The 144,179-nt window shown below is 37.1% G+C and overlaps 3 protein-coding genes and 1 long non-coding RNA gene across 5 annotated transcripts in view; 2 read left to right on the plus strand and 2 right to left on the minus strand.

Moving 5' to 3' along the window:
- The window catches only part of LOC111155378 (serine/threonine-protein kinase Sgk3), a 144,747-nt gene extending 144,588 nt beyond the window's left edge, over positions 1–159 (minus strand). The window contains exon 1 of the mRNA XM_022515527.1: positions 125–159. The gene's annotated coding sequence lies outside the window, so the exon portion shown is untranslated. The remainder of the gene's footprint in view (positions 1–124) is intronic.
- A 13,120-nt stretch (positions 160–13,279) lies between these two features.
- Positions 13,280–36,629, minus strand: LOC111155359. Its single transcript, XR_002641139.1, has 4 exons — positions 36,543–36,629; positions 25,140–25,237; positions 17,715–17,770; positions 13,280–13,291 (listed from the first exon to the last, which is right to left on the minus strand). It is a non-coding gene; the product is annotated as an uncharacterized LOC111155359 (long non-coding RNA).
- A 545-nt stretch (positions 36,630–37,174) lies between these two features.
- Positions 37,175–69,374, plus strand: LOC111155438 (valosin containing protein interacting protein 1). Its single transcript, XM_022515593.1, has 3 exons — positions 37,175–39,998; positions 50,602–50,688; positions 62,630–69,374. Exons 1-3 carry the CDS (start codon positions 37,295–37,297, stop codon positions 63,499–63,501), a joined length of 3,663 nt encoding a protein of 1,220 aa, XP_022371301.1. The 5' UTR covers positions 37,175–37,294; the 3' UTR covers positions 63,502–69,374.
- Positions 69,375–79,904: 10,530 nt separating this feature from the next.
- Positions 79,905–118,396, plus strand: LOC111155433 (MYB proto-oncogene like 1). Of its 2 annotated transcripts, XM_022515587.1 has the most exons (16): positions 79,905–80,105; positions 90,078–90,183; positions 90,499–90,570; positions 93,107–93,199; positions 94,542–94,762; positions 99,241–99,415; positions 101,582–101,653; positions 102,364–102,468; positions 105,952–106,185; positions 107,241–107,609; positions 110,004–110,146; positions 110,662–110,776; positions 114,885–115,001; positions 115,095–115,199; positions 115,646–115,825; positions 117,137–118,396. In XM_022515587.1, exons 1-16 carry the CDS (start codon positions 80,086–80,088, stop codon positions 117,263–117,265), a joined length of 2,256 nt encoding a protein of 751 aa, XP_022371295.1. In that variant the 5' UTR covers positions 79,905–80,085; the 3' UTR covers positions 117,266–118,396. The 2 variants fall into 2 exon arrangements, with proteins under 2 accessions (XP_022371295.1, XP_022371296.1); XM_022515588.1 differs by lacking the exon at positions 115,646–115,825 and having other exon boundaries at positions 117,137–117,265.
- Positions 118,397–144,179: the final 25,783 nt, after the last annotated feature.

Here is a 144,179-nt window from a genome sequence, read left to right on the forward strand (position 1 = left end):
GAGGCCCAGGCACCGCTCGCCCCGCCCCGTCTCACCCGCCCGGGGGGCACCGACCGCGGCCCGAACGCGCGCGGACCCTGCGGCTGGCCCACCCGCCTTGGGTCCCGGCCGGCCCCGCACCTACCCCGCTCCACAGTGCTGCCTCCTGGCGTGGCGGGCGCGGAGCCGAGCGCACTCGCGTTTCCTCCTTCCCCGCAGGGCCGCCGGGCGCCGCCGTTTCCTCCCTGACGCGTCACGGAGGCCGGCGGCTCCTCCCGCAGTGTGCCGGGCGGCCAGGGAGAGCCGGGCTGCGGGCAGTGCGGCCGGAGGCCGCCCGCGCCGAGGCTGGGGCTGTGACGCCGGGCTGGAGCCGCAGGCTGGCCGGCCCCTACTCAGGCCCGCGGCGCGGAAATCTCTTCGCCGTGCACCCCGGCGAAAGCCCGGCCACAGCGCGCGGTCTGCCTCCCGCCTCGCCGCGTGCGCAAAGTTCAGCGGACACCGGTGGATCTTGTCTAGAGGCTGGAGCTCCTCGGGGTTTCCTGCGGCTCAGCTGCTAGTGACTGCTGCCCTGGGGCTGGAGAGCCGCGTGCGCCGACGCACCGGCCGCCCGGGGAAGACGACCCTGGCGTACCCCGAGAGCCGGACCGCGGGGCAGCCGGAGGAGGAAAAATCACCCCGGGAACGGCCTGGTGGGCCCGTGGCTGGCTGTAAACTGGAAACTCAGGGAAGTGAAATAAGTATCCAAATAATTTAGGGGAACAACTATGCTTCATTTAGAGTTATTTGAAGTTTTCTACTTTTTTCATCAGCAGTGTTTTGGCTTTTGTGTTTACAGATAGGTCAGAAATTGCCGGATCCTGGGGACAGAGAAATTTCCTTTCCACGCATTTTCCAAGTCCACTTTTTTTTTTTTAAATCTCCATAAATCTCCAAGTCAGCTGAGGTCACACTTTACAGTTTATTACTACTCTTTCTCATTCTTTAAATATAAAAGTTGCATTTTGTCTCCTTTTTTTCCCCAGATAAAGAGAGGTAAAGAAGGTGAGTGGAAAACGAAGAATGACGCAATTCAGTGGGCGTGGAATAAAGTGGTCAGGATTTGGAAGCAGAGTAGGGTTTTCATTTGCCCCACAACACTACTGTGGTTTAAGTTTTATATGATATCTCTTGAAGATAGACTCAGACAAAGATATAGCATGTCTATATGATGTTTTAGATTTTTTTTAAAAGAGCTTATTTATTTATTTGACAGAGAGAGAGAGATCACAAATAGGCAGAGAGGCAGGCAGAGAAAGGGGGAGGCAGGCTCCCGCGGGACTGGATCCCAGGACCCTGAGATCATGACCTGAGCTGAAGGCAGAGAGGCTTTAACCCACTGAGCCACCCAGGCGCCCTATGATGCTTTAGATTTTGAGGGATGATCTATATACTTCAGATCATAAGATTCCAGAGAATATGCCATAAATCTATGAACAAATAACTTCCAAAGGTAATCAGAGAAGCCAGCGTTTATGTGTGGCTTTCCTAAACAGAGGACATTTCCTTGTGTTTTAAAATAATATTCAAAAATTTAACCCACAGGTAAGGTTGAGAATATTCATTTGTAACGTCAATTAACATAGTATGACCTTTTCCTTCTTAAAGACAATGAATTGTGAATCCAATATTTTTATACTTCAAAACATAATAATGCTGCAGAACTTTCTAAACAATGATTTTCAGTGGCATGTGGAAATAGATGTAAAATACAGTAGATACAAATCAACACACTGCTATGGTCCTTTGTATGTTTTCATTGTGATCCACACAATGAGGCACAGAGAAGCTACAGAATTTCCTCCCTTGTAACAAAAACCAACAAATAATCAGTGTATCTCTTAATTAAAACCATATTCACCATGCTGAAAAATTTCTCAGACAAAAGGAAATTTTGTCACTAAACTCCAAATATAATGACATCATTCTCACTTTAGAGATACATACCTGGCTATGACATTTCAACTTTTCCTTCCCTCCCTCCCTCCTTCCCTTCCTTCCTTCCTTCCTTCCTTCCTTCCCTCTTCCTTCCTCCTTAAAAAACAAAACATCTGGGAGCCATTACATTTTCAGAATAAATCTGTCTTCCTGCTGTGAAGAACACACACACACATGCATTCACACCACCTCCCACAAAATTTTAAGATAAGAAGCTGGGTGAGCCACGTTCAACGGATAAGAAGTTGCGTATTTTGCATTTATAATCTGAGAGCTGCAATTTACTACTATGATTTCTCAGAATATTAGAGGTCATCAATGTATTCACAAACTTAAAGGGCTTTTTCACTTAAAATTAATTTTAACGGCATACTTTAAGTCTGATCACTTTGATTAATCATATTCACTTATAGATCATATCTCCATGTCCCATTATGTTTCCAATTTCTTTAAGTTTATAGAGTAAAAGAAAAGTTGAATGTTTAAGCTAAATGTCTATCTGATATTTACGCTTTTATAAAAGGTTTCATCCAAATAAATTTTTAAAACGGAAAAAGTTTTTGTTTAGACTGTGGGTTCCAATATTTTTTCTAGAAATAATGAATCTATTCATGCAGATAGGGCAAATATTTTGTTCATATATTTACAAAGCTTATGTACAAATTATGAGCATAAGCTTTGGAATTGGACAGACTTGGGTTTTAAACTCTGGTTCTGCCACTTTCTACTTCAGGCAAATTATTTTACCTCTCTGAGCGCTGGTTTCATCAATAACATAGGATAATAGTACTTATCTCTTCTCAATGAAACAGAGATAATAATAATGCTTATCTTATGAAATTGCTAAGAGAATCAAATGAACTTAGTAGGATGCCTGGCGCATAATATCAATTGATAGCTCTTATCATCATTCTGAGTAGCTCTAAGAGAGATATAAAAATGTCAATATTTTGTATTCCTTTTGTACTAGTATTAAGAATGGTCAAATTTTAGAGTTTGGGGAGATTTTTTTTTTTTTTTTTTGGTAGAGGTCCTAAAAGTAACAGGAAAAAAAACCATAAAATAGTTATGTTCAGAACTTTAGAAAATTGGACTGGCCATACTGTAAACCACTGACCCGAATATTAAAAACAAAAACAAATAACTATTTAACAAGAGAATACAGTATTCTTTTAGGTAACATATTCCAATGAGATGAGTGCTTGGTTTTCACCTACTCTTCAAAGTGGAAAACCTTTTCCCTAAACTGGTGCCTGATAAGGAACAATCATGACTTTTTATATCCTAATAAAGTCCTCTATTTGTAGTTCTTTCATTGTAACTTTGGAAGCATTGAGGAGCATAACAATATAAAAAATATCATTTCCCATAGGGAGAAAATTTGACAAAATGACAGCTATGAGACATGAATGGCTTCTATTCATAAGTCAGTTGGTAATGGAAGTGAGAGCCAGCATGCATTAGAATATTTGTTTCATAGCAGATAAATCAGTAAGACTAGAGTAGAATAGTGCTACCAACCACATGTTTACAAAAGCAAAGATGTTTTTGACTCATATTATTTGTATTGCTATCATAGCACCTTTTCCTTTATTCTACTACAAACTCATCTCTTAAAGTGGGTCAGACACCATGAGTTGTTGCTACAGTTTCCATCTATGTTTATCGTTCAATATACCAATCGCAGCATCCCACAACTTCAAAAACAAAACAAAAACAAAACCCTCAACATTTTTCTTGGGAGGTTAGTTTAAGGATAGCCCAAGCCATGAATTGGCTCAGGAAATAGTTCACCTGTAAAGCCTGCTGTGAAATAGGTAAGAAGATGAGAATTAAAGTGACTAATTTATTGAATTTTCTGAGCAAAACAATTTAGTATAAAACAAAGCCACCTAAGGGATAGTTAGAAAAAATCAGATACTCATGGGAATTGATGAGTATTGACACTGGTTTATACCACCTTGGCACAGAGCCAAATTAACTTATTTCCTTCATTTAGAAAATGGTTCAGAGTGTACTCATTTTGAGTGTTGGGGGTGGGAATGGCCCAAAGCTTAACATCTTTGTTAGACCAAATTAGCCATGTTCAGACTCAAAACTGAAGTGCCTGAATTCAAATGTGTTTTGTAACAAAGTGAAAACCATTTTGAAGCAAGACTACATTAGGGTCAAATATAAGGTCCTTTAGATCACAGGACTTTTTCACTTTCTATATTGGACTCCTGAGAAAAACCAAGGGCAAGTGTTAAGAGGTCAGAACCCTTACATTGCTGGCACAGCTTTTTGAATAAAAAGTTGCTAGAAATTATTTTAAATCTTGCTAAGACCTTTAATTATCTGAAGTAAAACAATTATCCTTCCTTACTAAGTAAATTAAGGAAACCTCATTGTCTTTCAATCTAGTTATTATGAGTATCAAGAACAAAATACAAATCACCCTTTTTTCTTTCTCATTTTTTTTTCCTGTCTCTTGTTTGGGTAGCCTGTTACATACATAAATTATATCTGTTAAGACAGATACATAAGTTGTGTCAGCAGATATTGTGTTCCTCAGAGAATTATATTAGGCATTTGAGCTCAAACCTGCTAGGTGGACTTTGAAGATAACAATTATTTTAGTTGCTTATCAGTAGGAAATAATAGCTTTTCTTAAACACTATTCATTTGGTGACTCAGTTACTTAATGTTAATTATGTACAATGAATGATTGAACCCCTTTCAAATGCAAAGGCTTAACAGCCTCTGGCTTAAAAGAGTATGTTCCTGTTATTTCTGCAACTAATTCTCTAAGGCATGTGTGTCTGGCTCAACCAGATGTGTCAAAGACTCAGACTTTAAGAGATTATAACTTTTCATAGACCAGAAAACCCTTAAATTCTCTAGGTTTTCTAGAGTAAACAACCCCCGTTCTTTTAAATTTTTCTTACATCCTTTTTTTTTTAAACGATTTATGACTCTCATCTGAATTCTTCCCAAATTCTCCATATTCTTCTTTAGATAAGATGCCCAGTATGAGACATGGAACTCTATGAAGGGTCAGGTAAGTCCTTAGTACAGTGAGAGCATTCTCTCACAGCTCAATTCACACTCCTATATTGCAACTTAAAATCTCTCTCACATTTAAAATTACATTTCATCATTATCAGATTTTAAAATCTGAACTTGAAATGCTTATTTAGCCTTCTTATGCATTATATTTAAGAGGTTGTTTTGATTATCCCTATACCTATTTTATCAAAACTGTACTTTTCTTCAGTGATTTTGAATTTCATCATATTTGTTAAGTCAAAAAAAAAAAAAAATCCAAGGTGGGGGGTACATCCCAAGGGCATGTAAGACAATCTAATACAGTTCAGAAAGAAACTACTCCAATGTCTATTTGTTTTATCTTCCAAAGAAAGAAGTTAGGGGCATCTGGGTGGCTCAGTCAGTAGGTATCTGCTTTTGGCTCAGGTCAGGATCCCAGGGTCCTGGGATCGAGCCCCACATCAGGCTCTCTGCTCAGTGGGGAGCCTGCTTCCCCCTCTCCTCCTCACTCGTGCTCTCTGTTGCTTTCTCTGTCTCTCTCTCTCTCTCAAATGAATAAATAAAATTTTAAAAAATAAATAAAAAGAAAGAAGTTAAACTTTCCTATTTAGCATACATATTGACCCTGGGCTTGCTCATACAGTCCTTTGTCAGACAGTCACTGATATGCTCTGTGAGGTAACCAGAGAACGGTGGGCTTCTCCTTTGCAGGGAAGCTCTCCTTTAACCAACATCTGTGTACTGCAGTTTTGTGTAGCATAGGAGATCATCAATGTGGTTAGTCTTGTAAAAACAAATCCTTTTAGTAGAAACTATAAAATACTTTGTACTGAGATGAAGAGTCATTGTGGAAATTCTTTAACTTCTACTGAAGTATTCAGGACACTTAGTGTTAAAAGCATTGCTCCTGCATACACACTACCTGGTCTGACCATAGTTCCGCCATACCAGCCATGTAATCCTGGGCAAATTATTTAACATCTCTGAGGTTTCGTTTCCTCATCTGTAAATTGGAGAGCATAATTGTATCTACTGAATCAGGTTGTTCTGAGGATGATATAAGCTAATATATAAAAATCTACCATGAAAATAAGCACTACATAAGCACTGGTTATTATTAATACTTAAAAGAATAAATATTAGGATGAAGATGTATTTTCCTCTAACAAAAACAAGGGATCCAGATTTCCCTATGTTTTCTGGGAGTAGTATTTTCCTTTAAGGTGAAGTTTTAACATTGCATGAGAGAGTAATTCCATCCACCCTCTCTTTTAAGTGTGCATGTGTTTTGAAAGAAACACTTTGGAGAGAATGTTTGAAAATTATGTTTAGAAATATTTCTGTCAGTGTGTAATTTTGCTGTAAAAAAACCAGTTTGTGTTTGTGTGTGTCCTTTTAAAACTCTCATATACGCATACTTAAAAATTTTGGAAACACAATTTTTGATTTCTTTAAATACTTTCCAAATAATTTCAGTGGGCCTTAAACTAATTAAAATGCAATGCCTTTAAATTAGTTTTCAAGAATTGCTCATTGATAGCAGAGAAAATGGGTATTTACTAGTAAGACTCCAACAAAAACCTTTGCAGAACTGGTTGATGAGACTGAAGAAGAAAATGAATACTTTAATAGATATAGCCAACAACAATGTATTTCTTCAATTTAAATCTAAATATCTTTTTGAGTATCTTTTTCAGCTATGACAGCTATTAAAATGTAATATCATAATAAACTAAACCCAGAACGAGATCTTTAACTCACTATATCACAAAGTGTTAAACCAAGATTTTAAAAAAGTAATAAAGTACCAAATAATAAAGCATCAAATGAAAGCAGAAAGGCTTTTATACTCTTGACAAAATGCCATTAAATTATTTAAAGTATATTGATTATTTCATGTTTTTATATTTAGAGTTTCTGTTTTACAATGTGTACAATATATTAGAAAAGGAGATCACAAATACATAATTGATACATATGTGCATTCTGGTTTGGTGTCATCTAAGAATTTAATGCCTTTTGCTCTCTTTCCTCTTCATTCAGTAACTATTTGTTGACTACCTAGTGTATGCCAGATACTGTGCTAAGCTAAGAGAGGTAGAAATTAAAAATATTATTCCCACCCCCAAAGAGTAGTTTAAAATAATTTATGAAACAGGGGCGCCTGGGTGGCTCAGTGGGTTAAAGCCTCTGCCCTGGGCTTGGGTCATGATCCCAGTCCTGGGATCGAGCCCCGCATCGGGCTCTCTGCTGGGCGGGGAGCCTGCTTCCTCCTCTCTCTCTGCCTGCCTCTCTGCCTACTTGTGATCTCTGTCAAATAAATAAATAAAATCTTTTTAAAAAATAATAATTTATGAAACATGTAGTAAAGAACTGGTCCCACAACTAATCTTCACAGAATCACCTGTTTCTCAGCTCCTTCCCTTACTTCCACTCCAAGCCCTTGGCCTAGATAATGATTTGCTGTAGACTGGGATTTGAACTTGAAACTGGTCATTCGAATACCCACTTGGTTTTTTATGTAGCTTAAATAAACCATTTATGACTTATTTTCTCTTCTAGATATCTACAAAGTGCTTTTTATGCAATCGTATGTAAATATAAATTTCACTGATTCAATAAACATTTCCTATTCAAAGCACCATGTTAAGACAGAAGGAAGGTTCAAGGTACAAACATGGATTGTGTTTTCAGGCGATTTTTATATCCTTGACAGAAAATGAGAAAAACACACTAATTTTTCCCTTTTGCTATGTGGAATGCATTCACTAGGGAACGTATTCCTCAGTACATTGCCAATTTAACTACCTCACCACTTTTGTGTGGTGTGTTTCTTCAAGTCATACTGTTTGAAAGTTTTACAAGCATGCTATTTGGCTTCAACCACCTCTTTAAAATTTTATCTCATTACTTATAATTTCAACTCATGACTGGGATAAATTAGTTTTAATTGCTAGCTATTTGCATTAGGAAACAATCATGAAAAACGAAGAAAAAGCTGTTAAGATCATAGAAATTAAACCCCTACAATGGAATCCCATACCATTTCCCTAAATTAAAAAAAAAAAAAAAAAAAAACCTGATGCGAGGTACTCACGGCAAGAAACTGAGTCATGTAACTACCTGGGGTCCCATTTAAACTCTGCACATAAGCAAAGTCAAAGCTCACAGCCTTTGGAGGAAACTATATCTGTTTGACTTTTTAAAAGCAAGTGGTATCAACATTTTAGGGCATGGTATGAAAAGTCAGACTTAGTTGCAAAAGTCTATGATAATATAAAATTCAATTTAGAAAAATATAAGCAGCACATTAAGGCAATCCCGAGAAAATATTTTTATTTGAATTTTAACTAATACGTATATACTCCTTGGGCTAACCCACTGCCCCACCAAAATCCAATTTTCACTATAATAATCATTTTCACAGAAAATAGAGGGGCACCTGGGTGGCTCAGTCAGTTAAATATCCAACTCTTGATTTCAGTTCTGATCATGATCTTGGGGTCGTGGGATGGAGCTCCACGTTGGGCTCTATGTTCAGTGTGGAGTCTGCTTGAGATTCTCTACCTCTGCCCCCCTCCTCCCCTCACATAAATAAATAAATAAATAAATAAATAAAATCTTTAAAAATTTTTTAATTGGAAAAGAAAATAGAAAATACCATTTGAACAAATTTCAGTATAGTGTACTGACTAAGCACATGGCTTTAGAGGAAAATATTTCTCAGTTTGAATCTCACTGCTGCTTACAAGCTCTGGACCAAAGCACATTTCCTACGTTTTCTAATTTGTAAACATAGTTCCTACTTCATAAGGTTGTTGTGAAGATTAGGTAAGATAAAATTCATAGTGATGTACCTACTTGTTACGGTAGGCAGAATGATGGCCTCCAAAAGATACCCATGTCCTACTCCCTGGAATCTTAAACTAAGTATGTTATATTACATGGCAAAGAATTTTGTGGACAGTATGGATGGACTTAGAAGCCATTATGCTAAGTGAATTAAGTCACACAAGAAATGACAAATACTATAGATTTTTACTTGTGTATGGAATCTAAAACGAAACAAAAATGAACTCAGGTAACAGAGAACAGATTGGTGGCTTCCAGAAGCAGGGTTGGGAGCGGAGGGGGGTAGGTAAAATGAGTGCAGGTGGTCAAAAGGTACAAGTTTCCAGTTATAAATTAAATAAGTCATGGGATGTAATGCACAGTATGGTGACTATAGTTAATAATGCTGTATTGTATATCTGAAAGTTGCTAAGAGATTAGATCTTCAAATTTCTATAACAAAAAAGACATTATAACTATGTGTGGTGGTGGATGTTAAACCAGACTTGCGGTGATCACTTAGCAGTATATACAGATATCGAATCATTATGCTGCACACCTGAAAATAATACGATGTCATATGTTAATTATATCTCAATTTATAAAAATTAATTTTAAAATAGAATTAAGGTTGCTGATAGAATTAAGGTTGCCACTCAGTTGGCCTTAAGATAGGAAGAATATTCTGGATTTTCTGAGTGGGTCCAAGGTGATCACAAGGGTCTTTGAAAGTGAAGAGGACGAAGGCAAAAGAAGAGTTAGAGAAAAAGATGTCACTATGGAAGGATGGTTGGAGGGATACAACATTGCTGGCTTTGAAGATGGAGAAACGGGCCTTGAGCTATGGAATGTGGGTGGCCTCTAGAAGTTGGAAAGGGCAAAAAAAGTGTAGCCCTGCTGACACACTGATTTTAGCTCAGTGCCACCAATGTCAGAGTTCAAACCTAGAGAGCTATAACACACTTGTGTTGTTTTAAGTCTCTAAGTATGTGGTAATTTGCTACAGCAACATATAAAAAGCAAGATAGGTATATAGATAAATCAGGAGAGCGAGTGTGGCATATAGAGAATTGTCCACCACCACCCCCCCAATGTTTTGGAAAACATGCCAACTCACAATGTTTTCATTTTTGTTTTCTTTCTAATTGCAAGAGATCAATTTACCATGCCATAGGATTATTCTCCAAGCAATAGAAGTTGCTGTTGGCTAACAACTTAACCTATTATGGTTCCTCAATGATGACAGATGACAATTATAGAATATAAATTTTACCTAAGTACTATCTGGCCTCTTATATTTTACTTATTTATAATTTTTTAAAATTTTATTTTTTCACTAAATTCTGTTCCCCACATGAGACTCAAACTCATGACCCCAAGATCAAGAGTCACATGCTCTACCAACTGAGCCAGCCAAGTGTCCCTAGTTTCTTATATTTTTATTTGTACCTAGAGTATCATAGTATCACCTGAGAGTATCATACGAATTAGTTATGAACTGACCATGCTAGAGACTTACAGGATTAGCCCTGTCATCTCCTGAGAGGTAAGCTCAGAGGCAGGCCAAACTCACTGAGTATTTCCTGCCTCTTCTTGGCTCTCTCAGAAGCACATTACGTACATTTTTGCCTTTATTTATTTTTTTGAGATTTATTTATTTTAGAGAGAGAGCAAGCACTTGCGCACACAAGTGATGGGGGGAGAAAGGGCAGATGGAGATGGAGAGAGTGAATCTCAGATTCCCCACTGGGTGTGGAGCCCAACGCAGGGCTCAGTTTCACGACTCTGAGACCATGACTTGAGCCAAAATCAAGATTGACCGACTGAGCCACCCAGGTGCTCCCATTATTGCCTTTAATCCACATAACCACACCATCATTATCCCCCCCTTTTTTTATATAGATAAAGGAACAGAAATTCAAAGAGGTGAAATAACCCTAGCCAGGTCACACAGCAGGTAAGTGGCAGAAATGAGTCCATTTGATTTGAAGCCCATGGTCTTTTTAAAGCACCACAGAGCCTTCCATGTCAATGGGTGGTGCTGGTTGAAAGGCAGCAAGGACTAGATGTAGAAGAGTTTACAGACTAAATGCCTAAAGCACCAGGAAGGCACCTGAGAGAAGGCACCTAAGTGTCAGAAGAGGTGAAAGTGAGATGATAAATGGTAACTGACTGGCAGTCTTCATGAGAGGCAAGAGGTGCATGCCCTCTTTAAAGGGACAGCTGATGGCTGCTACCAGCTGTTGCCATGTTAGCACATGGGCCCAATGTTGCCCGATCTATTACTTTTTCTATAAAAGCTAGCAATATGGGCACCTGGATGGCTCAGTTGGTTGAGTGACTGCCTTTGGCTCAAGTCATGATCCTAGAGTCTCGATCAAGTCCCACATCAAGTCCCTCCTCTGGCTCCCTGCTCAGCAGGGAGTCTGCTTCTCCCTCTGACCATATCCCCTCTTATGCTCTCTCTCGCGCGCTCTCTCTCTTTCTCAAATAATTAAAAAATCTTAAAAAAAAAAGCTCACAATATACATTTTGATGTGAAATGGCATAATTGCAAAATGCTAAGAACAAATTCAGGTTTTCTTAAAACACTGTGCAGGCCAAATGAGCCACATCGATCAAGGAAATTTGCCCCACGGGCTACCAATTTGAGACCACTAGCATTGATCCCTAGGACCCAGGGAGCGGTCTGTAGTCTTGCTAAAAGAGATGTGGAAAGGATTGAATTAGCTTTCGATTGAGCTCATTAAGGGAAGAGATACCCTAATCTAAGAAAAAGGGAGGCTTATTCCAGGGCACATTGGAGAAGGGAGTATGACTCAACTTTTCCACAGAATCTTCTTAAAGACACCAATAATTAAAGCAACTCTAAACACATCAACCCCCCGGGTTTGCTAATGCATTTTTGCATTTAAGCATTTTTGGGTGAATCATCATTGATAGATATGCATGCTCATTAGAAGTCGGATTATTTTAATAGAAAACAGCTTAATTAATAGCATAAATCCAATTTTATAAAAATGCAAAAAAGCTGACACATAATATCTGTAGAGTAAGTAGGAAGAAAGGGCCAAAGACTTTGAAAAATGTATTCAAAACCGTACAATATCAGTAAAGCAAACTACACTTAAAACTTACCGATACAGGGACGCCTGGGTGGCTCAGTTGGTTAAGCAGCTGCCTTCGGCTCAGGTCATGATCCCAGCGTCCTGGGATTGAGTCCCGCATCGGGCTCCTTGCTCATCAGGGAGCCTGCTTCTCCCTCTGCCTCTGCCTGCCATTCTGTCTGCCTGTGCTTGCTCTCTCTCCCTCTCTCTCTCTGACAAAATAATTAAATAAAATCTTTAAAAAAAAAAAAAAAAAAACTTACCAATACATATTTTAAGCACAAAGCTCTGGTTTAAGAAACACAGAAACAGTTGCAGGAAACACTGAGGGATAAGCTGATGGAGGAGAATGGCAGTTGTACAATACATTTCATCTTCACCGTTGTGGTTTTTCTGACGCTGAGCTCTGCGGCCATGCTAAAGCCACGAAGATGACAGACAGTGGGCTTGAACCTGGGTTGGGAAGGTTCAAGAGAAGGACAGTGGAACAGAGGAAGAGAAGCCAAGTGGGGGCCAAGCTATTTACACTTGCTAAGGAAAGGAGGAGGTAACAGGCAGGAAGATGAGGTCAAGGGCATGGGGGACGTGGACAGGTAGAGAAAGATGTTAACAAAAACTTCCTACACATGCTTACACTATTCATAATATTTTATAATTTAAAGTACGCTGTCATTTTCAAAGCATTTTTTAAAATAGACTTTATTTTTTAGAACAGTTTTAGGTTCTTAGCAACACTGAGCAGAAAGTAGAGAGATCTCGGATAACCCCTGCCCCCACACATGCACCCCCTCCCCAACCAGAGTGGTACTTCCATGGTTATGGATGAACCTACATTGACACATCGTTGTCATTCAAAGTCTGTAATTTACACTAGAGTTCACTCTCATTGTTACATATTCCATGGGCTTGGACAAATGTCTAATAACATGTTTTCACCATTATAGTATCATGCAGAAGATTTTCACTGCCCTGACATCCTCTGAGCTCTATTTATCCCTCCCTTCCTCCCAACCCCTGGCATCCACTGATCTTTTTACTATCTCCATAGATTTGCCTTTTCCAGACTGTCATATAGTTGGAATCAAACAGTATGTAACATTTTCAGAATGGCTTCATTTAATTAGTGATATACATTAAGGCCTCTCCCCCATCTTTTCATGGCTTAATAGCTCATTTTTTTTTAGCATTAAACAATTTTCTGTTGTATGGATTACCACAGTTTATCCATTCACCTACTGAAGGACATCTTGTTTGCTTCCATGTTTTGGCACTTATGAATAAAGCTGTTATAAACTCCATGTTCATATTTTTGCCCAGACAGTTCATTTTAACCTTCATATTCTGCATACAGAACAAGTGTTCTAAATCAATTCCTAAGAAGTCAAATATAACACATGAAATCAAAGCATTTATCAATATGACTGGTAGAGTTTATCCTTTGAATATCCTTTGAAACAAGACAATATGTTACTATGTTAGGAATAAGAAACTCTAAATTGATGATTTCAACAAATGCTTTGAGGAATTAACTATTTGGTCCTTCCCCCCATCTTCTCCCTGCTCCACCCCTTCCCAACTCAGAACAGTTAGCATGATACACTGGATCAACGGATGTGTAACCAGACTGTCTGTGTTGTTTCTGTTTGAATAATGAGCCTCTGACATTTATGAGCAGTATAATTTGGAGCAAGTTACTCAACATCTTCGGGCCTCTTCTTCCTCATCTGTAAAGCAGGAATTTTTAATAGTCTCTACCCCATAGATTAAAAGAGTTTATATTCGTAAACTCTTAGAATAATTACCTGGCATGTAAGTGTTGAATAAAATGAATAATACATACATGGATCTCTTGTATGAATGCTGGTCTCCCAGGCCTGTATAGAATTCTGAATTGTGCTGTTGAGTCAAACTGTCAGGTCTGCAATTTGATTTTATCCCACTTACAAGCCAGTAAGTTAGCCTTTTCTGTTTCACGGATGTTGAAAGAAGATGTGAGACATCTGAGTCAGAAAGAAAAAACTGTTTCACCCACAGCACAGGATAAAAAACACGAATTGTTCATATCAATTCCTCTTACCCCCAAGTTCCACCAGCGTTAACACCAAGGAGCCCAGATAGAGGCCACACATGCAGTGACTTTGGGTTCAGTGGGGGAACGGTGAGCTTGGGGAACCCATTGCTTTTCCAGCAAGCAAAAAGCTAAGTCAGTTTCTTTGTCCCAGAGGGAGATGTTACTTTATTTCTCAAGAGTGCTGCTGTAGGGGTGCCTGGGTGGCTCAGTGGGTTAAAGCCTCTGCCTTTGGCTCAGGTCATGATCCCAGGGTCCTGGGATTGAGCCCCGCCTTGGGGTCTCTGCTGGGCGGGGAGCCTGCTTCCCTTCCTCTCTCTCTCTGCCTGCCTCTCTGCCTACTTGTGATCTCTGTCAAATAAATAAAATCTTTAAAAAAAAAAAAAGATTGCTGCTGTAGGGGCACCTGGCAGGCTCAGTCAGTAGGGCATGCTATTCTTGATCTTGCAGTTATGAGTTTGAGCCCCATGTTGACCATATAGATTACTTAAAAAAAAAAAAAAAAAATTGGTTGCTGCACACATAAACATGAGAAATGGCTTGGGTAAAAAGTGATGTGGTAGAAGGCCTCTAACATGGCCCATAATGGTTCTTGCCTCCTGGTCTTCACTCCTTTGTGTAATCACCTCCAGCAGACTATGGGCTAGATTTATTGACTCATTTCCACCTAATTTAATACAGCACAAATGACAGGATGTTGCTTCTGAGCTGAGGTTATAAAAAGACTGTGGCTTCTATCTTGGGCACCCTCTCATGTTCTCTCTCACTAACTCTGAGGGCAGACAGTTACGTTGTAAGCTGCCACACAGAGAGAACTGCACAGCAAGGAAAGGATGTCTTTGGCCAACAGTGAGTAAGAACCTGAAGCCTGCCAACAGCTGTGTTGAGTGACCTTGGAAGCAGAATCTCCCTTATTCAAGATTGGGGATGACTGCACCCTGGCCAATCCCTTGACTGTAGCCTTATCAGAGACTCTGAGGCCAAGGGCTCCCAGCTAAGCTATACCCAGATTCCTAGTCAACAGAAACTGTCAAAAAAAAAAGTGTTTGTTGTTTGAAGCCTCTGTGTTTTGGAGTCTTCTGTTATGCAGTGATAGTTATGTAATATGAGCTGTGAGGGCCTTGCACTCTTGGCATATTGGCCAAGACGTGAAGGGGTATGAGAGACCCATAAATAACTATTCCCAAACAATAGGGTAAAGCTACAAACCAGGAAGACGATGCCTTCTTCCCAGAAGAGGGCTGACACGCTTAGTGTCTAGTATGTAGGGAGAGGCATATGCTGAAACTAGAAACTAGAATTTGGAAGGAAGCCCTAAGCTGGAACTAGCCTGACCAATCTCAGAGCCAGTTTTTGAAGAATTTTGCTTGCTTGAGGACATAGTGCAGGATAGAAAAAAAAGGTTTCTGCTCTGTGCATGCAGTAGGAAGCTAGGTAGGTTGTGTCAAATACTGAAATGCCTACTCTGCATTCAGTGAACCAGATTATCTGGTTGTATATTATTTTCTGTCCTCATTTGCCTTCTGTTCATCTGAATCCTTTGTAAACTTTGTTTAAATACTTTCCCCAGTCTTACTGGTACCTAGAGGAATTAGGTGTCAAATGCTTGATTAAAGGGGAAACAGTGCCCCCTGGAGACCAGAGTGGCAATGCCCAGAGACCACAAGAAGCAGAAGCTAGACTAGGCAAGAGAAATGTAAGGTTCTTTGTAAATATTAAGAACAGGGATGGGTGCCTGGGTGGCTCAGTGGGCTAAGCCTCTGCCTTTGGCTCAGATCATAATCTCAGGGTCCTGGGATCAAGTCCCGCATCGGGCTCTCTGCCTTGTCAGGGAGCCTTCCTCCTCTCTCTGCCTGCCTCTCTGCCTACTTGTGATCTCTGTCAAATAAATAAATAAAATCTTAAAAAAAACAAACAAACAGAAAACAGGGACACCTGGGTGACTCAGTTGATTAAGCATCTGCCTTTGGTTTAGGTCATGATTCCCAGGATCATGGGATCCATCCCCCCATCAGGCTCCTTGTTCAGCAGGAAACATGCTTTTCCCTCTGCCTGCCACTCCCCCTGCTTGTGCTCTCTCTCTCTCTCTCTCTCTCTCTCTCTGATAAATAAATCTTAAAAAAAAAAACCATAAGTTAATGTCAAGAACATATTTAATTAAATTAAAAATCTCTGATCTAAAGCTTGTAAGAAATTGGTATGAGCTTTTGTAACTAGGTGTGGTGACGGATGTTAACTAGACTTATTGTGGTGATCATTTCACAATATATATAAATGTTAAATCATTATGTTGTAAACATGAAACTAATATGTTATATGTCAATTACAGCTCAATTAAGAAACCCATTCAGTCAAAATTTTAAAAAGAAATAAATTGGTATGGAAGATTTCTTAGCATGATAAAGAATTTTTTTTTTTCTCAAAGAGAGTCAATTTTATTCCCTACATAATGGAAGGCCAGCAGTATTATTCTTAGGAACATTGGCTTTGTAACAGACAGGACTTCCTTTTATTAACTGTGTGCCCTTGGCTGAGTTGATGAATCTGAGCCTATTTTTTCATCTGTAAAACAAAGATAATATCTTATTGGATTATAGAATTGATTAAGATTATGTGTATTATATCCTTAGCACTTGATAAGCACTCAGTTATTATTATTAACTACTACTACTACTACTACTACTACTGTACGAATGAAATAAGAGTGTTCCATCTACTTAATATTCTCCATGCTGGTAATGGAATTTTCTGATAAGAAGAATTTACAGAAGACATAAATTAGAATAGAGGAAGGAAGAATTGATGGGCAATAAAACCCAAGAATATTTGTAAAGGTGTGGGGAAAAAATATAATCTTCTAAAACTTTCATTCCAATTTATAGAGAGAGTTCTTACAAATATATAATTAACATCACCAGTCTATTGGATAAGTGGTCAAAGGAGATGATAAAGAGTTTTAACATGTGTTACCTAACAACCTACTTAATGGTTAAGAAATGCCAAGTGAAACAACTTTCAGGCCTACATACCTTTTATTTATTTATTTTTTTTTGAAGATTTTATTTATTTATTTGACAGAGAGAGAGAGAGATTACAAGTAGGCAGAGAGGCTAGCAGTGGTGGGGTGGGGAGCAGGCACCCTGCTGAGCAGGGAGCCCTATTCGGGGCTCAATCCCAGGACCCTGAGACCATGACCTGAGCTGAAGGCAGAGGCTTAACCCTCTGAGCCACCCAGGTGCCCCTCACATACCTTTTAAAGTCTCAAATATAAATGAAAAATAAAAAGAATGGGTCTTGGAGAAGACATAGGAAGAAGGCTTTGACCATGGAACACCACACATCTGACTTTGGCTCCTACCAGCTATGAGTGCAGATTTTACCCTCTCTCTCTCTGCACCTAAGTTTCCTTATCTGTTCATATGTTACAGCAATAGCATATTATAGATTCATTGTGAGTATTAAATGAGAAAAGTCATGGAAAGCACAGGCTCTCACCACTTGGTCTCATCATTGTCACTGTCATTATCTTCATCGTTGTTACTTGATTTGCTGATGTTATTACAGGCAGGATTGGAAAGGGGGGGCTAGCCCCTCAGGAGATTACGCATAGAAATATGTACTAAGAGCCATAAAGTTTCATAGACCTTTTAAATCTGTTTTACCCATGTAAAACATGTAAAACAGATGTTTCCCATGTGTGGGAAGAAATTTAAAGGGAAAAAAATTACCTGATTAGAGATGTTTATAGCAATGCTAATTATGACCATCAGAACTTGGGAACAACCTAATACCAAGAAATAAGGAAGAGTTAAGTAAACAAAGTATAGTAATACAAGATACTAAGTACAAAAGGAATATATAAAAATCATAGCTTTACTATGTATCAGGAAGAGCCAGTTCAAAAATAAAATGGAAAAATGACATATTTGTAATAATCACAACAATAAAATACCTAGAAATAAAATTAATAAAAAATATTCAAAACCCATTAAAAATTATGTTTTACCAAATGACATATAAAGTCTTTGTAAATGGAGAGTCATGTATGGATAAGAAGCCTCAACATTTTTTAAAATCAATTCTCCCCGTATTGATCTATAAATAAAATATAATTTTTATCAAAATCCCAGTGGAATTTTTTAAATTTAAAAGTTGATTCTCTAGTTTGTCTGGAAAACTAGATGTTTCAAAACAGCCAAGAAGGTTTTGAAAAACAACAGTAACAAAATAAGAGTTGCTTACAAGACACTGAAAGAACTATGAAACTATATAGTAAATAGGACAGTGTGGGACTGATCAGAAAATGATGGCTGGATGGGGCGCCTGGGTGGCTCAGTGGGTTAAAGCCTCTGCCTTCGGCTCAGGTCATGATTCCTGAGTCCTGGGATCGATCCCCACATTGGGCTCTCTGCTCAGTGGGGAGCCTGCTTCACCCTCTCTCTCTGCCTGCCTCTCTGCCTACTTGTGATCTGTCTGTCAAATAAGTAAATAAAATCTTAAAAAAAAACCAAAAACCCTCACTTTGGGCACCTGGGTGGCTCAGTCAGTTAAGTGGCCAGACTCCTGATTTCAGCTCAGGTCACCATCTCAGGGTCCTAGGATCAAGCCCCGCATCGGGCTCCACACTCAGCAGGGAGTCTGCTTGAGGATTTTCTCTTCCTCTCCCTCTGCCCTTCCTCCTGCTCGCTCACTCTCTCTCTCTCTCTCCCAAATAAATAAATAAATCTTACTTGTATCTTCCTCCAACACCACCGTAACTTTCATATAGCAAAAGAGACTGTAAAGTTAAAGGATGAGTGACACACAGCAGAACAATTGCAGACTGGGCAATAAAGGGTTGTTATTCATTATATACAAAGGGTTCTTTTAAAATAAGAAAAGGAAAATAAAAAATAAAACACACCAGAAGGCATACACATTGCTGAGCAAATAAGCGTGTGTTCAACCTCACTACTAATTAAACAAGATGGCTTCTTTACCTATCAGCAGCAGTACACCAAGTAGGAATGGGTGGGTGAACAGTCAGCAGGAAGGAGGGCAAGCAGTCAGGAGGCGCACTGTTTGTAGAGAATTTTCAAAATAATAAACATATCATCATGCTAAGTCTAAAATATGCCATTGGTAGAATATTCTTCCCCATAGGGGCAGGCTGCTCCCATTGCCCCAAACTTACCAGGCCCCCTATTAGAATAGGAAAAATAGAAAAGATTGCTAGCAACCTATGTCAGTATATACCCACACATTGTTGGTAGAAGCATACGGCTTTTTTTGATGGCAAATTGGAAGGACTTAATCGATGTTTTAAACGTGTGTTTCCTTTGACCCAGTAATTCTACTTTTTGAAATATAGAGTACTAAAATATCCCTAATGTGTCCAAAGATATGGGTACAAAAATGGTATATGTACAATAAACTTTGTAAAGAGGACAATTTGGGACACAACCTACATATTAGCCACTAGGGGAATGGTTAATAATTTATGGTACATAACAGGATTCTCTGGAATGGCTGGGAGATTGGACTAGATAATACCTCAGATCTCTTACAATCTTCCAGTTTTATGACCTTTGATTTTAGTTCCAAAAAAGAGGCTTCAAAAATAATTAAAGCAATGATATCATTAATGGAATAACCATGTACTTCCTTAAGATCATCATTTAGAAGAGGAAATTAATATTTTAAAACATCTTGGAGCACCTGGGTGGTTCAGTCAGTTAAGCATCCAACTCTTGATCACTGTTCAGGTCATGATTTTGGGGTCATGGGATCAAGCCCCACGTTGGGCTCCACACTGGGTATGAAGTTTACAATTCTCTCTCCACTGGGCTTACAATTCTCTCTCCACCCCTCCCCACCCCTCTCTCCCTCTCTTAAAAAAAAAAAAAAGTCTTACTTTGAAATAATTTTATATTTGGAGGAGTTGTAAAGATAGTACAGAGTTCCCATTACTCTTTATCCAGTTTTCGCTATGCCAACATTTTATATAACCATAGTATTGTCAATTATATGTATGCACTATAACCTGTTGAAACAGCAAAGCCAAAAGAACTAGTGATCTAGTTCTACTTACTGCAGATAATAAGACTCTGCCATTGGCTACAGAGGCTAATTATAGTGAAGAAATCAAAGTCATCCTTCTCGGAGAGACCAACAGTGAGGTGAAGGAAACATGCATTGTTTGGCCACTGCTTTTTCTGTGCATCCTAGAAGTGGAAAAAAACCTGGCTTTTTATTAATGCCAGTTCAACTATTTTTAATTTTCTAATTTCTGAAGTGAAAGGGGCTGAGGTTAGCAAACTGAAGCATTATCTTAATTGCTTTTGAAAACATTTGAGAAACTGCTATTTTCAGATTCTGTTAATTTAATAACAGTAGACAAATCACAGTGAGTAAGCAGGTCAAGAACCTGAGAATACTGAGTGATAAAATTAAAACATTAAGCACAAGCACTCTTATTTAACAGCTTGCATGTGCGTGCCAAGTGTGGTGAGTGTTTATGGTTCACCAACTGTGTTGTATGCCAGACACTTCAAAGAACATTCCAGAGAGATGGTCTGACTTACTGGAAGTTTAAAGGCTCAAACCCCATATTTTATCTTGTTTTTTAAAAAACAGTTTTTATTATAAAATAGTTAGACATTTTACAGGATTAATCCAGTTTCTACAAGTCAATAACATAAATTTTAAAAAGGAAAAAAAGAAGAAAAAAGGAGAAAAAAAAGAAAAAGCAGTAACGTGGATTAAGAGACTTAAAAGATCTAACAACCAAGTGCGTTGCGCAGGTCTTATTTAGATTCTGATTTGAACAAACCAACTATGAAAAGACATTTTTGAGACATTAAAGAAATTTGGTTATGAAATTGGCATTAGATGTTAGCAATAAATTGTTAATTTTATGACTATGGCTTTGTAGTATGTAAGAAAATGTTCATATTTTGGAGATGGATCCTTAATATGAAGGGACAAAATTATATATTTGGGATTTGCTTTTAAATAATTTTACAAAGGAGGAAAAAAAAGTGACAGATGAAGTAAATGTCAGCAAACTTGACAATCATTGAGTAAGTAATTTCCAAGGTAATGGGAATTAATTGTACATTTTTTTAAAGATTTAATTTATTTATTTGACAGAGAGAGAGATCACAAGTAGGCAGAGAGGCAGGCAGAGAGAGAGGGGGAAGCAAGCTCACCGCTGAGCAGAGAGCCTGATGTGGGGCTTGATCCCAGGACCTTGAGATCATGACCTGAGCCGAAGGCAGAGGCTTTAACCCACTGAGCCACCCAGGCGCCCCTTAATTGTACATTTTAAATGAAAGTTAAATTTTTCAAAATAAAAAGTTCTCACAAAACACCTGCAAAATTTAAATTGGAGGTAGAGTTGTGGTTATAACTCTATCTTCCAGACCTATAAACAGTCTATGATGGTCACCACAAACTGTAGGAAGGATCCTTTACAAATGAAGTTAAAGTCTGTTTCACTTGCTGTTGTGGTTATGGTAAACTCTCTGAGAAGAGGGAGACATATTCTGAGCTCACCAAAAGCCCCATTTGCAAAAGTTGCTATGAATGGTATCCCTGCTTCCATTCTTGATCTTCTGCAGTCATTCTCCACCTTCTAGCTAGAGCTATATTTAAAACCATAAATGTGGTCACCTCCTTCTCTGCTTAACACCTTTCAATGCATTCCAGTTCTCGGGATAAAATCAAAAGCTCTGACATGGCTCATACAGCCCTCCGTGAACTAGCCGGTGCCTCTCCTGAGGGATCTCAGCTACTCACTAGGATCCAGCCCTGCTGGCTTTTTTCAGCCCTTCAGCTGCCATGTTCAGTTCTGGCCACAACCTTCTCAGAGCTGGTGACTCCTCTTGGAACGTCCTTCCACAAAACATCACAGGACACGCTCCCGCCCACTATTTTCTTCCTTACAGAAACAGTTCTTTTCTCTTTTAGCAATTTTCACAGCTTACTTGGTTTTATTTATTTCATGTCTGTTTTCCCACTCTCCATGCATATTCTGTTTATCGTAATATAGTCAACAATATCCGATTTTCAATTAATCAGTTAAGGAACATTTCTTCCCCAGCTTCCAGTCCCATAAATATCATCGAAATGTTGAAATTTAGTTTTGAAATATTGGAGAGGGCATTTGGAGAATATTATCCCCCAAATTGGCTTAAACTTCAGAAGAATTACGATTGAGGGATGGTGGGGGAGGGAGTGGGGTGAGATGGTGCAACGCATGGTCGGGGCATTTGGGAGGAGAAATATCAGGGTGTAGCAAATGATGATTAGGCTGCAGAGCAAAAGATTACAAAAAAGAGATGTCACCACCACTGTGATTCTCTGCGTGTTTGGATTCATAAACTTCCATTTCCCCATGATGCCTTTTCCCTTCAGTCAGTGCCCTGACTTCCATCCTAGTTCTCCGCTGTGCAATGAAACACTAACAGGAGGGACGCTGACAACTGACCAGAATCTCTCACTTCTAAGCCAGCAAGCAAAGGCTGGCAGAATACATGCAAAAATATATAGATCCACGATCACAGGGAGATTTTAGCAAACTTCTCTGAGAGTTGAGGGATCGGGTATACAAAATTTGAACAAGACGCTTAACAAATTTTAGCCAGTGGATTTATATATAACTGTACACTGTCTTAAAAATTTAATACCACACAGGGCTTATGATGTGTGAGGCACTGTTGCAAGTGGTTTATAACTACTGGCTCATTTATTTTTTTTTTAAGATTTTACTTATTTATTTGAGAGAGAGAGTGAGTGAGAAAGAGAGCACAAGCCAGGGGGAGAGGCAGAGGGAGAAGGAGGCCCCCCACTGAGCAAAGGACCTACTGCTGGGCTCAACTCCAGAACCCTGAGATCCCAGAACCCTAAGATCCTGATCTGAGCTCGGCAGCCCCTTAACTGACTGAGCCACGCAGGCACCCCGCTATTGGCTCATTTACTTTTTTAAAATTTTTTTAATTTTTTAAGATTTTTATTTATTTGACAGACAGAGATCACAAGGAGGCAGAGAAAGGAGGAAGCAGGCTCCCCGCTGAGCAGAGAGCCTGTGTGGGGCTCGATCCCTGGACCCTGTGATCATGACCTGAGCCAAAGGCAGAGGCTTTAACCCACTGAGCCACCCAGGTGCCCTTTGGCTCATTTAAAGAGTACATATTCTTTCTCAGGTTATAAGGAAAAGTCATAAAAGTGATCATATACTGAGTCACAAAGCAAGTCTCAACGAATAATGAACGTTCAGTATCTGTAGATCTAATCATACGTAGTAGAGGGACAAAAACATGTAACACAGCAGGTTTCCTAACAAAGGCAAGGAAAGGCAGGGAGGGAGAGAAGGGAGTGGGTGAAGCAAGGAAGTATTAGTTTTATGTAATATGTTTTATTTGAGATGAAGGAAGGAAGGAATGAAAGAACAAAGGAATGAAGTGGGAAGAAGGGAAATTTCTCCTAAATGGTCCAAAAACATAATCTGCATATGTAATTTAGAGAGCTAAGGATAAGCAAGTGGATAAAATATTAACACTTGGGAAACTGTGAAAGGTGTGTGGAAACTCTAATATTTTTTTCAACTTTTCTAAAAGTATGAAATTATGTTATAGTTTCAAAGAAGTGATAACAATTACTCATCTCAAAGGATGGGTAAATAAATATCACAGTATCTTTTTTACCTTTTAAGCATTTAATAATTAAGAGAGAAAAAGAAAACAATTTAAATCAAGCAAAACAAGTTGTCTGTAAGAGGAACCCCAGGTGTCAGAAGAGATGAGGCTGTGGTTCACCCACAGAAGACTGCCTTTGAGTTAACGGAAACAAGGAGCTCTCAGGGGGCTCTGCAAGTAGAAGGGGCCGTGGGCTTGGTGCCCACTGTCCCCCAGAGCCACTGGCCCTGTGCAAGGAACAACCTGCCCAACTCTTCAGCCCTGACTGCACATCTCATTGATTGACATTTGGCAGTTTTTCTTTCTGACAGGATAAATGGATTAATCAACATTAGGACACACCTAAAATTGTTTACCCATTAGTCCACTCCCGTGCATGCATGCCAGTGTTGCCAAGTCCCTATTTATAGGATGCTCACTGTAAACAAAGCACTGCATAGGGATATAGTAGTAAAGTATAAAAATACAAGATGTGGCCAAATGTTCACTCTGAACGCACAGTCTGACAGAGAAAGGCAAGGCATGAGTGCCCAGGGTAATTCTTTATACTTTGTGCCAGAGGTTAGACTTTCATTTTTGCTGCCTCATTTCATGTCCACACCAATTCTTTGAAATGGATTTTCATTATTCCTATTTTATACATGACGATTCGCAGAGAAGTTTTTTTTTTTAAGTATTTATTTATTTATTTATTTGAGAGAGAGCAAGTACAAGCAAGGGGAGGAGCAGAGGGAGAGGGAGAAGTAGGCTCCCTGCTGAGCAAGAAGCCTGATGTGGGGCTCGATCCCAGGACCCTGGGATCATGACCCAACCAAAGGCAGATGCTTAACTGACCTAGCCACCCAGACACCCCAAGCCCAGAGAAGATATTAAGTAGCCCACAAGGACACAAGTACCAGGTGACAAAGTTTAGGCCTGTCCAATTCCAAAGTCCATGCTCTTTCCACATCATCATGTTTATAAAAGTCACAGAAACATAAATACTGTAAAATTTCACTTACTCCGCACTCTTAGGGATGAGTCATGCTGGACAGATGAGTAAGTAAAAGGCCGTTCTCTAGGCAACATTATTCAAAAGCTTCTAAGGTTAGAGCAGAGAACACTCCAGAAGCCTCTGGGGAAGAGGATTTTTTTCTTTCTTTCCCTTTTTCTTTCTTTCTTTCTTCCTTTTCTTTCCTTTCTTTCCTTCCTTCCTTTCTTTTCCTTTCTTTCTTTCCTTCCTTCCTTCCTTCTTTCTTTCTTTCTTAGATTTTAGTTACTTACTTGAGAGATAGAGACAGCGACAGAGATAGAACAAACATAAGCAGGGAGGACAAGGAGAAGCAGGCCCCATGCTGAGCAGGGAGCCCAACTAGAGGCAGATGCTTAATGAACTGAGCCACCCAGACACCTCGAGGATTTTTTTCCCTGCATTCTTTTCCCTCTTAGGCTTCTGGCATTTGAAGCCTAGGACACCTGGTGTCTGACATGTTCTACCTGAAAGCTCCAGAAGGTGCCCAAAGATTCCTTTTTCCTTTTTATTCCCTCAAAATACAAACTGAGACAGACTGGCTATTCAGAAATAATCTTGGTACCTAAAAAGGGAGAAGAAAACAAAAAATATTTACAGCAAATACAACCAGTGTAAAAGCAGTTGGATTTTCAAAGCAGTTTTCTGATACCCACAGATTGGGTTAGATACCCACTCAGTCCTGAATGTTGGAACACTGCCCCTTGGCCCCAAAGGGTGGTATGACTCTGCAGGCCTGTTTCTCATCTCATTCCTCCACATTTTTCTACCTTCTAGTCAGGCAGCTTTTGGTATTTGTATGTCCTTAGTCTTAGAAATGGGTCTAATAATATATTCTATTCCTTCCATATAGAACCACCCTGAATTTTAGGTTCCTCATCTTTATTAAAAGGGAATAAAAGTATGTAATTCAGAAGGATCAAATAGAGAGATCATGCAGGCATATGGTACATAGTAAGCACTCATGAGTTATTTCTCTTCTCTTCCTCATCTCTGCACGCATGCATCATACCATCATCATCATCGACAACCATTGTAGCTAATGGTTGAACATTTATTGTGTCCCAGGCACTGTCCTAAGCACTTTACGTGCACCAATTGGTTTAATCCTCACCACGATCTTACGAGGTAGGTTCAATGACCACCTTCATTTAATGAAGACACTGATGTATAAAGAAGACAAGCAAGCTGCTCAAATTCAAAAGCTGGTACTCAGTCTAACCAACTGAGCTCCAGAACCAGCACTTCTAACCACCATGCTACACATGTAAGGGACTCTCCTGTGTTCAAAGTTAGCCATCTAGACCTTCACAGATCCTTCTCCTCACTTTGCCTAAAGCTGACACCAGAGCAAGAAGAGACAGAACTGAGGGAACATAAAAAAGAGCCTGTGAGTATATCCAATCATATATATAATTTGTGATTAAAGGTACAGCTACTTTATAATATTCAGTACTGTTTGAATTCTTAAAGCAGGCACTTAAAACTTCAAAAATCAACTTAAAAAACATGTGTAAAGGTAAATTCATTTTGGGCAAAAAAAAATGACTAAGCATAACTAACTTAGGAGAGGGATTTCACATAGGAGGACGTTTTTTGCTTGTTGTTTATTTTAATGTCAGTTAAACTACATTAAAACAATAGCTCGGGGCGCCTGGGTGGCTCAGTTGGTTGGGCAACTGCCTTCAGCTCGGGTCATGATTCTGGAGTCCCGGGATCGAGTCCCACATCGGGCTCCCTGCTCAGCAGGGAGTCTGCTTCTCCCACTGACCTCTCTCCTCTCATGCTCTCTCTCACGCTCTCTCTCTCAAATGATTAAATAAAATCTTTAAAGAAAAACAAACAAAAAAACAATAGCTCATCATCAGGGGCACCTGGTTGGCTCAGTTGGGAAAGTGGGAGGCTCTTGATCTTGGGCTTGTAAGTTTGAGCCCCATGTTGTGTAGAGATTGCTTTAAAAATGGGACTATTTTCATTTGGGGTACCTGGCTAGCTCAGTTGGTAGAGAGCATGAGACTCTTGCTTGATCTCAGGGTCAGGAGTTCAAACCCTACATTAGATGTGGAACCTACTTTTAAAAAAATTGTTTGTAAAACAATAGCTTATCAGTAAATAGTGAATATTTTCCCATATCATTAGGACAGTGATTAAGAACAAGGATAAAGAGCTGGGGCGCCTGGGTGGCTCAGTGGGTTAAAGTCTCTGCCTTTGGCTCAGGTCATGATCCCAGGACCCTGGGATCGAGCCCCACATCTGGCTCTCTGCTCAGCAGGGAACCTGCTTCCCTTCCTCTCTCTCTGCCTGCCTCTCTGCCTACTTGTGATCTCTCTCTGTCAAATAAATAAATAAAAATCTTAAAAAAAAAAAAAAAGAACAAGGGTAAAGAGCAGACATTGGTTGAATTCCAGCAACACTATTTCACTAGCTGTTTCAAGTTCTATGTTTTCTCTTCTATGAATGGGAATAATGATACCTATCATCTAGGGATATTGTTAGGCTTAAGACAATACAATCAAGGTGACTGGTACAGTGCCAGATTCATCACAAGCACTCAATAAGGTATTTTTCTTTTTTATGACATCACTGTAATGGCTAGAGTATCCCGGCTCATGGCTGTGCAGGATTCATTTAACCAGTCCTGCATTGTTAAAATTTGGAACATTTTCAATACTATCAATAATATAAACAACAGCAAAATTTTCCCATACATTTCTTGCTATTTCTTTAGGGTTAAATCTTATAAGTGATTTGTATGTCAAAGAGTATCAACATTGTAAACTTGTAACATATCAGTATATGGTTTTACCAAGTTAATCTTCTAAATATTGAAGGGATTTGGTCAACTCTTACCAATAACAGACATTTTAAAGAAATATGCTAATTTTATGGGTCCCCCAAAATCTTATGTTATTTTATTTATTAAATGTTTCAATTTCTTCTTCTGTCACATTAAAAAGGTCTGAGGCTCCATAAATTAATTAAAGTATGGGACTGGCAGAAAAACAGAAAAATAATTGGGATAAATAAACATTTTAATGTAGCATATTACAGGAGGGCATTTCAAGCCATTTATGAGGGGATGAGTTTTTCCAGTGGTGTTCAAAATACACCTTGTGAGGAGGTGGGAATGGGGGTAAGGGCTGCAGGCAAATTGAAGTAACTCTCATTAGTTTACATTTCAGCCATAATGGTCTGTTTTACATTGTGAACTTATTGGTAAGTTGATCTGAAGTGTTATGGACCTAAAAATAAAACAAAAAACAAATTTGTGCAAGGTTTGGGGGCAACTGGTATTTTGCGATATAAAATAAAGATATAAATAAGCTGAATCTCTCTCTTACATCCTGTGTAAAAATACATGTCAGCTAGATGAAAACATTAAATGGAAAAAAGCCTCCATGAACTACCAGAAAATATGGACAAGCATTTTTAAGCACACTGATGAAAGCAGAGACCATGATGAGAGGCACTATTTCTCTGTGTTGTTTTTTCCTAAAATATATGCCTCTGACACAGACTGAAAATGTTTTTGTGGCTATGGGGGTGTGGAAGTGCTACACGTCAATAATAATGCCAAGGGTGGCTTAGTGTATTAACATCCCTGTTATCTCCATCAGCACTCCCAGATCACCCCAAAATATACAGGGTAAATAACGTAATGTGCAAAATGAAAGATGTAATACATCCTAGTCTGTTATGCTGCAAGCCAACTCTTGCCACTAAGCCCTTCTCTCCCCAGATGTTCTAGAAGCATCCCTACTTGTCTTCTGGAGTCAGAGTGTCATATCAGCATAGAAAGGCTATGAGAAGTCCTTAGTGGAAAAAGAAGAAAACTAACTTCGTTTACTTATTATTTCAAATTTACTTGACTATACCCCTCCCTTCAACATGATACCTATTAATATCCATAGAATTTGTGGAGCACACTTAGTAAGGTCAGGCTGAAAATTAGTATTTGAAGGAGAAAATGCTCAGCAAGAGGTGTTACTGTGAAAGACATATGTCCATTTATTGCTATTTGACCAATGCCCAAATTGAGGCCCTCTCCAATGTTGTGGTCTACTGACACCTAGTGCTGATGCTTTAATTTAGTACATACATAATTTCCAATACTTTCCTGCCCACCGAAATAGAAATGTTGCAGACTGCATTTATATTCTTGTACATAATTATAATGCATTTTTATCTTGGAATATTATGAAAGGATTTATGTAAATGACCCAAAGGGCTAAGAAAGTATGCTGCCTTGTACTTTTGTTCTTCTCGCACCTATTAAAATGTCTTATGAGACTCTATGTATAAAAAAATGTGTCAAGTAACGCTTTTTCTGACTCTTTATGTCATACCCATGAAGGGAATCGAATTAGACTGTATTTAGGGTACAGCGCTAGAAGGTTCAGATGGAGAGATCAGGACATTCTACAAAAACTCGAGATTGTAATGGGAATGAAGATAAAGTTTTTCTTTCAGTAAACTCTTGAACCTATTTTCTTTTATACCAAAAGTACCGTTGGGTTTTAAATAAAGGGAAAGAAAAAGATGAGAGAAGGAATAGTAATATAACTGCAGTGATAAGCACTCTCCTGCCCCAAGGACAGTGGTTATTTCATCCAACCATTTAAAATTAGTGTTAATTCGAATTGTGAACTGTTGGGCTTATGAGCATTAAAATGCAACTTCTGATCTATATTAAATGTGTCTATGTTTACTTTAATAATGTCAATGCAATGATACCTGTTTGCACAGATACAGTTTGCACATTAATACAGTGCACATAATACACTGTATTAATAACTCCCAGGTTTTCTGCAGCTAGTTTGAGATCAGATCACATATTTCAATAAAAACTTTAGTGCTACAAAATCCTGGAATGCCAATTTTAATTATCACCTGGTAACTGTGAAGTAGTCACTTATTTTAAGATAGGGTTAGCATTTGTGAGTATCTGACTTCTTTTTAAATTTTTTATTTTTTATTAACATATAATGTATTACTAGTCCCAGGGGTACAGGTCTGTGAATCGCCAGGTTTAAAACACACTTCATAGCACATACCTTCCCCAGCATCCATAAGCCCACCACCCTCTCCCTACCCGTCTCCCCCACCGGCAACACTCAGTTTGTTTTGTGAGATTAAGAGTCTCTTAGGGTTTGTCTCCCTCCGGATCCCATCTTGTTTCATTTATTCTTTTCCTAACCCCTAAGCCCCCCACGTTGCCTCTCAACTTCCTTATATGAGGGAGATCATATGATAATTGTCTTTCTCTGACTGACTTACTGACTTTTTTTTTTTTTAAGTAAGTTCTATGCCCAACGTGGGGCTTGAACTCAGGACCCTAAGATCAAGAGTTACATGTTCTGGGGCACCTGGGTGGCTCAGTGGGTTAAAGCTTCTGCCTTCAGCTCAGGTCATGATCCCAGGGTCCTAGGATCAAGCCCCGCATCCGGCTCTCTGCTCAGCAGGGAGCCTGCTTCCTCCTCTCTCTCTGACTGCCTCTCTGCCTACTTGTGATCTCTCTCTCTGTCAAATAAATAAATAAAATCTTAAAAAAAAAAAAAAAAGTTAACATGTTCTACCAACTAAACCAGCCAGGCGCCTCACCCCTTGTTAAGCATGACATCTTAATTTAATAGTCTCTAATCTGATTAGTGCTGGAAACCACAAAACAATTCCTGTGTATTCCTGTGTATTTACTTACAGCTACTAAGTTATTCTGAATGAGTGTGTATGTTTGTGTCCACATGCATGTGTGCTTTGTGCAATTTGTTTCTAACTGGAATGTAGCACTGGCAGTTGGAGTGTTCGCTCTTTTGAGTTTGGCTTGTCTAGGCTCCTGGTGACATGTGATGACCCAACTCTATCAAAATAACCATGAAATCTTTAATCATTTTGTCATGATGTCCTTTGGTTTTCACCTGGTACAAAATCCTAAACTCTACATGAACTCAGGCATTCAAAACTCATATTGTAAGGTGCTCATTTGAGAATTCATAAATATTGTTTTAGACTAGTACCAGAATGCCAACACAGGATTTTAAAACATTTTTTAGAGAATTTGTGGATTTTCTATGAAGGTGTATGCTTGGATCTCAGTCTCAGAAACACTGCCATGGATGATAGCCATTCATTCACTCAGCAATATTTGTTGAGGCTACTGTGTGCCTGGCACAGGGAATCTAACAATCAACGAACTGCCTGCCCTTATGAACAGCCTTACAGTCTAATGGGCAAGGAGGACAATAGACAAGTAATTATATATTTTCAGATACTGATTAGTGCTGTAAAGAAAGTGAGCAGGATAAGGACATGGAGGGTTAAAAGGACAGAGGTGTTATTTTCAAGAGGATGGCAGGAGTGGCATCTTGCTGGGGATAACATTTGAGCAGGCACCTAAATGATTACCTGGGGAAAGTTTTCCAATCCGAAGAAAAGCAAGTGCAAAGGCCTTGAGACAGGAATGTGCTTGGAGTGTTTGAGGACCAACAAGGTCAGTGTGACAGAAGCATGAGCCAAGGAAATAATGTCTGAAGTAGCCAGGGCCAGATCACCCAGGGTCCTGTAATGTGCAGTAAAGACTTCGCTGGTTCTTAGGGGAAAAAATGGGATTGCAGAAGGCATGCTTTAAATAGACTAGAGGTGGAACATCTATCTCTGGAACTCAGGAACTCAACTCTTTTTTTTCTTTTACTCCCCCCATTTTAAAAAGTATTTATTTGAGAGAGAGAGAGAGAGAGAGAGAGAGAGAACACAAGCAGAAGGGGCAGAGGGAGGGAGAGAGAATCTCAGGCAGACTCTGAGCTGAGCACAGAGCCCGATGTGGGTCTGGATCCCAGGACCCTGAGATCATGACCTAAGCCAGAACCAAAAGTTAAATGCTTAACTGACTGCGCCATCCAGGTGCCCCCTTTTTCCTTTTTTAAAACTGACTTTACTGAGGTATAATTCACACACACAAATGCACGCTTTTTAAGAGTTCAGTTGGATGAGTTTTGGCAAATGTATACATCCATGTCATCACCATAATCAAGATGAAGAATATTTCCATCATCCTAAAAAGTTCCCTTGTTCCCTTTTACAGTCAGTCTCCATCCCTTGACCCCCACCAGAGTAAGGAACTCACTGGAATTTGGGGAATCACTATTTTTAATGTAGAATTAATAGCTGTAAGGACTTGTATTTGTCCTGCCAACAGAGAGCCACAGCCACATGTGGCTACTTAAATTTAATTAAAATTAAATAAAGTTAGGGGTGCCTGGGTGTCTCAGTGGGTTAAGCCTCTGCCTTCGGCTGAGGTCATGATCTCAGAGTCCTGGGATCAAGCCCGAATCAGGCTCTCTGCTCAGCAGGGAGTCTGGTTTCCCCCTCTCTCTCTGCCTGCCTCTCTGTCTACTTGTGATCTCTGTCAAATAAATAAATAAAAGCTTTTAAAAAATTAAATGAAGTTAACAATCAGTTCCTAAGTTGCACTAGCCACATTTCAAGTACCTAATAGCCACATGTGGCTAGTGGTTGCCATATTGGACAGGACAGACATAGGACTTTTCCATCACTGCAAGTAGTACTGTTTGGCAATGTAGAGATGTGACCGGGTAGAATTTGACCTTTACCATATGAATGTAGGCTCAGCAGCCTACCTTAACTGACTGAGCCTCCCAGGCACCCCTCTCTGCAACTCTTGTTCACAAAGTCCTCCTGCCCTTTAAAATACCTTTTTCATGAGCCTTTTGAGACTTGCTCCTCTCTGTCCCCAGTTGCTGTCTGATACAGAAAACGCAAATGCTTTCTAGAGCCAGGCAAGTAATATGTCTCAAGGGGACCTGGTATATGATGTTAGAGTAAAGTGCTGGCCACTGTGCAAAGATGTTCACATTAAAAAAAAAAAAAAAGTTAAACTGCTACTGGCCAAACAAAAAACACATGTAAGCCAAGTTTGGCCACTGGCCACCAGTTTGCACTCACTTCTTGACTAATTCTCTCTCAAATCACAAAGCAGCTGTGATGCAGTGGAAAGAGTGAGTAAACATGGAAGAAAACCTTCACTGGAAGCCCAGCTCTGCTACTTGCTAGCTGGGTGGTAATAATGATGATAATAATAATGTTAACCTTCCGGAGTTAAATCTTCTCATCTGTATAATAAAAACAATACTACCTATGTCACAGGATTTTTTTTTTCCTTAAAGATTTTGTTTATTCATTTGAAAGAGAGAGAGAGAAAGAGAGGGAGAGTGAGCATGAGCGAGCACAAGCAGGGGGAGTGGCAGAGGGAGGAGAAGCAGGCTCCCCACTGAGCAGGGAGCCCCACACGGGGTTCCACTGATGCAGGGCTAGATCCCAGAACCCTGGGATTATGACCTGAGCTGAAGGCAGATGCTTAACTGACTAAGCCACCCAGAAACCCCTCACAGGATTGTTTTAAAGATTAAGATAATATTCTTAAAAACACCCACCCTACAATAAGCCCTCAATAAAATTTTCATAGCATCTGTGAAATTTATTTTCTTGTTATTGTTTTGATCAATTATATGTTTTATTCTACCTGTATTAATGAACAATTTGGTTGTGCCTATTTCTTCTGTTAGACTCTGAGTTCCTTTGGGTCAGGGATGACCTCTGTGTCCCTTTGAGCTCCTATAATACCTATTCCAGTAATTAAGTCCATGTCCACCCTGAGATTCAACAAAAGCTTGTGACTCAAAGTCTGACTGGGAGATAAATCTGGAAGAATATAGTCAACTCTTAGTACAAATGTATATTTCATATAAGAAAGCATGTGGCTAGGGCACCTGGGTGGTTCAGCTGGTTAAGCATCTGCCTTTGGCTCAGGGTATGCTTCAGGGGTCCTGGGATTGAGCCCAGCATCAAGGATCCCTGCTCAGTGGGCAGACTGTTTCTTCCTCTCCCTGTCCCCCTCCTTCCTCTTGTGCTCTCTGTAATAAATAAAATAATCTAAAAAAAAAAAAAAAAAAAGTATGTGGCTGACTTTTAACAATCCCCAAAGTTATGATTCCTTTCCTTTTCCAATATAAAAGAGAAAAAACGATGGTTGTTCTCTTAAGTGGATGCCTCTTGCTTTTGCCTTTACTAGGTATGCTAACAGCAATACAGGAATTTTAGAAGCGTCCTACTAGAAATTTATAGGGCGGGTAGGGAAAGGGTTTCGGTTTTAACTACATTTTGGCAATTCAGGTAGAAGTGATGCTGGAATAAAAGTGGTAGAAGAGGTATGTATCAGAGCAGCTAACAGGGACTCCGCTCATTTCCCCATCTGGAATACTGAGACAAGAACAAGAACTATTAAGAATCTCATAAAGTTCTTGTGAAAGTTATTAGACAATTAAGGTCATGGAATTTGGGAAGAAGAGGAAGGAAGCATGTGTATCTCACATAAGCAGGTTAGTTTTCTGCACTTCTATGGCTTTGTAAGAAACAGCATGTCATATTTTGTCCTAACAAAATTTTCTTACTTTACAGGTACCCATGCCTTCTAAATGCCTATAAAAGATTAATTCACATATTGAACTTGGTGTGGTTAGTACCATTGCCCCTTGGGATGCCTGGGTGGCTCGATTGGTTAAGTGTCTGCCTTCACTTTGGGTCATGATCCCGGGGTCCAGGGATCAAGTCCCACGTCGTGCTCCTTGCTCGGCGGGGAGCCTGCTTCTACCTTTGCCTGCTGCTCCCGCTACTTGTGCTCTTTCTGACAAATAAACTATTTTTAAAAAAACCATCATTGCCCCTTTGAGAGCTTTCTTCTTTCTGAACTTTGCATCTACAGACTTGTTAAATAAGTGATTTGTAGGTTAAATGACCTAATTTAACTCCAGAATTGATTGAAAACTTAACTCCCCCCTTCCCCCTACTGTGCTTTATGCCAGGGTATTTTGTTTTTTCCTCTCAAAAGAATCATTCTTAAAACTAGTAGAACTACAGTAACAAATGAGCTTAAATGTCAGATTTAGTTTGGGAAGAATGTTTCTAACTAATCAAGGTTTCATATGGGGACAATGGATTAGTCAAATGGATAGTGCTTGACAAGCCAGAGCAAGGCCACCCATTTCTTCAGTAGGGTTTTGCCAAGTATGATTTTGTCAAGTATGATTCAGAATGACACATTCAGATGCAATTTGAAAAAATCTATTTCACTGTTTAAATGTATTATCAGTATGGAAAATCTGCCTTGGTGATGTCAAGACATAAAAGTGCATGCCAGTGTGCACACTACCTTTATCTTTCATTTGCTCTGAAGCTTTCACAATTCAATTCTTTGGATTCTGTATGAGGAGAATAAAATTTCACTGCAGGTGTAACTTCTCAGTAACAGTAAACAATGATTTCCACTTAATGGGCACATTTAATTTCTCAACTTATAAACAATAAAAAATCAGTCCCAAGATCACCAAACTGTTGTCAGAATGGAAATAAACAACTTTTCCTGCATGAATTAAGAAAAACTTTATTGAAAATTATCCCTTTTACGTAACATTACCTATCTTGTATGAAGGTAACATCATTTTTTGCATGGACCAGGAAGAATTGGGTGAGAAAAAAACACTTGAAGAATTTCTCTTTCAAACATGTTTCTTTGGAAGAAAACTGTAGACAATAATTAGGGTGAAAGTCAGCACTAATACTCTTTAGGAGTGTCTTACAGATGGTTCATTTCAAAGCATCAAATTCTACTTACTCAAAAAACCTATAAGGTAAACAATTCTCTTGGCAGGGGCAGAAGACTCAAATGACCTCATGGACTGCACTGATGTATCTGTTTTGTGCCAAATGTTTCAGAAATTCTGAGACAGTTCACTTATCTAAGGTTTCAGAAAGCAAGAATTTCCAGAATAAGTGAAAGGGGCTGACTGTACAATAATAATTAAAACAATACTAGCTTTCAATTAACGTATCAATGTGTTTTGCATGAAGAGGCAGTCTCAAAGCACACAATTAAATAAAGCTGTGCTGCCTTCTTAAGGGTAAACATCTTTACCACTCCTTGAGTCACTAAGAGACTCAGAGGCTTAACAAAAGGTCTGGGTTTAACAGCTCTTTTCTTTTGTAGAAATTAGTGTAAAAAGCACTCTGCATCAGAGATACACTAGTGATTTGACCTTGGACAAGTCAGTCACTTAACTCCTACTCTGTTTCCACAACTGTAAATGGAGTCAACAATACCTGGTAACATATTACAGGACTAGTGGGAGGATGAGATGATATATGTGAACACATTATGTAAACTATAAAGCAATAGTAATGGGAAATTAGTTATTTTATATAAAACTGGCCTAACCTTTCCTGCCTATATCCCTGTCTGCAAAATGGGTACAGATGTAGATCTGAATGCCTAACAGTCACTTACTGGCTGTGTGAACCTGAGGAATTCATTTTCTTTCCGGACGTAGATTCTAACAAGGTTATTACGAAGATCAAATTATATCGTGTATGTAAAGGCTGCGACAAGAATATACTAGAACTTAGTAAATGATAGCTGTTATAACTCTCTGAGGAGAGGGCCGTAAGTAGCAAATTATATCTAGTTAAAAGGCTCTGTATGTATATACGACTCTATACGCATCCAAGGTATTGTTATTTGTACTGTAAACTTTAAAGATGTACACGGAACTAGGAAACAAATGGCGCCTCAGTGACCCTCAGTAGAGAGGGGAAAAAGGGCAGAAAGGGGGACTTAGGCACCTCAGTGGTTTGGAATAGCAGCAGGAATGAGAACATAGAAGTGTGGCAGAAAAAAAAGACCTTAAGACATACTCTGAGAATTTATTGTCTTCCCCCTTTTTCTTTTACGACCTCCAGTCTAGATTAGATCATTTCATTCAATTTACCAGCCCGCCATATCGCTGGACATTTATGTACTGTACCTTCTTTACTGAGAGCCTTTCATTCCCCTCCCCTTCTATGAGTCGAGAACTTCAGACCCTCGGCTTCCGACACCCATTCCCTTTAATTCTGTTTTTACCAAGCTTCCCTGTATCCACCTCTCCGCGGAAGGGGGAAGTGAGTCTGAACGCACCGCAGGGCATCCTAGGAAATGTGGTCTCTCATTCTCTTTTGCTTGCGTCCCAGAAGTGGAAAGTCGACAAAGGCGATCCAGTTAAAACTACAACTCCCGGCAGCCAACATGAATGACACTCTTCCTTTCTGCCCCCCTTCCTACTGCCTTCCTCTTCCTCCTCTCCGCGGGAGCTGAACCGCTTGGCCTCACGGTATTTGTAGTTCTTTCTGGATCCAAGATCCTAGCACTCAACGACCCGGACAGAGGCTGCAAGACTCTAATTCCCAGAGGGCAGAGCGGTAGCTGCGCCTGCGCACTCTCAGTGAGGGCGTGTATGTCTGTGTATCTGAGGGAGAGAGAGAGCGAGAGTGAGTGAGTGTGAGTGCTGGGTAGGGTGGTGGCCGTTACGTTCGGGGCAACGGCTACGGCAGTGGAGAAGTAAGAAGAGAAACAACGTCCGGCGCTTCCGCCTTCGCTTAGGAGGAGGAGGAGCTGGTAGGGAAAGGAAAGTGATTCGCCCTGGGCCTGAACTGGACAGAGTCGGGCTGGTGGGGGGTCTGGGCTATGAGCCTTTGAGGGTCGCTTGGGACGCGGAGCGAGACACGAGAGCCGAGAGGTATGTCTCAGCCGCCGCCGCCGCCGCCGCTGCCGCCTCCACCTCCTCCCCCTGAGGCTCCGCAGACTCCGCCGTCCCTGGCGGCGGCGGCTCCTCCGGGGGGGCTCTCGAAACGGAGAGACCGGAGAATCCTCTCCGGGAGCTGCCCGGATCCGAAGTGCCAGGCGCGTCTGTTCTTCCCGGCCTCCGGTTCTGTCAGCATCGAGTGTACCGAGTGCGGACAGCGGCACGAGCAGCAACAGCTGCTGGGGGTGGAGGAGGTGACCGACCCGGACGTAGTGCTACACAACCTGCTGCGGAACGCGCTGCTCGGGGTGACAGGGGCACCCAAGAAGAACACGGAACTGGTAAAGGTGATGGGCCTTTCTAACTACCACTGCAAATTGTTGTCGCCCATATTAGCTCGCTATGGAATGGATAAACAGACAGGCAGGGCTAAGCTTCTCCGGGACATGAACCAGGGTGAACTGTTCGATTGCGCTTTACTCGGTGACCGCGCCTTCCTCATCGAACCTGAGCACGTTAACACGGTGGGCTACGGCAAGGACCGCTCCGGAAGCCTCCTGTATTTGCATGACACTCTCGAGGACATCAAGCGGGCCAATAAAAGCCAGGAATGCCTCATTCCAGTTCACGTGGATGGGGATGGACACTGCTTGGTGCATGCTGTGTCCCGGGCTTTAGTAGGCCGGGAGCTCTTCTGGCACGCCTTGAGAGAGAATCTTAAACAACACTTTCAGCAGCACCTGGCCCAGTATCAAGCCCTGTTCCATGACTTCATTGATGCCGCTGAATGGGAGGACATTATCAATGAGTGTGACCCTCTGTTTGTACCACCTGAAGGTGTTCCCTTAGGCTTGAGGAACATCCACATATTTGGCCTTGCCAATGTATTACATCGCCCTATTATTCTGCTAGATTCTCTCAGTGGCATGAGAAGCTCTGGTGATTATTCAGCCACCTTTCTGCCTGGGCTCATCCCTGCAGAGAAGTGCACAGGGAGAGATGGTCATTTGAACAAACCAATCTGTATTGCATGGAGTAGCTCTGGTAGAAACCATTATATCCCCTTGGTAGGCATAAAAGGGGCTGCTTTGCCCAAATTGCCTATGAATTTGCTGCCTAAAGCTTGGGGTGTGCCTCAGGACCTTATTAAAAAGTACATTAAACTTGAGGAAGATGGTGGTTGTGTTATTGGAGGAGACAGAAGTTTGCAGGATAAGTATTTGCTTAGGCTTGTTGCTGCTATGGAAGAAGTCTTTATGGACAAACATGGTATCCATCCTAGTTTGGTTGCTGATGTCCATCAGTATTTCTACAGGAGGACTGGGGTGATAGGAGTTCAGCCTGAAGAAGTCACAGCAGCTGCTAAAAAAGCAGTAATGGATAATCGCCTTCACAAATGTTTGCTCTGTGGTGCCCTTTCTGAACTTCATGTTCCTCCAGAGTGGTTGGCTCCAGGAGGGAAACTGTATAACCTGGCAAAAAGTACTCATGGACAACTGAGGCCTGACAAAAATTATAGCTTTCCCTTGAACAATTTAGTTTGCTCATATGATTCAGTGAAAGATGTTCTGGTACCAGACTATGGATTGAGTAACCTGACAGCTTGTAATTGGTGCCATGGCACTTCTGTGCGAAGGGTCAGAGGAGATGGGTCTATTGTGTATTTGGATGGGGACAGAACTAATTCTAGGTCCACTGGTGGCAAATGTGGTTGTGGATTCAAACATTTTTGGGATGGTAAAGAGTATGACAATCTACCAGAAGCTTTTCCTATTACTTTGGAATGGGGTGGAAGAGTGGTCAGAGAAACAGTATATTGGTTCCAGTATGAAAGTGATTCATCTTTGAATAGTAATGTTTATGATGTTGCAATGAAACTTGTTACCAAGCACTTTCCAGGTGAATTTGGGAGTGAAATCCTGGTTCAGAAAGTTGTCCATACTATATTGCATCAGACTGCCAAAAAGAATCCTGATGATTATACTCCTGTAAATATAGATGGTGCTCATGCCCAAAGAGTCGGAGATGTACAAGGACAAGAGTCGGAGTCTCAGCTCCCAACTAAAATTATTCTCACTGGACAGAAAACGAAAACTTTGCACAAGGAGGAGTTAAACATGAGTAAAACTGAAAGAACTATTCAACAGAATATTACGGAACAGGCTGCTGTAATGCAGAAACGGAAAACAGAGAAGTTAAAACAAGAACAAAAAGGTCAGCCCAGGACTGTTTCTCCTAGTACCATTCGTGATGGTCCATCTTCTGCACCTGCAACCCCTACCAAGGCTCCCTATTCACCAACGACTTCTAAGGAGAAAAAGATACGAATAACAACTAACGATGGACGACAGTCCATGGTTACACTTAAGTCTTCAACAACCTTTTTTGAGCTTCAAGAAAGCATAGCCAGAGAATTTAACATTCCTCCCTATTTACAGTGTATTCGCTATGGCTTTCCTCCTAAAGAGTTAATGCCACCCCAGGCAGGAATGGAAAAGGAGCCAGTTCCTTTGCAGCATGGTGACAGAATTACAATAGAGATTCTAAAAAGTAAAGCAGAAGGTGGTCAGTCTGCTGCAGCACACTCAGCCCACACTGTGAGACAAGAAGAGATTGCTGTTACTGGTAAACTATCTAAGGAACTTCAGGAGCAAGCTGACAAGGAAATGTACTCCTTGTGTCTTTTAGCAACATTAATGGGTAAGATCATTTTAACCTAGATAGTTATTTCTTAACTGTGAATATAATGCATTGAGTTTTTCTGTTGTCTTTGTGGGAAAAAAAAAATCTAGTCATCAATTGATTATATATAAAGTTTAGGAGGAGATTATTTTCTTCGGTTTTGTTTTGTTTTAACAGTTAATGGATATATGTTAGCATGATTCTCTACTGATTAAATATGTAGGACAACATAACTTAAGAAAGTGAAAGTAGTCCCTTAACTGTCACCAGATTATTTCAATATAATTTATTGTTGTGATTTTTTTTTTTATAGCCTTATAATGTCTCTGTTTAAACCTTTAAAAATATTCCCCCGCCTCCCCGGGCTCTATTGAGCTTACCCACTTTGTCCCTTTTCATTTATTTTTAAAATTTTCTTTTCCTGCATGTCATGTGATTTCAGGACTTCCTGTTTGATGAATTGCAGTTTCTGGTGTTTATATTCTCACTGCACTCCCACCTAATAGTCTCTGTCCTCCATTTCCTGTTCTTCCTTTTCCAGTTCATCACATTTTTATTTGTATGTTAGGATTTGTGTTTAAGTAATTCCTATGCTTACTGACTCTGTGCCATCAATTGTAATGAACTATTATAAACTCATGAGAAATAAAAGAAACAGGTAGATGTTAATAGGGTTGCTTAAGAAGTGTTTCTTTTTAATAATTCAGCATAAATTAAAAATATCAACCAAATATGTTAATTACATGATGATTTTAGATAATTTGGGATATGCTCCAACAGTGCACTTTTAACATGTTTATTTGTTTAATCTTTGTTTTTAAAATCACTCTTAATATGCTTTACTAAGGCTTAAAGTAGATTTAAAATTTATATTACATATTAGAAGAGCCTTATTTTTGCTGAGATTAGAGCTTTTAACTGGAAAAGTGATCTGGGTTTGATTCTGTTTTCTAAGAGTAGTAAATATCAGTGAATTGGGCATTGACCTACCAAAATGAAGATTATTTATTCCTGGTTTGTGAAATTTGGGGGCCTAGAAGTTAATAGGAGATCTAAAAGCTCTGTACACATTTATAACTTGATACTGATATTGCTGATTTTATTTTGGCAGACATAGCCATAGAATTGAGGGATATGTCAAGAAATGTATTAGGCACTGTGTATTTCTCTCTCTTAGTTTCTGGTTTCTTAGACACTTTATGAAATAGAGGAAAGATCGTGTGATCTTTGGAGTCAGAAAGACCTAGAATTTGAATCTTGGCTCCACTACTTAACTTAGTGGTTCAGGCAAGCTACATAACTCCCCAAGACTTTAGTTGCCTCTTCTCTACAAAATACCCTTGTAGTTGGTACCAGGGCAACACTAAAATACTCCTAGAACTCTGAAAATTAAATAACATCGTTAGAGAATGGCTAAAATTAGGTATATGCAGAAGGTACTTTAAAAACTGGCGCTCTCCCAGGTGAAAACAGGAAAGAAAAGGTCTTCCTCAATAGAAGGCAAACTGTTGAGGATGTAGCTCATCTCTTATCTAACCTTGGATGCTCAGTACCTAGTAGAGTACCCAGCAGATTGTAGGCACTTTGAAATGTTTTTGATTGGATTAAATAGATGACATTAACATGTTTAAAGAAAGGCTATGTCAGCAGAAATGGAATGGATGGTCAGCATTGAACATTGAAAAAGAACTGAAAAGCAGAATTTGGCAGTTTATACACTGCTGTACAAAGGGAAAAAATACATCATCTGGGGTTCATGAAAATTCTGGTAACTAGAAAGGTAATCTCTAAGGGTGGGAATATTTCATTAGTCCTCACCATGGCCTGGCTGAAAGAACTGTATCATTCAGTGATTCTTTATTCATCAAATATCTATTCTAAGCACTCATTTAACTTCCTGATAAAAGTATTGAGGGACAGGTGAGAGTGCAGATAAAGATTATGTTCCCTTAGAAGGCTGTGTTCTCCATTGTAGATAAATAAATTGGCAAGAGCGAGACTGTGATCAGTACTTTTAAGTCTGATCAGTATAGTAATATATTTTGTAATGAAAATCAGTAAAATATAGTTCTGGTTAATAATTACTCACTTTTTGAGTTTAGGTTGAGGTTTCTGGACCTGAATATCTGGATACTAGACTGTGGACTGCAGTGAGTTCAACAAGATAATGTCTTCTTGTTACGATCTCTTCCCTCTTTACCTCCAACATTTATGTTGCTGCCACTTTAAACCCATACATCTGTTTAAATCTATTCCCAACAAAATTTGAGCGTAAAAAGAGTGTTTTATTAATTTCATACTGTAGCACTTGAGAGATTTTCTGCTATAAAATAGTAAGAGAGTACCTGGCCTGTGTTAGTAAGCTCTGTAAACATTCATTTTTTTTTTGACCTTCTGATTTTCTATAACTATTTGAATTACATAGAAGATTTTTTTTTTTTTTTTTTTTTTAATTTAGAGAAAGCACAAGTGGGGGTGGAGGGCCACAGGGAGAGGGAGAAAGAATCCCAAGCAGGCTCCATGCCCAGGACAGAACCGGATGCAGGTTCAGTCCCATGACCCCAAGACTGTGACGTGAACCTAAATAAAGAGTGGGATGCCCAAATGCCTGAGCCACCCAGGCACCCCTAGAAGATATTCTTAATAAAAAGTGATGTGGTGGTAAAATGTCAATTTGGGGATATATGTGTGTATATACATATATATGCTTGTATATTTGTGTGTATACACACACACACAAACACATGCATACATATACAACCTTATGTAAAGAGTGCTGGAGAACTATTAATGTTTAGTTTGGAGAGGGCTGGAAAAAGGAAAATGACAGGGCTTATTTAGAAGATAGCAAATTCAAAATGCAGAAATTACTTTGTGAATTACCAGATATGAGCTAAGCTGCTGATATGTTAGTTTAGGGCCTGGCACTTATTAGATGTCAAATAAATTGTTAAATGAATGAATGAATGCAGAGCTAGAGATTGTGCTGGAGATACAAAGATGAATGAGACATAGACCTTGCCCTCCATAAACTTACCTGCAGGATCTCAACTGAGGGCATTGTAATTATTATTTATTTGTATCAACAAATGCATCAGTCCTTTGCTCAGTATGAACCATTCATGGAACTAGTCACTTTGAATATATGATGAGAGTTTAAAATGAAATAATGTTCTACCTGTAATATTTCACATTTTAATCTAGTTTATGCAGACTATTGAGCAATTTTTGCAGACTGTCATCTTCATTATTTATATGTGAGTGACTTTGGCATTACAAAATATGTTATTAAATTTTCTCATAGACCTTTTTTTTTTTTTTAAAGATTTTATTTATATATTTGACAGAGATCACAAGTAGGCAGAGAGGCAGGCAGAGGCAGAGAGAGGGGGAAGCAGGCTCCCTGCTGAGCGGAAAGCCCAATACGGGGGCTTGATCCCAGGACCCTGGGATTATGACCTGAGCCAAAGGCAGAGGCTTTAACCCACTGAGCCACCCAGGTACCCCATCGTAGACCGTTTTTTGGAGGATTTTCTTTGTGGTAGGCATGACATATCATCGATCATAAGTACTAGGCTTGTTTCTTTTTTCTTAGTAATGTATTCCACTAAGTTTTGAGTTAATTTTCTTTTTCCAAATATAAAGACAAATTTGTGAAAAAGAGTCTGTCAGCTTGGCGTTGCTTTAACAGAATTGAACTGCTTGTGATATTTACCCCACTTCACTATAAGGTTAGCAGCCTTTCAGGAGTTAAGAAACTTGTTTGATTTTTATATATCATTTATCTTCCTGAAAAATGCATATAGATATATCATAAGATAAATGTATGTTATACATGAATTTATACTATCATACTTTGGTGCTCGCTTCAGCAGCACATATACTATACTATCATATAGTATAAACATTGATTCTGTTCCTTTCTGTACTCAACTACTTTGGCACCTTTTATTTTCCTTCATAGTTTTTCAATTACAAGATTATATTATTTTTAAATATTCAAAGAATTCAAACATATATGAAGTAAAATATGATCGTTGTCTTTAACATTTTTACTTCCTAGAGAAAATCAGACTGTGTGTGTGTGTGTGTGTGTGTGTGTAAACATTTTCATACAGGTTTGCGTGCCTATATATGTATGATGTATGCATCTTTTAATGCTAATGATGACACTAAAAGTTGTATGGGTTGGTTACACTTCAGGGACTCAGTCTAAGGAGAGAAACAGCCATGCCTTTCTTAGAAATGGTTTTGACTGTTGATAAGGCAGATACATTTTTAGATGGGAGGATCTGCAGGAAGGGTGGAGATATGGCAACAATTCTTTCAGCTAACCAGTAGCTTTAGGATTATTTCTAGTAGTAATAGTCCCATGTCTGTACTTTAAATTTACATTTTGGCCAGTTTATTTTATGGTCATAGATACTTGAGTTCAGAGTTAATTTTAGGTATTTTGGGGGGAGGGTCTTTAAAAATGTATTTCTTCTTTCTTTTTTAAGTTTATTTATTTAATACTCTCTACCAACCAACTCTGGGTTGAAACTCACAACCCCAAGATCAAGAGTTGCAGTGCTTTTCCAGCTGAGCCAGCCAGATGCCCCTAAAAAGATATTTCATTTCATTACTCAGCCATACAAAAAGAATGAGATCTTGCCATTTGTGAAAACATGGATGGACCTACAGGGTATTATGCTTAGTAAAATAAGTCAGACAGAGAAAAAAAATACCATATGATTTTATTTATATGTGGAATCTAAAAAACAAAAAAAGCAGAAACAGACCCATAAATTCAGAAAACAAACTGATGGTCATGGGGTTGGGGGGAGTGAGCAGAATGGATGAAGAGGAGTGGGAGGTACAGCTTCCAGTTATGGAATGAATGTCGTGGGAATGAAAGGTACAGCATAGGGAATATAGTCAATGGTATTGTAATAGTGTTGTATGGTGACAGATGGAGCTACACTTGTTGTGAGCATAGCATAACCTATAGAGTTGTCAAATCGCTCACTGTTATACACCTGAAACTAATGTAATGTTTGTCAATTATACCTCACTAAAAACATCTATATTTCATCTAGATGTTAGATTTTAAAATTTGCTCACTTCATAAATTTCAAAGTAGAAACTTCAAATTGGCTTTTTAAAAATTCACTAAGAAAATTGGAATGATGAGCTTTTAAGCCCACTTTAACACCATGGTTTTATTAGTAGTAGTAAAAGCTAGAAAAATGTGATATTTTAAAAAGTGTTTCACTTTAACATACTTTTTGAAAGTTAAAAATTACCTCTTCAAGAGGAAAAAAGTCAGATAAAGCGTAAGAAAAACCATCTGTAATACTACTGCCATTTATAACTACTATTTAGGTAGGAGAACTAAAGACTTTCAGGAGGAAGGATTTGAGGAAGATGAAATGTGAACAGAGATTATTGATGATGGTGGCATATACTTTCTACATTTATATCTATACACAATGTGTTGGATATAAATACTTTATTGTTTACTGTGAAGAAACAGATGAATTATAAAGTAAAATTAATTGGGGACTAACAAAAATATTAGGGAATATAATATTTGCTAGATGCTTTACCAAGCTATTCCTGTTCTCTTAGAGTTTGCTTTCTAATGGAATGGTAGAAAAATAATTCTTTCCTTTTTTTTGGTAAGGTCCACTCTTTTAGTAACTTTCAAATATACAATATAGTATTACTACTAACTATAGTTAATATGTACATGTGTACATTACATCCTCATAACTTATTTGATAAACTGGAAACTTGTAACTGAAAGTCTTCCCTTTCATTTTTTTTTTTTTTAAGATTTTATTTATTTATTTGACAGAGATCACAAGTAGGCAGAGAGGCAGGCAGAGAGAGGAGGAGGAAGCAGGCTCCCTGCTGAGCAGAGAGCCCAATGCGGGGCTCGATCCCAGTACCCTGAGATCATGACCTGAGCCGAAGGCAGAGGCTTTAACCCACTGAGCCACCCAGGCGCCCTTCCCTTTCATTTTTGCTGTCGTTTTTTTTTTTTTTTTTTTTAATTAGAATCATGAAGAGGTATAGATGGTTCCATTAGTTATATTTTATCTATATTAACACTGAAGAACAGTTATCATTGTACAGCTTCATTTAAGCTTTTCTGAACTTCTTTCAGGCGTTGTTAAAAGGAAAAAACCTCATTTATACTGTTCATTCATTTATATTCTTTCAATGTATGTTGAGAGCACTGATCTCTACCTAGCACTGTGTCAGGCCCTGGGAATAGAAGTCACATAGACCACTGACTTTTTCCTGACTTTGAGAAGCCAGTCTAGAAGGGGAAGCAGAAAAGTACAGTAAATTAATCTGCAGGGCAGTGAGGGCTGTGGTGCTCATCTCCTGTATAGAAGTAGCAAGGCAGGTGTCTACTTACCTGCCTCTCTGAAGAATCCAAGAGGAAGTGACACCTGAATTGAGTTTTAAAGAGTATATAGCAATTATTGACCTTTGGGAACCAGACCAGTTTGGTGGTGTTGCTTTGTAAAAGTGAAGCTACAGTGCAGTGAGAGATGTGAGATAGGAGAGAATGCAAGGATGACTCTTTGAGTGCCTTTATCTGCCATGAAAAAGGAACTTGGACTTTATGGTATGGTTTTGGGGAACCATTAAAGGTGTAACTCAGAAGGAGGAGAGATTTGAGGAGAACAGGATTGGAGAGAAAGCTAGTTAGGAGCTGATGGCGGTATTGCAGGCAGGAGACAGGCCTGAACCAGGTAATTATAGACCTGATGAGGGCAAATGCAGTGGAGAGCAGTATGATGCTGATTGGGCACTTGTGCAGAGTGTAACAATTCCTGCTTCCTGATCTCTAATCTCTTTTCTTGGTTCTGTTACCAACAAACATGACTTAGTGGAAGTATTTGTATACCAAAGGAAATAATTTGTCTATTTTTTTTTCCCAACCAGTTGTTGATGCCATGGATTTCTTTTTCTTTCTTTCCTTTTTTTTTTTTAATTAACATATAATGTATTATTTGTTTCAGGGCTGTAGGTCTGTGAATCATCAGTCATACACAATTCATAGCACTCACCATAGCACATACCCTCCCCAATATCCATCACCCAGCCACCCCATCTCTCCCACCCCAACCCCTCCAGCAACCCTCAATTTGTTTCCTGAGATTAAGAGTCTCTTAGGGTTTGTCTTCCTCCCTGGTCCCATCTTTTTTCATTTTTCCCTCCCTTCCCCCACTACTCCCCACCTTGCCTCTCAAATTCTTCATGTCAGTGAGATCATATAATAATTGTCTTTCTCTGATTGACTTATTTTGATTAGCATAATAGCCTCTAGTTCCATCCACTTAATTGCAAATGGCAAGATTTTGTTTTTTGATGGCTGCACAGTATTCCATTATGTGTGTGTGTATATATACATACATATATATATGTATATATCCCACATCTTCTTTACATGCCATGTGTTTCTATAAGAAAAAACTGGATGTTCTGTCATATATGTTGTAACACAATTTGACCTTTGGTAAAGGTTTAGTATCAGTGGAAAGGGATGGCTTAAGCTTTGGATTCAAATCCTGTCTCTGCCACTTACAAGCTGTTTGATCTGGGAGAATTGCTTAGTTTGTTTCCTTTTCTGTAAGATAGAACTTCATTGTGATGAAAAAACTAAGCTATGTAAAGTGCCTGCTCAAAGCTGGGTAGATAATAGAGGTTTCAATTTATTTATCCTTCCCTTAAAGTAACAGAGCATGCATACTCAAAGAGGCCACATACTGCTTTGAAGGGGGGTGAAGTTTGGTTCTTGAGAGAGGGTAAACAAAATATTTAATGAGTAAAACTCTGATATACTGCAGTACATAAACAGATAAGCAGTATATCTGTCTATCTGTAGTACTCAAGTGCCATGGAGGAGGCTGCTCAGCAAAATGTTTTAAAGGGATCTTTAGGAGCAATTTTTAAAAAAGGATCCTTAGAGGGATAGAATGAAAACAAGGTTGATAAACACTCCAACAGAGTTCTTACTTCTTAGAGTTCTGCCTGCTTAAATAAGGAGTAGTAAGGTATGTAAAATACTAGGAAATGTCATTTTTTTAACTAGTATTTAGGGGTGGTCAGTTCGGGAGAATTCACTATTTTGAGACCTATTCAGACTTTTACCAAAAAAAATGTAAGTGCTACCAAATAATTTTTTTAAAGCTTTTATTTATTTATTTGACAGAGAGAGACAAGCAGGGGGAGTAGTAGGCAGAGGGAGAGGGAGAAGTCAACTCCTTGCTGACCAGGGAGCGCAATGAGGGACTTAATCCCAGGACCCCAGGATCATGACCTGAGCTAAAGGCAGAGGCTTAACCAACTGAGCCACCCAGGTGCCCCACTACTATATAATTTTTATGTGTTTTCCAAATAAATTATATTCTGAGTATTTTATAAAATACTTAGTACATTTAAGGTAACATTGATAACTAAATGAAAGGTTATTGCCATAGAAATAGTTATCCACGGGCGCCTGGGTGGCTCAGTGGGTTAAAGCCTCTGCCTTCGTCCCAGGTCACAATCCCAGGGTCCTGGGATTGAGCCCTGCATGGGGCTCTCTGCTCAGCGGGGAGCCTGCTTCCTCCTCTCTCTCTCTGCCTGCCTCTCTGCCTACTTGTAATCTCTGTCTGTCAAATAAATAAATAAAATCTTTGGGGCGCCTGGGTGGCTCAGTGGGTTAAAGCCTCTGCTTCGGCTCGGGTCATGATACCAGGGTCCTGAGATCAAGCCCCACATCGGGCTCTCTGCTCTGCAGGGAGCCTGCTTCCTCCTCTCTCTCTCTCTCTCTCTCTCTCTGCCTGCCTCTCTGCCTACTTGTGATCTCTGTCTGTCAAATAAATAAATAAAATCTTTAAAAAAATAAATAAATAAATAAATAAAATCTTTAAAAAAAAAAGTAGTTATCCACATGAAGTTTAATGATAAGTCCAACAATCAGAACTTCTACTGTATTTGGAGGCTTTACTAATATTCAAAATTTAAAATCAAATTCATATGTCCACCCTTAAATTTAGCCATATTCCAGTGATACTGTATCATTAGTGAATGAAGTGTTTGTGTTTAAGTAAATGTTCTAGTTAACTGAAACTTTAAGGGCCAAGGCTTTTAAAATTTGCATACTTTAAACTGATGTATTGAGTACTCTAAACTTTAGCCAACTGCCATGCAAATTTATATTCTTGTTTATAAATGTGGAAAGGGGTTAGAACTCTGAGAGATTGCATGTATATAATGATTAAGCCACATCATTAGTAACCTCCATTCAAACGTGAGAGCCAGTAAAATTTTCTAGTATGAAAAATAGAAATTGATCTTTGTTAAGATTAACTAAAAAAAAGTCCTGACTGTAAATATAGTATTATCATTATCAGATTAGAAAATAATGAAAGTATAAAGAAACAAAAACAATCATTCCACAAACCAAAAGTAATTTTTTAAAAAATCATTTATTGGGGCACCTGGGTGGCTCAGTCCTTAAGCATCTGCCTTCAGCTCAGGTCATGATCTTGGGGTCCTGGGCTTAAGCCCCGCATTGGGCTCCCTGCTCAGTTGGGAGCCTGCTTCTTCCTCTTCCTCTGCCTGCCATTCCCCCTGCTTGTGCTCTCTCTGTTAAAAAGATAAATAAATAAATCTTTAAAAAAAATTTTTGTTTGGGGGAGAGAAAGAATCCCAAGCAGGCATCATGCTGAGCTGAGTGTGGAGCCTGATGCAGGGCTTGACCCCACAATGCCATAACCTGAACTGAAACCAAGAGTCTGATGCTTAACCAACTGTGCCACCCAGCATCCTCAAAATTAACTAATTTTTATGTTCTTCTATTCTTCACTAACTTTTTGAACAGTGACTATCGGTCTCTTTATTTGAAACTTCTTATTGAAATGGTCACTGCCAAGGATGTTCTTAAAAAAATGTTTTTGTGAAATGGTCATTTGCTTGTGGATATTTTGTAGACTTCTAAAGGTTATTCTGAATCTCTTCAACAAGGCATTTTCCCCCTAAATTTCTTTTTAAGAAAGTCAACTTTGGAATAACACAATACAACATTAATTACTTATCTTTAGTCTACCTATTTACTTTTCTCCCTAGATCCTTTCATCTATTTTTTATTTGGTTTAAACAAATAGAGAATACACATTTCTGTGTTCTACTTGTTAAAAATAAGTATTTTTCAATAACCTTCTCTGTTCCTCTAGTTCAAGGTTATGAACTACTTTCCTTTGAGTTGGTGTCTTCAGATATATTTTGTTTAATATGCCCAGTATTGACTCATGTAGTTTTAAAGACATTTTTTAATTAGTTCCTACATTTAAAAATTGGGAGAATTCACATGAAAAACTGAGGTTTCTGGCTTCTGAAAAGCCGTAAAATATTGGGCCTATACTCCTCTATGACAGCACTTGGTAGTGGCTGGGATGGGCCATGGATTTTCTAGTTTGTCACAGTCTCATCACTCCGTATCATCTCCTTATATTACACCAAGCACTGTCACTCATTTAGATCTGCTCTGCAATCTCTGTTCGAAGTTAATCATTAAGCAACCTTGGGTTGAACTCTTTTGTTTGTTGATAATACTATATCTGTTTTTATTTTACAGGAGAAGATGTGTGGTCTTATGCAAAGGGGCTTCCTCACATGTTCCAGCAGGGTGGAGTATTCTACAATATTATGAAGAAAACCATGGGTATAGTTAATATCTGATTTTATTCTTAGATAATGTCTCCACTTAGGTTGTTGTAAGATTAAGAAGGTCAGATATTCTAAAGCTATTTCCAACATCAGTTTTTTGTATGTGTTCTTCTTTAGCAGTTTGCCTAGTTAAAACAGATTTTTCTGATATTATCAGCTATTTTTTCTGCTATAATATTACTAAAAAGTCTCCTATTACTTTCTTGCTGCTATTTTCTCATTAAATTCTGTATACAATTCTTAATAACTAAAGACAGAGTTTGAAATTAGAAACAGATTTGGTTATAATGGTAGTGACTATACCAGAACCAGAAAGTACAGTATTTTTGTTATTGTTGTTGTGTTTTGGCTGTTATCATTATATACCTCAGTGTTTTATGGATTTTAAGAAATTGCTCATTTTATATCTAACTTCTTTCCACATTGTGTATGCATTGTTTATAAAGATATGTGAAAGTATACAACTGTATCTTCAGTTTTATGGTCTTAAGAGAATGATGAGCAGTGTGTGTGTTTACCTCACATGTTTTTTCAGAATTGATGTGAATGATTTTGGCCCCAGACTTTATCACTCTAGCTTTTCTCATTTTTTCATCTACCTGACCTGTGTATACATTAACTGCATAATCATTATTTATGGTTTTTATGGTTTTTATCTCTTACACACTTTTTTTCTCTTCAAAAAAACCAACCAATTTTGCTGTTGTAGAAATGTTCAAACATACATAAAAGTAGCAGAATAATATAATGAACCTGTATTTACCCACTTAGCTTCAAAAATTATCAGTACTTCTGTTCCCCTCACTGGACTATTTTAAAATAAATCCCAGATATAATATAATTTCATCTGTAAGAATTTCAGTGTGTATCTCTAAAAGTAAGAACTTTAAAAAAAACCTACAATGTGATTATCACATATTAAAAATATGAAAAATAATTTTTAAAACATCACCAAATACCCAGTCAGTGTTTATAATTCCTTGATTTTTGATTGTCTCAAAAAAAATTTTTGTTTTCTTTCAGTTTATTTGAATCAGGGACCAAAGAATGGCTGGCTGGCTGGTTTCCTTCCTTTCTTCCTTGATCTTACCTTATCCTCCCTTCTTCCCTCCTTCACTCCCTTCCTTCCTTCCTTCCTCCCTCCCTCCCTAAGATAGGATTCTTGAAGCATAATTTGCATACAGTAAAATTCACCTTTTGTAGATATAAAGATACATGAATTTTGACAAATATATATGGCCATGTAGCCACCACCACAATCAAGATACAGAGTATTGCCATCGTTCCAAAAAGTTGCCCTGTGCCTCTTTCTAAGTAATCCCTTACTCCTACCCCCAGGCCTTGACTTGACAACCACTGATTTTTTTTGTCTCTTTATGTTTTCCTTTTCCATATCACCATATAAATGGATTAATATAACCTTTTGTGTCTGGCTTCTTGGATTTAGCACAGGGGTTGGCAAACTACTTCCCCAGGTGCCATATCAGGCCTGCTACCCGTGTATATAAAGTTTTCTCAGAAAACAGCAAAAAAACCACCAAAAAACAAACAAACGAAAAACCCCAAAATTACAGCCACACTCATGTTTACCTTTTGTCTATGGCTGTTTTCACTATGGCTGTTTCACACTACAATGGCACAATTGAATAGTTGTGGCAGAAACTATATGGTCTGAAAACCTAGAGTATTTACTGTATTGCTCCATTACAGGAAAAAATTTGCCAATTTCTGTTCTACCTTACTGCTTTTGAGATTTGTCTATCTGGTTGCTTATATTAGTTTATTTTCTCATATAGCTGAGTAGTATTCCATTGTGTGGATGTATCATATTTTTGAAAATCTATAAATGATTGAAGGACATTCAGGTGATTTTCAGTTTTGAGTTCCTATGGATGAGGCCACTGTAAACATTTGTGTATAGGTCTTTGTGTGTGGACATATGTTTCACTTTCCTTTTGTAAACACCCAGGAGTGGGATTGCTGAGTCATATGGAAAGTCATATGGTAAGATACATGCTTATCTTTATAAGAAACTTCGAAACCATTTTCCAAAGTAGCTGGACTATTTTATATTCCTTAGCACTGTATTGGAGTTCCAGTTTCTCTCCCTTATCAGTACTTGGTAGTATCAGTTTTTGTTTTAAAACTATTTTATTAGGTGGTTTTAATTTGCATTTCCCTAATATCTAATGATGTTGAGCATCTGCTCATGTGCTTATTTGCTTCCTCCTTCTTTTGCTCATTTTTAAATTGGTTTGAATCTTCTTTTTAGTTGAGTTTTGAGAGTTCTTTATATATTCTGGCATACATCATTTATCAGGTAAGTGTTTTGCAAATATTTTCTCCCAGTTTGTAGTTTGGCTTTTCATTCTCTTAACAGTATCTTCTGAAGATCAGAGATTTCTAATTTTGATAACTAACAGTTTTTTCTTTTTATACTTTTTGTGTCCTATCCAAAAAAATCTTTGCCCAGTCAAAGGTGACAAAATTTTCTTCTATATTTTCTTCTATCAGTTTTATAGCTTTAGGTTTTATATTAGGCTTATGATCTATTTCAAGTTGATTTTTTTTAATATGTTGCAAGGTATGATTGAGGTTCATTTTTTTATGTATGGATATCCAATTGTCTCAGCACTGTTTATTGAAAAAAGTATACCTTATCCATTGCATTACTTTGTTACCTTCATCAAAAATCAGTTGACCATGGGCTGCCTGGGTGGCTCAGTGGGTTAGGCCTCTGCCTTCGGCTCGGGTCATGATCTCAGGGTCCTGGGATCGAGTCCCACATCGGGCTCTCTGCTAGGCAGGGAGCCTGCTTCCTCCTCTCTCTCTCTCTCTCTCTACTTGTGATCTCTCTCTGTCAAATAAATAAAATCTATAAAAAAAAAAATCAGTTGACCATGGATCATACAGTTGAAAAGGGTGAAGCATATGCGAAATATAGCATTTTATTTTAAAAATTATTTTATTTTAAAAAATCAATTGACTGTATATGTGTGGATCTATTTTTAGAGATTGTTTTCTGATTTGTTGATGTATGTCTCTCCTTTCACCAATACCTTGTCTTGATTAAAGTATCCATATAGTAATTCTTGAAATCAATTATTATGGGTCTTCCATCTATTCTTTTCTATTTTTTTAAGTTTTCATTTAAATTCCAGTTAGTTAACATATAGTGGATGTAATATTAGTTTCAGGTATGCAATATAGTGATTCCACACTTCCATGCAACGCTTGGTGCTCATCACAAGTGCACTCCTTAATCCCCATCACCTATTTGACTTATTCCCCCACCTATCTCCCTTCTGGTAACCATTAGTTTACTCTCTACAGTTAAGGATCTGTTTCTTGGTTTGCCTCTTTTGCTTTTCCCACCCTTTTTCTACCCTTTGCTCATTTGTTTTGTTTCTTAAATTCCACTTGAGTAAAATCAAATGGTATTCATTGTTCTTTACCTTACTTCGTTTAGCATAAAACTCTCTCTAGCTCTATCCATGTCAGTTGCAAACTTCTTTATTCTTTTCCAAAAAAAATTTTTGGGATTCTAGATGCTTTGCTTATTCATATAAATTTTAGAATCAGCTTGACAGTTCTGCAAAAAAGTCTGCTGGGATTTTTATTGTGATTTATGGACTCTGTAGATCAAATTGGAGGTCAAGATATTTTTACATCGAATCTTCTGATTCATGAAAATATTATATTTCTCCATTTATTTAAGTGTTCTTTAATTTCTCTCATCAAAATTTTATAATTTTCAGCATATAATTCTTACATATCCTTTCTTAGAGTTATACCTAAATATTTCATGTTTTGGGAATGCTGTTGTAAAAGATGCTTTTTTAAAATTCCAATTTCCTGGGGTGCCTCAGTTAAGCATTGGACCCTTAGCTTTGGCTCAGGTTGTCAGTCAGCTCAGGGTAATGAGATTGAGCCCCATGTTGGCCTCTGCACTTAGCGCCGAGTCTGCTTAGTACTTTCTCTCCCTCTCTTTTTGCCCTTCCCCACCCCTGCTCTCTCTCTCTCTTGCTCTTTCTCTCTCTCAAATAAATAAATATTTAAAAAAAAAATTCCAACTCTTTTTGTTCTTTGCTAGTGTAGAAAATAAGATTGGTTTTTAGGGACGCCTGGGTGGCTCAATCCGCTGGGTGTCTGCCTTCTCCTCGGGTCATGATCTCAGGACCCTGGGATCGAGTGCCTCATTGGGCTCCTTGGTCAGTGGGGAGCCTGCTTCTCCCTCCGCTTGCCTCTCTCTCTGCCTGCTGCTCCCTCCTTCTTGTGTCCTCTCTGACAAATAAATAAATAAAATCTTTTAAAAAAAGAAGATTGGTTTTTAATTTTTTATTTTTTTAGAAGATTTTATTCATTCATTTGAGAGAGAACGAGAACAAGAATGGTCACAGAGTGAGAGGGAGAGGGAGAAGCAGACTTGCCACGGAGCAGAGAGCCTGATGCAGGGCTCAATCCCAGGACCCTGAGACCATGACCCAAGCTGAATGCGGATACTCAACTGACTGAGCCATCCAGAGCCAAGATTGGTTTTTATACATTGACCTCATATCCTGTGACCTTTTTATATGCACATATTCTAGTAGCAGATTCTGTGAAATTGTCTATGTAGGTCATCGTGTCTTTTGCAAAGACAAGACAGTTTTATTTCTTCCTTTTTAGTCAGTATGCCTTGTATTTCTTTCACTTGCCTTATTGCAGTGGCTATAATAAGTTTATTGCTGAATAGGTGTGGTGAGAGCAGACATCCTTTCCTTGTTCCTGAAAGCAATTCAGCCTGTAGGTTTTCCAGAAATGCCCTTTTATCAGGTTGAGGACATTCCATTCTATTGATAGTGTACTGAGAGTTTATATTTTGAATGGATGTTGAATTTTATCAGGTGTTCTCTTCCTGCATCTATTGAAATGATCTTAATGGTTTTTCTGTTTAGTTTATTGGTAGGGAGAATTACACTGATTGATTCTTGGATGTTGAACCAACTATGCATGTCTGGATTCAAATTCAGACATATATATATTTTTTTAAAGATTTTATTTATTTATTTGACAGAGAGAGATCACAAGTAGACGGAGAGGCAGGCAGAGAGAGAGAGAGAGGAGGAAGCAGGCTTCTTGCTGAGCAGAGAGCCCGATGTGGGACTCGATCCCAGGACCCTGAGATCATGACCTGAGCCGAAGGCAGCGGCTTAACCCACTGAGCCACCCAGGCGCCCCAAATTCAGACATATTTTGTTGAGAGTTTTGCATCTGTGTTCATGGGACATAATGATATGTAGTTTTCTTATAATGACTACTTAATCAGGATAATGTTGGCTTCATAAAATAGAGTTGGGAAGTGTTTGCTCCTCTTCTGTTTTCTGGTAGATTTGTAATACTTTGATACAGTAATTTCTTTCTTAACTGGTAGAATCCACCAGAGAAGCCATCTGTGCTTGGAGTTATCTTTGCTGGACAGTTTTTAGCTATGAATTTAGTTTATTTAATAGAATCCTCTTAAGATTTATGTCTTTTTTTCTTGAGTAAGCTTTGTTAGTTTTGTTAGTTTTGTCTTTCAAGAAGTCTTTCCATTTCATCCAATTTTTTTGGCTAAAATTGTTCATAATATTCCCTTGCTGTCCATTTAATATCTGTAAGGTCTGTAGCTCTTTCTGGTATGGGCAATTTGTGCCTCTCTTGTTTTGCTGACCAATCCAGCTAATGGTTTATCAGTTTTACTGATCTTTTCAAAGAAACAGCATTTGTTTCACAGGTTTTCTCTGTTGCTTTTCCGACTTCAGTTTCATTGATTTCTGCTTTTACATTTATTTTTTCCTTCTTTATGCTTGCTTTGGGTTTAATTTACCCTTTTCTTTATAGGTTCTTTATGTAGAAGCTTAGATTCTTGTTCATAAACTTTGTGTTCTAATAAAGCATTTAAAGCTATAAATTTCTCTCTGAGCATCCTCTCCTCTCTTATTTTGGCATCCCTTTCTTTTTACTTTCCATTTTAGCTTTATTCTACATCCTGAATTATATTGATATCAGTTAATAGTTTTTTAAAAGTTAGTGTGACGATTGATTAATGACGTTCTCAGTAATTAGGGTAAATATGCACTTTCGTGCAACTGAAGTTCCCTCCTTTGTTTTTTGTGGGGGAGGGGTACATGGTGGGTGGTTATGGGGATGACTTTTGATTATGTACTAAATAGTTTCATGTTTCTGGTTTCAAATTTTTAATGTTTAGCTCTAATGTTAAGACAGTTTAATGTGGAAAGAATTGTTTTTTCAGCAAATGGTGCTGGGACAACTGGATGTTTACATACAAAAGAATGAAGTTTTGACTTGTACCTCACACCAAATAAAAAATTAGCTCAAATTTATCCACCACCTAGATATAGGAGTTACTACTAGAAAACTTATAGAAAAAGACCATAGGCATAAAATTTCTTGACTTTGGATTTGGCAAAGCCTTCTTAGATATGACACCAAAAGTACAAGCAACAAAAGAGAAAAGTAGATAAATAAGAAACAAACTTTTGTGCTGTAAAGGACACCATCATGAAAGTGAAAAGATGGACACCTGGGTGGCTCAGTTGGTTAACCGTCTGACTCTTGATTTCAGCTCAGATCATGATCTCCAGGTTGTGAGATCAAGCCCCATGTTAGGCTCTGTGCTGGATGAGGAGCCTGCTTAAGATTCTCTGTCTCTCCTCTGCTCTCTCTCATGCTTTCTCTCTCTTAAAAAAAGAAAAAAAAAGAAAGTGAAAAGACAGCCCACAGAGTGAGGAAAATTTGCAAAGTATATATCTGATAATAGATTTGTATCTAAAATATAAAGAATTTGGGACACCTGGGTGGCTCAGTTAGTTAAGTGTCTGCCTTCGGCTCTGGCCATGATCCCAGGGCATGATTGCAGGGCCCTGGGATCGAGCCCTGCATCAGGCTCCCTGCTCCTCCCTTTGAGGATCTGCTTCTTCTCCCTCTGCTCCTCTCCCCTGCTGTGTACTCTCTTCCTCAAATAAATAAATACATACGATGTTTTAAAAATACATAAAGAACTCATCAGTAAAATGCCAAATAACCTGATTTAAAAATGGGCAAAATATCTGAATAGACATTTCTCCAAAGAAAATATACAAACAGCCATTAAGTACATAAACTGATGTTTAGATGCTCAGCATTATTAACCATCAGAGAAATGCAAATCAAAACCACAATGACATAGTACCTCACATTCACTAGAATGGCTATAATCAAAAAGGCAGATAATAAGAACTGTTGGGAAGGAGATATAGAGATATTAGAACCGTCATACTGCTGGTAGGAATGTGAAATGGTACAGCCACTTGGGAAAAGTGTGGCAGTTCCTCAGATTTAACAGGTTACAACCCAGCAGTTCTGCTCTTAGGTGTATACCCAAGAGAAATGAAACCTGTCCATGCAAAACTTGTACACAAATGGGTCATAATAGCATTATTCATAATAGTGAAGAGTGGAAACAACCCAAAATTTCCACCAACTGGTGATTGGATAAGTAAGATTTAGTATTTGGATACAATGAAGTATTATTTGGCAATAAAAAGGAATGAAGTATTGGTACATGCTATATCATGCATGAACCTTGAAAAATTATGCTACATGAGACAAACCAGTCACATAGACCATGTATTATTCCATTTAAATGAAATGTCACAGAATAGGCTTACCTACAGAGACAGAGTAAATCAGTATTTCCTAGGGCTGGGAGTTAGGATAAGGGGAGGAAATGTGAGTGACTGCTAATGGGTTTGGGTTTCTTTTCGGGGTGATGAAAATGTTCTAAAAGTGTTTGGTGAATATACTTAAAACCATTCAGTTGTACACTTAAAATGAGTTTTATGTGAATTATCTCTCGGTAGAACCATTAGAGTTTTTTCAAATGTTTCCTGTCTCAATTTAACCTTATTAGGGAGTAGTTTAGAGCTCTGAAGTAAGAACATCTGAGATCAAATTTTGGTTCTACCACTTACTCCCTGTGTGACTTCTAAGTCTTAGTGTCTTCATTAGTAAAGGGGGTATTATAATCTCAGGGTTGTTAGGATCAAATGAAATCGTGCACATAAAGCAGTTAGCAAAGGGTCTGGTACCTAATAAATAATTAGCTAATGTTTGTTATTATTAGAATTTCAGCTGTTATTTGCAGAATAATTAAAATTCTTTTGACTATAACAACCATTTGAAATGGGTCATTGTTATTTTACTTTTCAAAATACAGTCTTTTCTAATGTTTGTAGCAGGGTTTTATCTTTTTTTAAATTTCATTTCTTCAAGTAATCTCTACACCTGATGTAGGGCTCCTACGCTTGATCCTAAGGTCAAGAGTCCCATGTCCTCTGACTTAGCCAGCCAGGTGCCCCTTACCTCTTTTGTTTAGGACAGATTCATGTGGCAAATCATTATTATTATCCTGTGGTCAAAGAATCAAACTATATCACCCAAAACACATATACCCATGTCCTCCAATAATTGGAACATACTTCTTTTTTTACAAATCCACCCTAACAAACGTATGGTTATATCTACATTAGAAGAGAAATATTTCCCAATCTAACTAAACTATTAATATTCTTATTCTTTATATTTGGAAAGATATTTTAAAGTTCTTTTGCTTAAAACGTAAGTTTCTTTGCAGGTCTTTATGTAGAGATAAATGCAGACGTAGATGACAAATTTAGTTAAAACTTGTATAGCTATCTTTAATTTATAATGTTGAGTTTTGCTTGTGTTTGAACTTTATGAAAATGGAAATTGAAAATTATGCTATATATATTCTCTGTGATTTGCTTCTTTTATGCAACAGGTTTTCAGATTTATTCATGTTGATGGGTTCAACTGTTATTCATTTTCATCACTGCATAGTATTCTGTTTTATCATTTTAATATTATTCATCCATTGTTCTCCTGATGCATTTCTGGGTGTGTTTTTGTTTTTGTTTTTGTTTTTTTTTGATGTAAGGAAGAATGTAGCTCTAAATATTAGTATATATTTTTTGTGTGTAAATATGTGATGGAACTATTGATATGAGATATAGGAATTTTAATAACCTCGATTCTTAAAATTCAAGACTACATAAGTTACATAAAACGTAAATGATTATGCTTAAAGGGAGTACAGCCCATAAAGTATTTGCATAAAGTATTTAATACATATTCAGAATATTTTTAATAATGTAAAAGGTTTAGAAACTATAGAAATCGGTAACATCACCTATGATTTTTAAGTATTTGTCTCATATATACATGTTTTGTCCTGATTGTAATTACAGTACTTAGATTTGTTTCCTGCTACTCATGTGCATTTTACTATATATATGAGGCATCATAGGTTTCTTATTTATATCAGTTCCTAATAGCTACATATTACTTCCATCAGGTGGATAGACCATAATTTTCTTAGCCATTCTCTTCTTGTTGAAAGCTTACTTTGACTGTTTCCAGTGTTTCATTGTGAATAATACTGTGATTTGTGGGACTATGATTCTTTCCAGGAATGACCAAGGGAAAGCATCACAATAGCAGTCTGGAAACAATTACAAAACTTTTTGATCTAATAGAGGAACTAAAGCTATTGACTGCCTGATTTATATTAAGCAGTCTGTGTTATGCTTTGCATGTTTTCTCATTTAATATCAAATAATCAGTGAACTGAGTATACCTATCATTATACTTACCTGATTGTATTATAATGATCTGTTTGTACCTGTCTCCTAAGAATTACATTTTATTTGAATCTTCAGGGTCTATTTTAGTTCCTGACACACAGTGAGACTCAATAAGTGTCATCTGTTGAAGTGAATGTTTGAAAGTTTTGCTTAGGGTCATCTCTGGACTTAATCATTCAAAATTCTCTTCTTTGCTCCCTTTGTTTCTTGAACCAAGTTTTACTTTTCCGCATCTGCCTGGCAAAACCTTTGTCTATAATGTTTCTGAAGATAGACTAGAATTGTGTGTGGTTACTGCAGGACATTTCCCCATCGGTCCTGGTGTTGAAGATTAATAGTTAAAGAGGCTGTAAGTCAGGTTCAAGCAGAGGCTACTACAAGAAGTAGAGAATCAAGTCCCTCACATGGGCTATTTACAGATCTCTGAGGTAGGGGATTGGTAATAAGCCGATTCCAGGGTTGTGGCCTGAAAGGAACCATTGAGACCACATCTCTAATTTTAAATTTTGTCTGTCTCTTTTTGTCACTTACCTATGCCAGAAACGTTCCAAGAGGAAATTCTAGTTGGATTTTTATTAATGGATACTTACCACTGAAATGAATGTTTATTTAAAATTACTGTGTATTTCATTTGCAGTTTAGTTCTTTTCTCTGGTTATTTAGAATATTCACAGTGATACATTAGAACCACTCCGTAGCTTTTTTCAGAGGAGGAAGAACTATTCTTAATAAACTACAAAGTCAGGGGCACCTGGGTGGTTCAGAGGGTTAAACCTCTGCCTTCAGCTTCGGTCAAGATGTCCTGTGATTGAGCCCTGCATTGGGCTCTCTGCTCTTCAGGGAGCCTGCTTCCCTCTCTCTCTGCGTGCCGCTCCACCTACTTGTGATATCTCTCTCTGTGTCAAATAAATAAATAAAAATCTTAAAAAAAAACCAAAAACCTACAAAGCTGGAGACTACCTAAATGCCCACTAAGCATTCTAGAGTTCACTCATTCTCCACCTCTGTATTTGTGTAGCACTAACAATTTCATTCATTTTTAAGTAGTTTGCTTTTGCCTTTATATTTTGCCATAAACATAACCATTTGCACCATATATTATTAAGAGTTCTTTACTTCGTGGGTTCTATGCTGGGCATGGAGCTTACTTAAAAAAATAAGAGTTCTCTACTGTATCTTTCTTTTGTTGTTAACATAGAAAATCTTTGGTTTTATGAAATTTGAAAACCCCCATTTTGCATACTTGTAATATACTTTGAGAAACAAATTTAAAATGTAAGGATATTGGATAGTTTAAAACACACACAATTTTCTTATACCTGAGCTGGAAAAAGTATAAAATTTTGGAATACCAGAGAGTGAGATCAAGTTCCTCAACTAGAAAATAGAAGCCTGATTTCAAGTTCTTCTGTTCCTACATTAGTTGACTATGAGAAGTAAATTAAATTGCCCGGTCCATTTGAGGAGCATCTGTACTTCAGGCTTATTTTGGTGGTTGTGACTTACCAGAGAGGAATAAGAGGAGTAACGTGAAATACACCTTTTTTTTTTAAGAAAAAAAATTTTCTTATATTGTGACCAAGTGTCATTGCTTAGAGTTATACCAAAGGCACAGTGCATTAATGTTAACTTTCCTAAATATGCCCACATAATTACTTCTTTAACTATGGGGTATCTCATTTTGAAAGTTCATTGTCTTTTATATTTGTGAAATATACATACCTAAGGTACACTGAGAAAACCACTTTTATTCTGGTATTCTGTGATTCAGTAGAGCTACTTAGGATTTTTAATTTTAATTCATACTGCAGCATTTTTGTGCAAATTTTGCCCTTGTAGGTATTTTTGCAAAGTTTAAATTTTAATTAGTAAATGAAGGTATATTTTCTCATTGTTTTAATGCAAGCAGTTGTTTTACTAATACCGTTGCTAGTGTTTTCTCATAGCTTAGCTGTTTGTTTCAAGCCCTGTTCCTAACTTTGTAATAGGTTAATGATATTAAACAAAAAAATTTCTCCTGGGGAACTACAGTAAGGTCTGTCATGATATTTTAGTATATGTGCTGCCGAAGCGAGCGCTGTCATGATATTTTTAATAGTAATAAATTCTATTAATATTATTTTTTAATTAGTTTTGTTTTCAAAACTGTGATCTGGATATTGTTGAAAATTCACTACTTCAACTACAATTTTCGTTACTACACTTAAGTAAGATTTTAATATATTAAATATGTTTTTTTCCCTTCTTTAGGTATGGCTGATGGCAAGCATTGTACTTTTCCACATCTGCCCGGCAAAACCTTTGTCTATAATGCTTCTGAAGATAGACTGGAATTGTGTGTGGATGCTGCAGGACATTTCCCCATCGGTCCTGATGTTGAAGATTTAGTTAAAGAGGCTGTAAGTCAGGTTCGAGCAGAGGCTACTACAAGAAGTAGAGAATCAAGTCCCTCACATGGGCTATTAAAACTAGGTAGTGGTGGAGTAGTAAAAAAGAAATCTGAGCAGCTTCATAATGTAACTGCCTTTCAGGGAAAAGGGCATTCTTTAGGAACTGCATCTAGTAACCCACACCTTGATTCAAGAGCTAGGGAAGCCCCAGTTGTAAGGAAGCATAACACAGGGACAGACTTTAGTAATAGTTCCATTAAAATAGAGCCTTCTGTATTCACAGCTGCTCCTAGTAACAGTGAGCTTATTCGAATAGCTCCTGGAGTAGTTACAATGAGAGACAGCAGGCAGCTTGATCCTGATTTGGTTGAGGCCCAGCGAAAAAAATTGCAGGAAATGGTTTCTTCTATCCAGGCTTCGATGGACAAGCATTTGCGGGATCAAAGTACAGAGCAGTCACCATCTGATCTTCCTCAAAGGAAAGTAGAAGTTGTGAGTTCTTCTGTGAAGTCTGGGAGTCTTCAGACTGGCTTACCTGAATCTTTTTCTTTAACTGGTGGCACTGAAAATTTGAGTACAGAAACAACTGATAGCTGTGTGACAGAGGCCCTGGGAGCAGCATTTGCCACAAGGTCAAAAGCACAAAAGGGAAATTCAGTGGAGGAGCCTGAAGAGATGGATAGTCAAGATGCTGAGATGACAAACACAACTGAGCCAATGGATCACTCTTGATTTAATTAGAAGCTAATAAAGGCAGAATGTTTATTGTGAATATGTAACATTTGTTGGCTGGGCCACATAACTTGATTAGTCATAAAAATCTTGTACGTATATAATTCAAAGATTCTATCTTGTTATTCAGTGCATGACAGCAAGTGTGTGACTGGCAATAGCTTTTAATATACTGCTGCCCAGGCTGGCTCTGAATTCCTATAAATTAGTTATTAGATCTGCTGAGATGAGTTTCTTCCATATATGTGGTTCATTGGAAGTTTTTTGTAATTTTAATTCCATGAAAGTCTTAATGTTTCAAACATGAAAATTTTCTTGCTAATGTTTGGTTTTCTGAAAAGGCTAGAACTGGGGGGGAAATGAGATTTTGCTAACATTGATATCATCAAGGTAACCATTCCACATATTTATTAGAGTGTCAAAAGACTTATGTAAATTTGAAGGTTATCAGAACTAAATTATATCTTAAAATTCATAGACGGATTTATTAGATACTGGGATCCTGATGTTTCCGTGAACGTAAACACATTCATAGAGATACGCATTCTTGGTGAAAATATCTAGAGAATAGAGTGTAATGATAAAACATTTTGCTGATTTGAGCAAGGCTAGGGGGAAAATATCTATTCTAAAATGATAAAGTCAATGTGATTCAGTAATGTTGCTGTCTGAGCCAACACAGCCAATTTTGTGCTCTGTTGTTGATAATATGTTACCATTATTTTTTTAATCCTGGCCTGGTCAAGTACCACTGAATTTTTTTTTCTTTAATCTTGCAGAAAAGTTGATTGCAAAGTAGAAAATATAAAAATAATGGTAGCAGTAGTTAATCTCTAATTTTCAGAGTCTGTCAGATTCACAGAGAATTTATATATAAGAATTTATCTTTATGAATGAGTTACATTGTTCTACAATTTTGATCAATGGTATTTAAGCTTGTATATGCTAAGTGTCTTTGAGCCCCTTTGAACCAAAAATATTTCCTTTTTTCCTTAGCATCCATAAGATTTTCTTTATCTGTTGGCTTCACTTGGATTTGGATGCAAATTTTACTGCATCAGACCCTGATCAACTGGGCATTTGCTTAAGTAGTGTATTCATCAAAACTTTAGTGCCAGTTTCCTCAAAAAGCAGCTTTCATGCTTATTATCTTAAAGACAAAGAATGTTAACCTGAGATTGGTATTGCACTATTTATCCTGTTCTGCAAATCTGTATTCTGAAATGTACATTTCAATCCATCTTTTTCCTTTGTTCACTGAAATTAAGTTGAATTTGAATGGATGAAAGACAAAATGTATGTTAATACAATCTCTTATCTAGAGCATTTAAAGCCTGGCTGTCTCTGTTTGCACATGTAACAGATGCAGAACTGTGTTTGCAGTCTAAGAAAATGTACATAAGAAAGTATATTATCAGGTTTCAAAATTTCAGTCTGTTGATTCATAACGAATATTAGACAGTATTTTTGACTTATGTTTCCAAAAGAGGGAGGTTTTGGATTTCTTTCTAAGAAAGTATCTCTGACTTAATCCACTTACTAAATGAAGTACTCCATTTGAGTAAGGAAAGAATGGAGAATCTAGACACTCTGCAGGTGATACCTGAGCAAGATAGATATTTAGGTTAGTTTTACCACATCCCATTTTAAACCATATTTTATCTCAATTCTTCTAAATTTACTTTCAATTATCTTAATATCTAAAGAGCAGGAAAATTTAGGACTTTTATATTGTGCGTTTTGCATAAGGAACTGCAGCTACCAAATAATAGTTCCCATTTAGTTAGTATAGGTGGCTTCTGTGTATTAAATTAAAAATTACAAATACCACTAACCACTATAATTATTTTTGGCTTTTTCAGCCACTGAAACTGACTTTTCTTATTAATTTAAATACAAGAAAACTGTTTAACAAGCAAATGCGCTGCTTTCAGATAAATGATATAATCACCTTTTCTTTAACAAATATTTTCTTCACCTGTGGCTTGGCATGTTTCGTTAATAACAGACAACTATACTCATAGCATATAGAAAAATAGCGGAAATTTTATCTTCCTATTATATTAATACTTGCATTTAGTCAAATTAGAGTGCATCTGTGAACATTAGGAGAAGGGCTTAAATCTCTGATAACACTATTTCTCTTGCCACAGCAATGCTATTTAGAAGCCGGTTAGGTGTGAATATTATAATAATAGTTTGGGTTCTCCCTTGATAAAGAATAAAAGGCTTGATTTTGAGAATGGTCAGATTTCTTGAAATTATTTTAAATCTGCTGAAATTTGGTTGGGGTAATTAGTAGTTTTTGAGAAGTGAGCCAGGTATCATCTTCACAAAGAAGTTTTAGAAACAATTTAAGTTCTTAATTTTCATCCTTTTGTTGTTCCATATGGTTATCATAATCAAATAGATGACTGTAGAATTCTAACTTTTTAGTACTGCCATTTGTGAGCACCACAACTTTGAGTTCAAGCTAGAGATCATAAATCAGTTAAAATATTTTTTTAGCCTTAGATGTAACATATAGCTCAATCTTATAATTCTGTTTGTGATGTTTCACTGAAACTTGAAGTAAAATTGTAAATTTTTTCTACAGTAATCCACTTTGTAGGTAATCATACCAAGTTTGAATTGATGACCCAAAGTCCAGGTAGAGTTTGAAGGTGGTGTATGTCTAGAATATTAGTAATGAGAAACTGGTTGAAATTGAAGAACACAAGACACTGCCAAATATTATGAGCTAGAATTTAATGAACGCCAAGGGAATGGTTACTCAGGAACTAGTTAAAGAGCAACCCCAAGACCTATTTTTTCCCCTTTACTATGTTTCAAGTATTTTATTGGAAAATGTTAGGATAAAGACTGAGAAATTTAGCAAATGCTATTGACTGTGAAATTTGCTTTATATCTTCTGATGATTTTTAGTTTGATTTTTACAATCAAGCCTACTGCTTGCAATTAAGATACCAATCTGAAATGCATCTGTGAATCCCAGCCGCAGGTCCTTATTGCCATTATTTTTAAGTATTAATTTGGTTTGAAATGAGCAGACTTTTGCATATGGTCTCTTACCTCAGGGAAGATCACTTGCTAGCAACTCATATATTACTAATGACAGGTTTTTGAGAATTGTACTGACATCATATGTTAGCAACTAAATGCAAAATTTATAACAGTATTATTTTATGTAGTTGCCTACTAATACTGGCTGCTAGTGAACATTTCTTTAAATATTTAGGACTCCCGAATAACTAGTGTTTAGGTATGAAGTAAACTCACAACTTCTGTCATTAATTATGCTTTGGTCAATATAATGACAGTATCATACTATGTTTGTTTTAGAATATCAATACAGTTTTGTCCTCATTTTTCTATAGGAATTTCAGTTGGCCCACACTTAAAATACTGCAGAGTAGATTTTGAGAGTTTCATGGTTCCCAAAACAAGGTCTCCATATTAGGATTTTCATAAAAGCCTTTGCAAAATTGAATTAAACTCCACTCAGTATGAATTTTAAATGACCTTTTATCACAGCAGTAGTGAGATACATACTCCATATAAGTTGGGTAGCTATATCCTGCAGTTCAAGGTTATCCTATAATTTAACAAAATTGTACATCCTCAAAGCTCTTCATAATTAATATAAGAAATTAATTTTCAAGTCAGAACTACTCACTTGAAAACATACCATAGTAGAATGCTTACTGAAATAAAGTAACAAAGAGGAGCTACTGTAAGATTTATAGTTAACTGTTAAGTTCTGCCATTCTTAATAATTCTTGGAGATGCTAAGTGTTTCAATTCATATTTAATGATAATTAAATCGTGGAAATTTTAACGTTTGTTCCAAAATAGCAGAAATTGTAAAAATTGTGAATTATTGGAGAAAATGCCATTACTTGTATATCTGACATTTAATTTTTTAAATTATGGAGTCTACATGCTTTTGTAGTATAATATTAATACAATGATTATTCTCTTGTAAAAGAAAAGGAAAACTAGTAAAAAAAAAGTTTTAGTTGATGTTACCTGCTTGTGAGTATCAATTACTTAGTATTAAAATTTGAAGGTATTGCATACTTTTCTTTGGAATGCACGAGTCCCTTCCTGAGCCTTTATGCCTGTGGTGGGGCAATAAAAGACTGAAAAGGTTATCAATATTTTCAGGTTTATTGGACTTTAAGAGTTAGTGCCAAGAGCTGGAGAGTCTACTTTTTGAAGGGAAATGCTCTTTAGAAAATATAAAAATAAGTGGTAATGTAAATATTTAGAAAAATTACATAGCAAGTGCTTTAACTGCTCAGTTAAATAGTATAAATGTTCCATCATCCCTAAGGCACTGGCTGTTACCCATTATTTTCTTTGATTTTGTTGTTGCTGTATATATTACATTTGAGTAATAAATAATTGATAATAGTGTATTATAACTATATAGTGTTCTACAGCACACCTCACTGTACAGTATTTGAAGTTTTCTTTTATATTAATAAAACTATAAGTTAATACGTACTGATTTTCCCCTTGACTTCTCCACAATAGCTTTTTAAAATAATTTTTATTCTTGAGTTTCCTGGAATTATACTTCAATATAATCCATGAAAATATAGATTAGTTTTATAAAGGAATTCTTAACTCTAATAAAGGTCTTTTTTAAACTTCCTTTAGTGGGACATCATATAGGAACAGGAATTTCTCCCCTTTACTGTGATCTCAGTGTAAATGAAATTGACTCAATTAGAAAAGAATTAGCAAAATTCCTTTAGACGTTTTACGTTTGGGTTATGTAATGCTTACTGAATTTTTAAAGACAAAACATGTTCTAATAAAGAGAGAACTTAGTTTTGTGCTGATTTTTCAAAAATACTGGTTAGAGATAAGGAGGGGATGAAGGGAAATACAGAAAATAGTAACAACACTTCCATGGCTTAGCAATCAATATGACATATTTGCTTTTAAGTTTTAATGTGTATGCTTAATATCTATTCTGTTAGAATAGACTTGTTTAACTTAGAGCAGAGTCTCAGACGCTAGACTCCTAGAACTGAATCTTGGCACACTGCTTACTGTGTGATCTGTCTGTGCTTCAGTTTCTTTAGTAGGATGATGAAGGCATCTACTCCTGGGGTGGTTGTGAGGATTAAATGAGTTAACACATATTTGATCATTAAAACAGTGCCTGACATACAGTAAACACTTAAATGTTTACTGTTACTGTTATTTACATATCAAAATAATAGAGTTCAGTTGACATTAAAATGGATAAATCCTCATACATAGGGCACACATTATTTAAATAATTTGTTTTATTAGGTTAAAACCTGCTTTATTTGTGATAGTTAAGGAGCTAAAAACAATGGTTTCTGTGTTCACATATTTATGCAAGAGCTTTATGACCACATGCAAAACTGAAAATCCAGAGAACTGATATTCTGTGCTTTGTGACTAACTTGTTCTGTGACCTAAGGCAAGTCATGGAGCCTTTCAAGGCCTCAGTTTCTACTATAACCTTTTGGTTCTTTAGTTACCCCCTTGTTCTGCCGATCATGTCATCATGGGCTCACTTGCTCTTGGCATAGTGCTGATGGGACAAATGACATTGGTGTGGGCTCCAAGTAAACTAAACATAACTAGCTTTGCTTTATGCTTTGGCTGGCTATACTTGTCCCAAACTTGGACTCAAGTTCTTGTACATGGGTCCCACTGGTCATATACCATATAGTTTGGAGCTCTCAAAAACTCCAGTGAATAAAATAAGACAATCATCCTACTTACGACAGTTCAGTATGGATTTTGTTTTTATTGACTGGCTTTTTCAGACTCCAGTAACTGCAATTATGAGTGCATAGCTGATTGTTTCTAATCATTAAAAATGTATACAGAAAAATTGGAAGTCTTTGATTTTCTAAACTATATACAGTATACAGAGGTGAAAAACTTAGAGGCTCTTTAAACTTGTGCTCTTTCCTAGTTGGAACTAAACCTGTCTGGTCCACTTGTCATACCACATGGAACAGAAGCTTGGCTTTTGATCAGTGCTTAACAAACACTGAATGGATGATTCAAGCATAATGTTGATTCAGTCACATACTAGGAATCACAGATCTTCACCTGTAACCCCAACCCCTCTCCTGAAAAAAAAAAAAAAAAAACAAAAAAACCCCAAAATTCAACATATCCCCTGTTCTAGGAACTGGGGAAATAGTTCTAAATGAGACAAATTCCATGTAGCTTTTAGAGCTACATCCCAGCAATGAAGACAAGCAATAAACACATTCATAATAACTCATTTAGTGACCATTTCCCTATATCCAGATACCTATGTGAAACACAACATGCAATAATTAGTTTAACCCTCAAAACAACTCTTTGTGGTTGGGTAACATCATTGTTTTCATCTTTCAGGAAGCAGGCTCAGGTTGGTAAATTTACCCAAATTCTGGACTTAATAGATGGTAGTGCTGAATTTAAACCCGGATGTTTATGACTCCATAGCCTAAGTTCTTAACCTGAGTGCTTGTAATTTATTTAGCAAAGGAGTAAAATTTGGTGGTCACATATATCTTTATAAACATCTGTTATTAAATTTAGCTTATTTTCAGATAGACCAGTGTGGTTTGAAATGAATTCAGTGTGTATTACCTGGCTTTAATTTCACTTCACACAAGTTCCCTACCTGAACCCCAATCCTCTACCCCAAGTTCTTCCCTCCTTGGATTTGTTATCTTCCTCCAAATTTGGAGGTGATTTAAAGGAGGATTTCAGAATTTCTTAGATGACTGATCTGGGTAGATTTGAGAATCATTGGTTAGATAAAAGTCCCAACTCCCTTATTTCAAGAACCTGGAATGATTGTCATTTACTGCATTTACTGAGCAGGTCTGTTGCTTTAGTGGCAAGGCTCCCCCAAGGTGCTATTTCTCAAAGGACATTTCATGGGCTCCTTGTATCTTGAAAACATTTCTATGAAATCTATCATGTGCCAAGTACTTTGCTACAAATAAGGAATAATAAAATGGCAAGAAAGACACACTTCCTGCCGTTATATTTTTAGTGAATTAGAGAGTTGCTTAAACAAGTGCAAATATAGGGGGGAATACTGGGTGGTGGGAGTCGCACTACAGGAGGAACTAACCTGACTTGCTAGTGGCATAGAGAAGGTTTCCCAAGAGGTGATGTTATGAGCCAAGACCAAAAGAATTAATATGATGTTTTAAAATCAAATTAGGGGGGGCGCCTGGGTGGCTCAGTGGGTTAAGCCTCTGCCTTTGGCTCAGGTCATGATCTCAGGGTCCTGGGATTGAGCCCCGCATCGGGCTCTCTGCTCAGCAGGGAGCCTGCTTCCCCCTCTGCCTGCCTCTCTGCCTGCTTGTGATCTCTGTCAAATAAATAAAATCTTATAAATAAATAAAATCTTTTTTAGAAATTAAAAAAAATAAAAATAAAATTGGCAATATTACTTACTACTAAGAATATTTATTAGGTCAGTCCATTAAGTGAAATTAAGTGCGATGCTTATGTCTGCCACACTTTAGATGCCAAATCCTTCCTGTAAGAGGGTGGTGATCTGACTGAATAGATAGGGATGACAAAGTTTGAGAAAGCTTGTGCTAATAGGGTTGCTAAGGAAAGGTAAACAGTGCAAAAGAATGAGATTCTAAATTCAGTGCATAAAACCATCTTCAGAATATGAGCTTATCTTTTGAAACTAAAAGGTATCTCTGCTACTGAATGTGACCAGTATAAATTAGATGCATCGATGTATAACAAAAATTTTAGCACAATAGTAAAGTCAGAATCAAATTAGGAGCTAGAAACCCTCAATTATTTGCTTTCTTAACCATTACCAGGATTATAGGAAGATTAGTTCCATTTCTATCTCTAGCTTCTCATGGCTCTATCCCGGTATTTGTCATCTCCTCTGTTTCTATTTAGGAGTACTACTACCTAAGTGACTAGTAACCAACATACAAATTTGTGCTTAAAATATTGCTTCTCAAATTAAGATTATTTCTTTTTGTGATCTTTCTTATGGAAAGTGATTTCACTTTCTATTTAGTATAATAAACTTAACAATGTTATTAAATTTATTTTTGGTACAGTGAAGTGATTAGAAAAAATTAAATCAATAGCTGAAAAAGAAGTAATCTATAAAAGCTTTCATCAAAGTGGACCTTAATTATTTTTCTTTTTAAAAAGTTATTCTCAAAGCAATGAATGTACTTGGTTTAAAAAAATTTCAAAACTATATAGAAAGACCAGTTCCTCCATCTCAATTGCTAAATCAACTTTCTATTTTGGTAGTTACCTCCCTAACGTGTCTAATCTCTTGATTTATCAACTTAGACTGTATTTGATTCCTCCATTATGAAAAATGAATGTCCTTGCTTTCTTTAGATCATCTTTCTAACCTAATGTAATATACTGGTCTGTTTATTGAACCATCAATTTTAGACATCTCAACTCTCCAGTATGTAAAATGAAGAAATTATCATTTCTACACTTTCTAATATCCCTTATCCTCCCATTCTGCCTCCTCACTCTTATTAGCTATACTATTGCTGTTATGTTATTAAGGTTTATGGCATTCAAAATATGTTTGTAGCCATAATTGCTTTAAAAGTAATCCAGGTGAGGTGATCCCAAATGTCAAAATGAGAAGGGTTTTCTGAGACTCCAATTAGAAGTTGAAACTTTCCCAAGGCAGATATTATAATTTAAACAGATTTATGTTTTAAAAGATACTTCAGGTGGCCAAGTGGAGGATACAGTGAATTGGATAAGATTAGAGGATGAAAGATCAGTTAAAAGACTTGCTATAATTGGTGAGAGATGAGAGCTTGAACTGACCCACTGGCAATGGGGATGTCAAGGAGAGGATGTTGGAGAGACAGGAAAAAGGCCAATCCAGACTCTCACATTTTGAGTTGAGAGGCTGAATGGTGGTGCTACTAATTTGGAATAGGATACAGGAATAATTACAGATTGGGAGAAAAGGAGTAAATTCCATTTGGGGACATGTTGAATTTGGGGAAAGAGAGGGAGTTCAGGAGAGGGGTTAGGGTTGCAAGTGAAGATCTGTGAATCCTAGGATGTGACTGAAATCGTAGAAGGAGATGAGATGGCCTAGGAAGAAAGTGTACAGTGAGAAGACAGCTACATGCAATTTTGGAGAGTGCCAACATTGGCAGAAGAATAGAGACTTCCAAAATGCTTTGAGGTATGGAAATTATGGAGGTGAGGTCACAGGAAATGAGGGATGAAAGTTTCAAATAAAAGAAAGTAGTAAAGTCAAATGCTATAGAAAGTTCAGGTAAAATGAATTTCTTTTTTTTAAGTGTCCACCGGATTTAAAAGCCACAATTCTACACCCACATTTTGCAGCCACAGTTTCAATGGATGGTGATGGTAAAGGTTAGATTATGAGATGACTGTAGACAAATGGAGTAGTGAAGTCAAGACACCTTTGTAGTTTAGCTGAAAGGGAAGAAGGGAAGATAGCAGATACAGGGTTATGGGAGGGAGGGATGGGTGGATGAATATATTTAGATCAAAATTTTTAAACCTACTGGAGTCAGTGTCCTCTTTTTATAATAATATATTCTATTTCCTGTACCCTACTAAGGTGTAGGTAACATAGATTTTTAAAAAATCAATTCAATGCTCTCCCAATAATATGGAGGAGAAACAGAAGAGATTTTATAATAAAGCCCATCAAGTACAACTAATCCAGCTGATATACATGTAGAACTAGCTATGAACTCCATAGCTAGAAACAGACACCAGTGGGCTTTGTCATAAAATCTTGAGCTGAGTAACCCTCAGTGATGTGATTTTTTTAAAATGGAGAAAAAACTCTTGGTTAAGTCTGAACAAAATAAAATACAGTCTTCCCCTGGTTTACATACGATGTATTTCTGGAGATACTGTATATTTTTAACAGATGACTTATTTGAGAGAGGGAGAGATCACAAGCAGAGGGGAAGGGTAGAGGGAGAAGCAGACTTCTCACTGAGCAGGAAGACCACTGTGGGGCTCCATGTGGGTCTCAATCCAGAGACTCTGGAATCATGCCCTGAGCTCAAGGCAGATGCTTAACTAAATAAGCCATCCAGACACCCTGGAAATAGTGCATTTTAATTGCAAAACAAAAACAAAAACAAAGCCCCAACGCTTGTGCACTTGTGTTTATAAGTTAAAAAAAAAAAAAAAGGTGATTTGAGACTTAATTAGCGTTTTTTTCACTTACATTACTCTCTGGTTGAATGTTGGATGGAACACAGGATAATTCTTCCTTGCGCAGGACTGTTTCAAACTTTACAAGAGTCTTCTGTTCTAGAACTGGCACTCTAAATGCCAGTAATGACCTTCAATAACCACAAATTCCCCTAAAATCTTGCAAATTCATTGTTCCCTTTGGGAGTGCCTGGATGTACTAGGCCAGGAGAGAAGGGGAGGCTGGGGATAAAAAAAAGACAAGATACTATTCCTGATAATGTGGAAGGTGATAAAATTGAAAGTAGAGGTAGAAAGCTTAGAATTAAAAAGAAGCACATACCTTCATATCTTGGCACAAGTCATGTTTCCCACAGATGAGCGAGTCCTGCTTTAGGGATTTTGTGGTATTCTGTAAATTATTTCTTTTGTTTAATGCCCTGAGTACCCTCTCCCTTAATCTGGAGTTCCTATCCTTCATTTTGAATCTTCAGTTGGTAGGCTCATTTGTTGTAAAGAGGTGCTAAAATTTGAACACTATAAAAGATCACCTTTAGAAGAGAAAGCACTTCTTTTATCATCACAGGCCAAAAATATTGAAAATTTCAGAGAAGGCCATTACCTATTGTTGCTGTAGCAAATTACCACAAACTCTGGCTTAAAACAATACAAACTTAATATCCTAAACTTCTGGAAGTCAGAAGTTCAAAGAGAATCTCCCTGAGCTAAAATCTGAGAGGAGAATCTGTTTTCTTGATTTATGTAATAGCTTCTACAGGCTGCCTGCATTCCTTGGTTCATGACCCCTTTCTCCATTTTCAATACTAACAGTATAGCATCTCCAAATCTGTCAGGCTCTCCTGCTACTCTCTTCCATTCTTGAGGACTTTTGTGATTACATTGGGTCCTCCTGGATAACCCGAACTAACATCCCCATGTCAAGATCCTTAATTTAATCATAACTGCGAAGTCCCTTTTGCCATTAAGATATTATATTCATCGGTTCTGGGAATTAGGACATGGATATCTTTAGGGTGGGCCGTTATTCTATCTACTACAAAAGAGTAGAGCAAAGAATATTGGTTTGAATTAGGGACACTTTCTTTTTTAAAAAAGTTTTTATTTAAATTCCAGTCAGTTAACATGCAGTGTAATATTAGTTTCAGGTGTGCAATATAGTGATTCAACACTTCCATATGACACCTGGTGCTCATCACAAGTGCACTCCTTAATCCCCATCACCTACATAGCCCATACTCCCCACCTGTGTCCTGAAATAGGGACACTTTAAAACATTTTTGTCTCTTACAGTTTTTTTTTTTTTTTCTGGCAGATCAACCACTCATTTTTACCTTTAAAAGCCAAAGTAAGAATTTTATAACTGCTTATGACAGTATGATTTCTATTTATAATTTCCATCAAACTTAAAATAATATCCTAAATGTAGAGATTACCAAAATACATTGGTGGTGGGGAGAGGTTGAAACAGATATTTATGTATCCAAGATATAATTCTAAATCTGATTTTTATTCTCAGATTGAGCACATAATATATGGTTTCACCATTTCTGCCAAAGCATATTTATTTAGCATTATCAATGCTGGGGCAAGTTTTATATAACATGCTATTTCTTTCTATTTCCAGCTCATTTAAAAATTTTTATTTCATTTTTAATTTTTTAAAGACTTTATTTATTTGAGAAAGAGAGAGCATGAGCAAAAATAGAGAAGGAGGGGGAGAGGGAGAAGGAGATCCCTTGCTGAGCAGGGATGACACCCCAACATGACCTCGATCCCAGGACCCTGAGATCATGACCTGAGCTGTAGGCAGACAGCTGACCAAGCCATCCAGATGCCCCTGCAGTTCATTTTTTTAAATTAAAAAAATAAACAAGAATTTATGCTTTAAAATATTAAATAATACAAAAATACACAGGGTAAAAAGTTAAAGCCGGCCCTGCTCCCATCTCATCCTTCCCTCCAAAGTAAAATACTGCTAAACAGTTTGGTGTGCAGTCCATAGACCATTTTCTATAATGTTAGACACATACCCACATACACATATACCCTGAGACCTTACGTACATAAACAACATATTAAGCATACAGTTCTGCTACTAGCTCTTTGCTCTACACCGTCCTATAGTACATCTATACTATACTGATAGTTGAATGTTCATGGATATTAGGGTAGTAAAGTGATTGGGAACTTGGTTTCTAATTCAAATCTTTGTTCTGCCACTATATGCCCTTGAACAAATTAATCTTTTGGTGTCCTATTTTTCTCTTTTATAAAGTGTATGAAAATAATAGTACCTACCTCATAGGATTGTTATGTATGAAAATAATAGTACCTACCTCATAGGATTTTATAATTATACAAGTTCAGCATATTACCTAAAATGAATGCATGTGAAACACTTAGAAGGGCCCAGTCGCATAACAGACTTTTAATGGCATTGTGTTAATATTGCAATATTTTTACTGATTGTATAATTGTTAGTGATGGGAACCACTTAAACTAGTCTCAAAATGTGAATACTTCCAAGTTGGGTTTTTAATGAAATATAATACTATAAGCATCGAAGTATATCTTTTCTGCTTGCATTGAATTACAGTATTTTTAAAAAGATTTTATTTATTTGTTTTTGAGAGAGAGAGAGCACAAGAGGGAGAGGCAGAGGGAGAGAGAATCTCAAGCAGACTCCCCACTGAGTGTGGAACCCAATGTGGGGCTCCATCCCTGGACCCCAAGATTATGACCCAAGCTGAAACCAAGAGTCAGACACTCAAACAACTGTACCACACAGGTGCTCCAAATTACAGTATATTGTGATAACATGTCCATCATAGGCTATGCACATCTTTACAGCTTTTGCTTGGTATTGCTTTCCAAAGGGATTATACCGGTTTCAGTACTAACATCAAGGAATTACTCAAACTTTTTGACAGAATTTAGAAATATTTTGTTACCTTAGTAGTCATAAAATGGTACTTACACTTTTTAAAAAATTTTTTTAGATTTTTTAAATTTATCTGACACAAAGACACAGAGGGAGTGAGCACAAGCAGGGGGAGCTGCAGGCAGAGGAAGAGGGAGAAGCAGGCCCCAGTGAGTGTGAAACCCAACGTGGGACTCCATCCTAGGACCCCGGGATCATGATCTAAGCCAAAGGCAGACGTCCTCCCGACTGAGCCACCCAGGCCCCCTAATTTATACTTTTTATGAACATATTTTTTCATGTGCTTATTATTTGCCTTTGTTTATTCATTGTACAGTGATTGTATTTGAGCATATTGATGTATTACTATTCTAGGGACTGGGATTCTAGCAATAAACAGAACAAAAATCTATGGGAATGATAGATACGGCTCTATTAAAAGTATAGTCTCTCAGGTACTATATTAAGCCAGCAAAAGCTTTTCAAACAACATAAGCAAACCTTGGGAGTATTTGGCCTTTGTGGGAGAATAAGTTGGTATAGCCATGGGAAGGATGAGCACGGTGCACTTTACTGCTCATTTGTTTAATAATAGTGAAGCAATTTATTTAAAGATTCGGAGTAAGAAAGTAAATTAGTACATACTTTTAAAATAATTTCAAAATCATTTTTATAGGGGTACCCGGCTGGCTCAGTAGGAAGAGAATGTGACTCTTGATCTCAGAGTTGTGAGTTTGAGCCCCACGCTGGGTTTAGAGGTTACTTTAAAAAAAATTAAAAAATATTTTAAAAATAATTTTTATAATTAAAAATAGGAATATATTTGTCATGGAGTAGAAAGAAAACTTTATGAGTCTTTAAAGGTAAAATAGTTTTTAAAGAAATTTCCAACACTTGTCCCCAGTCATTTTTCCCTTGGTATTCAATCCCCTGTACCTCAGTGGAAGAACTTGAGAAGCTTCAACAGGCTATTTAAAACCAACTCTCAGGGAGTGAGAAGTGTGGTAACGAGAAGAACATTCTTTTGAGTGTTTTCAGTTTTGGGAGATTACAAATAAAGCCACTATAAACATTTGTTCTCCAAAGTGTCTGTCCATCTGCATTTCTACCAGCAATGCATGAAAGTTGTGTTTGCTTAGCATCTTCACCTTTACCAACACTTGTATATCAGTCTCCCCCCTCCCCATCCTAATTACTGTGTGGTGGTATCTCACTGTGGTTTTGATTTGCATTTCTCTAATGATCAAAGATGTGGAACGTCTTTTCATGTGGCTTATTTGCCATTTGTCTATCTTTTTTTGGTGAAATGTCTGCTCTAACCTTTTGCCCATTTTTTCATTGCTCCTCCCCATAGTTGTTTTAAAAGTTCCTTATAATACTCTGAATAAAAACTCTTTTGAAATGTATGTTTTGCTTTAAGAAAAAAAAAAAAAAGCCCAGCTGTCAATTACATTCGAGTGTGTATTCAAATGACTGTGAAGCACTTTCATGGCACACTTTGTCTCTTTATAAGCGATTTATATGAATTTGCAATGTGATCTTTCTGGGGAATTACGTTTTTCTCTGTCTCTAAAATGAGGGGTATTTAGTGTAGTGTCAAAGTCTAAAATATCTGCTTTCAAGCTCTAAATAAGTATTCTGTATAAAAAGCCTAATAAAGAGGAGAAACTCTGCTTCCTGTTAGAATATAAATAAGTAGAGTAATGTATGACCCAGGAGTAAATCAGAAATCAGTTTTCAAATGACATTACTTTCTCAATTAGGTTAAAAAAAAAAAAAAAAGTGAACGAGCAACACAATAAGGAATGAAATAAAAGGTGTTTCACCTTCCCAGAACCTATATCTTGAGAAAAAGGAACTATAAAAAAGCGTTTTAAGTTTTGAAACTAGTGCATGCAAACCCCTCTTCAATTCACATTTGCACCTGCATCTCTGATTTGCAAAAATTGACGCGTAAAACTTCAAAATAGCAAAATATAAGTTTGTTATAATATTAACATGTGGTTTAGTGCTCTATGCAGTAGAGCATGTTACCTTGCAAATTTGGATTCTTTACCATTTCTAATTGTTACTGTAAACTACTTCAATGTTCTTTGATCCCAGCAGTTCGCAGTTTCACACTTGAAGCTTCTAGAGTAGTTACAACTACTGGAAGCTCCTTCCGTGCAATTCTCCCTTCCTCTCGTCTCTCCTGCGAAGGAAGGTCACCTTCTACAGTTGACTACCATACTGATTCATCTAGGCAAAATTTCTAGTCCGCTCCTGTCTTCGTACATTGTTCTCCTGCATCAGGGTTCAATTATTTCCCGTAGATGGAGCCCAGGGATGATCAGACCGACACTTGGGCTTATTCCCTTTTTCTGTGCCAAACACGACTCTAGCTAAAAACTTTTTTCACCTGTCAGTCCCGCTCATTCTTGATATTCGGTTTCCTACCACAGTCTTCGCCTATTGCAGTAGCTCTGATGTCTGGGCAAAATAAAGCTCACATTTTTTCTTAAACAATAACGGCCGCGCAAATTTTATGGTTAGATTTGTCCCAAGACCGAAGACCGCGCCTCCTAACTAATGAGGCGGGATACACACGAGGAATTAGGAGTGGAGGAGCGGTAGCTGAAAGGAAGCTGCGGGTACGCGCCTCGGCGCAGCCGCCCAACCCCCAAAGACCGTGTCCGCGAACCCCGGGAAGTTTGGACTCGCGCCGCAGCTTCCGGACCCGCCTCTAGGCGACCACCGGGACTCGCTTTCCCAGCAGGCCCCGCGCGGTGCGGCGCTCGGCGCGCTCCGGGTCCTGTCAAGGCAGTACCCGCGAGCCAGCCCTGCGGCCCCACCCCCTGACTCCTAGCTCCTTCCCCGACTCCCGCAAGTTCCAGTCCCGACTTCCAGCTCCCCAGCCCCGCCCATAGTCGCGCGCGCTCTCCCCGCCCCGCCCTCGTCCCCCCGCGTGCGGCCGCTACAGCCAATGAGGTTCGGGGCCGCGTGCGCAGATTCAAACGGCGGCTCTTGAGGGAGGCTGGGCGCGAGATTCGGCGGTGCGGACAAAACCCTGCAGGAGGCTGCGAGCCCTGCAGAGCTGCTCGCTGCGGGGTGAGGGCGGGGGTAGGCGCCCGCCGCAGAGCTGAGTTGGGACCACTGCGTAGAGGCTGAGAGGCGGCGGGAGGGGCCGGCGGAGGGCGGGAGCGCGCCTGCTGACATGTTGGGGGCATCCCTGACTGGGCCGGGCCGGGGCTAGGAGCTGCACTGCGAGCCGGGGGCGGGTCGCGGTCCGCCCCTCCGTCCTACCCTGCCGGGGACGTGCGTTCCACTCTCGGTCGCCTCGGAGAGGGAGCGAGGGGAGCGGCTGGAGGGTCGGGGACAAGGAACATTCGCTTGAGGCTGGAGGAGGCTGAACTGCGTCCCCGCCCAGCCCGCGCCTATGCGGTACTTGAAGGATGGCGAAGAGGTCGCGCAGGTGGGTGACATCTCTTTCACTTAGGCCTGTTGGCAGTGTCTCGGCTCAGATTCTTTCCCCTTTCCCAATGCTTCCCCATCAGGCCCTCCCCAGCTGGGGCCGAGGTTTTCCTTCGCGCTGCCCCGCAGCCCTCTCCGGCCCAGCTGGCCCCATCGCAGCCGTGACATGTGGAGAGTTGGGGACCCCTGTGTTTAAGGCGCAGAAAGTGAGTAACAGAGTAACAAATGCCCAGATTGCTGTAAGGAGTTGATTCTCCCCACAGCTCACGTCCAGACTTCAGCCTCTTACAGTCCCCTCTTGGTCGGAGTTTCTTGCCAGGTAAGTCCGCGCTTTCAGGGAGTACTCCACGCACATAAAAGTACTCATGGACAGCCCCGACGACTCGAAAATGGTGTTCAGAGAGATTCTTTTTTTCTGAATTACGGAATCAGTTAAAGTAGGAACTCTGTGATAAACCTGCGCTGGGACCCCTCTGCCATCTTTGGTGCCTTGACAGGTATGGAAAATCCTCTGAGGGATAGCTGAAGAGAGAGGACCTTTTTGATGTTTTCTGTAATTACCATTCCCTTGTTCTCAGCTTTATGTGTATATTTTTAGTATCTTCTGCTGGGAAGTTGTTACACTGTTACTACCAGTAGCTTGATCTTAAAACAATGTTTGATTCACTGAATATTTTTAGTGCCCGTGTTTGGCTGTGTCCGTAACTAAGTCTTGCCCAGAGAGGTAGGGCATAATATTTGTTGGAGAACTTGCTAGGAGGAATTTACTCATCTAATTTTTATTTACACGTTACTATAGTAGCTACACCTAAATTGTGTGTAGTAACCCCTTAGATGACAAAAAATGAGATTGTCTTTTGTCAGTAGTATTAAATAAACTTGAAAAGCTGTTTGGCAGGATTTCCAAATAGTTTTGTTTATCTAGGTTCACAGCCTTAAAGTCTTAACTAGAGAGGTATTTCCCAAGTTGAAATTTAGTACTAAGATTCATTCACTGCGAATTCCTCTTAAAAATTGGCAATAACTACACATAACATTTGTTGCTTTATTAATTTATTAATCATCTTCTGTATGTAAGGTATTTTTGCAGAAAGCAGCATAAAACAAGTCCTTTTTAGATTTATTTTGTGGCAACTGCAGTATAGGTAAAACTCCTCAGATGTAACAAATACACACGTCCACTCACGTAGACCCACCTCTCTACAACAGGGTTTTCAACATTGTTACTACTGATATAATGGATTAGATAATTCCTTGTAGTGGGGGGCTGCCCTATGCTTTGTAGTATGTTTAACAGCATTCCTGGCCTCTGTCTAGTAGATGCCAATAACATCATTTCCCTGAGTTATGACAATCAAATGTTTCCAGACATTACCAAATGTGTGTTGGGGGGGCGGGGCAGAATCACTCAGGTGAGAATAACTGCTCTAATTAACTTCCTAATCTTCAGAAAAGATAGATATTAAAAGCTCCTATAATTATAATTACTGAGGTACTGATTTAGGCCTTTTCTTGTGCATTTTTAAATATACAGAATTTTTAAAATAACTTCATTAAGCAAAGTGACAAATGACTTTGTCAACCCAAAAACAGAAGTTTGTTTATATTCATTGTGTGGCATTATCTATCTATCAGTATTGATGTTAATCTTATTTGAAAGAATGTCTTACCTAATGCGATCATCATCATTTAGTTATGATTAGACATGGATGCTTGAATGTCAGAACCCTTTCCTCCAATTGATTTTTTCTGCTCATTTCATAGTTTTTGATTGCTTCATAATAATAGACTAAGAAAGGAGAAGTGATTTAATGACGAATTTGCCTGTGTACGTTATTTTCTTTTATTCACAATACTGTGAGCATTGAGGTCTAAATATTAATTGTACTGTTCACTTTTGTTCCTTGTCAGCTGTATGAATTAAAATGTACTATATAATGATTTAAAAGGCTGGAGTAATTAAATGCTGTGGGGGTGAAACAATGCTCCAAATAGAGGTAGAGGATGTGGTGAGAAATTATCATCTCTAAATGCTGTATTACGTAGGGTCTCTACACTTAAATGTGTTTCAGGCTCTAAATTATATTTCTTGTATATGAAAATATGTCTTATTTATCTTAGAATATAATAGAATGTGAACTGTTTTGAGGGTGAAGTTATTGGGCAAAGTTTGGTCTCATGCCTATTGACTAAATGTCTTAATAATAAATATGAACCTAATTTATAGTTGAGAAAGGAAATAATTTAGTCAATTTAAGATCTCTAAAACTAAGTATTTGAATGAAACTATAGTTTGCTGTATAAAAGTTTTGCATAAGACTATGAGCATAAATCCTGTAATATACTTTTTTCTATATGATATGGAAAAAAAAAAGTAAAAAAACCCTGATACTTCAGGTTGAAACAACTGGAGGATGTTGGCTCTTTTGATTTTTAAGATAGCTGTAGTATCTCTGACCTAGATTTACATAAAGGAAAAGGCTCATTTAGTGTTGTGACTTTAAATAGTTTAAGATCTCACTGGGGGTTTTAATGATATAATTTACAGGTAGTATCAAAATTGGTATATGTTATTAACGTGTATTTGATCTTTAAGCATATTTATGTATTGAGTAATTAATTTTAGTTTTTAAAAGCTAGATCTGCCCTTAAAAATAAACTTTGAAAAATGTCATTTAGAAACTAGAAGACCTGTTTTAAGTTGTAACAGATTCAGGTATTTACACTTGGTAACTGGTGACTGCACTAAATTGGAAAGCTAAAAGCCAGCTTTTTCATTGGAAAATGTTTTTCAGTGGGTTATATGTGTGTATGGGAAGCAATTTTACTATGTTTCCAGCAAAATGAGCGTTACGGGTGAAAGAATACTGAAAATGAGAACTGATTTTTTAAATCAGCTTTGTCATTAACTAGCAACATTGTTTTGGAAAAGCAAGTAAATTCTATATCCCAGTTTTTAAGTCTGTTAATCTAGGCATTTGGATTTTAGAATCTGTAAATTAATGTCTAGATTTAATATCTATTTCCCGTTTTGAACCTTTTTGTAATCATCTTTGCTCATTTAAATATATATATACAAATGGAATGAAATAGAAAAATTCAGTGATCGTTTTTGTTTATGAGTAGGTAGGTAGAATTCCTTAAGTATTTATTTCAGTATTGCTATTCATACTGGTCAAATGAAGTCAAATTTGTCTTACTATAATTTTGCTAGTTTGCAGTCCAGGTTTGGAAATAAAATATTCATGTATGCAGTACATAATATTAACCACCGGGTGGCCTGATTTCACTTTTTTAAATCAACCTGGTAAATTTTCATACCTTGATTTCGAATGGACTTAAAAAAAAATAGAATTGCCCTATCAAAACAGGTAAAATTAAAGATGTAATTTTGGATTTTGATAAAAATTTCAGATTTGATGTAGTTTCTGAGTTAAAATATGATCAAGTTAAAATGATTATTAGAGCAGATTTGATAGAACTATTGATATGTCTTTAATTTTGAACCAGTGATTCTTTTCAAATAAAAGTAAATTAAAAAAAATTCTCAAATTTTTCCTTTCAGTACCCCATTTTACTCTTTTTACATGGAATCATTAGTATCCTTTAAAATTGAATTTCTTAAATGTTTTATCTTAATATAGTCAAGTATGAATTATTTGTGTATTATTTCACAGGGTAAATTATGACTGTAATATCCTATTAGCTTTCACCCAGTGTAAAGTTTCTCTTAACCATTTTCCTGGCCTAATGAGTCATAGTATTTATGTGTGTGTGTGTGTGTGTGTGTGTGTGTGTGTGTGCGCGCGCGCGTGCGCGCGCTTGCTTCATTTTGCTGTTTCATAATCACCCTAATCACTTTGTTCATTCATAACCTTTAAAAAAAAACCTTTTCATTTGAATGTAGTGCTTAGTTTATATATTATACAGTTATATAATAAATATTTTCTTTGACTTAACTAAAACTGGCAGAGTAATTCTAGTAACCAAGTCCTGAATGAAGATTCAGAAACCAAATTCCTTTCTATTTTTGCTTTGTGACTAGCGAAATAATTTCACCTAACTATGCTGTCTTCTAGATCAGTCATCCTAGATTAAAAATCACTTATTTATTTAGTAAGGAGTTGATTTTAGTTATTATATATTATCATCACTGATTGCTACAATATAAAAATGCTAAAAGATGATATGAAAAAGCAGAAAAAAAGGGCAGATTTGTTTTGATGGTATCTAACCATTATTAAGCAGTGGTGAAAGTGGAATATTGGTGAGCTTACCTGTGGAGTTTTATCCCTTCTCTTTTTTCTTGGCAAATTGTTCACATTCTCAGGCATCTTTCTGTTGCTAAGGATACTGATAATTTTCTAGGATCTTATTCTGTCACACGTATTTCAAAGTTACATCATTCTTTCAACAATTACTTAACCAATATAGAAATAACTTATCCTAAAACTAAGAAGTAGCTAGGTGGATAGACTCCAGGAAAGTCCCAGTGGTAGATGATTCTAAGAATTCTACCTTAATCCTCCCTCATACTCACCCACTCAAAAAACCCAGCTTCCTGAACATTGACTGGGCTGTATAACTCTCTGAAACTGATGACCATGCTGATGCAAAACAGAGAATGAAACCTCATGTAGAAATAGAAATTTCTCACAAATCAAGTATGAGGTTAAAAAATAAAGCTGAATTTTAAAGTTGAACAAGTTTTCAGGAAAATTGCTCCTTAGAAACTAGTCTTTTGGCCAAAGTGACATCTTTGGACTCATATCCTTAACTTAAAATAATTTCATAAGAATCTACAGTGAATTTTGTACAGATTAGATGTGATGTAGATATTTTTTTGAACACTCAAGATTTATATAGGTAAGTCCCCAAATTAAACATTGTTTTGAACTAGAAATAACCTAATTTTTAAAAAAAGATTTTATTTATTTATTTGACAGAGATAGATCACAAGTAGGCAGAGAGGCAGACAGAGAGAGGGAAGCAGGCTCCCTGCTGAGCAGAGACCCTGATGCGGGGCTCGATCTCAGGACAGGGATGATGACCTGAGCCGAAGGCAGAGGCTTAACCCACTGAGCCACCCAGGTGCCCCATAATAACCTAATTTTTAAAAGCAGTCTCAACTATGCTGTGAAAGTTGTTGGGATTGAGGGGAGGGAATAAGAAGGGAACTTGTGAAAACCACAACTGAGGGCTGTTTGGGATGGCAGAAAGTGGTAATATTGCTGGGGACTGTTCTAGGAAAAGCTAGGCAATATTAGTAGACACACCAAAGAACCCCTTCTGTACTGAATATTTTGTTTGTTTGTTTCAGCACGTTATGCTTCTTAAAATTCTACCATTTGGAGGTGCATTTGGATTTTGAAAGTCCTTTTTAATAAATGAGAATGTTTTTCTTTCCCCTTCTCCTAGAGGTATTTTCATTTGTTAAAAAAATGTTTTCTCTCATATCCACTTGAGAACAGCTGTATTGAGGGAGGTGGACATTTCATTGGGTTGGAAGAGAGGGTAATATTTTGGAATACAGAGTACTTGGAGGAGGTAATAAAAGAGTAAGGAAGATAATTCACTGATCATTAATTTTACAAATATTATAGGTACTGTGCTTGGTGCTGAAAGATGAATGTATCAGATATGTTCTTTGCATTCCTGAACTTACTATTTGGTTGGGAAGGTTGGCATGTGTGATGAGCATTAAAAGGGAATGATAGATGCCATGAGTACATACAGATTGGACAGGAAGCCTCAATAAGGTGTTTTTTCTGATTTGGTAGCCTTCTTAGAAATTTATTAAGTTGTTGTAGCAACATGGACAGGACTGGAAGAGATTATGCTGAGTGAATACAATGAATACTGTTACACTGAAAAGAAATTAAAAAAAAAAAAGATGTATTAAGTTGGGGCGCCTGTGTGGCTCAGTCAGTTAAACATCTGCCTTTGGGTCAGGTCATGATTCCAGGGTCCTGAGATTGAGCCCCAAGTCAGACTCCCTGCTCAGTGGAAAGCCTGCTGCTCCCTCTTCTTCTTCCTGACACTCTGCTTACTTCTGCTTGCTCGCTGTCAAGGAAATAAATAAAATCTTTAAAAAAAGGAAATGAGAAATTTATTAAGTCATTGGATCATGAACCATCTCCATTTTAACTATTTAATCTTGGCTAATCGGATGGATATTTCTGGTAGCTGAAGATGGCAGCAAATTACAGGTGTTTATTTAAACTTGTGTCTTTATTTCCAGATTAGTTCAACAAAACAAGCATAGGACTGGCAGATTATTGTTTTAGGGAGAGAGCATTGGAATGTTAAAACTGAAGCAGATAGATAGTTTATATAGGTAGGGGAGTTGGGGATCTTTGTGTCTTGCTTGGTTGGATATGAAGAACTTTGGCCCTGGGGGATGCCAGGCTGGCTCAGTTGGTAGAACATGTGACTCTTGATCTCAGGGTCACGAGTTCAACCCCCACATTGTGCATGGAGCCTTCTTAAAAAAAAAAAAAAAAATTTGGTCCTATAGAATTGACAAATCAAAGGAAATCAGAAGTTCCTGTAAAGGATCTATAGAGAGTATTAAATCTAGACCTTCATTTTTCAGTTTTGTAAGACACTATATGTAGATATTGGGAACTATCCACATGTTCTAAATATATTACATTAGAGGTTAATCATCAAACTTGAGCAGTTTGAAATCAGAGCATATTTTTAGAAAAGAGTTGGATATAATAAAGCAGAAATAATCTTGAATGTTGGACAGTCAGCCTATGCACATAATACTAATATTGAGCTACCTCTTTGTGCTATGTGCTATATGAGGTGTTTTATATGTTTTTTCATTTAATTTTATCCTTAAAGATGCACTATAAGGTAGGTAGTATTAATATATTATCCTTATTTCACAAACAGGTAAACTAAAGCCCTAAGAGGTTGATATGTACAGGGATGCAAAATAAGTAAAGTTATAACTAAATCTTGTTCTGATTTCAAAATGTACTTCAGGTTTATCTTTGGTATCTTCCAGCTTCTTGGTATCCTCTTCCCTATTTCTCTAGTACGTGGCAGTATACTGGTTAAATAGTGCATTTTGGAGTTCAGTCATGATACATTTGGTATAACTGTGGGCAAGAAGTTACTTTTCTAAGTCAAAGTCTTCCTTTTCTATAAAGTGGGAATAGTAATATTTCCCTCTTGGGGTTGTTGTGGGGTTTTAAGACAGAAATTTCAGAGACTACCTAATGTCTGGTACTTAGAAAGTTTAAATAAATTAGCTCTTATTATTTTCAGATGCTCATGACTGTCTTCAATCTAACTATTCAAAATCCTCTATTCCAGCTTATCATAAAGATCTGCCCTCTTTTTTGGGGTTTCATGTTCTCATGGCTTTAACTGTTTTCTGTATGCTGGTGATTGCCAAAACTGTGTGTCTATCCGAGGCCTCTTACCTGAGCAGAAGATCCATGTGCCCATTTGCCTTCCTAGATCTGCTCTGCCCAACAGAATAGCCATTCCCCCTCATAGCACATGCTGCTATTGAGCTATTGAAATGTGGTTAGTCTGAATTACAATGTACTCTAACTATAAAATACACACTAGATTTTTTGAGACTTTAGTGAGTAAAAAAAGAAATGTAAACTAGTTCATGATTATGTTGAGTATGTGTTGAAGTGGTAATTTTTTAATATATTGGGTTAAATAATTAACATTATTTTGACCTGTTTCTATTTTTAAAATGTGGCTACCAGGAAATTAGATATGTGACTGTGTTATATTTCTTTTTTAAAATTTTTTAAATTTTTAATTAACATATAATATTATTTGCTTCAGGGGTACAGGTCTGTGAATTGTCAGTCGTGCACAATTCACAGTACTTTCAATAGCACATACCCTCCCCAATGTCCATATCTGTTATATTTCTATTGGACAGTGCTGTTGAAGATGTATTCACTTGTATATTCCTCAAGTGCCTTGAAATCAGCTAGTCCAAAACTGCCTACCCTTCCCATTCTCTTCTCCCTTTCAAAGTTCTGTTTTTCCTTCTATTCTTTTTTTTTTTTAAGTTTTATTTATTTATTTGACAGAAAGAAAGAGAGCACAGCAGGGGGAGCAGCAAAAAGAGGGAGAGGGAGAAGCAGGCTCCCTGCTGAGTAAGGAGCCCGATGCAGGGCTGATCCCAGGATCCTGGAATCATGACCTGAGCCAAAGGCAGATGCTTAACTGACTGAGCCACCCAGGCACCCCTTCCTTCTATTCTTTGTCTCAGGGGATAGCTCTGTTTATGCTCACAAAATCAGAAGTTTTGGAGGTATCCTTACTCCTTGCAAAATCCTCTTGTTTCCACCTTTCTTTCTTTCTTTTTTTTTTTAACGTCCTAATTTTATTTTACTTTTTTCAGTGTTCCAAGATTCATTGTTTATGCACCATACCCAGTGCTCCATGCAATACGTGCCCTCCTTAATACCCACCACCAGGGTCACCCATCCTCCCACCCCCTCCTTTCTAGAACCCTCAGTTTGTTTCTCGGAGTCCACAGTCTCTCATGGTTCGTCTCCCCCTCTGATTTCTCCCAACTCACTTCTCCTCTCCAACTCCCAGTGTCCTCCATGTTATTCCTTATGCTCCACAGGTAAGTGAAACCATATGATAATTGACTTTCTCTGCTTGACTTACTTCACTCAGTATAATCTCCTCCATGTTGATACAAAGGTTGGGTATTCATCCTGTCTGATGGCTGTAATATACCATTGTATATATGGACCACATCTTTTTTTTTTTTTTTTAAAGATTTTATTTATTTATTTGACAGAGAGATCACAAGTAGGCAGAGAGGCAGGCAGAGTTTGAGAGAGGAGGAAGCAGGCTCCCTGCTGAGCAGAGAGCACCATGCGGGGCTCGATCCCAGAACCCTGGGATCATGATCTGAGCCGAAGGCAGAGGCTTTAACCCACTGAGCCACCCAGGCGCCCCTGGACCACATCTTCTTTATCCATTCATCTGTAGAAGGGCATCTCAGCTCTTTCCACAGTTTGGCGATTGTGGACATTGCTGCTACGAACATGGGGTACCTATGGCCCTTCTTTTCACTATATCTGTATCTTTGGGGTAAATACCCAGTAGTGCAATTGCAGGGTCATAAGGTAGCTCAATTTTAATTTTTTGAGGAATCTCCACACTGTTTTCCAAAGTTGCTGCTCCAACTTGAATTCCCACCAACAATGTTAGAGGATTCCCCTTTCTCCACATCCTCTCCAATACTTGTTGTTTCTTGTCCTGTTGATTTTTGCCATTCTAACTGGTGTAAGGTGGAATCTCAATGTGGTTTTGATTTGAATTTCCCTGATGGCTAGTGATGATGAACATTTTTTCATGTGTCTATTAGCCATTTGTATGTTTTCTTTGAAGAAGTGTCTGTTCATTTCTTCTGCGTATTTTTTGACATAATTATCTGTTTTTTGGGCATGGAGTTTGAGGAGTTCTTTATAGATCATTTCTTCCATTGTTTGTTTTAACTAGATGTGATTTTGTTTTGTATTTTACCCTTAACATTGTCAGGCTCTAATAATTTCTTACTTGGGTTATTGTAAAAGATTAGTAATTGGTCTTCCTTCCTCCATTTCTCCACATTCCTGCCAGTGATTTTTCTGAAACATGAGATATTTGTCTTTCTCTTACTTGAAGTCCTTTAACTCTTTAGGATAAAGGTCAAATAAAGAATAAAAGCCAAACTCTTTAGCATACATAGAGGTTATCAATTGACCCCTGGTGGCTTATCATTTCTCTGGTGTCAGTAAGAACTATAGCTATTACCAATTGAATGACTCTTAATTTTTTATATTTTCAATAATCTAATTTGATGTATGTCTGTCAGTCTGAGTGGCTGCTTCAGTCATACCTGTATACACAGTTTCAAAGATTGAATTCACAAGTTTACGTTTAATTCTTGATTTCACAATTGTGGCTTTTAATTTATATTTTTTAGCGAGGATGAGGATGATGACCTTCAGTATGCTGATCATGATTATGAAGTACCACAACAAAAAGGATTGAAGAAACTCTGGAACAGAGTAAAATGGACAAGAGATGAGGTAATTATGTGATAACGCTTACTAATTTCATACTTGTATTTACTTGTTAATAATAATATTTAATAAAGATAGAAACATACTGAAAAGCAAAACATGAGAAAAGTTATTCATCAACAAATGTGCACCTATTTTTCTTCCACCAGGGGTGTGAATAGCAGTTTGATGTTGAGACTGACAGAAAGAGTAGAGTAAATGGGAAAGCTTGTATTATAGTGGCTTGTCCTTCTACAGATGGCTGTCAGATATGACATGAAAGAATTAGAGAGTTATTGGTGGGGGAAGAAAGCTTTCTAATTTTCATTCCTGTTTTAATAGGATGATAAGTTAAAGAAGTTGGTTGAACAACATGGAACTGATGATTGGACTCTAATTGCTAGTCATCTTCAAGTAAGTCAACTATTATATTTATAACATGGATGATATAGGTCATTGGATTAAATTTGCTCTTTTTCAGAAATGTGTCTTTATTATTTTAGACTTAGGTTTCCTTGCTAAAAACATCTCTGTTGTTCTGATCTTCCTATAGTGTGGCCAAAGATCAGAAAATCTGATTTTCTAATAATTAGTTTATATAGGGGCCTAAAAAGATTACTAATCTAAAATGAAAATGATGCTAAGTTTGGTTAGGGCTTTATAAATATTTGTTGATAAACGTTAAAACATTTAAAAGAAGTTAAATACATTGAAATCTTTTGGCAGCTGATCAATAAAATCAGAAAAAGATCTTTTGAAAAGTTTGTTATCTAATGTTTGCATTTTAAGGTGTTATTGATTTTTAAAAGAATTATACTTAATTGTTCATCATACTATTCACATACTATTCATTAGTATGTAATTTTATAATTTACAAAGTGTTTTCACATACATTCCTTTTGTTCCTTACTACATTAAAGGCAAAATATTCATATTTGAATTTCTGTTTTGACTACCGTGGGTTTCAGAAACCAGGTCACCCATGTTCTTTCTAAATTCTTATGATGCTTTTCAACATAACTTGAAAATTGAGAACAGATAATGAAAAGAGCATAATTCTTGTTGTCAGTCTAAACTATATTTAAGTGTCAGCTCCATTAGCTGTTTGGTCTTAGAAAAATTATTTAACCTCTTTGATTTTCAGCTTCTTTATCTATAATATGGAAATAATAGTACTGTTTTTGTAGTATTGTTGTGAGAATTAGAAATAACATATATAGGATTTTGGCACATTCCCTGCCATTTAGCAGGTGTTCAGTAAATGCAAACTAAATTAGAAGTTATTTGTATTAGTTTTATTAGTTTATCTTCAGTGATATAGCAGCAAATGAAGGAAACAGAGAAATGCTACAGGACATGCAGAAACTGCCTGATTATTTTGAAGAAAATGATAGCCTTAAAGTGGATCAGCATTGATGTTTAGAAGCCATAAATGAAGAAAAACAGCTTAAATAAACATAATTTGAGATCCACTAGGCACAGAGACAGCCACTGGTAATCAACATTATCCAGAATCCTGTATATGAACTAGTATTTTTGTAAACTCTGAATCAGTCATGAAGTTAAATGTTTTGTTATTATTATTATTATTATATGTAAGAGTTACTAGGTCATGAATTGACTACTTCATTTGTTAATGATTTTTGGAATTTGGAATGTTTCCACATAAGGCTTTTTCATCCTGGTAAATTCATTTTCCTTTTAAGCCTCAACATTTAAATAATTGAACTGATATGTTACATAATCTTTCATATAGCTATATTGTTTTTTCTTGAAAACTTGGAGGTCATCTTTTATAAAAATCCTTAAAATACCATGCAGTGGCCTAGTAATGCCTTTAGGGGTTTTTAAATTGTAAAAAGTTAGGTTTAAGTACTGCTGTACTGTATCAATTCAGATTGCTATGCTCTTTGAGTTCATAAGGTCTGCTTTGTATAGTTTTCTGTCTACTCTCTTTTATTCCTCAATATTGGATACATTTCTTTATGGTAACATCTGTGTTAAATAACTTTGCATTTTGCTATGTTATAAGGCACACTGTAGAGATACATACTTATAAATTAAAATAATATATATAGTCTAAGCTCTGCCAAAGGCTCTAATTTAAAAATGAATCAAGACACAGGCATGTAAGATAAATATTACAATTTAAGCTTTTTTTTTTTTTTTTTTTAATTTGAGAGTGAGAGCATGTATGAGTTTGGGGAGGGTCAAAGGGAGAGGGAGAAGCAGACTGCTTGCTAAGCAGGTAGCCCTAGGACAGGGGCCGCTTCCAGGACTCTGAGATCATGACCTGAGCTGAAGACAGACGCTTAACTGACTAATCCACCCAGGTGCCCTGAGAAATACTATAGTTCAAATAATTTTTTTTTTTTAAGATTTTATTTCTTTATTTGAGAGAGAGCACAGAGGGAGAGTGCACCCAGGTAATGACACTCGGCCAAATGTACCACAGGGACATGAGGGCCTGGGAGGGGTCTGTAGTGAGTGAGTCCAGAATAAGAGGCCAGCAGAGGGGTGAAGGGGGAAGGAGCTCCAGAGGGATTCCAAAATCCACTTCTGACATGTTTGCTCTTGGCCAACCTACTTGAATCCACCTTCTGACCTAACCCAACATTTCTTTTCTTTTTTTTTTTTTTTTTAATAAAGATTTTATTTATTTATTTGAAAGAGAGTGAGAGGGACAGCAAGCAGGGGAACAGGCAAAGGGAAAGGGAGAAGCAGAAGCAGGCTCCCCACTGAGCAGGGAGCCCAATGTGGGTCTTGATGCCAGGATGCTGGGATCATGACCTGAACCAAAGGCAGATGTTTAACTGACTGAGTCACCCAGGGACCCCCAGTTTACAGAATATTATTGAATACATTATTCTTGAAGACTTTCTTCTTGAATTTAGGCTGACTTGCTTTCTGGAAGACAGTTGTTCAATAACAAAATCATCAATTCTTTCAGAATCGTTCAGATTTTCAGTGCCAGCATCGATGGCAGAAAGTTTTAAATCCAGAATTGATAAAGGGTCCCTGGACTAAAGAAGAAGATCAGAGGGTAATGTGTTCATATTCTTTATTCTGACTGTGTAGGTGGACTGGCTTTTTTTTTCTTCCTAATACATTGTTTTGTCACAAAGAATATGTTTAAGTCACGTTGATTTTGTTCTTTGGGTGCTGCTTGTAGAAGAATTGAAAGTTGAGTGTCTTGAAATATAGTTTTTCTGAATCACGTCAAAGCAAGTATAATATATATAGCTTTTTCTTTCTAAGAGTTTGGTTTACAGAAGGAAAAATGCCGTCAGCTTACTCTTATTTAGAGCTTAAGTTAGCAACATTTAGGGTGTAGCTTCTTGTTGAAAATAGAGTCAACATTTTCGAAACAATTTTTTATTTTTATTTTATCTGATAACATGATATGTAAGAAAGTCATTCTTAACTATCCCTCTTGACCTATAATGAGCCCCCAAATAAGAGAGAGAGCAGAGCATCGTGTTTCTAAAGAGTTGGATGACTTAAAAAACTAAGGTAATTCCTTGTCTTATAAAAGTCTGAGAAGAATAGGGATGTTGCTGCCCTCCTCTAGGAATTGACCTTTAGTTCATGTTCTTTATTGCAGAAACATTAATGTAGTCGGGGAATTAGGGCATGTTTCCTACCCTGCCCCCACAACAACAAAAACAACAACAAAATTCACCAGGCTCAGAACTGATCTGGTTTAATTGATGGCCAGTGATAGGTTTTACAATGTGTGATCTGTATCCTTTTAGTGTGAGAAAGGAAGAAATGAAGATGGTAAATTTCTAGATCCTTCTTTCTTCCAAACTGATTTATTTGGCTTTCAGCTGAAGCTTTTTAAAAAAAAGATACAAAAGTAGAAAATCTATAAGTCTCAGCATCTTTACTGTTGTCTTAAGTTAATTTTCAATGAAAACAATTTAACTTACAACTTGCTTTAATTAGCACCTTATATTTTAGATAAGTTTGTATTTCTGTACTTGGCAAATGATGAATGAGTATTAGAAAACTTGTGGTTTGGATTTAATGCATTAAAAATAGTATTCTTGAGTTACGTTTTAAAATTCTGTCAAGGTAATAATTTTTTTAATTGAGGTATCATTGACATATAACACTATATTAGTTTCAAGTGTACCACATCATGATTTGCTATTTGTATTTATTGCTAAATGATCACAACGATGAGTCTGGTTATCTGTCACCATATATAGCTGCAAAAAATTTTTTCTTGTGATGAGAATTTTTAAGATCTCTTTAGCAGCTTTCAGATGTGCATTACGATATTGTTAACTATAGTCCCCACACTGTACATTACATCCCCACGAGTTATTTATTTTTTAAAAAGATAATGGTTTTTTAAACTTTGTTTTTCTGTTTCTTAGGTTATTGAATTAGTTCAGAAATATGGGCCAAAAAGATGGTCTTTAATTGCAAAACATTTGAAAGGAAGAATAGGCAAGCAGTGTAGAGAAAGATGGCATAATCATCTGAATCCTGAGGTAAAGAAATCTTCCTGGACAGAAGAGGAGGACAGGATCATCTATGAAGCACATAAGCGGTTGGGAAATCGTTGGGCAGAAATTGCCAAACTACTTCCTGGAAGGTGCTTGTATATGTGTATATACATTTCCCTGTACTTAAACTTGATCTTTATTAAGTTACTATTAAATATGTTTACAAGGATCCCCATGACTTTTATTTATAATTGAAATTTAGACAGGGAATCTTTGCACCTATTTGTAATAAATTCTGTGTAAGGGATAGAATTACATTTTTAATATTTTATAGTAGTAATTTGTGCAGTAAAATAATGGGCCTTTAGATTATGTGAACAGTTAATATACTCCCCAGATTGTTTACATATCATTGCCAGTCAGACAGACCTTTTTTGTACAAACCTGGTTGGAACGGAATCTAAATGGAAGAGATTTCTTTCATATTGTATTCTATGCATAAGACCAGAGAATAGCAGATACATTGGCTGAAATAAGCTATGGCAGTTCATTAGAGAAAATTCAATTCTTAATTATGGTATGATTCAAATCATGGGAGTAGTATATATATCCATGTGGCTAAAATACAAAATTTCCCTAAGGGAAGGTGATATGCCCCTGTATACATTGCACTGGTTCAAATGTTTCCTGATTGTCTGTAGTACAGTAGACCAGCAACCTTAGGAAAATCCATACCTCACTCGAAGGTATGCATTTTTTTTTTTATTGTTGTAGTCTCTGTATGGTACTTCATAAAATGCTTTTACCTATATACTTAATTTTCATATAGTAATGAAATATGCAAAGCAAACAATGCTGTCTTTTTTTGTGAGTAAGGAAATTAAAACATCATATTTTTTTACCAAACCAGGCTTAGGAACTTCTGATGTTTTCAGTCTTTTATATATCTTTTTACTGTCCACTGAAGCTAGCCTTAATATAAAGTGCCTTAACACTTTATGTATGTAATTGATTTTCAGTAAATGTTTGTATATTTTATGGAGGATGGAATTTATACTACAAGTAACTGTAGGTTGAAGGTTTCCACTTTATAAAGGCAAGTTTAGTTAAAAAGGGAACCAGTGAACTCTTTCCAACATAGGTATTGTAGTGAAAAAATATTGGGATTCTCTAATTTGTGGTTTGTTTTTCTTGACCATGTTTGTTCCTGGCTTTTAGGCCTTTGCCCTCTCTATGTCTTTATATGGAATGCTCTTTTTTTCTCCCCTTGTATGGCAGGTTCATTCTTGTCATTCAGTCTTAGCTTCACTGTCACCTCACAGAGGCTTTCCTGGACCACCTATCAAATTACCCTAGTTACTCACTTTTCTTATCCTACTTTAATGATCTGCATTGTGCTGATGTTTTTCTTTGCTTTTTTCCAAGTGAAGTGTTTTGGACATGTAATATTATATTATTTTCAGGTGTACAACATGGTAATTTAACATTTATATACATTTTTAAGTGATCACCAAGCTAAATCTAGCTACCGTCACCATACAAAATTGTTATGTATTATTAATTATATTCCCTATGCTGTACATTGTATCCCCATGTCTTATTTGTTTTATAGCTGGAAGTTTGTACTTTTAATCTCCTTCCCCTATTCCCTGCTCTCCGCTCAACCTCTGCCCACCACCCCCGCCCGCCAGCAGCCACCACCTTGTTTATGTATCCATGAGTCTATTTCTGTTCTGTTCTGTTTGTTTTGTTCTTTAGGTTCTACAGATAAGTGAAATTCTATGGTATATATCTTTATCTGACTTTTAACACTTAGCATAGTACCCTCTAGGTCCCTCCATGTTGTGAATGACAAGATTTCATTTTTTATGCCTGAGTAATATTCCATTGCATGCATACACTACATCTTCTTTTTCTGTTCATCTTTCAGTGGCCACTTGGGTTGATTCCATATCTTGGCTGTAAATAATGCTGCAGTGAACAGCATTGTGCAGATATATGGGTGTGCATATATCTTTGTATTAGTGTTTTCGTTTTTTTCAGATAAATTTCCAGAAATGGAATTACTGGATCATGTGGTAGTTTTACTTTTAATTTTTTGTGGAATCTTCATACTGTTTTCCATGGTGGCTGTATCTTTTTGCATTCCCATCAAGAGTTCATGAGGGTTCTTTTTTTTCCACATCCCTGCCAACACTTGTTTTTTCTTGTCATTTTTGATAGTAGCTATTCTGACCTGCATAAGGTGATAGGTCATTGTGTTTTGTTTTGTTTTGTTTTGTTTTGTTTTGTTTTATTTATTTGACAGAGAGATAGAGAGTACAAGTAGACAGAGTGGCACACAGAGGGAGAGGGAGAAGTAGGCTCTCTGCTGAGCAGGGAGCCTGATGTGGGGCTCAATCCCAGGACCCCTGAGATCATGACGTGAGCCAAAGGCAGCCGCTTAACTGACTGAGCCACCCCGGCGCCCTGGGTCATTGTGGTTTTGATTTGCATTTCCCTGATGATTTGTGAGCATCTTTTTTTAAGTCTATTAGCCATTTGTATGCCTTCTTTGGAGAAATATCTGTTCATGTTCTCTCCCCATTTTTAAATTTTTTTTTATATTGAGTTGTATGAGTTCTTTATGTATTTTGGATGTTAACCCCTATTGGTTATAATATTTGCAAATATCTCCTCTCATTCAGTAGGTTGCCTTTTTGTTTTATGGATGGTTTCCTTCACTGTGTAGAAGCTTTTTATTTTTATTTATTTATTTTAAGATTTTATTTATTTACTTGACAGAAAGAGACCACAAGTAGGCGGAGAGGCAGGCAGAGAGAGAGAGAGAGGAGGAAGCAGGCTCCCTGCTGAGCAGAGAGCCCGATGCAGGGCTCAATCCCAGGACCCTGAGATCATGACCTGAGCCGAAGGCAGAGGCTTAACCCACCGAGCCACCCAGGAGCCCCGTGTAGAAGCTTTTTAGTTTGATGTAGTGCTTTTTGTTTCTGTTGCCCTTGTCTGACAGATTCAAGAAAAAACTATTTAGACCAATGTGCAAGAGCTAACTGCCTGTTTACTTTGAGTAGTTTTGTGGTCTCTGGTCTTATATTTAAGTATTTAATCTATTTTGAGTTTATTTTTGTATATTGTTTATGAAAGTTGTCCAGTTTCATCCTTTCATGTGGTCGTCCTGTTTTCCTAGCACCATTTATTGAAAAGGCTGTTTTTTTCCCCATTGTATGGTCTTGCCTCATTTGTTGAAGATTAGTTGACTGTATAAACATGGGTTTGTTTCTGGACTCTATTCTGTTCCTTTGACTTATGTTTCTGTTTTGTGTCATTACCATACTGTTTTGATTACTATCACTTTGTAGTGTTGTTTGAAATCTGGGAGTGAGATACTTCCAGCTTTGTTCTTCTCTCTAAAGATTGCTTTGGTTAGTAGGGGCCTTTTGTGGTTCTGTAACAAATTTTAGGATTATGTATTCTAGCTCTTTGAAAATGCCATTGGTATTTTGGTAGGGATTGCATTGAATCTGTAGATTATTTTTTGTAGTATGCACATTTTAATAATTCTTTCAGTCTATAAGCGTAGTCTATCTTTCCATTTATTTGTGCCATCTTAAGTTTCTTTCATCAGTGTCTTACAGTTTTCAGAGTACAGATCTTTCACTTCCTTGATCAGTTTTTTCCTAGGTATTATATTCTGTTTGATGCAACTGTGACTGGTATTGTTTTCTTAATTTCTTTTTGATAATTTGTTATTAGTGTATTAGAAACACAACAGATTTCTGTGTACTGATTTTGCATCCTGCAACTTTACTGAATTCACTTATTAGTTCTAATTTTTTTTGGTGGATTCTTTACGTGGGTTTTTTTTTTAATATATATATATATATAGTCATGTCATCAGCAAATAGTGACAGTTTTACTTCTTTTCATATTTGGATGCCTTTTCTTTCTTTTTCTTGTTTGGTTGCCGTGGCTAGGACTTCCAAAACTATGTTGAATGAAAGTGGCAAGAATGGGCATACTTGTCTTGTTCCTTATCTTAGAGGCAGAGCTTTCAGCTTTTCACCATAGACTTTGATGTTAGCTGTGCATTTGTCTTGTATGGCTTTTATTATGTTGAGATATGTTTCCTCTGTTGTACCCACTTTGTTGAGAGTTTTTATTATAAACGGATATTGAATTTTATCACGTACTTTTTCTGCATCTATTGAAATGATATGATTTTTATCCTTTATTTTGTTAATATGGTGTTGATTGATTTTGCAGATATTGAAACATCCTTGTATCCTTAGAATAAATCCCAGTTGGTTATGGTATATGATCTTTTTATGTATTGTTGAATTTAGTTTGCACTGATGTTTTTCTTCTTATTTAAATTTTTGTTTTTCTATTCTTCTGTCCTTCCATGCTGCCACACTTTCAAATGTGAGCCTCATGAGAGCAGGGACTTTGTCATCACTGCTTTATCTCCAGTTTAGAACTGTGCCTGCCTGACAGTTTATATTTGAATTGAGAAAGTATCTAGTTTCATTATTTGTAAAAATTTGTTTTAAGCACTTTGTACACTTTATACAGTGTTAAAATTTATGGAATCCTTTTTTTCCTTTTTAAATTATACATTTTCATTTCTTAGGACTGATAATTCTATCAAAAATCATTGGAATTCTACCATGCGAAGAAAAGTGGAACAGGAGGGCTACTTACAAGATGGAATAAAATCAGAACGATCTTCATCGAAACTTCAACACAAACCTTGTGCGACTATGGACCATTTGCAAACCCAGAATCAGTTTTACATACCTGTTCAGGCACATATTTTTAATACCTTTATTATTTAAAAGATTTCTTTAGTTGTTATTTGGGAGGATGTTTGGTTTCTTAATACAACAGATACAGCATATATTAAGGGGAATAGACAATTAAATTTCCAAACTGCAAAAAAATTGCCATAACTAGCTGTTAAACCATTAGTGGAGGTTCATCTCTACTTTTTTGATTGATAAATATTTTGGAAACAGACTCATTAAAATGTTTCCCTTTTTTGGTAATTTTTATATTATCCAGTTAAGAAACTTAGTATTTACATTTCCTAATGCTACCATCCTTTGAATCTTCATTTATGATTCAAAGCTTATGGTCATCTGTGCTTTAACATCCATTGTAGTTTCCATTTAAAAAATATTTTGTGTAATTGTAGTATTGCTTATCTCTAAGAGGTAAGTGTGTATAAAATGGTTTTAAGGAGAAAATAGTCAAAATCCATTCATCATTTTGGGAGGTATGGTAGATAATTAATTGGTTCTTTGATGGCACTCAACTTTGCTTTTCTCCCTAGTAACCAATCAACTAAGTGATGTCAGTCTTTGTTTAGACAGGTTCATTAGAGTAGAGATTTCCCAAGCTCCTGATAGGGGAAGTGCATTTTCTTCTCTGCAAGAAATTAGTTTAGGAGTTTTCATAAGGTTTGTTTTATATTTTTCTGTCTGCCTATCTGTCATACCATTTTTTGTGTTGAACAGTTCTTGGTTTTTATCACATAAAATGTAAAGATTAAGTCAGGACTTAATAATAGTTTCTACCAAAAGATAAAATTTGTCTGAGTGTTAAAAATCTTGTGGTTAGTATGCACAGATTTGATTTGAATTTACCTCATTAAACTGACTTTATTTTTTGGACATAAGTTTAAAAGAATCCTTTTAAAAAAGTAATGACATCTTAGTTTACAAATAGGAAAACATGTGAAGACAGTATAGTTACCTGCTGATACTCAGTACCTGAAGGTTTTTATTGTCTGTTTCTTTACATTTTTCTTTAGAGTCCTAGATTTCAGCAGCATAAACTGAAACATTCTGCTTCTGTCTTAGAAAGGTTATTTAAATTTATTTTTTAACTCATAGAAACATAGTTTTAAAAATTATTTGGGGTCAAGGGAGTGTTTAACAGTCTCAATCAAAATATGTTGGAAAAGAAGGATATTTCTTGTACTTTAAGAATTGTTTATTGTACTTTTATAATTCTTAAAAAATTTGTGCATTCATAATTCAACTCATTTAAGCTACTAAAAAATCATTCTAATTTTGACTTGAAAGAAAAAAATGGTGTGAAATACTGTCACAGATTTAAATGAAAAGATTGAGAAAAATAAGTTTCTAATTCATTGAAAGTTTAGTGATAACATACAAATCAGGTATTGTGAAAGTTAAGTTCTATATTAGTAGTATTTTATGATTCTGCATCAGATAGTGATTTAGGTAGGCATTATGGAAAATAAACAATTTCTTATTATATTAGATTTTTAGGTTTTAAAAAATATCTTCTCATGCTTCTTTCTACCATTGCACACTAAATTTGCATGCAACCAAAATTCTTACTACAGATGCTTTGGAAAAGAAAGAAAATAATTCTTGGTCTGTTGTCAGAGTATTAAAAAGCACAAGTGATTCTGACTGTTTTTCTAAGACAAGTGATAGAAGAATCCTCTGTTTTCATATCTTTTTACACAGAGATTGGCATGGGGTGGTGATAGGAGTAGGAGGTATGAATATTGAAAAACTTTCTTTAGTCACTGTCTTTGTGAGTGCTTCATATGGACCAAGCCCTTCCTCTGAAAGATAAGAACAATTACTTTGTCGTCTTCCAGAAATAGAGCAATCCTTCTAATAGCACATTAAAAAAATAATTTGGTGGATTTTGTAGATAATAGACTGATTTGCTGATAAATATATGCCAAGTACTTCTTGTATTTCATCCAGGAGAAGATAGGTCTTTCCTAAGAGTTACTTTTCATTAATAGATTCTAAGAACAAAGATGTAGTTATTAGAAACTATTATATAAATGAATTTTCAAAGTTAACAGAGATACTTTATGAGTTTTTAATGCTGTTATTTTGTCAGGAGTTTTCATGCTTTACCTTAGATTTTAAAAAATTATATAGTGCTATATGTATGATACTAATATTTTAAATACTTTTTAGATCCCAGGCTATCAGTATGTGTCACCTGAAGGCAATTGTGTAGAACATGTTCAGACTTCTGCGTTTATTCAGGTAACTTTTTATTTATAACCAAAAAAAAAAGGAAACACTTTCCAACATATATTTGAAAGTCTAATAGTCTTATTTCCTCATTCATAAAACTAGGACAAAAACAATACTATCTGTTCTGCTTATTTTGAATATTCTATCGCTAAAGGAGAAAGTTTATAAATGGGTTTGAGAAATATAAATGTACAAATGTTAGGTGGTTGACAACACCAGTAGGGTGGTCCTTTCATTTTTCCAGTGTAAAGCATTCAGGTTGTATTTTTCTTAAATTAGATAAATTGTGCATACATGTGATTTAATAAAACAGACTCCAGACATTAATTTCTAAATTAATATAGATGATACAGTATACTTTTTTTTTCATGCATTTGAATTTCCTAATTCTGGGAGCATCTGGCTAGCTTAGTCGGTAGAGTATGTGGCTCTTGATCTTGGGCTCATGAGTTTGAACCCCATGTTGAGGGTAGAGATTACTTAAAAAAATAATAATAATAAAATAAATTTCCCAAATCTTTTCTGTTAAGTTGAAAATATTTAGATACCAGAGAGATTGTGATATTGAGCATTTGGTATTTAGTTGTATTAACCTTTATTAGAGAAAATAGATTTTATGTTGCATGGAAGATAAAAATTAGAGCAGTAATAATAATAATAATAATAATAAAACAGTTGTTTAAGTAGAATGTCTTTCTCTTTTATTTAACTTATTTTAGCCACCCTTCATTGATGAAGATCCTGATAAGGAAAAAAAAATAAAGGAACTTGAGTTGCTTCTTATGTCAGCTGAGAATGAAGTTAGAAGAAAGCGAGTTTCATCGGTAAGAAATAAGCTTAAGTGTTTAGATTTTGTTAGAATCCTTTATGTGCTTTTATAGTTTTCATTAGCATTGACTTTCATGTACTAATATACTATTCAGTATGACTTCAGATTTTAATGTGGATGAAAAACAGTTTTTCTATTTTGCAGTGTTGAGATTGCCCGATTTTGATATACAACACTTTAAACATATTTTACAGTGTTCTGTATTAAGATGCTTCTTGAGTTGTAAATGTCAAGCAGACTTAAAGTATGATCTTCAATATGTATATATATATTTGTGAAAATGATGGGTGGTTTAGAATAGACTTTGCTTTTATTATGATTTTTGGCTCTTTTTATTTTAGACATTCCTGGTAATGATAGTTTTAATGGAAAAAAATGTTTGAAAAATAAAGAATTTAATAGATGTGTAGAGGTTTATGTGCTTCTAAATTGCTTTTATTCTGCTTTGAGCATTTTTTCCTATTTGCTATATTATGAATACAAATTTGGTAAATTGGAAAAAAAATAACTTAAGAAATTATAGGGAAAGGGCGCATTTAAATTTTATGTTTTTTTTTTTTTAAAGATTTTATTTATTTATTTGACAGAGATCACAGGTAGGCAGAGAGGCAGGCAGAGAGAGAAGAAGGGAAGCAGGCTCCCTGCTGAGCAGATAGCCCTATGCAGGGCTGGATCCCAGGACCCTGGGATCATGACCTGAGCCAAAGGAAGAGGCTTTAACCCACTGAGCCACCCAGCACTCCTCTTTAAAGAAATTTTTATATGAATATTGGTTGATGGGAATAATTAAGAGTATTAAATTAGGATAAATGGTATTCATTCTAGCTAAGTTAGGCTATGTTAGATGAATTAAAAGAAAGGAAGTTTATACTTAAATGACAATTTTAAGTTTATGCATTTAGGAAAAGGTTATTCTTGGTTTGGGAGTTAATGAGGGGACTGTCCATTCACAGTGACTGGGAACTAATGCAGAATTACTAAATAGAATAACTGAGTTCTTGAAGTAGTGTTATGAGGCAACTGGTGATGACTTTATACCATTTAAAAGTGTTAATAAAAACATTTGTTAACTGTAACAGACAAGATGCATGCCATAGGAAGCGTAGTTTTTGTTTTGCAATTGCAAAAATCATGGACAAATAGGAAGACCTGAAGTGCACTTATTTTAAAATTAATTTTGATTTTATTAAGAAATAAACAGTTATGGTTAGAGAGTCCACATTTCTGGATAACTATATCATGTTTAAACCATTTTTAATTTTTTTGATAGTTTCTGTCATTTTTAGGAATGACAGGAATGATAGGAAGATATAACTAGCTAAAAGATATGGCATTTTGCTTTAAAATGAAAGCTATTACTTTTTTTTTTTTTTAGAACTTATTTATCTAAAATCCACTCTTGTAAATATCTGGTTGGAGATTCTAGATTTTAGAGGGAAGTTGCTACACCCAGTGGAGTAGAGTCCATATACATATAAAGTATTCTTAAAAGTATTTGATAGTAATTATTGTCATTTTACTGAGTATCCATTATGTTCGACCATTATAAATGTGTTTTATGTATTCTCAGTAATCCTTATGTTAATTCTGTGGAGTAGGTAATTTGTTGTTAGAAATTTATATTCAGGTGAGTCTGAATGCAACTCTGTGGTTTTTCCATTGGGCCTAGTCATTTTTTTTTTTTTTTAATTTATTTGACAGAGAGAGATCACAAGTAGATGGAGAGGCAGGCAGAGAGAGAGAGAGAGAGAGGAGGAAGCAGGCTCCCTGCTGAGCAGAGAGCCCGATGCGGGACTTGATCCCAGGACCCTGAAATCATGACCCGAGCCGAAGGCAGCGGCTTAACCCACTGAGCCACCCAGGCGCCCCCCTAGTCATCTTTCTGAATCTTTTTCCCACCTCCAAATTTAATTGAAATGCAAGCAACCTGTCTCCGGAAAGTGACTGTAAACTCAGAAGTTGTCTATGCTAATAAGAGTGCTTTAGTTTCTTTTATTTTGGAGAAACTTTGAAACAGGTGGAACTTATTTTACAACGTTGGAAATTTTTTTCACCTTACTTGAAACTTAACATTTTGCTATTGTGACTATCTAACACATTCTAGTAATTTTTATTTTTAAAAATGATAGGGACCACTTATTGAGTATTTCCTATGGATAGGACAATGTGCTTTCTAAAATATGGTAGCTACTAGCCCCATTTAATTTTAAATGAAATTTAAAAATTCAGTTCCTCAGTTGCACTAGTCACATTTTGGTTGCTCTTATGGCTAGTGCCTCTCATAATGAGAAGTTTCAGATATAAGAACATTTTCAGCATCTCTGAGAGTTCTATTGGATAGAGCTATATACTTTACATATTTTTCCCAAGTTTTATTGAGATAGGACTTACAGCACTCTATGTTTAAGGTATACAGCATAATAAATTGACTTATATATATTGTGAAACGATTACCACAATTAAGTTTAGTTAACATCTGTCATCTAATATAGGTACAAAACAGAAAAAGAAAAGAAAAAGGGAAAAATACTTTCTTCTTATAATGAGAACTCTTAGGATCCACTCTTAACAACTTTTGAATTACATATTGTTTCTTAACCATGACCTTTCAAGGTCTCCTTTCTTGCTTTTTATTATGAGACACTAGGAAGCTAAGCTCAAAAGATAAGTAAATTGCCCACTGTACCTCTTCAGAGAGATAAAAATGACACAGTCTCTGACTTCAAAGGATTTACTCTGCAATGAGGACACAGACAAGAAATAGGAAGTGGTGTGAGAAAATAAGTCACAAAGTTTTATGGGGGCACATAAGAGAGTTATCCAAGGTTTAGGTAGTCAGAGAAGGGTTCCTAGAAGAAATCCTATTTGAGCTCGTTCTTGAAAGGCAATGATTATATTCTAGCAAAGTAGATGAACTGGACATTATTGTAAGTGGAAAGGTAAAAGTGGATGATGAGATGGACCACTTTCCAATATTTGAAGTGTATCTTAAATGAAGAATAAAAGTTTTCCCTGGTCAATGTTGGAGAGCATTCTAGATAAAGGGAGCAGTAGTATGTGCAAAGGCATTTTAGGATCAAAGAGTAACCCCTGTGGGAATTGCAACAACAATAGTTGGGTATTTGGTATTCCCTGAAAGGAGGACGAATGAGTGAAAGTGTTGGGAGATGAAGGGTAAAAGGTAGAGAGAGACCATATTCTGGGAGCTTGAACTTTATGTTGTATACATGTGCTAGTTTTATCTTACCATGACTTTATAAATTAAAAACAATTTAGTTAGAAAAAAGAAATAGAGACAAGATATTTAATGAAAAAAAAGTTTACATCCATTTTGAGGAAAGACAATGTATTTGCTATTATATTTTTTAGCTGAAATGTTGTGAAGTATGTTATCCTAGAAAAAACTCTTACTTAAAAGCCAAATTTATGCCTAGGTTAAGAATGACAAATAATACTCACATTTCTTTTGTACTTTTAGCAACCTGGAAGCTTTTCTAGCTGGTCTGGTAGTTTCCTCATGGATGATAGCATGTCTAATACTCTAAATAGCCTCGAGGAGCACACTAGTGAGTTTTACAGTATGGATGAAAATCAAACTCTGTCTGCTCAGCAGAATTCACCCACAAAGTTCCTGGCCGTAGAGGCAAATGCTGTGCTGTCCTCTCTACAGACCATCCCAGAATTTGCAGAGACTCTAGAACTTATTGAATCTGTAAGTTTGAAATTGTGAGATTATCAAAATCTCAATTTTAGTTACATGGTTTCATGTTCAGAAACTTAGTTTAAGGGACACTGACCAGTTTTATCTTAAGCATTCCTTTTATGTCATGCTTAATTTTATTCTGATTTTTTGCAGTGGCTCTTGGGAAAAACAAAAAACTTTATATCTATCTCAGTATGTACTTGGTCTAAAATTTTTAAAAAATAAAATTTAATAATTTTTTATTATACAAGTTGTACAAATATATTAGAGAGAGTTGGAAATTAGACAAAACTATAAAGAAGAAAAATCCTCCAGAAGCCCAGAGTTAATAATTTGAAGTATTTTCTTTCAGGCTGTGTATTATACATATAAAATATATATATGTGCATGTATTTTTAAACCAAAAAATACTTTTATGTATTATTTGTGGATTTTTTTTCTACATTATATCATAAACATGTATTTGGTTTCTTAACTGTTTTTCAGACTTCAATTTTAATGACTTCATACTATTCTACATATGAATGTAACAAAATTTATTTACTCAGTGTACTATTATTGAACATTTAGATGGTATCCAGTTTTTCAGTATTAAAAATTACAGAATATATTATGTAAACCCTTGTGTAAAATCATGATTATTTCCTTAGGTTAGACTGAATTTCTGGATCCAAATGTGTGACCATTTTGGAGATGTTCCATACACATTACCAAATTATATCAAATTTGATAGTATTTTTCTGATGTGGAATAGAGTGAAGCTTTATGAACTATATTCTTTGATAATAACATAAAATAATTTGTTCTTTTTACTTAAGATACTTTGACAGTAAGCTGCAGCTATTGAATTAGATGAAATATTATTTCAGAATGTTCCAAACTGGAATTGTAGTAAAACCATAATCTGTTCCTCTCAAATAGTCTTTCTTTAAAAAAAAAAAAAAAGTTGAGTAAGAAAAGAAAAAAACGAGTAGTTAACTTTGTAAAAGTCATCTTTCTATGTTCAAAATCACATTTAACTAGTTTAAAGCATTAGCTTTAGTTAAGGATTTATTTTATTGCAGGATCCTGTAGCATGGAGTGATGTTACCAGTTTTGATCTTTCTGATACTGCTGCTTCTCCTGTCAAGTCCACCCCAGTCAAACTAATGAGAATTCAACACAACGAAGGAGCCATGGAATGTCAATTTAATGTCAGCCTTGTACTTGAAGGGAAAAAAAACAGTTGTAATGGTGCAGACAGTGAGGCTGTTCCTGTAACATCCCCAAATGTGGCCAAGTTTAGCACTCCACCAACCATTCTCAGAAAGAGGAGAAGAATGCGAGTGGGTCAGTCCCCCAGCAGCGAACATAGTGATGGCTCTTTCACTGATGGCGGTAATACAGCACTAAAACACACACCGGTGAAAACACTACCATTTTCTCCTTCACAGGTAGTGGGTTGTTTTTGTTTGTTTCCAAATGTTGGTGAGCTCAGCTACATTAGATCCTTAATATCCTTACTAGCAGTTTGTTGCTTTGATAACACATAAAAATGGATAAGGTATTTAAATGTATACATGAGAGTGCTAAGCTCTGGTAGATCAGAAGCTATCTCATAAGGTGTAGTAGTTACGTTATAGTATCTTAAAATTTTTAGAGCTAAAAGGGATATTTTAGATAAGTAGTTGTACATCTTTATAGGACTCATCAGGAAATAAGCCCAGAAAGGTAAAATGGTTTGCCCACAGTTATCTAATGTCAGAGTTGAGACTGAGATCCAGTTTCCTGATTAACTGTTCAACAGATATCAGGTATACATCCATAGACAACTGCTCACTGTAAGAATTTCATGTGTCTGAAGGTTTTCTAAGGATGTCAGGAACAGATACCCACTTTCTCTTGGAGTTATATCCACCCACTTTCTCTTGGAGTTATATCCACCCACTTTCTCTTGGAGTTATATCCACCCACTTTCTCTTGGAGTTACATCCTTGGGCAGTAGATATTTACAAGAGATACAAGGCAAACTATATCTGTTATTTTATAATGCTATTTTTCTTAATGAATACTGTGTTCCAGTTGTATGCCAAACACTCTTCTTATAGCATCTCAGTTAATCCTCTTCCAAAACACCTCAGGAGTTAGGTGGAACAACTTCGGAAGTTAATTTGTCCACAGTCCATTAGTAAGAGAAAGAAGCTAATGTTTGCTGAAAGTGTCTTGGTAGAGGTTAAAAAGTTTTATGGAAAAAGAAGGAAATTTAATGGTCAAATAAACTTGGAAGATGCTGGGATATTATTGGAGATGTCCTTTGATGCTAGGAAGTTGGAGAATCTGACTGTACATAAACACTTGTTCTCTGAAAATTATTTATCCTGTGCTTCAGGGGATGCCATTTACACAGACTACAGTTTGAATAGTTGCATTTTCTGATACCACCCCAGCTCTCAGAGTTACAAAGCATCTGAGGAAGGTGAAACTGGGTTGGGCACACTAGTAATTTTCTATCTTTGGAGTTTGTAACACTAGCAATTTTTGTTGAAATATAAATCCTAAGGGAAAAGTAGCGGAGAAGGTTGAGGCATGATAGTAAAGACCTTGTATCCCAGAGTAAAAAGCTTGTATTTTATCCTATAAGTGATGGACACCATGGCAGGGTTTTGAGAGCATTTGACTACTAATTTTATGGCTAAGTGTGTTGTAAATCTTAGGAGCTGGAAGTGTTAGAGCTAGGATTCATTCCAGTTACAAGTAGCCTTAACGTGGTAGGCCTGGGTAGCTCAGAGGGTTAAGCCTCTGCCTTCGGCTCAGGTCATTGTCTCAGGGTCCTGGGATCAGCCAAGCATCAGGCTCTCTGCTCGATGGGGAGCCTGCTTCCCCCTCTCTCTCTGCCTGCCTCTCTGCCTACTTGTGATCCCTCTCGCTCTTTCAGATAAATAAATAAGTAAACAAAAACAAAAACATAAACAAAAAAAACCCCAAGTAGCCTTAACATAATTTCCACTTCTTCCTACCACTGTTTCTATTCCATTGGCTACAAAAGTCAATCGGTATTTCATGATTATATGTAAGTTAAGATTCAATGAGTAAATTGTGTCCTTTAGAAAATGGATTCTTTTTTTTTTTTTAAGATTTATTTATTTATTTATTTGACAGAGAGAGAGAGAGAGTGGGAACACAAACAAGGGGAGTGGGAGAGGGAGAGGCAGACGCCTCACTGAGTAGGCATCCTGATGCGGGACTTGTCCCAGAACCCTGGGATCATGATCTGAGCTGAAGGCAGATGCTTAACGACTGAGCCACCCAGGCGCCCCTAGAAAATGGATTCTTGATAGCAATTCTGTAGCAAATTTTTGAGACAGCTATATTATCAGCAAAACATTATTATTTTCAGAATTCAAAGAATTCTCAAGAAAAAGATACCTAAGATTGCATATTAATAAAATAATAAAACTTTTTTCCAGTTACACTGTTATGTGAAACTGTTAAATTTAGCATAGCAGCTATTTATGGTTTCTATAGATTTTTATTTGATAATACAGTTATAAAATTATTTTACTGTGTTTTGTAACTTTCGAATATTTGTTAAGCAACTATTTATTGAAAGCCTATTATATGCTAAACACTTCAAAGAGCTAGGGAAGCAGTGATAAACAACATTAAAATTTCTGCCCTATGGAGCTTAATTTTCCTGAAGTGGAATGTAAATGAAATATTATTAATTCTTTTCTAGAAGGAGTGGAGAAATATCTTCTATTTGAAAATATCGTTGAAAATCCTATCAGTTTAATATTTCTGTAGGGATTTTAACATTCTAGAAATTGTCTTTAAATGCTCTTTTTTAGTTTTTCAACACATGCCCTGGAAATGAACAAATTAATATAGAAAATCCTTCATTTACATCAACCCCTATTTGTGGGCAGAAAGTTCTCATTACAACTCCTCTTCACAAGGAAACAACCCCCAAAGATCAAAAGGAAAATGTAGGGTAAGTGAGAAAATGGGAAGCACAATTTTAGATTAATGAGGTGCTTGGCTGGCTCAGTGGAGCATGAGAGTCTTGATCTTGGGGTTGTCACTAGAAGCCCCACATTTGAGCATAGGGTTACCTATAAATAATAATAAAAATGACTTTGTTTAAAAAAAGCTTTTCATCCATTTATCCTAATCCCTATTCATATAGGACTTAGCATTGAAAAAAAAGATCATAACCTTATGTTTCATTCCTACTGACTGAAAACCAGCTACAGGTAATGGAAAACTTTGATATGAAGCAAAATAACAATTTTAGTACTTTTTTCTACATTTGTCTTTTTCTATTTTAAGATGATTGATTGGAGTAAGAATTAGTTTAGGCAAGCTACTATAAAATAGTCCTGGAATGTTTAAATAAAACGTGTATGCTAGAAAAGTTTAGTGTATGCTTTTATCATGGGTTTGCCTTCCTTAACCCTTATAGAATCAAATTTTGACTGTAATACAAATATCTAAATGATTGGCTAGGTTTAGAACACCTACTATTAGAAGATCTATATTGGGTACCACACCAAGAACTCCTACGCCTTTTAAGAATGCGCTTGCTGCTCAAGAGAAAAAATATGGACCTCTTAAAATTGTGGTATGTATATTCTTCTTATTTTTAAGAAATATCCTGATCTTAATAAAAATTTTTTTGATCTTTATCTTTGATTTTTTTACATTTTGAAAAGATGTTCACTGAAATTAGTAAAAAGCTTATTTCTTGATTTATAAATTTGAATTTGTTGTATGAATCCTTTCCCTTGACTTGTAAATAAGCCTTTGCTTGGCTTGTTTGGAATTCATACTTTTTTACATTAAGTCACATAGAGAAAGCAAATCAAGTGTCAGTTGGACCCTTTCCTTAATATTAAAACCCACCTTTTAGTAGTTTCTGTGGTGGATACCTGCAGTAGAATAAAGTAATTTTAATATTTTGATATACATAAGCACTTTCCTAATAATATTTATGACTGATCAGGATACCTCTTTAAAGTTCAGTTTACTCTTCTATTCAATGGAGATCATAAAACACATCCCAGAGGGTTATTTCTGGAGATTAAAAAGATAGGTGAAATAAAGGGGTTGGTGCTAAGATTCAAAGAGCATGTACTTACTTGTTGCGATGATTAATCATGGTAGCAATAGTAGTTAATAAATGGAGGTAGAAAGTGTTATCTGTGCTTTTAGATATATAGTCAACTTTGAAATATGTTAGATGAAAACTATGGGCATTCTAATTCTAGGTAGATACAGGTCTCTGACAAGTTAGGTTCATTAAAAATAAAATATTTTAAAAATATTGGTCACTTCTAGGAGAGTTTAGTTATATTCCTGTATTTTTAGTCATATTTTGACAAGATTCATTCATTCTAATTTACTTGATTTAATCAGTTTTCTACCAAAAGGAATGTCATACCCTCAAATCTTCTGTTCTTTTCCCTCTTTTGAAAATATTGGTTAGAGGGTACATAGTAAGATTGATGAAATTTTTTTGTCCCCTAGCGCCTTAGACTGCTGTGAACAATTATATTCTTTTTAGCTGTGTGGACTTTTATTTGTGCATGTACACATAACTAAAGTGAGATCACACTTTATGTACTACCTTGTAATTTTTTTAAGTTAATGTGTATATATGTATCTCATAATTTTTAATATTTGTATTATATTCCACTGTATGGAATTACCTAATTGATTGGACTAATCTGTTTCAGTGTTTTGCCATTCATTTAAAATGCATCATTATTTCAACAAGCTAATAGGTACCATGCACTGCGCTAGGCTTTGGGGATGTAATGTTGAACCTGTCAGATATGTTGTTTGTTTTCTTAGGAGTGTGTACCTAATTGGGAGATAGACAAATAAACAGTGATTTGAAGGCATTTAAGAATTCTACAGTGCCTCAGGGTCATTTGTTCAGCATATAAATTGAATAAAAATTGTTACTTTAATAATAGCACATGAGAAATCAGGTTTTAAGTGACCTCAAGTTCCCTGGTAGTTTGTTCTCATTTGGAAGAATTTATCCATTGCCAAAACAGATTATTTTCATCAGCAATTTAAGATAAAGAGAAAATAATGATTTAGTAATTTTCTAAAATATCTATATGTTCATACATTTGTTTGCAGGAAGCTCACTTTTTCGCTTTTCTTTCCTCCTGTTCCTTCTCCAGTTATTTACTGAGTACATACAATATGCTAACCATTTAGTTTTCTTTTCTTTTTTTAAATTTTATTTCTTTATTTGTCAGAGAGAGAGAGAGAGCACAAGCAGGGGGAGCAGCAGGCAGAGGGAGAAGCAGGCTCCCCACTGAGCAAAGGATTCCCCATATAGAACTGGATCCCAGGACCCTGGGATCATGACCTGAGCCAAAGACAGACACTTAACCAACTGAGCCACCCACGTGTCCCTAACCATTTAGTTTTCTAATGTATCTTACTGTGAGTCACATGCATTTCTTACAGAGGGTTCCAGAATTTTAATCTGGTATACCTTAAATATCTGTTGCTTCCTTTTCTTTTTTTTTTTTTAATTTATCTATTCGACAGAGAGAGACACACAGAGAGAGGGAACACAAGCAGGGGGAGCAGGAGAGGGAGAAGCAGGCTTCCCACCCAGCAGGGAGCCTGATGTGGGCCTTGATCCCAGGACCCTGGGATCATGACCTGAGCAGAAGGCAGCTGCTTAATGACTGAGCCACCCATGCGCCCAAGTATCTGTTGTTTTCTTTTTTTTTTTTTTAATTTTTTTTAATCATTTTTTAAATTTATTTTCAGCATAACAGTATTCATTGTTTTTGTACCACACCCAGTGCTCCATGCAATCCATGCCCTCTCTAATACCCACCACCTGGTTCCCCCAACCTCCCACCCCCCCACCTCTTCAAACCCTTCAGATTGTTTTTCAGAGTCCATAGTCTCTCATTGTTCACCTCCCCTTCCAATTTCCCCCAACTCCCTTCTCCTAACTCCCCATGTCCTCCATGCTATTTGTTATGCTTCACAGATAAGTGAAACCATATGATAATTGACTCTCTCTGCTTGACTTATCTGTTGTTTTCTTAATAAACATTGATTTTTCTAATGTTTGCTGAAGATCATTCAAAAGACTAAAAACTCTGGAAATTCTTTAAATATAAATCTAAATTTTGGTAGTATCAAACACAAGTATTAAGTACAGTAGTTCTTTTCTTTGTCACATTAGGACAATTAAGAGAATAATTCTTGGATGCCTGGGTGGCTCAGTCAGTTAAGCTCCTGCCTTCGGCTCAGGTCATGATCCCGGGGTCCTGGGATCAAGTCCTGCATTGGGCTCCCTGCTCAGTGGAGAGCCTGCTTCTGCCTCTCCCTCTGCCTGCTGCTCTGCCTACTTGTGCTATCTCTTTAAAATAAATAAATAAAATCTTAAGAAAAAAAAAGAATAATTCTTGGTAGTGAATGAATTCATCTGTGTCTTAGGCACTTCTCTAGGACATTTGTATTCTTATGAGGGAGAAACAAATCATAGATTTTTTTTTTTTTAAAAGAGTACCTAATCAATGTTCTTTGTGAAATATAATCCTTAAAACAAAAGCTCTTGGAGCATTACATGGAAATACTGATATAATTCCTGCATGTCTCAGGCTGTAGATGCAAGCACTTGAAAAATTCTCTTTCCATTATTAAAGCTTTTGTAAGTGCTGTGAAATCTCATTTATACATAAATGTTATTCTCCCTAGTTTTGTTGACTGGTAATATAAGCTGCTGGTCATTCTGTGCTGTCAGTTTGTTCTTTAGTGATTAATTTTTTTTTTTTTTAAAGCAGATCTGGGGTATGATGGGTGTCATTTGATATAATTAAAAACATTTTTCCCGGGGGCGCCTGGGTGGCTCAGTCAGTTGGGCATCCAGCTCTTGATTTCGGCTTAGGTCATGGTTTCAGGATCCTGAGGTTGAACCCCAAGTGGGTCTGTGCATGGAGCCTGCTTATGTTTCTCTCTCTCCCTTTCCCTATGCTCCACACCCCACATGTGTGCGCTCTCTCTAAAACAAACCAACCATTTTTCTGACTTACATGGTAGACCTAGATATTTGATTGGAAGCTAGGTAAATAATATTTTGAGACTATTTCACTATTCAGCCCATACTCAAGTTTCTTTCTAATACCCACATAGACACACCACACACTACTTCTTGAACACTATCTCAGCTCCAAGCTTGAGGCTAGATGTACAGAGATATACACAAAAATGAAAAAGATGTGCTCACTGCTCTTAAGTAGCTCACACATTCAGTGGTAAGAGAAACATGTTAACTAGTAATAATAATATAATAAGTATAATAAAAGTAGAATAAGGAGAACTAGTATAGTCCCAATTTGTTCTTTACTTCTTATTTTTCCTATTTTTATATAAAAATATTTGGGAAATAATCTCTTAGCTGTTTAATTCTGAGGCTCCTGATTGAAGCAGGAGCTACAGTAGGTTCCCCAGGAGGAGGAAGCCTAGAATGAAGCGTAGAGTGAACAAAGTGTCACACTACATTCAGTGCTTGCAATGTGCAGTATTATTTTTGCCATAAAACTGATTACTTAATTCATTCAACTTAAGTATCTACAGGGACTGGGAGAAAATTATGCCAATAATGAAAAAGTATTAAAGATGTATACATGGGGGAAAAGGAAATTTCTATAAAAGACTCTTTAATAACTCTCTTAAAAACAATTTAGTCACAGCCACTTGCCTTCTTGGAAGAAGATATTCGGGAAGTTTTAAAAGAAGAAACTGGAACAGATATATTCCTCAAAGAGGAAGATGAACCTGCTTACAAAAGCTGCAAACAGGAGGTAATCTTACAATATTATTGTTAATAAAAGTCTTTATTTTAAAAATAAAAGTGACTTTGCCATAATGTTTCTATTGTAAATTATTCATTCTAGCATACAGCTTCTGTAAAGAAAGTCAGAAAATCACTAGTCTTAGATAATTGGGAAAAAGAAGAACCAGGTACTCAACTATTGACTGAAGATATTTCAGACATGCAGGTTTGTGAAGAATTTTTTTGTTGTTGTTAAGATGATTGCTTTAAGTCCTGCCGGTTCTTGTTTCTTACTCATTGTGTGGTTAGTGCATTAGAGATTGATAAAGAGTTTCCTTTAGTATTTATATTGCTTACTTCAGAAAGAAACTACTAATTGTAGAGAATATTTTATTTACTTTCTTGCTTTTTATATTTGTTTTGTTTTGAGAGGAGTTTGCTCTCTTATGTATGATGTCAAAAAATGGTAGTTCTCAAAACTTTAAATTTCAATATTTATCTTTGGTTAATTTCTGAAATATTTAATTTTACTACATTACTAGAAATTTCGTTGGAGCCAAAAGCTTTCTTCGAAGGAAATGAACAGGGCTTCCACCACCACTTACTCAGTAGTCCCTCTATTTGTCTCCATTTTTGAATTGGTTATTTTCCTCTTTCTTTTTTCTCTCTTAGTCAGAAAATATATTTACAACATCTTTATTAATGATACCATTATTGGAAATACATGACAATAGGTGCAACTTGACTCCTGAAAAACAAGATATAAACTCAACCAACAAAACATATACACTTAATAAAAAGAAACCAAACCCTAACACTTCTAAAGTTGTCACATTGGAAAAGAACCTTCAGGTATGAATTTATAAGTTTCTTTCAGTGATTTTTGTTGTTGTTTATTCAGTTATCATTTTGGACTTACTGATCACAAACTATACCTTTTCTTTTTAGATTCAAAACTGACTATAACAGTAACTAAACATTCATCATTATTCTGTCACTCAAACTAAATTTGGGTTTTTGAGAGACTCATTCATCAGAGCACATATAAATTAAACAATTGAAGTTGTAGCCAGAGTCTCTTCTCTTGATTTCTTAAGCACGATTTCATTTTTAAACTAAAGATACCTAAGTCTCCTTCTGGCATCTCTTCTGTAACAAATATGTGTAGCCCTAATTGCTATCTTGAAAGGGTAAGTGGTTGGAAGCAGTTTCAGCTTGATTTTGTTGGTACAGTTGTTTCCAGTGAACTTTTTGGCTCAGAAGTTATAAAACAAAATTCTTTTTTTCTGTTGCTATGCAGCCATTATGTCGCTGTAAATGAGGACTGGAAGATTTTTTACTACATTATCTTAAGAATTCAAACCAGCTAGTTTGAGAGTTCATTGAGGAAGAAGTTATCTTCTTTATACCACAGTGACGGCAGCACTAGCATTCCTGACATTTAAGCAGTCCTTGAAAACATCTTTGACAATCAGACGTTGCCATCTCATCTCTGTCTTTAGCTGCTGCCCTTCAAAGAGCCATGTAGCACATTCTCTTAGTCCATTTTAAATGGTTTGATTTCCCAGTGTTCAACACAGTACTTTTTAGGAAAATATATTATGTAGCCGGTCATACCTATAATGTAGTAATCTTTATAATAAAGGAAGAAAACCAAGGAAGCAAACACAAACTTGATCTTGTATTATGAATATATTTCCTAATTTGCAAAACATAAAGCATTCTTGGCTCATTTTTTGACATTACATCCTCTCTTTAAATCCTTAGCAAAATTTTAAAGCAATAAAGACTTGACATTTCTTTCTGTGTTAAGACTGATTTGAATTGTGGGGTTGTGGGTAGAGAATTTTTAATTGCTTCCACAGGTCTATGAACAATGTAGGTAGTTAAAAAAGATGGACCTTTAAAAATAAAAATTAATTAATTAAAAAAAGAGAAAAAGATGGACTTAAAAAAATTGACCATAAATATTTCAGTATGTATTTTTAAAACATTGTTTAATAAGAAGTATCACAGTGCCATCATCAAAACTTTTTACGGTGATTATTTATCATTAAATATCCATTTGGTTGAAATAATTGACTTAAAAGTGTAATGAATTGTAAAGTGGAATGGATAGTTATTTTAGTAATCTTCACATCACTATTAATGTTTCTTTCATAGTCAAACTGTGAATGGGAAACAGTGGTTTATGGGAAGACGGAAGACCAACTTATCATGACTGAACAAGCAAGAAGATATTTGAGCACCTACACAGCTACCAACAGTACTTCAAGAGCTCTCATACTGTAATTGTTATTAAAATTGATGAAATGCCCTACTTTTACTGTATTCTGTACTAAATTAGGTTGCAATGAAATTTTTGTCAAATAATTGTTTTTAAAGTGTTAATATAACCCTAAAACGGTTTGCATCTTTTTTCATATTGGGCAGGCATGATGCTCAGCCACTTAAGTAAGGGGTTGGTAATTTCATAGTTAATTTTTTAAGAGATGAGATTTTTAAAAATTGTTTTTAAAAGAACAAGATGGGAAAACCGTGTTAGAATGTTATAAATATCCTAAAAGTAAATTCTCACATATTTTCTTCAGAAGATGTATGTTCCTACTCTCTTGATGCTGCAGTTTTGTTACAGATAGGTTATGAGTATGTGTGATTTCTGTAATTAGTCTATGTATGGGAAGCACACATGGTTTTATGAAGTACTTTTGCCTATGTGCTGACTGACTTAGGCTACCATTTACAAAGAAATACAGTGGAAAGAAATTGAAAAGAAGGAGAGAAAGTTGCACTACTAATTTTTGGTATTTTTCAAAAACTATAAAATTAACTACAGTGTTAAATGTATTTATTTGAGCATAGTACTAAAAACAAAAAGCATTGATAAAGGTTTTTTTCCTTATTAGTAAAGAGTCAGTATTTTCTTCATAAATCTCAGAAGAGCTGAGAGTTTTGTTGAATGTATTGTACAGTATGTAGGAGCAAGAAGACTTTGTAAATTGGAAAGTCTTTTTATAATTTATTTTCATTTTTAAAGCTTAAATGTAGATATTTATACCTATACAGGGTGTCTAGAAGCCAGTGTTGTTTCCTGTTATTTACAGCTAACATAAAGAACAATTTTGATGTTTAAGTATGAAATATGAAACAGTAGTAAGTTATAGCTGCAAAGAATACAGTATCTACACTGTATGTCACATCTACCTAAATATTGCACTATGCCCTTTAAATCATGTTGGTTATAAAGTAGTTCTAAAAAGTACTAAATAATAATTTAATATTTTCTTTTTAAATTATATGGGGGGGTCATATAAATTAATCTGGTGATTTGTATATGTGTTTGAAATTTTTCCATTTTGTTTAAACAAATAACATGGTACTTGGGTCCCTAAAAACAGTCTGCACTTAGAAGTTTATTGTTTTTACTCAGTGTTTCAGAAGTAGAGAACATTATTTTTTATTTATAAAAATATTTTGTCCTTTTATAAATGTTTTATGTTTCTCTACAGGTTACAACAGTTGCTTCAGTTGCCTGTTTTAGGTGTTTGCACTTATTTCTTTTTGAAAGAATGTCTTTATTTGCTTTTGTGTAGAGATTTTATGTACTTTTTTTTTTTGAGACATATAATGGTGTGCTGTCAACTTAAACACTGACAGGCAAATAGAATTGTACACTGTAGTTGTAATTATTTATAATTGACACACTCTCTCCCTCTCCACTCCTGAAGTATGCTGCTATAAAAAATAGCAGAATCGGCTTGCTGCTATGAGAGAAGGAAAGAGCCACCACAACTTGCACTGTGTGAAAAGGTAAAAAGCAAATGATGGCAAGTTCTCAAGTTAACTTAATGGAATCAACCATTACCAGGCAAATTCTTGCAAATGCCAAAATACTATGCCTTAAAACAAAGACAGCTTAAGATTTTCTGATGTTTTTACGTTAATAGAAATGGTAATACTAAGTATTTTAATGCCTAGCTCTTGAACAGTAGACCTAAAAGGGTTTTAAGCTATTTAAATCCACTTGCTCATTTTTGCATATTATATGTAGTGAGAAGTGAAGAAAATGTATGGTACCAAGATTATGCCTTGTTGATAACAAATAGATGAGCCAATTTGAATCTTCTTCGCGTGTTTGTTAAGTCTATTGATTGCTTCCTAATTAGTGAACTTCTCACAGAAATATCACTTTATAAAACCAATGATTGTAGCAAAATCATACTGGACCCTTTCAATTTCAGTTACTTTGAACTAATAGCACATAATGGTTTTTGTTTGTTTGTTTGTTTGTTTTAATGTAGCCCAAAGCCCTTAGCTGGTTTGGATGTACATAGTTTCCAGTCACCAAAGTATATCTTGGAAGAGCTATATTTTTTTAAAGCATAATTTTTCTTGAGCATTAAATTATCCCAAGTATAATATATTGCAGATAAGCCTGGGCTTATTGGACATAGTACATATTTGGGTTGGTATTGGTTGAATCCTTTAGTTAACTGCTTTGTTGCTTTTTGCAAGAAGATTTTTAATCTTAAACATGTCAGGCATCTTAAGTCACCTTTATACTGTTGTGTTCATTTGAATTCCTTTCAGTATGTTATAAAAATGCCAGACATACATGTAGCAGCCATACTTGCATGGAAACTGACTACACATATATAATACTGCATTTTGTCGTAAGGTTTTCACATTAATATGGCAATTACCCTGACTAAACTGAGTTTTTTGATGTATGGGAAAACTTTCCATTGTAAGAGAATCTTGCATACAATGTTGACTATTAACATCTATAATAAAGCATCTGTGTACAAGTTGACTTGGCATTCCTTGTTTCACTTTGGTTTTGTTTTATGGTATTGATTGGTCTGTTAAGGACTTAACCCAACATTCTGTTCTTAGACATTTTTTTCCCTTTAGTTCTACATATACAGGTGATTTTATCTGTTAACACAACCTGACCTCCTTATCAAGAAGTGGAAATACTCACACAGTCTCTTTCAGAGCCATATTTTCAACTGCTTTTAAATATTTCCATATGACTCTTCTTTTTTTAAAAAATGTATTTATTAATTATTGTTATTAACATATAGTGTATTGTTTGCCCAAGGGGTACAGGTCTGTGAATTGTCAGGCTTACACACTTCGAAGCACTCACCATTTCACATACCTTCCCCAGTGTTCATAACCCAGTCATCCTCTCCATAATCCCCCTTCCCCCAGCAACCCTCAGTTTGTTTCATGAGATTAAGAGTATCTTATGGTTTGTCTCCTCCTGATCCCATCTTGTTTCATTTTTTCCTTCCCTACCCCCCAAACCCCCCACTCTGCCTCTCAAATTCCTCATATCAGGGAGATCATATGATAATTGTCTTTCACTGATTGACTTATTTTGCTCAGCATAATACCCTCTAGTTCCATCCATGTCGTTGCAAATGGCAAGAGTTCATTTCTTTTGATAGCTGCATAGTATTCCATTATATATATACACCACATCTTTATCCATTCATCTTGATGGACATCTAGGTTCTTCCCATAGTTTGGCTATTGTGGACATTGCTGCTATAAACATTCAGGTGCACCTGCCCCTTCGGATCACTACATTTGTATCTTTAGGGTAAATACCCAGTAGTGTGATTGCTGGGTCATGGGGTAGCTCTATTTTCAACTTTTTGAGGAACCTTCATACTGTTTTTCAGAGTGGCTGCACTAGCTTGCATTCCCACCAACAGTGTAGGAGGGTTCCCCTTTCTCCGCATCCTCTCCAACATCTGTCATTTCCTGACTTGTTAATTTTAGCCATTCTGACTGGTGTGAGGTGGTATCTCATTGTGGTTTTGATTTGTATTTCCCTGATGCTGAGTGATGTGGAGCACTTTTTGATGTGTCTGTTGGCCATCCGGATGTCTTCTTTGGAGAAATATCTGTTATGTCTTCTGCCCATTTCTTGATTAGATTATTTGTTCTTTGAACAGGGGTTTATCAATCTTACTAATTCTTTCAAAGAACAAGCTCCTAGATTCGTTAATTTGTTCTACTGTTCTTTTGGTTTCTATTTCATTGATTTCTGCTCTGATATGATTTCTCTTCTCTTGCTGGGTTTAGGCTTTCTTTGCTGTTCTTTCTCCAGCTCCTTCAGGAGTAGGGTTAGGTGTGTACTTGAAACCTTTCTTGTTTCTTGAGAAAGGCTTGTATGGCTATACACTTTCCTCTCAGGACTGCCTTTGCTGTGTCCCACAGATTTTGAACAATTGTGTTTTCATTATCATTTGTTTCCATGAATTTTTTTCAATTCTCTTTAATTTCCTGGTCGACCCATTCATTCTTTAGTAGGATGCTCTTTAGCCTCCATGTCTTTAGTTCTTCCCAACTTTCCTCTTGTAATTGAGTTCTAGCTTCAGAGCATTGTGGTCTGAAAATATGCAGGGAATGATCCCAATCTTTTGGTACTAGTTGAGACCTGATTTGTGACCCAGGATGTGATCTATTCTGGAGAATGTTCTATGTGCACTTGAGAAGAATGTGTATTCTGTTGCCTTGGGATGGAATGTTCCAAATATATCTGTGATGTCCATCTGGTCCAGTGTGTCATTTAAGGCCTTTATTTCCTTGTTGATCTTTTGCTTGGATGATCCATCCATTTTAGTGAGGGGGGTGTTAAAGTCCCCTACTATTATTGTATTATTGTCAATGTGTTTCTTTGATTTTGTTATTAATTGGTTTATATAGTTGGCTGCTCCCATGTTAAGGGCATAGATATTTAAAATTGTTAGATTTTAAACAATCCTTCTTGTTGGACAGACCCTTTGAGTATGATATAGTGTCCTTCCTCATCTCTTATTATAGTCTTTGGCTTAAAATCTAATTTATCTGATATAAGAATTGCCACCCCAGCTGTCTTTTGAGGTCCATTAGCACGATAAGTTGTTTTCCACCCCCTCACTTTAAATCTGGAAGTGTCTTTGGGTCTAAAATGAGTTTCTTGTAGACAGCATATTAATGGTTTTTGGTTTTTTATCCATTCTGATACCCTGTGTCTTTTGATTGGGGCATTTAGCCCATTTACATTCAGGGTAACTATTGAAAGATATGAATTTAGTGCCATTGTATTGCCTGTAAGGTGACTGTTACTGTATATTGCCTCTGTTCTTTTCTGGTCTACTACTTTCAGGCTCTCTCTGCTCAGAGGAGCCCTTTCAATATTTCCTGTAGGGCTTGTTTGGTGTTTGCAAATTCTTTTAGTTTTTGTTTGTCCTTGAAGCTTTTATCTCTCCTTCTATTTTCAATGATAGTCTAGCTGGATATAGTATTGTAGGCTGCATGTTTTTCTCATCAGGGTGTTACCCAGCCAGGGTAATGGTCACCCAGCCAGGTCTGTGCAGTATTATATTACCTCAGTGAATTCATCACCATTTAGATTTTACCTTTAGCTTTCTAGGCTTAGAAATCTGATAGATTAACTCACCAAAAATAAGTTTACCCTTCAGTAGAATGCTTATCTCAAATGTGCAAGACTGACACATGAAACTGAAATGTCGGTCTATGAATTTACAGTATGAAATACAACTGCTAGGAGGATGAGGTACATTCTCTACTGTGAAAGCATAAGGAAACAGATATAAAAACCACATAGATTGATCACATCTCTTTTGTTCAAAGACCTTCTGTAGTTTGTTCCCTAAATAAAAATAATTCTACTTCACTTCCTAACCTAGACCTGGTGACTTGGCTCTTCCAGAACACAGATGTACATGCTTCTACCTCCGTGCCTGTGTTTGTAGTGTTTCCTCTGCATGATTGTTTTGCTTTTGTCTCCTTAGCCTGTTAAAATTTTACTCATCCTTGATGGCACAGATCTGTGAATCATTGCCTGATTACCCTAGTGCTTCCATAAAACTTTCCCACTAGACTTGTTTTGAAGAGTGGGGACTGCTATTTATAGCTCCTTGTCTAGCATGGTGCTTAGAAAATCTCAGTAAATATTGAAAGAATTTTAAAAAATTCATTGTGACTATGAGAATAACAGCCATAATTTACACAACAGATTGATTAGAAATAGCTTTGGCTTCTTAGTTATCCATATGAAATGAGTTTTGCCTTATAGTCAATAAACTATTACTGTGTTAAAGTCTTTTATCTCCTTTTTTAACCATGTAATTTCCTGCTTGTTTTATGAAGCTATAGAGTGATAGACTTGCCAGCCAATCAGACCCTTAATTATATTGAAAAACAGATGGTAGTTTTTGAAGAGGTACTTACCACTCTGTGAGAAGTGAAAATTTAATTAAGGTAGTGTAAGGTAAAATGAATCAAGTGAAATTCCATTGGAACTTTATACTTTCCCCTTCCCTGGCTTTTAAAAAAAAAAAAATAACTAGCTACAGTCAATAGTATGTGAAATATTATCAGTAGAAAACCAAGATAAAGTGTACCAGGAAAAAAATTACTCATGGCTGACATATGTTGTCAAGAGAATGTTTCTGAAAACTTTTTAGTGTGTTGGCATCAGTATGTTTGTTAAAAGCTGTTACATTTGAGCAAACTCAGTATTAAAAGCAGTGTACTATACTGCCCTTATTTCTGAAGGTCTCAGATCTGATGTACTTATTCAAGTTCCAACTACAGAATGTGCTTGGTTTGAGTGGATTTTCCTGGCCAGCACAGGGAAAGAGGGAGGGAGATTGACTTTACTGTGATTTTACTACTGCAGTTTTGTTAACCGTACTTCAAGATTGGATAAAATTTTTTTTTTTTTAAATTAACATATAATGTATTGTTAGCCCCAGGGGTACAGGTCTGTGAATCGCCAGGTTAACACACTTCACAGCACTCACCATAGCACATACCTTCCCCAATGTCCATAACCCAAACACCGTCTCCCTACCTCCCTCCCCCCGGCAACCTCCAGTTTGTTTTGTGAGATTAAGAGTCTCTTTAATGGTTTGTTTCCTTCCCTAAGATTGGATCAAATTCTGACATTATTTCCTAATCCCTAGTACAGTTAGCATTTATTTATTCATTCAACCAGCAACTGATACTTAACCAAGTGCACACAGTACCTGGTGCTAAGTATTGAGGATACTGTGGTTAATAGGGCATGACCCTTCCCTTAAGGAAGCTGATATTCTAGAAGGGGATATGATTAAGTATGGATAAGAAGGGGATATGATTAAGTATGTAATAGAAATAACATCTATTTTTCTTAGGCCCAAAACTGAGATGGATCAAGTAACCAGGTTTCCTCGTATTGGTAGAAGCTCATTTGAGAATTTGGTCACTCCTAGATAGTGTGGATTTCTTTTCCCCGATTACTATGAAGAAGTGGTTGGGCTAGCACCATCCAGGGGTCTTGTAGCACCCAGAAGTCCCTAGTCTAAAAGTCTGGGTACAGTGTAGCAGCTGGGGCCATGTGCCAGTCACAAGTATGTCATTTAATCCTCCTGACTACTCTATCAGGTAAACATTGGTATAATCCACTTTTGTGGATATGGACACAGACTTAGGTTAAGAGACTTGTCCAAATACACAGTACAATGTTGAGCTGGGATTCATTTAATCATCTGAGATTTGGATTGATTCTTTGAAATTAAGTATAAGGCACAGAGGAGTGCGGAGTATATGATTTCATTTCTATAAAAATACAAAAACAGGCAAAAATAGTGCATGCTATTAGAAGGTAGTGGTTGCCCTGGGTGGGAGGGTCGTCGAAAGGAGCCTTGAGGAAGGCGGCTTCTGGGATACTACAATTCTTCATTTCTTGCCTTGGGTGCTAATTTTATGGATGTGTTTAGGTTCATATAAATCCAAGCTCTCTTGGTGCACTCTCCTGTATATATGTATGGTATGCTTCAATAACAAATTTTTAAAAAATTAAGCTTAGATTGGATAGTAGAGGGAAATAAAAGTGCTCTGCCAGGTGAGAATGTAACAAATGTCCCTTGCAGGGTTCCACTCATATGCTTACAAGTCTGCAAGAACTATGCATTCAGTTATGAGCTTCTCACTGTTCTTCTCCAGCATATGTTGAACCCATTTCTCCTGCTAAAGTAAATGTATACAAGATTGCTACGGGAAGTGAGAGAGTAGTTTCTTGGGCTGTATGTGCCAAACATACCAAAGTTTTATTTGTAAGAGCTTACTCCACTCCATCACATGAACTCTTAACTCAAGCCAAACTCAACAGTCACAGTTCCCCCCATAAATATTCCACAATTACATTTCTCAGCTCTGCTCAATCTCTTACTTTCACTCCTACCCCACTGGAATATCTACATTCATCAAGTTTCTAGTAAGCAAATATTCATCTATCTCAAGGGGTCCACTAGTACTTTGCACCTTACCAGCTGTATTTCTTTGTAGCACAATGTGTTACTGTCTTTTCAGTGTGGTGTTCTCTTAACCAACATTCACTTAATTCACTCATCTGATTAACCCACATTCCTCATTCCCAAGTTCCCAAGTTTCCTGTCACCCAGGGCTATTAGGCTAGTAGACTAATAGACTTTCTCTAGTTAACAACACTTTTTGCTTAACAATGCGTGCAAATCATGATAGATGAGAGGGTTTCTACATTTTTTTTTAGGTTTACTATATTTTACCAAGATGTCGAAAATACTATGTTAACATTTAATATGCATTATCAATAAGGTATTTTTATATTCTTTCTACCCCTTTTCCCCCCACCACATTCTAAGTCTTTGAAATCCAAAGTGCATTTTACACTTATAACACGTCTCAAGTCAGATCAGCCACATTTGAAGGGCTTGATAGCCTCATGTGTCAAGTGGCTAGTACACTGGGCAATATTTTTAATCTCTAATAATTTTAATCTTTAATTAAAACTAAGTTTAATTTAATTAATAATTTAATATTTTAATATTTTAAATCACTAGGAAATTACAGAGACAACGTTTTGTAATTCAGAAGAAACGCTATCTATTTCAGGCCACAGACCAACTTAGTAAATTACAATTATTGGAATCTTTCATCCCCACTTCCCTTTTACCCTAAGTCTTTTGGAGTTCATTAATTAAATCCCAATTCTTCTCCTTGCTGAACTTGGGATCACACCTGTCACAAGCTTCAGTTTCTTCAGGAGTAAGATGGAGGTCTACTACATAGTTAATCTCCATATTACGGTCTCATTTTTTTTTTTTTTTAAGATTTTATTTGACAGAGAGAAGGAGAGAGCACAAGCAGGGAGAGCAGCAGGCAAAGGGAGAAGCAGGCTCCCTGCTGAGCAGGAAGCTCGATGTGGGACTCCATACCAAGACCCCAGGATCATGATAGCTGAAGGCAGATGTTAACAGACTGAGCCACGCAGGTGTCCCTATATTACTGTCTCTTTAAGGGGACTGTAAGTTCCCCAAGGGAATGTGTCCAGTGTTTAACACACCACCTGGAACTATGCAAAACACAAAGGATATAATAGCAAAACCAAGCAGCCCTGCTAATACGCTTAAATTCTGAGAGGGGAGGTAGAACTCCAAATGCTATCAAGGAGAGAAATACAGTCCCATGAGAGGTTATGACAAAGGAAACTAATCTGTTTTCCTTAGGAGAAACTTGTGTGTGAAGTGAGATCTGGCAGATGGAGAGGCAATGAGGTAACTAGGTAAGGAAAGTAAGGTTCTGTGGAGGGAACAGTCATTCCATATTCAAAAACCCCAAAGCCAGAGTGAAGGGTGAGATTGGTGGAGGACCATGCAACAAGGGCCCTGAAGAAACAGGCAAGCCCTGGTAGACCATGTCTTCCCTGGGAAACAGTCTGATGGAGATGAGCATGCAGGATTGTGCAACATGTTAGAGCTCTTGTAATCAATACCTGAGGAAGGGAAGGGAGCAGGATTGGGCAGATAGAGAAGTTGACCACAATGCTGACTCAGTGAAGAACTTGGCCAACTCCGTGGGGAGCTCTGAGGCTCAGGTGGCCCTTGAAGATGTCCCAAGTCAGGCAAGGAGACCTGGGTTTCTTATTGGAAGTGGGCCACTCCAGGAGGGGAGCCTGCCCCTGGGTGAGGACTCTCCTCAGAGAGCAATTCATTGATTTCAGTTTCTTTTGTAGAGTAAGAAGCAGGGTCATCTCCTGAGAAAGACAGGAGGAACTGATGTTGTGGGAGGCACTGTCAAGAGATCTGAGGACAGTAAAGAATTTTTAAGTGATTGTTGAGGAAAACAAGGAAGGAATTTGATCAGGGAAACACAGGAGAACTGCCAAGGAACATTGAGGACTCGTTTTGGCAAGCATGAGTTCAGGCCCTCTGCTAAGTGCATCATGATGTTTGGTGTTAATTTAGCCTCACTTTTCCCTCAGCTGGGGAGCATGACCACAGGCAGGGACCCTGCACTGATACATAGCGGTACACATCTGTCTCACCCTTGGCATCCATTGCTGGGGCTGGATGACCCAGGGCCGCAGCAGAAGAAGCAGACAGCATTTCCATTTGCCAAATGGATGGGGGAAAAGGACTGGGGAGCAAAGGAATGTGGAATATTATCAAGAAAGGTGGTTCATGGAATAAGGCAGGATCATCTCAACTGGTGGGCCCTTTGCCTCTTCTGAATTTCCATTGTACTTTATGTCATTTGTAGTCATCATTACTTCTGTCCTTCGTTAGAGTTTTTTGGGTATGCCTTGGCTCCTCTCTAGATTTGTGGCTCTTTGAAGAGCTCCAGCTCCGAGTGGGCCCTCAACAAATATTTTCTAAATGTTCTAGAGTGTTGTCTTCTGGTGTTTGGCTCATCTGCAGTGACTTGATTTATAGCTTAGCCAAGAATATGTTAGTGGTGAAGGAAGGGATCCTGGATCCACACCTTAGGTTCCTCGTTCCTTCATTCACTCAGCCAGTACTGATCATGTCCGACCATAAACTAGTAAGGATAAACCAGAGTGGGTTCTAATCATGGGATTTAATGTTTAGTGGTATAGGAAAGAGGAAAAATTCTTCCTCTACTTTTCAAGGTCTTCCAGCTGGAATAAGAATTAAATTTACATGAGATAGATTAATGGGAAAAAACCCCAAAGTTTTATTATGTGTGCACAGAGGCCCAATAATGAAATCTGAGACCTAAAGAAATGAAAATGAAAATCTGAGACCCAAAGAAATCTATAAATAGATTTATAAAAAAGGAATTTTTTATAAATTTTAGACAAAGAGACAATAAATCTGTGAGGAAGTGACAGGATAAAGAAAACAGGTGTTTGGGAGCTTTAATTGGTAGGGAATTCTAAGCAGAATTAAAGCTGAGGTAGTTGATTAGAAAAAAACAAACAAACAAACAAACAGATTTGTTTCCATAGCTTCCTTGGCTTTGTGAAGTCCCTGTCTCTGATGATAAAGACGTCTTTTTATTTTTAGTACAGGAAAGGTAGTTTTCATATGGAAGATTTGTTTCCTGCTTTTAGGAGGACAGAGGAGGGGCTGAGTGTTCTTTCATTAGCTTTTTCTTAAGTAACTTTTTATAAGAATAATCAAGATGTCAAAGGGGCACATTTTGTGGTGTCCTGCTGTTGGCCCCTTCGGTGGGGAGAGAGACACACTCTGAACAAATAACCACCCTAATGAATATATAACTACAAACCAACCACAATAGGCATTCTGAAGGAAAGGAATACAATGTTTTATGGAGGTCTACAACAAAGGGCTCCAGCTAGTTGGGCGGTTGGACAGGAAAGGTTTTTCTCAGGAAATGGTGCTTGAATAGAATCCTCAGCTGTAGAAGGGGTCAAGAGGAAGAGAGAGAAAATATAAGAATATGAACAGAATGAGGCTAAAATTATTTATTGGTTGGCTTTGGCTATCCAGGCTCTACACAGCCTTTCAAGAAGACAGGCTTTCTTGGCTTCTACTGTATCTGCTGAAGCATGCATTCCAACATAAGCGGCCACAGCTGGAGGGGGCAAAGATGTATTTCTGGACTTAACCTCTGTGTCTTTCAAGGTTTCAAGAGGACACAAGAACTATGGCACCACTTTGGGGAGTGTTGGAAGAAGGAATGCCAGCTCTTAGGACAAACCCTTTGATCTGGTCCTCGCTGCCCACCTGTAGCTACTTCTGGCAGAATCTTCCTTTACAAATGTGTATAATCTGTTTGTATGGACTCTAGAAAAATCAAACTCAACACATACAATTAGGACCTTATCAGTTATTGTAATTATCAGTATTGTAATTGTGCTTACTATGAAGTCCTACAGGTCTCTGGAGTTTATTGAAATAGTATTTTAAAAAAACTTGAAATGACTTAAAGCCATATCAAGGAAGTTATTGGGAAAATTCTTTAAAAACAATGCAATAATAAAGGGTCTACTGGATTTTTATTAGGTAGTTTTTTAATTTCAAGTTTGGTTGATTCGTTTCTTATCACCCAGTTAGCTCTTGCCCATAATTTTGTCGTTTCAGCTCAAAGACTATCAACTCATCCTATTCAAGTCACTGTGCTCAATTATTTTGGATCATAGAAGTTTGAAAGAGAAAGATCTTAGATATCTCTATGAAAAATGAAATTATTACACTGCAGTCTTTTCTATTAGTTTCCTATTGCTGCTCTAACGAATGACCACCAGTTAGTGGCTTAAAACAACACATCTTTATTATCTTATAGTCTGAAAGTCAGAAATTTGACAGGAGAATCCATTTCCTTGCATGATCTCACTCCTAGAGGCTGGCTGTGTTTCAGGTGTCATGGTCCCTTCCTCCATCTTCATAGCCAGAACAATTGGTGGTGTCTTCCTCATGACAAATCCCTCTGACATTCCTCTTTCTAGTCAAATCTCCCTCTGTCTCCTTTGTGATTACACTAGGTTCATGTGGAAAATCCAGGCTAATCTCCCCATGTCATGACGCTTAATTTAATCACATCTGCCAACTCCTTTTTAGCATGTAAAGTAACATGCTTAGGAGTTTTGGGAATTCACACATTGACATTTTTGGAGGTCATTATTCAGCCTCCCATATTAGGGTACCATTGCAGTGTTTAACAGAGGTTTGTTCCTGGTCAAATTTTCATTAATGGGCTCAACATAACATGCTCAGAAATTGTAGTCAATGAAAAGAAGCTGTCCAGAAAGCCCCTTATAAGTTGGACTTTATCTTAAATACTCCTTTTCCCCCCTCTTTTTTTTTTTTTTTTTTTTTTTAAAGATTTTATTTATTTATTTGACAGAGAGAAATCACAAGCAGGCAGAGAGGCAGGCAGAGAGAGAGGAGGAAGCAGGCTCCCTGCTGAGCAGAAAGCCCGATGCGGGGCTTGAACCCAGGACCTGGGATCATGACCTGAGCCGAAGGCAGCGGCTTAACCCACTGAGCCACCCAGGCGCCCCTCCTTTTCCCCCCTCTTACATTATTTTAGTTTCATTCTCATTTTTCACTAACTTTTTTAAAAGCATGGAATAGGGCTTCTCTACTATTCATTTATCCAGTAAATATATACTCATGTATGTGTATGTGGGAAGCATTCTTCCCAGGCATGGGATTGGGCACACTCTTCTTATTAGGAATCACCATCTATCAAGCTATATTGATGTTAACAGAAAAAAAGCCAAATCAGCTCAGCCTAATGTTTGAAGAATATAGGAGCCAAAATTCAAGATATAGAGAAGAAACCTGTGTTGAAGCTTTGGGGAGAACAATAGTAGGAATTAGTACAAATTTCTCATGCCTTTGGGTTGGAATGTAAATAGGTGGGCCAAGTATCTTGAAAGTGGTGGAAGAATGAAGCTTACCATAGAAACAAAAGTTGATTAAGCAGACATATTTTTCCCATTTTTATAAATTTAATTTAAAATTTGAGGTCAATTATAGCTCTTAAAGAATACACAATTACTAGACATTTACTTTCAATATTTAAGGAAATTTCCTTGTAAGTATTCAATTATGTGTGTGTGTGTGTGTGTGTGTATTTTTATTTTATTTTATTATTATTATTTTTTAAGTAGGCTTACCACTCAGCATAGAGCCCAATGCGAGGCTTGAACTCATGACCCCAAGATCGAGACCTGAGCTGGGATCAAGAGTCAGATGCTTAACTGACTGAATTATCCAGGTGCCCTCTCTATGTATATTTCATTTTTTTAATTTTTATTTTTTTAAAGATTTTATTTATTTATTTGACAGAGAGAGAGAGAGAGACAGAGATCACAAGCAGGCAGAGAGGCAGGCAGGGGCAGAGAGAGAAGCAGGTTCCCCACTGAGCAAGGAGCCCGATGCGGGGCTTGATCCCAGGACCCTGAGATCATGACCTGAGCCAAAGGCAGCGGCTTAACCCACTGAGCCACCCAGGCACTCCTCTACATATATTTTAAACATATACTCCTTTTTAAATACGAAAGAGAATTTTAGTAAAAGAAATCCTGGAAGTAACAGCTATACCTCACAACCCACTCTTTTTAAAATTAGTGAACTGCAGGCTCCTGGGTGGCTCAGTTAAGTGGTTAAGCATCTGCCTTTGGCTCAGGTCATGATCCCAGAGTCCTGGGATCAAGTCCTACATGAGTGAGTCCCTTAGATGCTCCCTGCTCAGCGGTGAGTCTGCTTCTCTACCCCTCTGCTGGCTCGTGCTCTCTCTCGCTCAAATAAACAAATAAAATCTTAAAAAATAAAATTAGTTAACTGGTAACTTGTGTCCTCTCTCCAGTACCCAGAGGTGGTATGCAGCCCATTTTCCTGCTCCTTTGTCCCAGAACTGCTTGTGAGATGTACCAAGCCTCCTTTTTAAGTTTGTTTCTCTGACCCACAAAGGTTGTTTTCTGCTCATCTTTTCTTCCATTATTGGATGAGAGAAGGTAGCTGAACTGCGGATACAGTAGCTGTAATTGTAAAAGCATTTCTTTCACAAAGACAGGACTACAACCCAAGGTCAAATTGTTTAAAATGGAAGAGACACTCGACATCTCTTGCCTGTTGGGGTATTAGCACCTTTCCCCAGGCTGTGTATTATCTGACAGGTACCTCATTCGTTCCTGTTTGCCAGAGCCTGTAGGATATCCGGTAAGAAGCAGCCATATGAAAATGGCTTTTAGAGGTATCTCTGTTGTAAACTGTGGTAAAAATGACTTAGGGACAACTTCCAGACTTTTCGAAGCATTTTGGGAAAGTTGCCCCAGCAAAGGGGACCTTTCCTGGTGAGGAAGCAATAACAGGAAATAGTTCATTGAAAACCGTTAGGGATTACTTACAAGATAAAAACGACGGTGGCAGAGTACCAGTGGTTTGAAGGAAAGCATGTTTGTGTTGTCTACACTGGATTTCCCTGTAGTGATTTGTAAAAGCCAGATTGCAGAGGGCGGTGAGTCCCTCGGGTGAATACAGGCCACCAAAGAGGCCAGCCCTGAGCAGCGTGCACCGCCAATGGGGCGTGAAACAAACACATCTCCAGGCTTTTGTTCCATAAGTAGACCAGCTGGGGCAGGAAATTCATCGGAGGCTGCTCCAAATTGGAAATTACAAAGTTATGAATGGCCCGTCTGCTCACAGGCCAGAGCGGTTGAATCTCCTGAGTCCTCTTTTTGTAGTTGCTTCAGTACATCCAAAAACAACAAAAAACAAACAAACAAACAAACAAACAAACACAAACGAAAAACAAAGGAAACAAACCCCCAAAAGCAAAACCCTAAATCAGATTTTATTAGGCATTGTTTTCAGAAGAAATAATTAAGGAGAAGGCCCGGATAAAGAGTTGCTTTATTTAATTCCTATTTTGAACTATAAATTGCTGGAGAAGTGTTTGTAAAAAACTAACAAAATCTATTAGCTTAAAAATCCATTAAAACTGACATAAGAAAGAGATAGATTGTTGAAAAATGACAATAATCTAACTGGAAGGGAAATAGTCTCTGTAAGGCGGGGAGCAGTATGGTGTCCCAAAAGCAGCCTCCACTTCCGGATCCTTGGGGTTAGGGGAGCAATAACCAGCCTGTGTGGTGCTGCATGGGTTCCAGCACTGAATTCTGCATTATTTCATTTGGTTCTCATAGAAACCTCTGAAGGTAGTTATTACCCATTTTATAGTAGCAAATTGAGGACCAGAGAGGTCATGCAATCTGCCCCAGGTCATAATGGCAGGTGTGGATTTACTATAAAGCAGTAAATGAAGCTTAAGCTTTAGGGCCCCCACTTGCAGGTCCCCGCTGAGTTCAGGAATCACACGGTGTGGAAGGGAGGAGGGGAAATCAGATTATAATCAGAGGGCATTTCTGTATAAGCATTTCTGATAAATTACCCCAAGAGAGCTCAGAAGATCAAAATCTCCAAATCTCCAGAATGTGTTGTGATTTATTTTTTCACTCCAAAAAAGTATTTAATCCTACTCTGAATTTTGTATTCTTCAAGAGCCCCCCATCCCCAAATTGCAAAAGGTTTGAGCCCCGTAAGATCTACATCTGTCCTTGTAGATAAGTGGTAAGTGTAGAGCTGCACTTTGAATTTGGTTCTTTTGATTCCAAGACCTGTTCTGTTTTTAGACTATGTAGAAACACAGAAAAGTATGAATAGAATATCTGGTGAAAAAAATAAAAGCAGAGTATGAGAACTATAATTGTGGTAATGTAAAATTTTTGGGTCTGGTGAAAAACAAAAGGAAACACTTTCAAGCTAGCAGTGGAATGTCAGAATTTGTGGATTGTGAGGTTTTTTTCCTCCAAATTTTCTGAAATGCTAAGTTACTTTAATAGTATAAAACAAGACTGAAACTATAGAAGAATTATTTGCATTTGAATTTTTTACTGGGTTGGTGAATTATAGGGTTAGTTGTTGATAAAGCAAGGCCAATTCACTGACAATTGAACTTATGAATTCAAATAAATTGCAGCAAGTGGTTTATTTTTTCTCAAGGCTTTGGTATATGATTGATGTTATCTTGGTGGAAGAAGTGAAACTGAATTTGATTTCCAAATACCACTAAGGTTGTATTTCTTTTACAGCATATGCTGACATCCACTGGGCTTAAATGAACTTTCTCATTTATAAAGTTGGGCTAGTATTGCTTGTCCCTCCTCCATCCACATATGGTTTCTGGAGGTGGTAAAACTGGACAGGGGGTCAGAAGGCCAGGATTCTCATCTATATCTGACATTAGCCTTGGTCAGTTAACTTAACCTTTCCGAATTTCGGTATCCTCTTTCACGGAAGGGGAACCTTTGAGGTAGCATTAAATGAGATAATGAATGGGTATGTCTATCAACCATTGGACTGCCTACAAAAAATGAGGCATTTTTGCTGGCCAAATGATGAGCTATTCTATTATCATATCAGGAAAACAAGTCATTCTAAATAGAAATCCTGCTCAAATTCTCAGAATACATTATCCAACTAGCAGAGGCAAGGATGATTAGGAGGGCAGGAAACTCACTCTCTCTCATTCACTACTGTAGTTTGAGCATGCAGTGTCGTACTTGGCATATGGTAAGTGCTCAATAAATTTTTGTGGAATAAATGCAGATATGTGTATATGGAAGAACAATTCAATTTTGCTCTAATCCAATGTTGGGCTCAATGCTAGAGGGTAATTTTGATCAATGATGGATGGAGGAATTACATTTTAGGCAGAGAGAATACGAATGAGAAAAGGGTGGAGAATGGAAAGTTAAGAACATTCCTAAAGAATGACAAGTGGCCCATTTTGGTTTGAATGTGGAGAGCAGAGTAAGTAATAATACAATGAAAATGCACATTAGGTTCAGATCCTGAAGGATGTTTATAATCCTGGAAAGAGGTTGAACTTTATCCTGAAGGAATTTGGGAGCTTATCCAGCTCTGAGCATGATCAAAGAATTTTTTTTACATCATTTATTTGTTTGTCAGAGAGAAAGAGAGAGAGAGAGAGTGCATAAACAGGAGGAGCATCAGACGGTGGGAGAAGCAGGCTTTGGACTCTGAAATCATGACCTGAGCCGAAAGCAGTTGCTTAACCGACTGAGCCATCCAGGCGTCCCACCAAAGAATTATTTTTATAAACTAGAGCCTCTGTGTAAATAAGATATGGTATGTATTATTCCCATGTAACAACAGGAAAATTTGTTCTGGCAACAAAATGAGAGACGCCACTGAGGTGTGGTTCATTTAATGACCATTGGCTCTAAGCCATAATGCAGCTAGTGATTAAAATGTATTCCCATTCAATTAACTGACAAATATTCATGAATACCTCCTGTGTGCAGGCCCCTGTGGAGGCTGTGGGTAGCAGTCACAGACGTGCAAGACAAAAGCAAAGATTCACATTGCTTAAAGCTTCCCCAGAGAGATGAACACATACATGTGGAAAGTTCAGCAAAAACAAATGACAGTGTTTCCTAAGTAAAGGAAGAGGGGGCAGATAAAGGGCTTTAAGAGTTCTGGGAAGATTGGCTGCTGGGCAAGAAAAAGACATTGCTATGAAGGTCATTTAGAACATTAGTGTGCTAGTCTCCTTAAGCTGCTATAACATACGGTGGGAGGCTTGAACAACAGAAGTTTATTTTCTGTTAGTTTTGGAGGCTGCAAAATCCAAGATTAACGTGTTTGCAAATTCATTTTTCTAGTGAGGGTCCTCTTCCTTGCTTGTAGAGGACCCCTTCCCTCATCTCCTCACATGACCTTTCCTCTATGCTTGAGCTCAGATAGAGAGAGAGAGAGAGCACTCCGGTGTTTGTTCTTATAGGGATCAGGGCCCCACCCTTATGAAGTCATTTAACCCTAATTGCTTCTGAGGATGCCCCATCTCCAATATAGTCACAATTTGGGGTTAGAACTGCAACATATGAATTTTGGGGAGATACATTCAGTCTATAACAATTAGCAACACTTGAATAAAATTTGTTGGAGACTATGGCATGGTTGGAGTCGAGGATCAAACCAGGCCCTGACTTGTGTCTCCTTCAAAGTCGGGATACCTTGACAAGGTTAAGGACGGGAAAGTTGAGTAACACTGAGAAAGGGTCTGTGCTATGTGTCGTGCACTCGCCTATGTGACTTCCCACACTCTCCCCTACAGAATGGAACAATGTGGTCAGGGTCATGAATTCTTAGTTGGTCCTTGTTGTTCCTGTACCTCCCATAACCCACTCCCTGGTTGATTGTCTTACTAATGGCTTTAGCTGAGACTACCTGGCATCACGAGGTTTGCTTGTAGTTAATGTAAATTTGTTACAGAAACTGCAGTCATCTGACTAGGTACTGATGTATTACTCCTTCTATTGTGATCTGCCTTATAAATGCTTGTAAGATGTGGAATAAAATCAGCACTGTTGGACATCCTCCTCAGTGTCCCTCCTGCCCCCATCTCTTTGTCTCTTAATTTCTTTTCACCATCCTCTTACCCTCACGTTTCCTGGTCGATTTGTCATGCCGGCTGCGACAAAAATTCATAGATTAGAAAACAGTATCATACCAGTGTCAAGTTTCATGATTTTGATTATTGTACTATGTTGTATAAATGAATTATTTTTTGAAATTTTAAAAACACATTATTTATTGTTTAATTTTTTAAAGTTTTTAAATTAAAATATAATGTATTATTGGCTTCAGGGGTACAGGTCTGTGAATCATTGGTCTTACACAATTCACAGGACATGACCTCCCCAATGTACATCACCCAGCCACCCTATCCCTCCCCCCAACCTCTTAACAATCCTCAGTTTGTTTCCTGAGATTAAGAGTCTTTTGTGGTTTGTCTCCCTCCTGGATCCCATCTTGTTTCAATTTTTCCCTCATTTCCCCCCACAGCCCCTTGCCTTGCCTCTCAAATTCCTCACATAAGAGAGATTATGTGATAATTATTTTTCCTCTGATTGGCTTATTTCACTTAGCATAATACCCTCGATTCCATCCATGTTGATGCAAATGGCAAGATTTGGGTTCTTTTTGAAGGCTGCATAGTATTCCATTGTAGATATATACCACCTGTTCTTTATCCATTCATCTGTTGATGGACATAGTTTGGCTATTGTGGAAATTGCTGCTATAAACATTGGGGGTGCTCATGCCCCTTTGGATCACTTCATTTGTATCTTTAGGGTAAGTACCTAGTAGTGTGATTGCTGGGAGGTCGGGTAGCTCTATTTTCAACTTTTTGAGGAACCTCTATACTATTTTCCAAAGTGGCTTTGGATTCCAGCTTGCATTCCTACCAACAGTGTAGGAAGGTTCCCCTTTCTCTGCATCCTCACCAACATCTGTTGTTTCCTGACTTGTTAATTTTAGCCATTCTGACTGGTGTGAGGTGGTACCTCACTGTGGTTTTGACTGGTTATTTCCTTGATGCTCAGTGATGTTAAAGCACTTTTTCATGTATCTGTTGGCCATTTGGATGTCTTCTTTGCAGAAATATCTGTTCATGGGGCGCCTGGGTGGCTCAGTGGGTTAAAGCCTCTGCCTTTGGCTCAGGTCATGATCCCAGGGTCCTGGGATCAAGCCCCGCATTGGGCTCTCTGCTCAGCAGGGAGCCTGCTTCCTCCTCTCTCTCTGCCTGCTTCTCTGTGATCTCCGTCTGTCAAATAAATAAATAAAATCCTAAAAAAAAAAAAAAAAAGAAATATCTGTTCATGTCCTTTGCCCATTTCTTGATTGGATTATGTATTCTTTGGGTGTTGAGTTTGATAAGTTCTTTATAGATTTTGGATACTAGCCCTTTATCTAATATGTCATTTGTGAATATCTTCTTTCATTCTGTCAGTTGTCTTTTGCTTTTGTTGACTGTTTCCTTTGGTGTGCAAAAGCTTTTGATCTTGATGAAGTCCCAATGGTTCATTTTTGCCCTTGCTTCCCTTGCCTTTGGTGATGTTTCTAGGAAGAAGTTGCTGCTGCAGAGGTGGAAGAGGTTGCTGCCTGTGTTCGCCTCAAGGATTTTGATGGATTCCTGTCTCACATTGAGGTCTTTCATCCATTTTGAGTCTATTTTTGTGTGTGGTGTAAGGAAATGGTCCAGTTTCATTCTTCTGCATGTGGCTGTCCAATTTTTCCAACACCATTTGTTGAAGAGACTCTTTTTCCCGTTGGACTTTCTTTCCTGCTTTGTAGAAGATTAGTTGACCATAGAGTTGAGGGTCCATTTCTGGGCTCTCTAATCTGTTCCATTGATCTATGTGTCTGTTTTTGTGCCAGTACCATACTGTCTTGATGATGACAGCTGTGTAATAGAACTTGAAGTCTGGAATTGAGATGCCATCAACTTTGGTTTTCTATCTCAACATTCCTCTGGCTATTCGGCGTCTTTTCTGGTTCCATATAAGTTTTAAGATTATTTGTTCCATTTCCTTGAAAAAAATTGATGGTATTTTGATAAGGATTGTGTTAAATGTGTAGATTACTTTAGGTAGCATAGACATATCACAATATCTGTTCTTCCAATCCATGAGCATGGAATGTTTTTCTATTTCTTTGTGTCTTCCTCCATTTCTTTCATGAGTACTTTACAGTTTTCGGGGTATAGATTCTTTGCCTCTTTGGTTAGGTTTTTCCCTAGGTATCTTATTGTTTTGGGCACAATTGTAAATGGGATCGACTCCTTAATTTCTCTTTCTTCTGTCTTGCTGTTGGTGTATAGAAATGCAACTGATTTCTGTGCATTGATTTTATATCCTGACAATTTACTAAATTCCTATATGAGTTCTAGCAGTTTTGGAGTGGAGTCTTTTGGGTTTTCCACATAAAGTATCATCTGCAAAGAGTGTTAGTTTGACTTCTTCTTTGCCAATTTGGATGCCTTTAATTTCTTTTTGTTGTCTGATTGTTGAGGCTAGGACTTGTAGTACTATGTTGAATAGCGGTGGTGATAGTGGACAGCCCAGCTGTGTTCCTGACCTTAGGAGAAATCTCTCAGTTTTTCCTAATTGAGAATGATATTTGCTGTGGGTTTTTCATAGATGGTTTTGATGATGTTGAAGTATGTAACCTCTATCCCTATACTCTGAAGAGTTTTGATCAAGAAAAGTTGCTGTACTTTGTCAAATGCTTTTTCATCATCTATTGAGAGTATTATATGGTTCTTGTTCTTACTTTTATTCATGTATTGTATCACATTGATTGATTTATGGATGTTGAACCAACCTTGCAGCCCAGGAATAAATCCCACTTGGTCATGGTTAATAATCCTTTTAATGTACTGTTGGGTCCTATTGGCTAGTATTTTGGTGAGAATTTTTGCATCCGTGTTCTTCAAGGCTATTGGTCTATAATTCTCCTTTTTGATCGGGTCTTTGTCTGGTTTTGGGATCAAGGTAATGCTGGCCTCATAAAATGAGTTTGGAAGTTTTCCCTCCATTTCTATTTTCTGGAACAGTTTCAGGAGAATAGGTATTAATTCTTCTTTAAATGTTTGGTAGAATTCCTCTGGGAAGCTGCCTGGCCCTGGGTGCTTGTTTTTGTTTTTGTTTTGGAGATTTTTGATGACTGCTTCAATTTCCTTACTGGTTATGGGTCTGTTCAGGTTTTCTATTTCTTTCTGATCCAGTTATGGTAGTTTATATGCCTCTAAAAACGCATCCATTTCTTCCAGATTGTCAAATTTGCTGGTGTATTATTGCTCATAATATGTTTTTATAATTATTTGTACTTTTTTGGTGTTGGTTGTGATCTCTCTTCTTTCATTCATGATTTTATTAATTTGCCTCCTTTCTCTTTTCTTTTTGATAAGTTTGGCCAGGGGCTTATTAATCTTATTAATTCTTTCAAAGAACACATTCCTAGATTTGTTCTAGATTTGTCTAGATTGTCCTAGATTTGTTCCTTGATTTGTTCTACTGTTCTTTTGGTTTCTATTTCATTGATTTCTGCTCTGAACTTTATGATTTCTCTTCTTCTGCTGGGTTTAGGCTTTCTTTGCTGTTCTTTCTCCACCTCCTTTAGGTGTAGGGTTAGGTTGTATACTTGAGACTTTTCTTGTTTCTTGAGAAAGGCTTGTATTGCTATATACTTTCCTCTCAGGACTGCCTTTGCTGTGTCCCAAAGATTTTGAAATGTTATGTTTTCATTTCATTTATTTCCATGAATTCTTAAAATTCATCTTTGATTTCCTGGTTGACCCATTCATTCTTTGGTAGGGTGCTCTTTACTTCCATGTATTTGAGTTCTTTCCAAATTTCTTCTTGTGACTGAGTTCCAGTTTCAAAGCTTTGTGGTCTGAAAATATGCAGGGAATGATCCCGATCTTTTGGTATCAACTGAGACCCACTTTGTGACCCAGGATGTGATTATTCTGGAGAATGTTCCATGAGCACTTGAGGAGAATGTGTATTCTTCTGTTTCTTTAGGATGGAATGTTCTGATTATATCAATGAAGTCCAATTGGTCCAGCATATTATTCAGAGCCCTTCTTTCCTTGTTGATCTTCTGATTAGATGATCTGTCCATTGCAGTGAGTGGGGTGTTTGTTAGGGGCATAGCTATTTAAAACTGTTAGATCTTCTGGTTGGACAGACCCTTTAAGTATGATATAGTGTCCTTCCTCATCTCTTATTATTGCCTTTGGCTTAATGTTTGATTTATCTGATATAAGGATTGCCACCCCAGCTTTCTTTTGATGTCCATTAGCATGGTAAATTGTTTTCCACCGCCTCACTTTAAATCTGGAGGTATCTTTGGTCTAAAATGAGTTTCTTGCAGACAACATATTGATGGGTCTTGTTTTTTTTTAATCCATTCTGATACCCTGTGTCTTTTGATTGGGGCATTTAGCCCATTTACATTCAGGGTAACTATTGAAAGATATGAATTTAGTTCCATTGTATTGCCTGAAGGTGACTGTTACTGTATATTGTCTCTGTTCCTTTCTGGTCTGTTACTTTTAGGCTCTCTCTTTGCTGAGAGGACCCCTTTCAATATTTCCCATAGGACTGGTTTGGTGTTTGCAAAGTCTTTTAGTTTCTGTTTGTACTGGAAGTTTTTCAAATCTCTCCTTCTATTTTCAGTGATAGCCTAGCTGGATATAGTATTCTTGGCTGCATCTTTTTCTCGTTTAGTGCTCTGAATATATCATGCCAGTCCTTTCTGGCCTGCCAGGTCTCTGTGGATAGGTCTGCTGCCAATCTAATATTTCTACCATTGTATGTTATAGACCTCTTGTCCCAAGCTGCTTTCAGGATTTTCTCTTTGTCACTGAGGACTTGTAAGTTTTACTATTAGATGATGGGGTGTGGAGCTATTTTTATTGATTTTGAGGGGGGTTCTCTGTGCCTTCTGGATTTTGATGCTTGTTCCCTTCACCAAATTAGGGAAATTCTCTGCTATAATTTGCTCCAATATGCCTTCCATCCCCCCCCTTCTTCTTCTGGAATCCCAATTATTCTAATATTGTTTCATCTTATGGTATCACTTATCTCTTGAAGTCTCCCCTCGTGGTCCAGTGATTGTTTATCTTTCTTTTCCTTAGTTCTTTATTCTCCATCATTTGGTCTTCTATATCACTAATTTCTGCCTCATTTATCCTAGCAGTTAAGAGCCTCCATTTTTTATTGCACCTCATTAATAGCTTTTTTGATTTCAAATTGGTTAGATTTTAGTTCTTTTATTTCTCCAGAAAGGGATTCTCTAGTATCTTCCATGTTTTTTTTTTTTTGAGCCCAACTAGCAGCATGATAATCATCATTCTGAACTCTAGTTCTGACATCTTACTAATGTCCATATTGATTAGTTTCCTAGTTGTTGGCACTGCCTCTTGTTCTATTTTTCGAGGTGAGTTTGTCCACCTTGTCATTTTATCCAGATAAGAATAGATGAATTAGAGAACAAAATACTAAAAGGGTAGCAATGACCCCAGAAAAAATGTATGCTAACCAAATTGGAAGAGACCTGAAACTGGGGGGAGAAGAAAGGAGGAAAAAAATACATACACACACACACACACACGTACACGTATGAGCGTGTATAATTATATATATAATTAATATATATATATTAGACTGGTGAGTAGAACAGAACCACATTCTTGATTTTGGGTGTTTTGTTCTGTTAGAAGAAACTACCTCCCAAAATTTTAAAGAAAGAAAAACTTATATATATACAAAAATAAGGGTAAACATGATGAAGGGATGGAATATGACTTTAAAATGAAAATTTAAAAAGATTCTAAAACTGGAATTGATAAGATAAGAAGTTGGTTAAAAAAAAGGAAAGAGGAAAGAATGTGATCAAGCTGGAGACTAGAACAAAGCTATGAACTAGATTTAGGGTAAATTTTGATCTGTTAGAAGAAAACGTATCCCAAAACTTTAAAGGAAGGAAAAACCTATACGTATACAAAAAATAAGGTTAAGTACAATGGAGGGATAGAATATGACTATAACAATGAAAATTTAAAAAGATTTTTTTAAAAGTTATTGATAAGATAAAATAGTTTTTAAAAAGGTTAAAATAGAAATGAGGAAAAATAAAAAATAGAATAAGAAAAAAATAGGGGAGGAGTCAAGATGGCAGAGAAGTAGCAGGCTGAGACTACTTCAGGTAGCAGGAGATCAGCTAGATAGCTTATCTAAACATTGCAAACACCTACAAATCCAACGGGAGATTGAAGAAAAGTACAATAGCAATTCTAGAAACAGAAAATCAACCACTTTCTGAAAGGTAGGACTGGTGGAGAAGTGAATCCAAAGCGACGGGAAGATAGACTACGGGGGGAGGGGCTGGCTCCCAGCAAGCGGCGGAGCAACGGAGCACAAAATCAGGACTTTTAAAAGTCTGTTCCGCTGAGGGACATCGCTCCAGAGGCTAAACCAGGGTGAAGCCCACGCAGGGTCAGCGTGGCCTCAAGTCCCGCAAGGTCACAGAAGGATCGGGGGTGTCTGAGTGTCGCAGAGCTTGCAGGTATTAGAACGGGGAAGCCAGCTACAGAGACAGAGCTGAGGAGTGAGCTCTCAGCTAGGGGTTACCTTGAACCGGTCACAGGCTCGGTGAGCTCGGAGTGCGGCCGGAGGCCAGGGAGACGGGAGTAATTGGGCGCTATTCTCTGAGGGCGCACTGAGGAGTGGGGCCCAGAGCTCTAGGCTCCTCCGGGCTGGAGACTAGGAGGCCGCCATTTTCATTCCTGTCCTCCAGAACTCTACGGAAAGCATTCAGGGAACAAAAGCTCCTGAAAGCAAACCCGAGCTGATTACTCAGCCCGGCCCCTGATAAGGGCGGTGCAATTCCACCTCAGGCAAAGACACTTGAGAATCACTACAACAGCCCCCTCCCCCAGAAGATCAACAAGAAATCCAGCCAGGACCAAGTTCACCGACCAAGGAGTGCAGTTTCAATACCAAGGAGAGCAGCGGAATTCCAGAGGAGGAGAAAGCAAAGCACAGAACTCATGGCTTTCTCCCCATGATTCTTTAGTCTTGCAGTTAATTTAATTTTTTTTTTATTTTTCAATTTTTTTCTCTCTTCTTCTGCTAAATTTTTTTAACTTTTACCCTTTTCTTTTTTTAATGTTTTTTAATTAGTTTATCTAATATATATATATATATATTAATATTTTTTCTTTATTTGTTTTCTTTTTTTTAATTATTTCTTTTTTTTTCTTTCTGAAACTCTTTTTATTCCCTTTCTCTCCCCTCACGATTTGGGATCTCTTCTGATTTGGTTAAAGCATATTTTCCTGGGGTCTTTGCCACCCTTTTACTATTTTACTTCCTCCTTCATATACTCTTATCTGGACAAAATGACAAGACGGAAAAATTCACCACAAAAAAAAAGAACAAGAGGCAGTACTGAAGGCTAGGGACCTAATCAGTACAGACTTTGGTAATATTTCAGATCTAGAGTTCAGAATGACGATTCTCAAGGTTCTAGCCGGGCTCGAAAAAGGCATGGAAGGTATTAGAGAAACCCTCTCAGGAGATATAAAAGCCCTTTCTGGAGAAATAAAAGAACTAAAGTCTAACCAAGTTGAAATTAAAAAAGCTATTAATGAGGTGCAATAAAAAATGGAGGCTCTCACTGCTAGGATAAATGAGGCAGAAAAAAGAATTAGCAATATAGAGGACCAAATGACAGAGAATAAAGAAGCTGAGCAAAAGAGGGACAAACAGATACTGGACCACAAGGGCAGAATTCGAGAGATAAGTGACACCATAAGACGAAACAACATTAGAATAATTAGGATTCCAGAAGAAGAAGAAAGAAAGAGGGGAGCAGAAGGTATATTGGAGAGAATTATTGGAGAGAATTTCCCTAATTTGGTGAAGGGAACAAGCATCAAAATCCAGAAGGCACAGAGAACTCCCCTCAAAATCAATAAGAAGAGGTCCACACCCCATCACCTAATAGTA

This window comes from Enhydra lutris, unplaced genomic scaffold (genome assembly GCF_002288905.1).
Source record: "Enhydra lutris kenyoni isolate GAN:26980312 unplaced genomic scaffold, ASM228890v2 scaffoldscaffold41, whole genome shotgun sequence".
Taxonomy (NCBI): Eukaryota; Metazoa; Chordata; class Mammalia; order Carnivora; family Mustelidae; genus Enhydra; species Enhydra lutris.

Excerpts from the sequence above, each read along its gene's own strand:
- LOC111155438 (XM_022515593.1), top strand. The coding sequence starts at position 37,295 with ATGTCTCAGCCGCCGCCGCCGCCGCCGCTGCCGCCTCCACCTCCTCCC. Across the intron at positions 39,999-50,601 it reads TCTTTTAGCAACATTAATGG|GAGAAGATGTGTGGTCTTAT; the intron begins GTAAGATCATTT and ends TTTATTTTACAG. Across the intron at positions 50,689-62,629 it reads TATTATGAAGAAAACCATGG|GTATGGCTGATGGCAAGCAT; the intron begins GTATAGTTAATA and ends TCCCTTCTTTAG.
- LOC111155433 (XM_022515587.1), top strand. The coding sequence starts at position 80,086 with ATGGCGAAGAGGTCGCGCAG. Across the intron at positions 93,200-94,541 it reads CTAAAGAAGAAGATCAGAGG|GTTATTGAATTAGTTCAGAA; the intron begins GTAATGTGTTCA and ends TCTGTTTCTTAG. Across the intron at positions 110,777-114,884 it reads ATGGACCTCTTAAAATTGTG|TCACAGCCACTTGCCTTCTT; the intron begins GTATGTATATTC and ends AAAACAATTTAG.